Below are 144,179 nucleotides of genomic sequence, written 5' to 3'. Positions count from 1 at the left end.
TTGTCACAAAAAATGACAACTTGTCTATCCACTGATAGACCCAAATCTGCAAGTAGCTTTCTCAACCAAGCTACCTCACATGCTGCCATAGTAGCTCCTTTGTACTCGGCCTCTATACTCGATAGAGCAACCGTAGGCTGCTTCTTGCTGCTCCAAGTCACAGCAGCACTCCCCAAAGAAAACATGAATCCACTGGTAGATCTTCTTTCTGAGATACTACCAGCCCAATCAGCATCTATGTACCCATGTACACATATCTCTGTCCCAGTCTCATAGAATAGTCCACAATGCAAAGTAGACCTCACATATCTCAGTATGCATCTCAATGCATCCAAATGCAGTTTTCGTGGAACCTGCATAAACTGACTCACCAACCCAACAACATAGCTCAAATCTGGCCTGGTGATCGTCATGTATATCAAGCTTCCTACTATGCGTCTATACATAGTAGGATCCTCCAGAATCTCTCCTGAATCTGCACTCAACTTGCCATTCTGATCCAATGGCACTGAGATAGGCTTATAGCCTGTCATACCATACTTGGACAACATGTCCAAGCCATACTGTCTCTGCAGTAATCCAATACCATGTGGTGACCTAATCACCTCAATGCCCAAGAAATATCTGAGCTCCCCCAGATCCTTCATCTCAAACTTCTGTCTAAGCAAGATCTTTAAATCAAAGATCTCTGCATCATGGTCCCCCGTAATGATCGTCATCTACATAGATGACAACAAGCACAACCCCTCTATCACCATGTCTCACATACAGCGAGAAATCTGTATTGGCTACATGAAAGCCAATAGTGACAAGATATTCAAAAATCTTGTCAGACCATGCTCTTGGTGCTTGCTTTAAGCCATACAAGGCTTTCTTCAACCTACAAACATGCTCGGGGTGACTCACATCCTCATAACCACGTGGTTGCAACATATACACCTCTTCTTGCAAATCCCCATGCAAGAATGCATTCTTTACATCCATCTGATGTAAAGACCATTGCTTTGACGCAGCCACTGCTATCACAACTCTCACTATTGCCATCTTGGTAACTAGGCTGAAAGTTTCCTCATAATCAATGCCATATGTCTGCGCATATCCTTTGGCTACCAATCTAGCCTTGTACCTGTTTATGCTTCCATCACTGTTATGTTTTACTTTGTACACCCACTTGCATCCAATGGCTTTCTTGCCTTCAGGCAATTGCACTAAATCCCAAGTCTCATTTCCATATAGTGCATTTATCTCCTCATCCATAGCTTTCTCCCAACACACATTTCCAGCAGCCTCATCAATGCATGTGGGCTCTACAACTTGCACAACCTTTGCCATATATGCATAGTGATGTGCCACATAACCATCATAGGTAAATCTCTGCACAAGATTTTTCACTCTCCCAGATCTTCGTAGCTTTTCATTCATGGCTTCCATAGCCTTCTTCACACCAGGTGTTCTCATAGCTGGGATCCCAAGCTCCTCATCAAGGCTCATATCTGAGCCACTAGACTCTCCATCAACATGACAGGCACACCAAGGGACCCAACCACTTTCTCTTTTCCTTTACGTGATGTACTAATCACATTTGCAAGACTGGTATGATGATGCAACCTGCCACTCCATGGTCTATCAACAGACCCACTAGATGATGACTCTCCTGGTCCACTCAAAGACTGTGATTGCTGACCTGCATTCTGTGCAACCACACTTCCACTCACATCAACCCCAACAGCTTCTTTGTCAGCAGCATACCAGCTGCTCATCTCATCAAAGACAACATCCTTGATTACCCTCAACTCACGTGTAGCAGGGTTATAACACATGTATCCCTTTTGCTCAAGGGAATATCCAATAACCACACATTTTTTAACTTTTGGATCCAGCTTAGTTCTCAGCTCATCTGGCACATGCACATATGCAATGCATCCAAAGACTTTCAAATGAGACCAATCAGGTTTTCTACCAGTAAACCTCTCCTCTGGAGTTACATCATGTATGGCTACAGTTGGAGTCTTGTTCATGATGTATACTGTTGTAGAAACAGCCTCAGCCCAATAGCTATGCGGCATATTTTTCTCTTCCATCAATGCTCACGCAATCTCAGCAATGTGCCTGTTTTTCCGCTTAGCAACTCCATTTTTCTGCGGAGTGTATCTGCATGTAAACTGTCTCCGAATACCATTCTTCTTCAAAAATTCAGAGAACTCATTGGAGAAGTACTCTCCCCCTCCATCTGACCTTAGGCACTTTACATATTTCCTTGTTTACTTTTTAACCAAAGCTCTGAAATTCTAAAAGTGAGTGAACACCTCACTCTTCTCCTTCATGAAATATACCCACACTTTTCTTGTGTGGTCATCAATGAATGTCACATATAATACCTGCAGCCTCCCATAGACATGGTCTTTGTAGGGCCCCATACATCTAAATGCACAACATCTAGTGCATTTTTTCTCACATATCTGTTACGTGGAAACACATGCTTTGTTTGCTTCCCAAATTGGCATGCTTCACATATTCTCTACATACCTTCCACTTTAAATTTTGGGAGCCCTGTCACAATTCCTTTAGTCTGCATAGACTTCATTCTCTGCACATTCACATGTCCAATTCTTTTATGCCAAATGTCTGTGTCTACAACAATTCCTGAACTATTTGCAAACATCGCAGCACTCATTTCAGGCATGTCTACATTCAATGTAAACATTATGCCCACTCTGTTGCCTTTTGCAACCAACCTGCACTTGTCTTTAAACTCTTCAACATAACAACCATCAGGGTTAAACTGAACCTACAAACCCTGCTCAATCATCTGGCCAACTGAAACCAGATTCTTTGTTATGTTCGGAACGTGAAGTACATCTGCAAAGTACTTCACTTTGCCATCCTGCATAGACAATGGCACATCTCTAACATGGGCAATTGGATGAGCAATATCATCGCGTGTTTCCACAAAACCTGGTCTTTCAAGGTTTTTCATCTCCTTGAACCACTCCCCATGACTTGTCATGTAGTTTGAAGCACCTGAATCCACATACCATCCATCATCTTTTTGTGCTGCTTCAACATTTTCAGACATGGCATTCACGACATGCTGCATAACAAACAACCTTTCATTATCCTCATTATTTCTGCTTGAGGAAGCATAGTTGTTTTGTTGCACTTTCCCATTTTGCATGTCAGCCTGCTTCTTATAACATTTTGCCTGCACATGTCCAGGCTTACCACAATAATAGCATTCACGTGCATCATTATACTGCCTTTGCCAATTCCCACGGCCTCTTTGACTCCCCCTGCCTCTGAATTTGCCTCTTCCACCTGCGTGTTGTTGTTGTTGTTGTTGTGTATTCTAGGACTGTTGTTGTTGCTGCTGCTGGCCATAATTCTGATTACCTCCCTGCTACACGTGAGCTGAGGGTAAGCAGGGATGTTGTGTTTGATGAGATGAGCAGCTGGTATGTTGCTGAAAAAGAAGTTGTTGGGACTGATGTGAGTGGAAGTGTGGTTGCACAGAATGCAGGTCAGCAATCACAGTCTTTGAGTGGACCAGGAGAGTCCTCATCTAGTGGGTCTGTTGATAGACCATGGACTGGCAGGCTGCGTCATAATACCAGTCCTGCAAATGTGATTACTACATCACGTAAAGGAAAAGAGAAAGTGGTTGAGCCCCTTGGTATGCCTAACATTTCTGCAGGGCATTCTCATGTTGATGGAGAGTCTAGTGGCTCAGATATGAGCCTTGATGAGGAGCTTGGGATCCCAGCTATGAGAACACTTGGTGTAAAGAAGGCTATGGAAGCCATGAATGAAAAGCTGCGAAGATCACAGAGAGTGAAGAACCCTATGCAGAGATTTACATATGATGGTTATGTGGCACATCACTATGCATATATGGCAAAGGTTGTGCAGGTTGTTGAGCCCACATGCATTGATGAGGCTGTTGGAAATGTGTGTTGGGAGAAAGCTATGGATGAGGAGATGGATGCACTATATGGAAATGAAACTTGGGATTTAGTGCAATTGCCTGAAGGCAAGAAAGCCATTGGGATGCAAGTGGGTGTACAAAGTTAAACATAACAGTGATGGAAGCATAAACAGGTACAAGGCTAGATTGGTAGCCAAAGGATATGCGCAGACATATGGGATTGATTATGAGGAAACTTTCAGCCCAGTTGCCAAGATGGCAACGGTGAGAGTTGTGATAGCAGTGGCTGCGTCAAAGCAATGGTCTTTACATCAGATGGATGTAAAGAATGCATTCTTGCATGGGGATTTGCAAGAAGAGGTGTATATGCTGCAGCCACCTGGTTATGAGGATGTGGGTCACCCCGAGCATGTTTGCAGGTTGAAGAAAGCCTTGTATGGCTTAAAGCAAGCACCAAGAGCATGGTCTGACAAGATTTCTGAATATCTTGTCACTATTGGCTTTCATGTAGCCAATGCAGATTTCTCGCTGTATGTGAGACATGGTGATAGAGGAGTTGTGCTTGTTGTCATCTATGTAGATGACTTGATCATTACGGGAGACCATGATGCAGAGATCTTTGATGTAAAGATCTTGCTTAGACAGAAGTTTGAGATGAAGGATCTGGGGGAGCTCAAATATTTCTTGGGCATTGAGGTGATTAGGTCACCATATGGTATTGGATTATTGCAGAGACAGTATGGCTTGGACATGTTGTCCAAGTATGGTATGACAGGCTGTAAGCCTATTTCTGTGCCATTGGATCAGAATGGCAAGTTGAGTGCAGATTCAGGAGAGATCTTGGAGGATCCTACTATGTACAGGAGCATAGTAGGAAGTTTGATCTACATGACGATCACCAGACCAGATTTGAGCTATGCTGTTGGGTTGGTGAGTCAGTTTATGCAGGTTCCACGGAAACCGCATTTAGATGCAGTGAGACGCATACTGAGGTATGTGAGGTCTACTTTGCATTGTGGACTATTCTATGAGACTGGGACAGAGATATGTGTACATGGGTACACAGATGCTGATTGGGCTGGTAGTATCTCAGATAGAAGATCTACCAGTGGATTCATGTTTTCTTTGGGGAGTGCTGCTGTGACTTGGAGCAGCAAGAAGCAGCCTACGGTTGCTCTATCGAGTACAGAGGCCGAGTACAGAGGAGCTGCTATGGCAGCATGTGAGGTAGCTTGGTTGAGAAAGCTACTTGCAGATTTGGGTCTATCAGTGGATAGACAAGTTGTCATTTTCTGTGACAACATTAGCAGTATACAGTTGGCCAGGAACCCAGTCTTTCATGCTCGTACGAAGCACATAGAGGTCCACTACCACTTTGTCAGAGAGAAGGTCTTGGCAGGAGACCTTGACCTTGTTTATGTCAGCACAGAGGATCAGGTAGCTGACATCTTCACCAAAGCATTGGGTACAGAGAAGCTCCGCAGATTTAGGGCTTCGCTTGGTGTACATGAGATGGAGTTGAGCTCGAGGGGGAGTGTTGAGATATCGAGCTCGTCTAGTGAGGCGGTGGCCACTGATGACCCGCCTAGGGGATAGGCCCCACACTTACACCACTGGCATGGTTGGTGAGATCATGGGAGATATGCGGCCAGTGGGATGACAGGCTATGTGACAACCATTCTAGAGAGACTGGCATAGTTATAGCGCCAGCTCATTTAGTCGGGTTCACACTATAGAGAACCCGTGTATGTATTGGTTGAGTACCTTTCATATTGTGTGTACTCTTATTCTTGTATATGGTGTGTTGAGTGTGGAGTAGAGAAGAAGAAGATTTTCAGCCTCTCACCTTGTGTGTTCTCTATTAGGGTTTTGTGAGTGTGTGTGTGTGCTTGCAAGAGCTCAAGCTCTCTTCCCCCCTGCATCTTTTCACATGTAACAACACAAGAGAAGGAAGATACTCATCCAATCCTCTAGGGCACTGACATTTGAATCATAAGTCTCTATGCCACCAACATGATGGACTCATCCTGCTCTTTTGTGAAGATGAAAGAACAAGGGGATCATAGAAAGCAAGAAAAGCCATCTTAGCATGAGACTTCATACTCTCCTCTGTCATTGGTGAAGTATCTGAGCCATCTGTCGTGGGAGAAGTATCTGAGCCATCGGAGGAGGACTCCTGCTTTGCTTTTGCTTTGCAACAAGAAGCAACCTATTAGGCAAAACATTTGGCCTTTGAATGACCAAGTCGGCCACCACAAGACTCCTTCATCTTGTGAGTCGGCCACAAGACTCACAAGATTCCTTCATCTTGGAACCCTTGATGCTGTTAGAATTGTCAATTAGTACCTCATCATGAAAAACCACTAGTTTTCACGATGTGAAAACAATTGGCTATAGACAAGTGGTCTCCTGAACTCCTATGTGGTTGGAAAGTTGTTAAGTTTGTTGTGAATCTCCCACACATCTTTGCATGATATGTTTATATTCATTTTAACTCTCTATTTGTATGTCGATGAAAACAAAGTTTTTCATAGATGACACAAATAATGTATATTCACTGATCTAGCATACTCTGAGTATCTTGATTGTAGTTAGAGGATATAGAGTCAATTCAAACGTATTGCCGATATCTAGTGTGTCCTGAAAAATTACTTTTCACATCGTGAAAACTAATGGTTTTTCATGATGAGGTACTAATGAAATTTTTTCCCCCACTTAGCTGTAGACAAGTGGTCTCCTGAACTCCTATGTGGTTGGAAAGTTGTTAAGTTTGTTGTGAATCTCCCACACATCTTTGCACGATATGTTTATATTCATTTTAACTCTCTATTTGTATGTCGATGAAAACAAAGTTTTTCATAGATGACACAAATAATGTATATTCACTGATCTAGCATACTCTGAGTATCTTGATTGTAGTTAGAGGCTATAGAGTCAATTCAAACGTATTGCCGATATCTAGTGTCCTGAAAAATTACTTTTCACATCGTGAAAACTAGTGGTTTTTCATGATGAGGTACTAATGAAATTTTTTCCCCCACTTAGACTCACCCTAGCTCTTGAAAGGTCTATGGTAGGGACAAAAACCAAGATCACATCTATGAAAGGCACTAGTTATTTAGAGTTACCAAAGCATGGTGTATTTCATTACATTGGGTAACTAGAACAAGTTAGAAGTACTACACATCTCTTTGAACGCTATTTTGGTGAAGTTTTTTAGACCTAAAAAAAAGGGTGTTTTTCACCAAAGGCATGAAAAATTACTTGAGTTTTTCACAAACAAGCATAAAAACCAAGATATGATTTTCACATCTATGAAAAATACTAGTTTTTTGAGTTACTAAGCATGGTGTATTTTTTACACAATGAATAACTAGAACAAGCTAGAAGTACTACATAACTGTTTTAACACTTTTTTTTGGTGAAGCTTTCTTTGACTATGAGCTCAGTTCGAAGCCCATGTGTGTGCATCAACCAAGAATAGGATGCACTTGTGGATGTTGCTCAAAAGAATATGAGGAGCAAAGTGGTAAAGTCTTGGTAACTTCCACATGTTTATGCACCTATAGTTTCTCAACAAGAGAAACCTTGTTGAAGCACCCTTAGAAGAAGTTGCATGATGCAAGGATGGAAAGTATGTAAGTTTTGAGTTTAATGGAGAGCTTATTGAAGCCATATTAATGGCTAGAAGCCTGATGAAAGTGGCTTATTGAGGCAAAAGTGGTACTGCAAGAAAAGATGGTACAAATTAAAGTTCATTGGAAAGAAAGAGCTTGCAAGGAGGAACATTAGAGAGCAGTCTCGCATATGGTTAGTGAACCAAAAAAAGGAGATGCTGTGAGATGATAGCAAAAGTACGCTACAATAGAAATAGCTATGGCAGTCAAGCATTGAAGCAAAGCTTGACTAGAGGAGTGTGACATGGGAAACCATCCAAAGGGACATGGTGCCTTGAGGGTGTGCTAGACCGTCCCGCATATTATGCCTCTATATGGGGGAGGAGGTGCAAGGAGAGGCAAAGCACGGACCCATGGTAGGCACCTCAGGAACACACTCCCCCACACCTAGGAAGGCCTAACGTGCCTACCTGCTGGTGCGTGAGTGCGTTCCTAAGGTGCCTACCATGGGTCCGTGCTTTGACTCTCCTTGCACCTTGTGAAGGACTTTGAGAGAGAAGACAACCATGTGTTAGGTGGGTTTATTGAGTGTAGCAATAAAGCTGATGTCACACTCACCATCTCTTTTTGTGTGTGTGTGGTCATGCTTGAAACCCTAAGAGATAAGGGTTTGTAATGTGCAATGTGAAGAGACCAAAATGAATCCCCTATTCATATGCAGTTTATAAAAATGTGCATGGTAGCCATAACTAGTATGCAAATGCCCAATCGAAGGCATATGCGGTTGTTTAGTAATAGTGCAAAATGACCGTGATTTCTTCATCTCACTGAATTTGTTTGGATGGACTGAAGGAGTTTAATGCATGATGCCCAAATGGAGATATACATGGTGTTGTGGTGAATCAAGAACCACAATGATTGTCCATTTCTATCTCTCCTTAGCCTTGAGATAGCGAGAAAATATCAGCTTTACAAAAGCCATGGATTTTGATCACATTTGGCGGGTGCCCTGTCCTTGCCTTGATGCATAAAAAGGATTGTATTTTTTCTCACCTGGAACTATGAGGGTACCTTGCCCAAGCCTAGGGAGCTCAAATCAAATGTATTTATGGTGTGGGTTGAGTTGTGCAGGCATTTGGCAATGCACTTTATGGATTAGTTCCTTTTCTTGGGCACATGGGAGTCTAAAAAGCACTTGGGTGTCTCTGCTTAAGCAAAATAGTACTTAAAGCAGACTTGAGGTGTCTAGGTTGGCTAGACACATGGACACACTTTTTGAACACTCCAATTTGCATTGAGGGAGAGTGTTGAGATTAGCAATGCCAAATTGTTAAGATTTAGAGGTGGGTCGGTCAAATTGGTTGGAGAGATGGTTAGTTCACACACCTAATTTTATATTGAGGAGGGGCGTTGAAATGTGCAATGTGAAATAATGCTAGGGTTATTTTATTGAGTGTGTGAATTCACCATAGAGGTACATGATATTATATTGAGAGTTATAGAAAGATAAGAATGCTATATGAGATATTGTGTGAATACTGAGAGCCACATAAAATAATGCAGAAAAGGGATTGCCACATGGCATGATGTGTAAAGGAGATTGGTCTAGAGGCTATCTATATATTAGAAGCCTTTCATTGTATGATTCATAACATATTACAAATACAAAGTGTTGAGTGTGCCTATCTTGTCCACCTCTCAGGAGTGTGCAATTAACATTATGGAGTTTCTTGATTACTATGAGTCTCCTTAAGCATATGGTTAACATGTGATTAGCACTAGGCTTAGCATGATTCTCACTTTCTAACAAGCAGGTGGTCGGGTGGACCTGATGAGTCATGTGTTTCTTTACAAGAGACTAGAAATCAAAATGAGATATTTTGACATGTTAGGTAAGATCCTTAACCTTGTGGAGATTGTTTATAAATCAGATCATCCAAAATAGGCAATGATGAGATAGTTCTCAGAATGGATTGGGATTGATCTTACCAAGTGGGGTGGTACCTCCCTATCCTTGGTGACAGGATGGTTGGGTATCTTATAGGTGTCATAAACATGGATGTTGATTTTGATAGTGTCATTGAGTGAAAACATATCAAAAAATGAGGACATTGAAGAAGAATAGGGAGTTAAAGATATATGTGAGCTTAAAGAATGGTAATACCATAACACACAAGGACCATTATTCACCACTCTACGTAGAGAATTTTTGAGAATGAGTGGGTTTCTTTCATTGTCATTGTGTCCAAGAAGAATGAAAATCAAAGAAGAATCTTATGGCTTCTTGGTTAGTTTTTTCGGTTACAATAAAGTGTATTATTCTTGAAGATCAACGAGAGATTGTATTTACAATAATAGGTGACAAATTTTCTTATAGGATGTCCTTTGAATCAATGAATGCACTTGCTACATTTTAACAGTTGATGTGCATTACATTTAAGGAATTCTTATCACTGTGGTTAGAAGTGTTCATAAACAAATTTGTGCTCATTCAAGATAGAATAATCATCTAGCTTGCTAAAGAAGGTGTTTCTAAGGTATCGATTACATCAGATATCTAGCTTGCTAAAGAAGGTGTTTCTAAGGTATCGATTACATCAGATATCGATTACATCATATGTCTTTGAATTATGAAATCGCATTTACAATAATGGGTGACAAATTTGCTTATAGGGTTATATCCTTTGGATCAATGAACGCAGCAACATTTTAATAGTTGATGTGCACTCTACATTTATGGACTTGTTACCAGTGGTTAGAAGTGTTAATAGATAACGTGTGCTCTCAAGATGGAACAATCATCTAGCTTGCCAAAGGAAGGTGTTTCTAAGGTGTTGCATCAGATATCTTTGAATTATTTGAATGCCAATTTTGGATTAAGCAAGTTGTAATTCTTGGACACACTATGTCCAAAATTGGTATTTTCACCAATGATAGCAAAGTCAAATTGATCTTGAAAATATCATCTCCAATAAATTACAAGGGTATGAAAAGATTTATGGGCCACATCAAGTATTATCAAAGTCTATGTTGAAATTGTAAGATTTCTTTGATTGGACATAAGAATATCAAAAGACGTATAATAAACCTAAGTATACATTGACTAGTGCACCTACCTTGAGACCACCCAATCTTTCATACACATGTAAATTTCCATTGGGTGTGTGTGTTGGCAATAGAAATTGGACTATCTTGTTTATTTTTCTAGCATGTAACTTAATAATGTTGAGAGGAATTTTACTATTATTAAATAATAAGGATTGGTTATGGTTTACATTGTAAAGAAGTACCATCATTATCTTTTGGCTTATAAGTTTCTAATCTTCATGGACCATCATGTTTTATTATCTCTTATATAAAAGAACACATCATGTGTTGGTTGATTTTGCTTTTGGAATTTGATTTTATGCTTACTATATAGAAAGGATCACAACTTATTTCACCTTATCATTTATCTTTAATTATTAATAGGCGAATCCACCATTGATGTCGATGAAGACCTCTCGTGTGCTTGTTTATTCAAGTTGGATTTGGTACCTAAATGGAGCAATGAGATATCACGATTTCTTGCTTATGGTTTTTTGCAAGAGCATCCATGGAAGAAAGATAAGATATGACATCTTACCAAGCTAGTTGTATCTTATCAATTAATGAAGGGACAACTATATACGATCGAAAAAGATGATGTGATGAGGAGATGTGTAAGAGGGTGAGTTTGTAAATATTCAAGAAGCACACTTCAAAGCAGCAAAAAGACATTTTATTAATGATGTAAGTTCTCATAAGGTTCTATAAGTAGGACATTGTTGAGTGATGTCATAGAATTTGTGAAAAATGTCGAGTTTTGTTGTATCACAGTAAAAAGATAGAATGCTCCTCACAATCACAGTCACACAATCTTTTGATTAATGGAGACTTGATTTTGTAACACCTAATAATACTATTGTATGACAAACCCAGGAACATTACATTATTGTGGCTATAAACTATTTCAGATAGTGGAGCCTCAAGGAAACTTTATGTTGAGCTTTCAGCACTGCCACCATTGATACCGAGAATTATCTAATACTCCTTTTTTTTAGTCTACCCGTTGTGGTTTTGACTCATATTGGGGGGTCTAGTTATTGATGTTGAGGTTTACCATGACCTTGCTTGTTGAATGAATGATGACTTCTTGCCTTAGTATCCACACCTTCATTTCCCCTTCATAGTAACCTTGACCTTGAAGAAGGTGTTTTTTTACCCATTTCCTTTGAGATAGTTCAGTTCTTGACTTAGAAGATTTGGTTTCATTTGTAGGATCCTCCTTTATAGGAAAACATCTCTTATATCCTTATTCCTTTGGTATTCAGGGAGAAGTAGCAACCGTGCAAAGTGAAAGGCTCCAGATTACATTGCATACTTCTTTACTTCATACGTTGTGATCTCCTCTCTCCTTTGATTACATTACATACTTCTTTACTTCATATGTTATAATCTCCTCTCTCTCTCTCTCTCTCTTGATTACATTACATACTTATATACTTCATGATTCTAGGAAACCTTAAACACAAACACATCCATCATGACAATGCATACAAGATCTTTCTTGTTTCATGAATATGATGGCTCAACTAACCTTCTAAAACATGTTCTCCTTAAAAAAAACATTGATATACTACATTGTGAAAACCAGTTAATTTTTTCACAATTAACTAGTTTTTCACACCCAACCATTTTTTCTCAAAATGTGTTAGTAAATGAATTGAATTCACAATTCTGTAATTGGACCATTCAGTTGACCAATAGACTTAACGTGTAAAACTTGAAGTTTTTCACATCCATTGCATTACTATTGTTCTTTATGCCAAACAAAAATCATGGAAAATGTAGTCAATGATCTTATTTTGTTAGTATGTAATATCACACTAACCTATGGGTGTTTGCATAATGGAGAAATTCATCTTCACTCAACCTTGAAAAGAAAAAATAATTATTGTGAAAACCATGATTTCTTTATGTCAACTTACTGACTTTTTAACCACCTAATAGTATTTCATTATAATCACTAACATCAGCTAGCTCATTGAGCTAGATCTTTCCTTGGCTTCTTTGCCTCTAGAAGACCATTCACTAGAAAGTTAACAATTTTCTCACTCCACTCTCATATAGCCTCAACTTTAAATAGTGTAGCATCAGGTAGATCATCATCTATTCCAATTGGTGCTTCACCATTAGGTACACAAGATAGATAATCAGCCCCATGACATGTTTCTTTCCAGGTCTTACCACCACTGTGAAATCAAGCACGAGAAGAATCAACAACCACCTATATTGATTCTTCCTATGGAGCAAGGTTTATTGACCAGGTATAGCAAGGCTTGATGATCAACATAAAAACAAATTTATTAGCTAAAAGGTAATGTCAAAATTTCTTCGTGGCATATACCATTCCTAAACCTGCATGCTCTGTGGTCGTATAATTCATCTCAACCTCACACAACTATTGGTTGGCAAAACTTATGGGGTAGTCGACTTTATGTTCACCTGGCTGGGCTAGACACATCCAATTACAAAGGTAGAAGCATCAATATGCACATGGAAGATAGCATCCCATTTTGGTACTTGTAATATGGGAGCAGTAGACAAAGTTTTTGTCTTGTTTTAATGTATCATAGACTTGTTGGCATTCTTCTGTCCATTGAAATATGATGAGAAGCTTGTGAAAGGGACTTGCAATCTCTACATAGAAGAGGATGAATCACTTGTAGTAGCCTATATGTCCCATAAACCTTTGGACTCACTTGTCGTTTGTTGGTGGCGGTAATCCCAAGATAATTTTGATTTTACTCTCATCTGTGGAAATTCCATTTTTGGACACTATATGTTCTAAGATGACTCCATGTTTAATGAAGAATTGGCATTTGAATGGGTTTGGAGATAGGCGATAAAGTTTGCATCGTTCAAATACCAGGATAAATGCTCCTTCTATGATGAGTGAATGCAAAAATCAACTTAGAAAGCTTCAAGAAAAGTCCTTAGAAAATCTTTAAAGGTTGTGCTCATAAGTTGTTTAGAATGTGGCTGGTGCATTTGGCAAGCCAAATGGCATAACTCTATAAGCATAATCTCGGTGTTCTGTAACAAAAGAGGTTTTAGCTTGATCCTTCAGAGTAATGGAAAGAAGTTGCATGCTTCCTTGCCAGCTACTCATTTGAGTACATGTTTTGAATACGGCAAGGTGTAATGCTCTCATCTTTACTACATTGACCTTTTTGAGATCGACACATACTCGCAATTTCCCATTCTTTTTAGGCACAACCACGACAATGTGTGACACCTAGTTTGAATGTTCAATCACATAGATGAATCCACATTCAATGAGCTTGACTATCTCTTCTTTAACAATGTTAGCATACTTTGGATTCATTGGATAAGGTCTCTGATGGATAGGCTTAGCATTTGGTACCATGGGGATTGTGTGCTACATAACCTCAGTAGGTACTCCCTTCATATCATGGTAAGTCCATGCAAAGAAGTCCTTACATTCCTTGAGGAGATCAATGAGTCCATCTTCCTAATTTGGAGTGAGGCCCTTTTGCTATAGAGACTGGCTTAGGGCCTTCCCCAATGTCAGCCAACTCTACTTCTTTACTCCTTCTACCTCACTTGTTGGTTTTCATGTGGCATTATCAAACACTAACTTGCAGTCTCCAATTCTAAAATATTTATAGTGCTTTAGGGTAGGGCACAAGTTAGGTGTATGCTCTTGATTTTCTTCAGCTAGTGCAACTTCTGCTTCCCTCTCTTTCTGGGCCAACTCTTTGTTCTTCTTTCACCTCGTAGAACAATTAAGCTTTAGTTCATCAATGACATCGATTTTGGCTATCAACTTAGTGGGAGGAAGGTTGCAATACATAACTTTTTGTAATTCCTCTTCCCAGTTGCCAATAAACTTGCGATGTGCATCAAATGCACCAACATATTATAGCCTGGGCAGTAGTTATCCTCTCTTGTATCCTTCTATGATGATTGACCACATAGCATTTATGTCTCCACCATTTTCGGAGATGCTCTTTGATGTTTTATAGAACATCTCTTTCTTCAAATTGGGACTCAATATCAGATTCAAAGTTACTCCTTGCAGTGTCCGTTTAACTTTCCACTATTTCTCTTGATGTGGTCAGCTCTGTTTTGCTCATAGTATATCTGAGAATTTGGTGCCTCTTCCGGTCTCCATTTCAGACTCCTCACCACTATTGATGCTTATGCCTGAGTCACCCTCAGTGGACTCAAGTTCACTATAACCAATCCTCTCGGCATCAGAAGAAGGTAGAGCACAAATCATTCGTAGTGGTACAACCTTGGGGAGCTCCTCACCCCCATCAAGTGTAACCCATGTAGATCCTTTGGTTCCCCAACTATCAATTCTCTCCATCATATGTATCCAATTTAGATCATCTTCATGCTCAATAGCTTGTTTTTCTACATCCTTGTAGGGTGTGTTCTTCCCTACATTGGTCTCTTCTCTGCAAGTATGTGCAATAATGTGTCTGAGAATCCTACACCTAGATCCACCTTGGATATAAATTCATGTCGTCTTGTGCTCTCTTTAGGCTATCAGTCACCTGGGCAATTAGTGAAGCTTGGTGGCTTGCCAAATTGGTGCGGTTTGGGCCACTAATTCACTCTTGGGCTCAACATAAGGTCTCTTCACCTTTTGCCCTAGCAGCTTGGATTAGGGATTCTACTTCTTACCCTTCCTCTTTGGTCCCGCCATCTGGCAATAAGGTTTGGGCAAGGTTTTAGTCTATACGCATCAGGTTGTCGGTCAAGATTGGTCCCATGTGGACAAGGATTTCCACATGCATGGGGCTCGTGTGTAAGGTGACACTAGGTGTGGCCTTGGAGATAACCTCAACTCCCTCATCCCCAAATTGATATGCCATTTAGTTAGGTGTAGAGGTTACAATCAAAGCCAAACCCCTAAAGTAATTAGTCATGCGGCCTATCAAGCTCGTGGACAAGTCTAGTGTTTATTGGGTGAGTGGGGCTTTCTCCCCCATGGTCTAGTATCTCTTCCATTGATTCCAAATAGGAGGAAGTGTCGTCGTTTTATTGAGAGTCTCAAACCATGTACCACTTTGAGTCTTGTTTCTGAAGAGGGTCCCAAGACAAAGGTAGGCTGATAAGAGCCTACCTAGGTCGACACGGGTTCCTCAAAATTCGTCTCTAAAACGCACTCATGTTGCAATTGCATATCATTACAGGTGGTTTTAGGGCTAGAGGGATGTTTCATATGGTTTTTTAAATTATTTAATTACTTTTTGTGTTAGAGAACCATACCCAAAATGGGTTTCAGATAGTTTTAAACACTTTGGGAAAATTGTAAATATCCCTTCTATTGATTCCAGATCGGAGGAAGTGTCGCTGTTTTGTTGAGAGTCTCAGGCCCTATACCACATTGAATCTTGTTTCTAAAGAGGTTCCTAAGACAAAGGTGGGTTGATAAGAGCCTATCTAGGTTGACGCGATTTCCTCAAAATCCATCTCTAAAATGTGCCCATGTCGTCTGCATATCATTGCAGGTGGTTTTAAGGCTAGGGGGATGTTTCAGATAATTTTTTTCAATTATTTTTAAATTATTTAATTATTTTTTGTGTTAGAAAACCATGCCCAAAATGGGTTTCAAACAGTTTTAAAACGCTTTGGGAAGGGTTTGTGCATGCTCTTTTTCAGACAATGAAAAACTATAAATTTTTTGGGTTTTGTATTAAGTGCGTCAAACTGATCGATAGCTAAAACCTACAAAAATTAGTGTTTCTTAGTTACAAAGGGTAACAAATTGAGAAAGCATGGAATCAAGAGACAATTTAAGCACTTAGAAATAAAAAATGAGAAGATGCCATGAATGAGGAGATAATATTACAGGCAAATACATGGGAGTAAGTACCTTTTCTTAAGAAAAATAAGGTAATTAAATGTAAGTGGGTGTATAAGGTCAAGAACAATGTAGATAGATCAGTGAACAAGTATAAGGCAAAATTGGTTGCCAAAGGTCATGCGTAGACCTATAGCGTTCACTCTGAGGAGATATTTAGCTCAGTTACAAGAATGGAATCCATGAGAGCTGTCATCAGATAGATGTGAATGCTTTCTTGTATGGTGATTCCAACAAGAAGTATACATGATGTAGCCAGGTTATGAGAGTGATGCATAACCAGATTCTGTGTGTAGGTTACTTCAAGCCTTGTATGGCTTGAAGTAAGCACCCAAATCATGGTCAAACAAGATTGTAGAATATCTTGTCACCATCTAATTTTAAATATCCACCAATGTAGACTTTTCATTTTATGTGAAAAAAACAAATAGAGAGATCATGTTATTAGTAATTTATATGGATGACTTGATTATCACTAGATGATGTTAGCACACTTTTGAAGAAAAATTTTAAGATGAAGGATTTGGGTGAGCTGCGATATTTCTTGGTCATAGAGGTGGTGAGATCACCTTATAGCATTTTGTTACAAAGACAGTATGGCTTGAACATGTTGTTCGAGTATGGTATGATAGGTTGTAAGCCTATTCAAGTGCCATTGGAGTAAAACACAAAGCTTTCTATAGATATAGGTAAGCTTTTGGAGGACCCCACTATGTACAAGTGCATAGTGGGTAGCTTAATCCACATGACCATCATTAGGCTAGACTTTAGCTATATTGTTATACTTGTGAGTCAATTTATACAAGCCCTAAGAAGCTACACTTGGATGTGGCTAGATAAACTCTCAGGTACATAAGGTCCACAATCAATTATGTACTTTTTTATGAGGCTGGCACACAAAGATATAGCCACATGGATACATAGATACTGATTGGACTAGTAGTGTTACAAATAGGAGATCTACTATAGCAACTTTATGTTTTCTTTTGGTGGCAGTGTTGGAGCAATAAGAAAAAGCTGACAGTTTTCTTTTCAAGTAGAGAGAAAGAGTACATGTTAAACGCTACAATGTCGAGTAGAGAGGAAGAGTACATGTGCAACACTGCTATAGCAGCTTGTGAGGTAGCTTCGTTTTAGAAGGTACTTAGTGATATGGATGAGCCTAGGGATAGGGCTATTGTCATTCATTATGACAACATGAGTAGCATACAATTGGCTAGTAACCAAGTACATCATGCCAGGATGAAGCACATTGAGATGCATTATTTGTGAGGGAGAAGGTTCTAGTAGTAGGTAGGTAAGGTAGATCTCGTATATGTTAGCACAAAGGATCAAGTGGCTGACATCTTCACAAAGGCACTTGGCATGGATAAGCTCCATAGGTTTAGGGGCTTACTTGGGGTGCAGTGCATGGAGTTGAGCTCAAGGGGGAGTGTTGAGATATTGAGCTCAACTAGTGCTGCAGACATTGATGACCCGCTTGGGTGATAGCTTTTGTACTTATGACACTGGCATGGTTTGGTGAGATTATGGTTGACATGCCACCAGTGGATAGCAAGCTATGTGAGAGCTACTTTGGCGTACTAGAGTTATGACATAGTTATAGTGCCATCTCATGTAGTCGGGTTCACACTATGGACCGACCATTGTATGTTATAGAGTAGGAGAGTACTTTCCCTCATATAGTATGTACTCTTATCTATTTATGTTAATGGTATAGAGAGAAGAGAAGAAGACAAAAGAAAATTCAACCATCCATCTCTCTTTTATGTCTTTCTCTCACTCGTGTGTGTGTGTGTGTGTGTGTGTGTGTGCGCGCGCGCGCGCGTGTGTGTGTGTTTGCTTGTAAAAAGGAACTCAAGCTCTCCCTCTCTCCTACATTCTCTTTATTTAGACATACTCTTATTCTCACACTTCACAAACATACTCTTCTTCTCAAACTCCACACCTACATAAACTTCTTCTCACACACCTTAAAATGATAAGGCAAAGAAAATAACTCCCAATCACAAGCAAGAAAATCCCCCAACCTTATCACAAAAAGAATGCTAACTCCACCAACATTAAAATCACATATCCTAAGTGTCACTTTGAAAGGCGAGAAGTGCACTTGGAAAGAAACCCAAAGTGTCACTTTGAAAGGCCCAAAGTGCCCAAAGTGCACCACAAAAGATATGTCTTTGAAAAACTTCCTCACTAAAACATTAAACTTTGGAGATCTCTCCACCCATTTTGCTCCCACTTCTTTGGTATATTTAACTGAAAAAGAAAACTAGCGATAGCCTCAAATTTCTTAATGGCTTAGTGTGTATTGTGCAACATGAACTCTCCTTGGTAAAAAGCCGGTGTGTAATAAAGGCAATATCCTAGCGTGGGGGAAGTTCTACAAATAGTCACATCAACAACGACCTCCTCTCATTCTTTCATCTCTATCAATAGCTCACATTAGCCATGCACTGCAAAGCACTAGCCACCTTCTTCTTTGCCTCCATCTCCACCCCAAATTATAGGTCCAATGATTACATAAAGAAAAGGGAGAGAGAAACATTGTCTACAACTTCTTGATTTCCCCGCGACCTTCTTAGTCTTTGATTCCATGAGCCACACATTGATGCTTGTTATGCATGTAGGTACCATATGTAAAGAAGTACTCCTCAATATTACCCCTCCATAGATTTGAATTGTTGGATATTGAAGCTCTTAATCTTGGCCACAAAACTAAAATTTTTGTACTTTCTTAAAATCCAAAAATGAAATACCTTCTTATCCCTTCTTTGTAGACCTTCCAGAGCATGTTTCCTCTCCTAAAGAATGTACCAACAAAAAAATGACCTATTTGTATTCCAATTCAAGGATAAAATTCATCAAAGTATATGCTGAGAGATTTTCTCTAGGCTTTGGGAAGGATTAAGGAAGGTAATTAACATAAGAAAAAGGCCCAAAACTACACACATACAACTAAGCTATGGTGCTATCTTGATCTTCTTCACTCACACCATCACTAAAAGAAGACATGGTTACACACAAAGCTTAATAGAGGAGCAAGAAGCAAGAAAGTGGAAGAGAGATAAAAAATAAACATAACCTCCCTTTTGAAAAAGAGTTGTGCAACTCCTCAACCACCCAAACTACATTTTCTTGATATTTTATTCATATTTAAAATATGAATAAAATAATTCAACTCCTCAACCACCCAAACTACATTTTCTTGATATTTTATTCATATTTAAAGAAACTCAAATACATCACGTTCTAAGGTATTTTCTTACTTGACTAAGGTTCCCATGCTACCAAAGAAAGGAGAAAATGTTTTAATGTGCATTAGATTTTACATATTTACGGACTTGCTAATAAACCAATCACTTACACAATGGTAAAAATATACTATAATACAATTTTACAATGGCATAATTGCCAATAAAGGTGATAAAATGATATTTATCAATGTAGAACTGCTTTGTTAATGCCAAATCAGTACAAATTTTAGGTGTTATCATGCTTCTTGGATGAGAACAACAAGGACGGGTGGGCCACTACACATGGGCAAAGGAGTTGTCTTTGCTACTTGGACGAGAATAAGGACAAGATGGTTAATGCTCAGATTTCACGGTCTCGTTCAACTTTTCTGAAGTTGGTGTTGGCACAAGAGTTTATGTGGAAGCCACTACTCTTCATTCTTGCTTGAGCTTTAGAGTTGGCAATGATAGCATGACTTTGGGTCTCCACACCCACTTGGATTTGACATTTGAGAGTGTGTTAGCAGGGGTGTGGGGCATATGTTTCTTTGATCTTGGCACCTAGATGTGGGGGTTAATCCTTGTGCATCTACCAATTTTATCAGGATCCAGCAAAACGTAGACTTCTGGGGTGGTATTAGTAGGTATTGAGGCCATTTCCTCAACCCTTTTGGCTTCTAATTTTGTGTAAATGGTGAGGTTTTTGAAACCCAAATAGATGGGTTCCCTTCGTACAAGCCTTGGTCTTTTAGGAGCGTGACAAGGATCCCCAATGGGGCTCAGGGTTTGGGTAAACTTGATTTCTTAGGGCATACCCACTTGGTAGGTCTCCTCATGGTTGGTGGGCATTGGGCCAAATGGTGGGTGACAGGTCCTTGCATGGGTATCGTACTTTCTCTAGCCTGCCAAGGTATGCTTGGGTACCCATAATTTCTTACTGTGTGATCTCCGTGAAGGGTTGCTAAGGTTGAGGCTTGTTGGGAGGTGGTCTTCGTCTTCATTTGGTGAGGTTTTGGATCACCATAATGGTTTGAGAGGGTAGCTGATGATGCATTGACGTAAGAGGCTTATTTAGTGTTAGTGGTGGTAGTTTTTATAAGTGGGGAGGACAGGGCTTAGGATGTACGATTAACTATTCTAAAGGGGAGCTTAAGTATCGTGGTTCTTCTTCACCACATCTCTAATCATGCAATCAGTGGTGGCCACGATCCATCCCCTCCCAAGGATGATGCTCTCTTTTCAATGTACCTATGGGGGTCACATAAAACTTATATGATGAAATTTTAGATCCAATAAGAAACTTTGTTTCAAAAAAACCATGGACATAGATTTGGCATTATTTACTATGGTAATGGTGGTTTGCTACACATGGTACAAGGGATGGGTAGCCTAATGAGGTTCATGGTTATCCCCAATGTTAACCAAGGCTAGCCATGCTACCAAATGGTATTTTTTTAGGACACTCTAACTCAAAGCAAGCTAGTTCCACCACTGGTTTCAGGCGTATCATATTGAGATCGGATGCATGTATAGAGATCTATACATTAGAGTGTCTGCAACCTCTTTGTGTCTCCATGAGGTCTTGGGAAAAGTACGTCAATTCCTAACTAGTTCTATTAGTGGCTCTTGGATAGGGTCTATAGTCTCTTTGGGTCTACTTGCTGAGGTCTTGGAAAATTTATGAGATGATCCCTCACTAGTTCTATAATTGGCTCTTGGATAGTCTTTGATATGCTCAGGTGTGGTTCATGATTCGTACTTGACCACTTGCTCTAACACTAGCTCAAGTTCAGCCTGTACCTTCCTCATAAGCTCTTGGGCTTGTTTCATTCTCTGTGTCTCTAACAAAGTGTTGGTTTACTCCTTGAGTTTCTTCAAAATATTTCCACATAATCTATGGGTTTCTTTTCTTTGGGAAGAGGGGTTTTGAGTGGAGATCACTGGCTATCTTTGTAGCAAGGCATCTTGAGGACTCTCACATCCAAACCACTTTTGATGGTGGTCACAAGGTTGTTGCCCTTGACACAGTGATCATGCATTGCATTTACGCGTGCTCTTTAAGGTCTTCTTCTTTTAGACCTGTGGTTCTAGCTCACTGGCCTTTTTAGGGGATATTGTAACTTTTGGGGCTTGCACCTATGGCTTTTTAAGTACTTTCAAAGCCTATGAATTTTGCTTATTAGTAGGCCTTGGATGTTCCTCTGGTCGTCACCCTCATCTTGGCTTGGAGCCTTGTGATTGCATTAAGGGGGATTGTGGGAATGAGTCATACTAGTACACTTAATAGGTTAAGGCTCGTCAAAGTGGAGCCAGATGCTTCTACCATGGGGACAATTATCACTCCATTGGGACAATCCTTGTAATAAGCATGATCAAATTCACCACTTATAACATATGTCCCATAAGGAATTTTATTGGTATTGGACATGGAATTTGGAGTGCTAAGAGCGCTTGGGAGATTTGGTGTAGGGTCTTTGTGAGGGCACTCCGTAATACAATGTGGGCCTTTACATAAAAAATATTGCATCAGTGGCCTACATACCATATTGTTGAGGTCTCTTGCTCTTTGTTACACCATGGCTTTGAACAAAGAGAGGTGTAGTCTATGCTTGTATGATTTCAGTGATAGATTACACACCAAACCATATCTATCCATAGGAATAGATGTAAGTGTCCTATGTGGGTATCCTACTTGAGGTACACTGACTGGGGTTGGGGCCTTGACATAGTTGATAACCCTTAACTATGGGACCATTTCAAGTAATTTTTTGAGCAATTTGGGCTCTTTAAGCTATTTTTTTATAATTTTTGAGGATAAAAATAAGAAAAATTAGCTATTTTGGCAAGAAAATCAAGAAGTTTTAGGATATTTTCTAATTTTATTATTTTGGTAACTTTTTCCTATTTTTAGGGTATGGTTCATTTTTGACCATTTTATGTATTTTCTTTCGACCTTTGTAAGAAATTAATGAGTTGACGGGAAGGCAGTAAATGTATTGCCGACCCTTGTTGAGATTTAGAATTCATGTGGAGTCAGTAGGAGTGCATAGATACATCATTTATAAGCTATTTTCAGCCTTCGGGACTAGCTACCCAGACATAAGAGATGTGAAAAGGCATGAGTAAATGTGAATGACTTGACATTTCATGTGAATTGAGAGTAGTTATCACCAAGAAGGAGAACATTGAGGAAAAATGGAGGAGGACTAAAATTGAAGAGATTGGGTGCATGAGAGCTTGTTTGTGATCTTCTACCTCTCATCTACCACCATCATTAGCTATCATCTATTCATTCTATATCATGAATCCTCTCATATTAGGGTAATTAAGGAGTGATTAATGATTAGGGAGAGAGAATCTATTCATTGGCTACAAATGGAGTAAAGAAAGATGAAGTTCAGACCCTAGAAGGCTTGGCAATACATTTACTATCAACCGTACAACCAAATTTAAAGAATTCTTGAGGTAATTTTTCTAATTGTGTAAGAAATGATCAACTAATGAATACTAAGAAATTTAATGCATAATTAATGAAATACTAAATAACAAACTTAGATTTTGTTAATAATAATTGAATTTATGCTTTATATCTCAACTTAAACATGATTAAAGACTTAATTAGTCGACTTTCTTAATTCTGGTTGCATGTCAATTGACAAAGAAAGTATGTTTTGATAATGATTTTTAAAATATCATTGAAAATAAAAAAATAGCGTAGTTAGAAAAGCACACTTTGAATTTTTTGTAATTATTGGAATCATTTTGTACTTTGAATTTTTTGTAATTATTGGAATCATTTTGCTAGTTAAAGATGATTTATCAAAATACACTGTTTTTTATCATTTTAGTTTAAGAATCACACTCAGTGATAAAATTAGTGATGAGGAATGGATTACATGTGTGTTTTTGTTTTAAAAATATTAAAAGTCAATAAAATGAAGATTTACTATGTTATTTTCATGTTTTTGTAATATTTTTAAAAGCTAAAAATAAGAAACATAAATATAAATAATTAATAAATGGTGTTCAATAATTATAAAAAATTAAGAATATGTTTTTATGATATGAAAGTACATTGTGATGATTTAAAATTTTAGATAATGATCTTTAAATAAATAATATTTATTTTTCTATATTTCTGAGTGTATTTTTGAACTCACATAATTGTTGATTCTACACACTCCATTATCATTCTGTTATGGTTCTCAAGCAATAAAGTAAGGATAAATAATTCATTGCCAATTGGAAGCTATGCCAATACCAAAAGATGGATGTCGATGACACGCTACTTTGCCGATCTCCGGCCAAGTCTTCCCGTCTTCTTACTAAAGTTTATGATGCAATGGCAAGGACCGGGGCCAAGTCTTCATCTCCATGTACCTAATCCTTCATCTATCCGTTTTAAGAAGGCACTCACGGATAGATGGATTCAAGCCATACTCCCCTTCAGCCTCTTCACCAATGCCAGAGATACCCTCTTAACATACTAGATTCTACAAGCATTTTTTGAATTGATATTTGTATATAACCACAAGCTTGCGATCAAGTATGTAATTGTATAGAGTTGACTTGCAACATAGACACTTATAGTTGTATGCCAACACAATCCATCTCAATACAAGATTTTAATGCTGATGGTGAGGCTTGTAAAGGTGAGCTTCAAATGATTTATACAACTTCAAGCATTGCCTTGCACAATCCCCCAAGGCTATTGCCAATCCCTCAATGCCAATTATACAAACTCAAGATCAAATGCATGTACAGTTCCATGAAGAACTCGTGTCTTTGATCAGATGAATGAGAGAGAATCATGCATGGATGTTCATTAAGCTTGATTAGTGCTACAATTGATTTAAAAAAAAGGGTGAATGAGAGAGAATCATGCATATGATCAAGATGTCATTCCAAGATTATGATAAAGACGAAGCTCAATACCTATGAAATCCCCCAAATGTTGATGCTATGTACTGAAATTTTCAAGAATTGATGTAGAGCAACCATAGCATGCATCAATTAACAAGTAATGTGATCTCCAAAACCTGTAAATGTAATCTTAAAGAGGATTAATGAAGATTAGTGCACAACTCCATACCAATGTATGCATTAACGAGACTTACTTGAGGAGAAAAGGTTTCCATTGAAGTATTAAGGCACAAGTTGAAGCATTAGTCTCACCCGAAGAAGATGAAGTATGGAAACAACTTGGCAAGAAGGAGAATCATTATTGCAAGAAATGTAGCATTACAACTTGGCAAGAAGAGAATCAATGCAAGAAAGAGAATCATGATACAAGCATTAATCGCATTTGAAGAAAAATGCAAGAAACGTGGCATAATCCCATTTGAAGAAAATGCAAGAATGGAAGCCTCATCACTGGTGGCGAGCTGTGTCTTCCATGGGCCTTGGAGGCGGCCGCACGCAGCTCCATTACCTCACAAGGCAAGCAAAGAAGGCCTCAAACCCTAGACAACGCAAGCAAGCGATAGCCATCCACGCGGCTTTCTTTTTTTTATTTATTTTTGTTAATTCTTTTCGTATTACAATATCCCCCAAAAAAAAAAAAAGTCTCCAGACGTCCCTTGCTGAATCCTGACCAAAAACCTTCCAAAATCTCCTCAATTAATGACCGGTTTGAAATCAAGGTTTCCATAGCCATCAATGCCACCCAAATTCAACACACGAGTTACCAAGCCTCCATTTTGGTCATACAAACATTTTTTTTGGAGTTGAGCTGGGAGGGCTTGGCCACATGGCAATGTTTAGGCTTTTAAATTTAGGGATGGTTTGCTCCCATTCAAGAAGGTAAGTTTTAACTCGGAGCATTGTACTCTCCCATCAAGCATGATTTTTTTATACCTTACAGGCTTATGTGCTGATCATGCATGCAACATACTCTCATTCTTCTTCCCAACACATAAGAGAACTTTTGTTGCACACTTGAGTCCAACCCCCGTTTTTCAAGTTTCATAAGCCCTAGGTACAATGGTCAATCAACGAGACATTTCTTAAACTGTGGAAAAAATTGAAGTAACGGACTGTATTTTTTAGTTCAACAGTAAAGAGGAGCAAGATTGGCGGGGGTCCTTCAAGAAAGGCTGCCATTGATAAATAAGATCTCAATACAACATATGAATCCAAGGTTATTATCTCTCTTGTAAACCTAATACAAGAGAAAATATGCAAATATTGAGCATAAATCCAAGCTGCCTGCACCAAGGTTCAGAAGATTAACTTGATAAAAGAACATACTAGTCGAAATATATTTTTAAAACACCTCCCGGCTTCACAAAAACATGATCCTGGCAGCCAAAGTACATCCATCAATCCAGGGGAATGCTTGATGCATAGTCATCGATAATGCGCTCTCCAAACTTGAGTTTACACAAACAATCCAGCATTCTGAAGTGGGTAGAACTAATTGCTCTTAGTTCTTCCTTTGTAGCTCTTCGATATGATTGCTGTATGATTAGCTTAGACTTGATAAATATATGCATCAAAGTTAATAGCCTTGCACTTTGCCTTTGTTTAAAAGCAAAAAATCAAATACAGCATCACTATTCACCTTGACAATTGCTGATACAAGACGACCTCTTAGCTATAGCAACATCAAGTGTTTTGGAGAGAAATCCTGCAGCACCCTGAAAAAAGATAAACTCAAGTAAGCATTCTATGGCATCATAGCATGCAATGATATAGTAAGCAGGTTCAACCAACCAAAAAGGAAAGGAAACTACGCATGAAATCGTGAAACTGCTCTTGGGCAACAAAGCATGACTATGCCAGGTACCTGCTTGTATCAAAAACACTTCTTGTGAACAATGCTTGGACCAGATTCATCATACTCTGATTTTGTTATATGCTGGTTCTGGGGGAAAACAACCTTCGCTAATATTGCACCACCCATCCATGCCGAATAGCGTAAAGTGTTTTCGGGCATATATTCAGGTGGCTGAGCATGAGCAAGGTAGCAAAAACAAAGTTATACAAAAAACCATATGGACTGGAAAACAATTCCAACAGAAACAATTGCTGTCAAGAACACACTCCTAATATTCTGATAAAAAGGTAATATATTTACATTTAAAACATAATTAGCATTCAAAAAACATCCTGGTGATGTGACAGGCATGCCGACTTGGAATTTTGTGATGATGTGGCCTTAACAAGGCATTGGTTGGAAATCATTACAAAGCTCTTTAAGTGCAATTTCCAAACCTACAATAGCTCAACCATCTACCTTTTCTTATTTTTGTGGCCAGAATTTAACAATGTCTTGTAACTTTGAGGATGTTGCATGCGGAAGCTTGGAGTAGAATCCTTAACTTGATTAGAGGAGAATACAGCATTCAGAACTTGATGACTTGCACATGAACAAATGAAAGAGAAGAAGACAGCAGAGAGTACACTGTATTGAGTCCCAAATAACCCTCTGAAGGCGCCCCACCTTAAGCTGTATTTGCTTGTATTACTGAATGAGTATGGACTGACCTGCGTGCGGGAAATTAGCACCAAATACTGACCATTGACTTCGAATTATACCAACTCTTCTTGAGGGAGAATTGTGAGGAAGCTTGGAGGATACTCCGGAAGCACAGTCCACCCACCCCCATCACTTGCCCCCCTCAAACATGGCACTCCTATGCAAAATCCCTCTAACAGGTACCTAATCAGCCTCCCCTCCCACATCCTTAAAAGATTACCCACAACTTCTTCAAGCATATTTGGAGGCTTTTCACTTGAGGTCCACTGTTTAGAAGCTAGGGGGGATGTCACCATTTGGCCGCCCAAGTGGGCTTCCCCTATTTAGTGCCAAGGTACAAGAGGCCACGGAGCTTTGTGTCCCCTATACTGAGGCTAGGACTTGCCTCACCTATGGGAGGCCAGACCTCATAACCCATTGTCAAGGATTCCAGTTTAGGCTTTCCCATTGAGCCAGTTCCGTGCTCGGGACGACCTGCTATTTATAGGTTCCAGGAATGGTAGATATATCCATTGCATAACGCATACGCACGCATCTCTGCCTACTTGAAATTGTTTCCGAGTGACTTGTTTTCGTGTGATTGCTTGCTATGACGTGTCCAGTTCACGCGCAGGGGACACCCACCTATGAACCATGCGAATGCCATGTATTTTGACATGGTTTGTAGCATGTGAACACGTGATAAGTATTCATTTAAACCTTCTTTTGGCTTTTCTACTTCTTTTGCCTGCTGAAGTTGTCACTTTAGTAGTTCCATCAGCTCTTGAAAAAAAACTTACAACTTTGTGGAATCGTTTTTTCTTTTTCCTTGTCTTCGTGGACACTTTTTCTATAGTGGTGCCTTCAAGTACACTTTCTTCTACGGTGGTGTCCAGTTTTTGTGTCTCGTTCACTTGAGGCCAGGCCAGTGTCTCATGTGAAGAGGCCAGTATTTTTGCTTGACATGGACGGGAGCCAGACTGGTGCCACCCGTGTATGACCTGGACTGTGTTCTATCCATGGGATATGGACATCATATGGTTCTTGGAACCCATGGAGCATTGTATTTGTTAAATACTCCCAATAATATATTATATATTGAAGGGGGGGTCGGCCCGTTCCGGCCCCAGTGCTGGTGTCCATCTATCTCATTCCATTTTGTTATAAAATTGTCCATTTCAAATTGTGATATTAAGTTGTGCTATTACGCGTGTGGGTGTCCATTGGAGTCTATTCCCACTTGACGGGATCGGTTTCATTGGTATCAGAGCACGGTTATTTCCCTCTTCTTAGTGGGGAAACGAACCTGTGTATTGGACTCCCCGCTTCTAGCACACTGCCACAAAGACTCATCGCAACCTTTCTCCACGGTATACCAAGAGAACTTCTCTAGAGTCTGGACGACCAAACAACCAAAGGCAAAAGACAACTAGAACACGATATTTGTGCATCCACTCTGCTACTCTCTTTAGCACATCTCCACAACCACCCATTACAGTCAGCATTGAGGCCGCAGCTTAGGATCAAGAGCAGATGCCTCAGTCCCAGAACCAAGCACAGAGACACACAAACATGATTTGGAAGCAATTTGCTGCTACTCCTCGACATGGAGGTAAACATTGTTTTTGCATGAAGATCCCCATGTGCAAAGTGCCATTGAAACAAGGAAAGCCGATGCAATGGTAGATGTAACTTTTGAGACCATGGCACGGGAAGTGGGTAAGAAGCCAAGGGAGTTGGCACTTGCCTACCTCCTCCGCAAAGGTGACATCAAAGAGGGGGACAACGGAGAGCTGAAATTCAGAAATCCACCTCACTTGAAGCATGGAGATCCTGCATCTCAAAGGTTGAGGTCTTTTATGCAAAAGGAAGAGGTGACAATCACCTCTCGTCATGCGTCTTCTCCACTAGGCACAAAGCCTGACAGGTATATGTATGCTAGTGCTCATGGAGGGCATGAAAGTCACATGCATTCAAGACATGTATCCCATGGTAGGGGTGACAGGTCTGCAACTAGAAGAGCTTTGCCCACTGAATTGTCTCATGGAGAGACATTGCCTTATGCAGGAAAGTCACATGCATCTGATTTTCAAGTTCGTGGAGCACATGCCACCTTGCTTCGTGAAACTTCTATGATGGCCCATGGAGCCCATGCAGATAGGGATGCCCCGTTGGATAAGGGGAAAAGAAAAAGAGAAGACCATGAGCCTCATGCCAGAAAGCTCAAGGAATTTAAAGCAGGTGACAAATCTGTTAAGTTTGATGTTTTTCATGGAGAGCATGATGCTTCTAAAGTGTTAGCATTTGTGGCACAGTTTGACATTGCCTTTAGCAATGAGGACTTCACTGAGAAGTCTAAAGTACGCCATGCTAGCATGTTTTTGAAAGGGACCGCTGCTCATTGATGAATCACTGAAAAGATCACCAAGGACCCCATTTGCACCTGGAAGGAATTTAAGGACAGATTCTATGCTCAATTTTTGCCACCAAATGCGGAGCAAACTCTCACCCAAAAGTGGGACAGACTTGAGCAAAGAGATAATGAAAGCGTACAACAGTATGTCAACAAGTTTTGGAAAGTGTTGCTGGAAGTAACTCCTTTTATGCAAATCACGGAAGATAAAAGAAAGAGGAAGTTTCGCTCCGGACTGCAACCAGCATATCGTTCGGGCATTGAATTGCACCCGAAACATACTTTGCAACAGCTCACAGCTTCTGCTCTTGCTACGGAGCAATTGGTGCTCAAAACTAAGCAAGATCAAGGCGGTTCAAAGGGGAAAGACAAGGCTGTCCCAAATCTGCAAAAAGGTGGACAGCCACCTAAAAAGAACTTCCGGGAGACCCACAAGGGTGGTAAAGCTGAAAATACCACATCTAAAGATCAGGGCCCAAAGAAGAACAAATTCGGCTTAACCCCGGAGCAAAGAGAGCAATATGCCAAGGAGGAAAAATGTTTTTCTTGAACCTTGGGAAGACCAAGATTATGATCTTTAATACCTCCCCACAGTGGATAGGCAGATCCGCACCGTAGTTTACATATAGTGGGAAGCCCGTAGAGCATGTGACCTCTTATGAATATCTTGGGATCACTTTTGTTGCACCACAATTATCTATGCGGAAGGCGGCCGAAACCAGATTGATGCGTGGCTATGCAACCCTGGGCTCACTCGAGAGGCAGTGCTCATATATACAGTTTCATGAGCCGAGGATGAAGCTCTATACAACGATCATAGACAGAGCCCAGATCCCAACCAGTCCTCAGACAGCTAGTTTAACATTGAGGTGCACAATTCACTACAAGGTGACCTCCACGACAACTTCCAAATCCTTGCATGTAGACAGTGAGTAGGTGCTCAAAACATGGCTAATTCCTACACTAAACCCTAACCATAGCTAGTGGCACATGTATCTGCTGCTCTGCTACTGTCTAGGGATAATGTATATGACATCCTCTGCTTATGTTGGAGCAATAGGGAGAGTGATTGACCCCAACGCTTCCCCTAGGTATGGATCTAGATCAATTGTGATCAGCGCTAATTCAAGGGTGTGAATGCGGTACTTCAGCTGGTCATTGAACAGGTGCTAGATCTGGGTTTGGTTCTTGAATTGGTGCTAAACGTGGGTTGTGTCTGAGTCTGGGTCTGTTTCTATTTTTGAAAAATCATGTTATGTTCTTTCCAAAACTCTCTTCATTTTCTTGTTCCTTAGCATAAAACTGTATGGACTAAATTGACTTGCCAAAATCTCGATGGAATGGCTGGAGAAAGATTTGGAAGCTTGGTCCTCTAAATATTCAAAAGCCACACATTTGGAAGTATCTGCTATGCATCTCAATGATGAAATTTGTATTATTCTCACAAACCTGTCCCCACCAATACAATGGGTATAATTTGGTATTATTCTAACCACCTTACCTTGACCAAAGCAGGTCGAATCGAAGGAGTTGCAAGAAGGTTTGCTTCCTTCTGAAACCGAGCGTCAAAGCCTGCATGTGTAAGATTGAGCCATGTCTCAAAGCTTCTATTTACCTTGTTTACATCTAGACCAAAAGACTGTTTTTATTAAAAAACTGTACCTGGCATTGTGGCTGTGCCTCCGCACACCACAATGTTTTCAAGTAACTGCCTCTGAGTTTCTGATGGCACGCACAATGATACACTTCGAAAAAGAGACTCCACAATGCTAAGCTCCTCGACGTTTAACAATGATGGCTGAAATAAGGCCTCACCAACTGTGTATCTCTCCTTGCCAACTGCAATAACCTGCTCACATTAGGTACACACAAAATTGCTAGGCTTAGTGCTCGCAACCTTTTGAAATGAAAATAAACACAACAATTCTGCTATGAACGATACTAGGGCCAACACTACCAACTGGGAAATTAAGGCACTCCTGAAGATTCAAATGACACAGAAAGCCGCTAGCAGCTTGAATGGTGGGAGAGAGTTTGTAGAGAAAGGCAACAGATGTGAAGGAGTGGGCTGCTGCTTGCAATGCTTGGAGGAAGAGAGGATTGAGTCTTGACTGATGCCGAAGGAAGTGCAACAGGGCTACTTATAGCCCTCCAGATAACTTCCACATGCCCCAACCTTCCAGTCTGGTCATCCACCTAGAAGCCCCAGGATGAGCACCATGCTCCGCTGACCGTCCTGATCAGCCCCCCCAATGTATCCACCTGGCTACTGCCCAGCACCCTTACATCTGACCCAGGGCTGCCCAGATCCTGTCCACATGTCAAGCTTCTGCCCAAGTTACCCTGTTCCTGTGCCAGGAGCTGCCAGGTGCATGCTGCCCAGTAGATGATCTTCTACCTGGTAGGCCTTGTGTGTTGAATCAGTGGTTATGTGCATTCTAACAAATGGTCTGCATGACTAGAGATTTACACGACCTCCCAAAACCATCTGATCTGCCATCAAACGCCCCATCCTGTGTCATTATCAAGTACCAGGTTTTCAGGCTACTCCTCCTCCAAAAGGGGGCCTCAGCCAAAGCAAGCTAGAACCCTGGGCTGCCTGAAAAAGAAGCATTAATTTCTGAAAGAGATTGCATGCCTAAGCTTAAAATGCAATTAAGTAGACATGACAAATCATTGAGAAAATACAAGCTAAGTCACACAAAGCATCATCGAGCCTCTCTGAAGGCTTTGTCAGTAATCTAGGGTTTGCCGCAGTATGGCTATGGTGGTTGATGCTAGGCTATCGAGGGTAGAACTCCATCGTGTAGGTGTTGTTGTAGAGAGATAGAGAGAGATATGATGGAAGTACACAATGTTGCATGACTAATATGGATTTATTAGATGTGTTATGAAGTACATCAAATACATGCTTTTATAGGTTGCAAACCTTATCTTTTGACTCACACAAATCACGCTCACATATGGATTGATTAGATGGAAGTACACAATGTTGCATGACTCAAATGGATTGATTAGATGTGTTATGAAGTACATCAAATACATGCTTTTATAGGTTGCAAACCTTATCTTTTCACTCGCACAAATCACACTCACATATGGGGACATGACACACGGCACACACTTATCTTATCTGATGGGGAGAAAACCTGAATTAGGGTTAGAGTTCATTCATGGGAGACATACACAGAGAAGCAAGGGAGAGAGAGAGAGTTGTGGGGATAAGTCAACTCATGAAAAAGCATGAGTGTGTGACTCCCCTATCACACATGTATATTGCACTAGTACACATAGTGCACTTAGTACATTAAAAGTACTAAGTGTACTATGTACTATAACTTATGGGCTTGTACACACTATAAGGGTGGGCATAACGCCTTTACCCCAACAACCTCCCACTTAAAGGCAAAGTGCCCTTAAGTAAAGGAAAAGAAAAATCAGCATGTACATGATAATATACAAGGCCATATCAAGGCTGAAACTGGCCTCATCCAATGCCCATCAAGTGTCTGCAATGAGCAAACCGCTCCGGAGGCAAACTCTTCGTCAACAGATCAGCCGGGTTGTCATCCGTATGAATCTTAACAAGCTGAATTTGCTTGTTCTCTATCACCTCTCTGATGAAGTGATACTTCACATCTACGTGCTTCGTCTTTGCATGAAAAACAGGGTTCTTTGCCAACTGAATGGCACTCTGACTGTCACAATGCAACAATGGAATATCCCCTGTATATCCCAAATCAACCACTAACCGAGATAGCCATAATGCCTCCTTGCAAGCCTCTGTGGCTGCAATATACTCGGCCTCTGTAGTAGATAAGGCAGTGCACTTCTGCATCCTGGATATCCATGACACAGCACCTCCTGTGAATGTAAACACATAACCGGTAGTAGACTTCCGGTTATCTGGATGACCGGCATAATCCGAATCCGTGTAACCATGCACTAATGCATCCTGTTTGCCAAAGCAAATGCACAAATCCTGTGTGCCCTTCAGGTATCTCATGACACCTTTCACTGCTTCCCAATGCTTCTTGCCAGGGTTGGCCATGTATCTAGAAACCACTCCCACTGCAAATGCAATGTCCGGCCTAGTAGCAACCATGGCATACATGAGACTGCCACAAGCTGAAGCATACGGAATCTTGGCCATATCAGCCCTGTCACTATCCGACTGTGGGCTGTCCATAGCACTGAGTTTCACATATGGAGGCAAAGGAGTACTAGCTTTCTTCCCCCCGTCCATATTGAACCTCTGCAAGACTTTGCCAATGTATTCCTTCTGAGACAAATACAACACATGCTGATTTCTGTCCCGAAGTATCCGCATACCCAAGATGTGATTAGCATCACCCAAATCCTTCATATCAAAGGTTTGATGCAGCCTCTGCTTCAAAGCATCCATCTCTTTACGAGATTTCCCGGCAATCAACATATCATCAACATACAAAATGAGAATCAATAGACTGCCATCCAAGGCTTTCTTGGTGTACAAGCAGTGATCTATGTCACTTCTCCTGAATTTCTGAGATTTCATGAATGTATCAAATTTATGATACCATTCTCTTGGTGCCTGTTTGAGCCCATAAAGACTCTTTTTCAGCTTGCATACAAGCTTCTCCTTTCCACTTACTGCATAACCCTCTGGCTGCTGCATATATATCTCCTCATGGAGATCACCGTGAAGAAAAGCAGTCTTCACATCCATCTGAATCAAGTCCAGATCATCATGTGCAACCAAAGCCAACACAGCTCTAAGTGTGGTCATTTTGACCACTGGAGAGAAGATCTCATCAAAGTCCACACCATATTCCTGCTTGAAGCCCTTAGCCACTAACCTGGCTTTGTATCTTGGCTTTGCATCTGATGCAACTTTGAGCCTGTATACCCACTTGCATGGCAAAACCTTCTTGCCTGCAGGCAAAGGCACCAACTTCCATGTTCCATTTTTATGCAGAGAATCCATCTCTGACTTCATGGCACGCTCCCATAGAGCTTTGTCTGCCCTCTGTAAAGCCTCTTTATAACATGAGGGCTCCCCACAGTCAGTGAGCATCAAATAGTCAACCCCTGGAACAAACCTGTCAGGGGCTCTGGAGGGTCTTGTGGACCTCCGTACCCAATGACCATCATTTGCAGGTTGCTGTCCAGCCTGCATATCACCCATTGGTGGCTCCTGTTCCATGCCATAAGGCTGAAAAATCATGCCCGGTATGTCCTCCAACTGTGGTATATCCATAGGGATATCTTCTGCCATCTCTGGCTGTCCATTTGGACCATTTTCAGCACCATTTAAGGGCTGGTTTTCCTGCTGTAATGGCTGATTTACAGCCCTTTGTTGTTGTCCATGATGTCCATCATCATCAAAGATGACTCTGCCAGGCTCCTGTTGCCTTGCAGGCTCCTTATACATGCATGTTTCATCAAAAATGACATCATTGCTGCGTATGATCTTTCTATTCATGGGATCCCAAAGTCTATACCCCATTTCACCTCTGTCACCATATCCTAGGAATATGCATTTATGAGACTTAGGATCAAGTTTGGTGCGCATTTCCCTGCGTATGTGCACGTACGCAACGCAACCAAACACTCTCAAGTGCTTGTATGACGGAGGCTTCCCTGTCCATACTTCTTCTGGCACTTTCCCACCAAGCCTCGTGTTAGGTGACCTGTTTATAAGGTGAACGGCTGTCATAACAGCTTCAGCCCAAAAAACCATGAGGTAATGCAGCATGTGACAACATAGAACGGACCTTCTCCTGTATGGTCCTGTTCATCCTCTCTGCTGTCCCGTTTTGTGGAGGATCATAAGGAGTAGAGAGCTCCCTCTTGATGCCTTTAGCATCACAAAAGTCCTGAAACTGTTTGGACATATACTCTCCACCATTGTCGGAACGCAAAGCCTTCAGTGTTTTGCCAGTTTGATTCTCAACAAGAGCAACAAACTTCTCAAACACTGAGAATGTATCACTCTTCAAACGAAGAGGATAAACCCACACCTTGCGTGTGGCATCATCAATAAAAGACACAAAATATTTTGCCCCTCCCAAAGAAAGCTGAGGCATCTCACATACATCTGTATGCACAAGCTCTAACTGAGCATCTTTCTGTCCAAGAGCTTTCTTGTGGGGGCACTGTAGTTGCCTACCATATATACAATGCTCACAAAACTGAAAACTTGAAAATTTGAGAGAAGGCAAGTAACCCAAACGAGACAATTGCTCCATTCCTTTGACACTCATGTGTCCCAACCGGCTATGCCACATAGAAATTTCCAGCAGCTCGGTTGCATTTACATTAGCATGGTGACAAACACCTGCATGCATAAAATAAAGAGTGTCCACCTTAGAGCCTCTGGCAACAACCAGTGAGCCCTTACTAATCTTCCACTTTCCACTACCAAATGTGGTAACATAATCAGCATCATCAAGCTGTCCAGTAGAAAGCAGATTCTTCTTGATCTCAGGCACATGCCTGACATCATGGAGCATAAGCTGTGAGCCATCTGAAAATACAAGCCTCACATCACCTCTGCCAAGAATTTTGCATGCATGGTTATCACCCAAATAAACCACTCCTTCATTGCCAGCAGTGTACCTGACAAACAAGTCTCTGCAACCTGTGACATGAAAGGAGGCACCTGAATCAATGATCCATGAGTGCATACCATGACCACCTGTAAGAAGTGAATGGGCATCAAGTGAAGACGTAAAGAGGACCTCATCCTCACTGCCACCTGCATGTGACACATTGATTTCTTCGATCTTGACTCCACTTTTGCCCTTTGGCTTTACATCTTTGGCTTCATCCTTCTCTTTGTCTTTGCCTTTTCCCTTTTCTTTTTGATCATTTTTCCATTTGTAGCATTGCTTTTTGATGTGTCCCTTCTTGCCACAATAATGGCATTCCAAATCCTTTTTGGAGCGAGACTTGCTCCTTCCCCTTTCTTGGCTTTTCCCCCTTTGCTGGGATCTCCCACGTGCATTCATTGCATTGGACTTTCCAACAGAGTTGTTCTTCCTGTTCATCTCTTCTTGAAGAAGAGCACCCTCAACATCTGCATATGACAGCATAGCATGCGAATTGCTAGTGGCTGTCCTGAATGTGTCCCAACTCTCTGGCAAAGTGCATAACAAAAAAGTGGCTTTGAACTCATCGTCCATTGCCAACTTTTGATTTATAACCTGGCTGACAATACCATTAAACTCATTGAGATGGGCTGTCATAGAAGCCCCTTCCTTCATCTGAAGGCCTATGAGTTTCTTCAACCAATACACTTTGCTTGAGGCACTTTGTTGGGCATACAAGTCCTGCAATCTCTGCCACATTCCCCAAGCTGTCTTCTCTTCACGAATGCTGAAAAGTAATGAGTCTGACACAGACAACATGATAGTAGATCTTGCCAGCTCATCCATATCTTCCCACTCTTCAGCAGTAAGAGAAGCGGGCATCACACCCCTTTCTTTGATAGGCTTATGTTGCTTTTTCTGAAGCAACACATTGTAGCACTGGGTTTGCCAAATATCATAGTTATGCGAGCCTTCAAGCTTCTTGATGTGAAGCAATGAAGAGCTCTCACCTGTGGTTGCCATAGCAAAATGCAACCTGTAAATGCCTGACTCCCTGCAAATGTGCAAACACTGCACCCAAGATGTGCAAACACTGCACCCAAAGCACACAAAGTGCTCACAAATGTTCTCCCAAGCTTTATCTCCCACTGCGGAAGCAAGAATGCAACTTTTCTCCCACTTTTTGTGATGAAAACACCAAAATCTGGTTGCTGCAGATTTTGGACAGCACCTTAAATGTGCTCTTTTGCCCTTCCAAAGTACTGTACAGCAGTACTAAGCGCTCACCAATGATGTACCAAACCTGTACCGGCAATTTCAGCAGCTGAATTTGAACCTTTTGATCACTCAAAACAGTGTACAGCCATGCCAAAACATGTACAAATCTGTACCAAAACTGTACCAGCAGGTACAATAGCAATAAATGCTCTCCTGGCTGTCCAAATGAGTGAAAATCAGACTTTTACAGTCCTGTACACTGCATAAAACAGTCCTGAACAGAAATTGGGCAAAAGCCCCTTGACTGCAAGCTGATTTTTGAGGATTCAAGGCATATATGTCTTGCCTGCTGCTTTGCCAAGCTCAACAAGCATACAAACTTGAAAAGCCCCTTGATTTGAGATCAATTTCTGATCATGCATGGTACATTGGCGCACATGAAGGCATCCAGAGTGTTCACGATGCTTCCCCCTGGCCACATATACATCAAATACAGGAAAGCCCCTTGATTTGCAGGCACATTGAGTGCTTGTAAGGCATCAGCACATTAACCACAGCATCAAATGCGATTGCCTGCATGCAAATCAACCAAATCGGCACAAAAGCCCCTTGATTTGCACTGCAATTTGCTGCGATTTTGCCCAAATGTGCGATTTTTCACATCATACAGCATGTATGAGTGCTTAATTGCACAATTACATCAAAAGCCCCAAATTTCGACATCCAATTTCCTGCAAATTGATCCTGATATGACCAATTTCCTGCAAATTTATCCTGATTGTGACCAGTGTCACCCAATTTTGCCAATTTTGCTCAGAAATTGAGCAATTGGGCACCTGTACCTGCTCAATTGCAAGTCCCAAAAAAAAATTGAAGCAAAATACCTCTGAATTTTCGGGATTTTTCTCTGATTTGCAGGCGGGTTGATGAATTTGGTGCTGATGCTGCTGTTCATGCAAACCTTTGTAGTCGGGCTCAAGAGAGGCGCCTTTACACAGGTGACTGTTGCGGGCAATGGCAGAATGCGAAGGAAGGAGGGACCATAGCGAGCCTGACGAGTCTGCAGCAGCAAATGGCCGAGAGCGCAGCGATGAAGATCAAGAAGTGCTGCCCAACGCGTCTTCGCTCCACGCTCAGATGCAAAAAAGTGGCTGCTGCTGCGTTGACTGTCCTTGCGCTTCAGTTGTTGTAGGCGCCTGAAGTCAGAAGTAGGTGCCCCCCGTTGCTCACGCGTGTTCGTTCCACGCTCACACCCTCCAGTTTCGCCTAGCGCTTAACGCCCGCCTGACGTATTCGCCTAGCGCCTTGCTGATTAGAGTCGCTCACGTAGCTGCTTATGCTTTGCTTCGCCGTGCGCCTTCTACACGCTTGCGTTCGCTGCTGAGCCGACTCGCTTCTTTGGCCACCAGCGCCTTGCTTCAGTGTTCGCCTGCGCCGTTTGCCTGCGCCGTGTGCTGACCTCCTCGCTCGTGGCTGCTGTGCAGCCCGCCTGGCTGCTGGGCAGTCATCGCTTGGCTGCTGGGCAGCTGGGGCAGCCCACGCTGCTGGCTGGGCAACAGCTGAGCCAGCCCACGCCTACTGGCTGGGCAAGGAATGACAGAAATCAGCACTCAAGAAGAATCTGGAGAGACCAACGCTCTGATACCAGTTGATGGGGAGAAAACCTGAATTAGGGTTAGAGTTCATTCATGGGAGACATACACAGAGAAGCAAGGGAGAGAGAGAGAGTTGTGGGGATAAGTCAACTCATGAAAAAGCATGAGTGTGTGACTCCCCTATCACACATGTATATTGCACTAGTACACATAGTGCACTTAGTACATTAAAAGTACTAAGTGTACTATGTACTATAACTTATGGGCTTGTACACACTATAAGGGTGGGCATAACGCCTTTACCCCAACATTATCCAGATAACAGGGTGTTCACACACACATATATCTCTATTCTCTTCATCTTTGCTTTGCGTTTTGCACCTATGTGTTCCTGTGAAAGGTGTTTAGGGCTTCAATCCAAGGAGAGTTACGTAGCATGTGTCAAGACCCCTGAAGCCAATTGGTGTCAAGCAAACCAAAGGGGAGTGTTTCATGAGAGTTGGTAGCCATTTCGGGCTACTCGAGAGGCTTTTATGGAGCACTCCAAGGGATGAAGTTCATCCAAGGGGTGGAGCCAAGGATACTTGGGACCAGTTTTCAAGAAGGAGGATTCGTGTTTGTGCTCGGGGACATGGCAAGAAGGCAAGGGGACAAAGTGGAACAGATGCACAAATCTTCATCAGATTTGGAGTGGAATTGGAGACAAAGCAAGGTTTTTAGTGAAAAGGTTGCCAAGAAGGGCAGGATTACTGTATGGGAGACCATATGTGGAGACAAAGGGATGATGGCAGTCATCTAGGGTCAGAAGTTGGAATCCCGTCATCAACTTTAGCAAAAGGGGATGTCATGTTCATGAACATGGACATGCTAATCCCTAAGTTGCAGCAAATAAAGACTAGATTCTGGAGGCTTAGCAGGTGACAAAAGGCATGGAAGGCATGGATGTGGACCAGGGTGCTATGTCGGCAACAAAGGGGATTTTTCAGGTCCAAGGAACTGGCCGACAACAAGTCGGCTAGTTCATGTGCTCTTCAAGTGCCTATAAAAGGCAAAAGTTGGGCTCATTGATAGACATCTCAGTCCTACAGGGATTGGTTCATAGAATAGGGCTTCTGGAGTCCAAGGCTACCTTTTCAAGGCAAGCCTATGGCTGCTTGATTGATGTACCTTTTTTGTACTATAATATACTGAAAATACAACTATCACTCTCTTCTCTCCATCTTTGCTTTGCGTTTTGCATCTGTGTTCCTATGAAAGGTGTTTAGGGCTGAAAGAAGACACAGAGCTTCTGCTCGTGTGACAATGTGATGTGACATGCGTGGCAGAAGCATGTTCTTGATTAGCACTAATCCTATGTTTAGCAGAGACATAGAAGAGAAGGAGAGATAGACCTTATCTACTGTATACCACCAAAACATGCTATATATACAATGATCTTGCTAATTCACAACTTCGTGCAAATGATCTTGTTGATTCACAGCTTCATGCTGCATACCAAAGATCCCTGCAACCCTCTACTTGCAATCGGACAAGAGAAGCTTCTGCTGATCCACCACTATGTCCTTGCTGCCTTGCAAGACTGACAAATGGATCCTCTTGATCTTTGAATGATGATTCTAATGAATGCCTAATGATCCTATTTATAGGGAAAAGGTATGAATTCATAATCAAGTCAGTTTTGCCTATTTTTCCCACAAAAAATTGTTCAAAAAGTCATTTTGTGTCCAAACTACGTCCAAAAGGTGTCCCAATATGCCTTGGGCACTTTCGGGAGCCTATAGGGCTGAGAATATACATGTCTCTGATGCACATGACATCCCCTCCTGCTAAGCTTGGAGCACTGAGGTAATCCATACACCTTTGCTTCCATTCCGTTCAATTCCAATTGAAAACTCCACGTCATATCCACTGGCTCGATCCCAAGCTCCCTGACTTGGTCTTCACTGGCTTGGTCACTGAGGATCTTCTGAATCACATGTAGTCTCTTCCTCCTCACAAGATTCAAATAGATTTTCTGGAAGCTCCTCTGAAACTATTGGACCGACCTCATCCTCCTCCAAATAGGATTTGGAGAGATCCACCTCCTTGGGAACTATCAGGCTAACCTCATCCTCCTCCAAATAGAATTTGGAAAGATCCACCTGCTCGATTTGCAGTTAATCTGGCCCTGGCTTTGGCTCTGGCTCTGGCTCTGCCACATGCATCCCGCGTAATGCACCTCCTCGAAAACACCTCTTTCTGTGATCACGTCTACCAAGAGCTCTTATCATAGAAGCTCTCTTTTCGTTGCGTCAACGCTCTTGGTCTTGGGCTGCTTCATAACCCTAGGTGATTCCTCCCTGGCCTTTGTTGATGTTGCCATGAACTATGCCCATTTTTCCTTCAGTTGTGCCAACTTTGCATGTTCAAAAGTTAGGTTTGATGCACCTCTTCATGAAGCTTTACTTGATGTGCTTCTTTTCCGCATTGCCAATATTCCTCTTCTATGAGTCGTTGCATATACTCGGCCATGATTTGTTCGTACTAGGCTTGGCGTTCTTGTTCCTTCTTGTTCCCTTTTGTATCATTCTTCATCTTTCCGTCTCCAACGACTTTGCATAGTCTCATACTCACGTCGTGAACGTCACAACTCTTCTTTCCAAGCATCATTGCTCACCATCGAGGTGAGGTTTTGATGGAGGGAGTTAAAAAAAAAGTCTTTTCCTACCTAGGTTAGACCTAGGCTAAGTCTTTTGCAAATCCTACCCTACATGTAACCTATGCTACATGTAAAAATGGACTAAAGCCCTAAAAACGGAAACCCTAATTTGGTTTTTCCACTTTCGACATTGAATCTAGGGCTGCAAACACTATTGCTAGGACTGAACTCATGCAAAATACGAAAACTCTAATTTTGGGCTGCAAACCCTAAAACGAAAACCCTAATTTCAGAATTCCTAATTCAACGGACAAAAAACGTGAGCTAAGGGCTGTCCTAGGACGACCTAAGCTTTGATACCAATGTGACATGCGTGGCAGAAGTGTGTTCTTGATTAACGCTAAGCCAATAAGATAAACGTTGATCCTATGTTTAGCAAAGACACATAAGAGAAGGAGAGATAGATCTAATCTACTGTATATTGCCAAAACATGCTATATATACAATGATCTTGCTGATTCACAACTTCATGCAAATGGTCTTGCTGATTCACAGCTTCATGATGCATACCAAAGATCCTTGTGGTCCTCTGCGTGGAATAGGACAAGAGAAGCTCCTGTTGATCCACCACTATGTCCTTGCTGCCTTGTAGACTCTGACAAATGGATCCTCTTGATCTTTGAATGATGATTCTAATGAATGCTTAATGATTCTATTTATAGGGAAAAGGCATGAATTCGTAATCAAGTAGGTTTTGCCTATTTTTCCCACAAAACATTGTTCAAAAAGTCATATTTTGTGTCCAAACTACGCCCAAAAGGTGTCCCAACCATTGGGCTATGTCTTCCAAGAGCCTGTAGGGCTTCAAAATCCACTCTAAATCTGCCCATATATTTGCTAAATAAGAATATACATGTCTATGAGCATCAGGATTAACGGATGCACATGACACTTTTATTATATTCCATAGACTATCTCTCATGAGTATAAGCCTCACTTTGGTTTGCCATGTTGGAAAGTTTGCTCTAGAGAATTTATCAAAGGTGATGACTGATCTAGGTACATCCAATGTGACTAAACTCTGTTAAATGCAGAGCAGTGGCATAAGTGTTCCATACAAGTGGCTGAAAAGAGGCCTAACAGTAGGTAAAGCCAACAACATGGAAGAGGCTTGTGAGATTGGAAGACTTGGTTGACTGCAGCAGAGACGAGAAAGGCACGGAAGAGCAGGCAGAAGGCAGAGGCACGATGGATAGTGAACAGACGGAGGCACGATGGATAGTGAACAGACGGACCTAGGCAACGGCCAGAGAGGAAGCGAATAAGGTATGGTGTAGCAATATCTACTAGGGGATCAATATCTCGGGTGGCTGCGAGGTACTCATTCTATTATTCACATGTTACAACATTATTTTGATAATATGTAAATGTTAATCATATATTGCCAAGTGTTAGAAATTGAAGGTTTACCTAGAATACTATTTGGGAAAGTTCTGAAAGCTCACAATTGTACCAAGACGAGCAACCCTTTTTTTTCTACGTTAAGGCATGCTTCTCCATCCATGCCTTGTTCATCGCTCTAGTGTGCCTCATAATTGTTTCTTTACTTGCTAATCCAAGCGCCCTAATGAAGCACACTTTGTCCACAAGAGATGAAGAAACATAGTCCACTTCATTCATCCTATGGCATAAAAATTTATGAGTTATGATGAAAGATAAAACGTATTGCACTTGGACCATCCCATGTCAAAGAGACTTAAGACATATTCTCGTACTGTGTATGTTCCATTACTTGTTTAGGCGAGCTATAACAGTGAGGACCTTGTTAGCAGTCATCTCTGTTGGGTAGGAGGGAAGCTAGCCTACACACACACACACACAACCTCAAGCACAGAGAAACGTGAGAGCGCTAGAAAAGATGTACTCAATAATAATATGAAATGAAAGTACAAGTGAGTACTTGAAGGCCTAGGGCAAAGTGCCCAACACACATAAGTGTGTTCACACAGGGAAAAAACCTGTGTCCAATCACAGGGAAAAAGTGCCCGTGAGTAAGCTGGGTTCACACCTGAACTAGCCGGGAGTGGACATGACCAACAAACCCCCCTCAAGTGAATGGTGTGAACGGGTAGCAGCAGGGTGATAAAGCTGTGAATGCTGCCCTGCACTATGCTCCACAGTAAGAGTGAACTGCAGTGCCAATGGAAAAAACAAGCACTATCTGATGGGAAAAAGGAGAATCCCCAATGCCATAGTGCTAATGCTAGAGCACAGTAGTACATAAATGCATCACCAGAAATGCATGGCAAAGATCATGTGGACATCAACTGCATCAAATCAAGAGGCATCGCATAATACCCCCCTGAAGGCAAGTACCAAATGCCAAGCTGAATTGCATGTAATCCACATCAATGCTCTGTAACTGCACCAGTGATAAGCATAATAAGAGGTAGCAGATATACGCATGTGTAAAGGCAACACGATCCAGAAGTCATGCCTATGAGACATGTAATGTAAGCTGCAAAAGTGAAACTCATTAATGGAGGATCCAATGAGGAAAAATCAGCAATGGGAAAAGCTGAAAATGGGGAGAAAAAGTGGGGGCTCGAGGCGGGCATCAACCAATGCTATGAGAGGATAGGTAAACTCTCAGCGATGCCATGATCAGTGGCATGTATGGCAAATGTAAAGATGCATAATCCCACAATGAATAATATACATGTGACATGTCAAAACCATGAGAGCAAGCCAACACTAGCCAAGTGAGTAAAAGGCACTCCCAGTAAACATCACATGTGAGAGAGTGACAATGTCAACACTGTAGAAACAACCCCGCCGCAAGGGAAAACAGCATAAAAGGCATCTCCAGTAGACATCACATAAAAGAAAGCATCTAGCATAGACCAGCATAAGGGTCAACCAGCATAAGTGACCATGAGGCATCGCCAACTGCATGTGGGCAAGTAGAATCCCCCCCTGAAATGCATCTGCTAGACAACGCATACCATGGAGTACATACTATAAAGCATAGTCATCAAAAGCAATGGCATCAGAAGACATCTCTGCAGGCAATGAAGATGTAAGTGTCAAGGCTGACACGTGTAGCCAAATTGGCCTGATCTGCACCTGTGGAAGAAGATGCCAGCTTCTTCTTTTTTTCACTCTCAATACGCTTCCTGCATTCCTCTATGGTGTGCCCTATTTTCCTGCAATAGTTACAGCGCTTTTTCTTTTCAGGCTTGTCCTCTGTCTTGGGAGGATTCGATGGGCTAGGTTTAGGCCCAGATCTATTCCCACAAAAAGGAGCAACCATTGCTGACTCAACAAACATCATGTTGTTCTTGATGGAATGAGATTGCTCCACTGAGCAAGAGAGTCACAAGGTTGTCAAAAGTGACCGCATTAGGTGCATTGCTAGCCAACAACCGCAAAGTGGTGCCAAATGTTTGATAAGAGTCAGGCAAGTTGCGCAAAACTGTCTGAACAAGATAGCTATGTGTCAAAACCTCATCAATGTTAATGAGCTGCTCTCGTAGGTCCTTCACATGTGTAAGGTACTGATCGATAGAGTCACCTTCAAGCATGCGGTCAGTCTCAAGCTTGCCCTAAAGGTAAGCTACACGAGCCTCATTTCGACCTGAATACAATGCCGCCAAGGTATCCCAAGCACCCTTTGCAGTGGTGCAAGATCGAATGTGTGGAATGATATGCCTGCGGCACGAGAGAGCAATCAATGCATGGGCCTGAGCATCCCTGGCATCCCAAGTACGCTGCTGCTCAGTAGGAGGAAGACGAGGAGGTGGACCTGCTGGAGGATGAGCAAGAATCACTTCACCTTCCGTTGGAGCAGGTGCAAGAGGACGCTCCTCAGTGCCATCCACATACAACCATACATTTTTGGCAACCAAAACATGACGCATCATATAAGCCCACATAGGGTAGTTGTCCCCATTGAGCTTGTCCTCTTGAGATAGCATTCTAAAGAGGTCATTATTACTGTTGGCCATGATAGGACAGCAAATCTGTCACAAGTCACCACGAGTATGCAATGTCCAGCAAAACCGTAAGAATGCGGGAGATAAATAGCAGGATAACCAATGGACTGAAAGGGAACTCCTTCATTAGGAGAAATACATATGCATGTCCTAAATCTGCAAGTGTACTGCACGATGATGCAAATCTGTCAAAGTGTCCACAATGGCATACATATATTGCAGCAAACCACAAATGTATACATGTGCCGTGAAAAACACAATCAGCTGACACCTGTAAGAGCTGCAAGTGCTCAAATCCTGGCAGATCAAATGTAAATTGGTCGAATGCTCCAAAAATGGGCTCAATGTAGAAAAGCCCTAATTTTTAGGCAACCAATTAGACCACATCTTAACCGGATCTGCACCTGTAAATTTGCTAATGCGATTGTCACCTGTACCAAGTGCTGCAATGCCCAAAATTCGGAGGAAATGCCCCAATGCCAACCAAATGTGCCTGTGATACCCAAAAATTGAGAGAAATGCCCCAATGCCAACCAAAAGTGCCTGCAATACCCAAAAATTTGGGGGAAATGCTCCAATGCCAACCAAATGTGCCTGCAATACCCAAAATTGCCTGCAAATAGTGCCAATTTCTACAAAATCCCCAAATTTTAGTGCAATTATGCACCAAATCTGCTGAAATCAATGCCAATGTGTGCCAATGTTGCAATTGCAAGCTCAATTGTAAAAAGCCCCAAAGTTAATGCAACAAATTTGCTAATTTTCTAGCAATTTCTGAATTTTTGAAAAATTTGAAAAAAAAATCAGTAAAATTTTACCGAACTTGCAATGGGCAACTTCAAGGCAGTAGGTCGTCTCAGGTACAAATGGGCAGTCCACAAGCGGCGGTGTCGACTGTACAGCGTAGCTGGTACAGTTGGGCAAAGCAAGGTCAGTACGACGGCACAAGGAGAACAGGGCGGCGCAGAACGAACTAGCGGCGCTAGGTCTGGGGCAGGGCGACAGCGCAAGGTACAAGGCGGCGCTGGGCAGAGGCAGCGCCAGATCTGGGGACAAGGCAGCGCAGATCTGGGGCTAGGCGAAGCAGATCTGGGGCGGCGCGTAGAACAAAGGACCGGCGCAGGTACGGTCGGGCGGCGACGACGGCGGCGTAGGTACAGGGCGGCGCACAGCACAGCGTACAGACAGCGCACAACAACGTACGGACGGCCCACAACAACAGTCGAGCAGTACAGGTTGGGAACAGCAAGGAAGAGAAGCACACGACTGTTTTTTTTTTTTAATAATAAGAGTGTGGTGTGTAAAGTGAGCAATAGGCTGTAGCAAGGGGCAAACCCTAGCCCTAATGTTTGGGAGCAACAGGGTGTAACCCTAACCCTAACCAGGCTCTAATACCAATGTTGGGTAGGAGGGAAGCTAGCCTGCACACACACACACACACACACACACACACACACACACACAACCTCAAGCACAGAGAAACGTGAGAGTGCTGGAAAAGATGTACTCAATAATAATATGAAATGAAAGTACAAGTGAGTACTTAAAGGCCTAGGGCAAAGTGCCCAACACACATAAGTGTGTTCACACGGGGAAAAAACCTGTGTCCAGTCACAGGGAAAAAGTGCCCGTGAGTAAGCTCGGTTCACACCTGAACTAGCCAGGAGTGGACATGACCAACAATCTCCTGTCTATACACTATGTTAGGGCCTCTGTTGTGGATGTGCCCGCCCAGTTTTGGTGTGTCCCCATTTTTCCTCACTTCCCTGTATTTTTCCCATTTTTTGCTACGTGTGGGAGGTCTACTGCTACCTGTCGACTATTCCATTTGCTGTGGCCGACTGAAGGTTGCATCCCCGACCTGTTGCTTTGCCCTGGTCGACTGCTGATTTGATGGCCGATTGCCATATGTTGGCCGACTCGGCTGGATCTGGTCGTGGGGCTGCTGTCAGCTGTTTTAGTGCTGGCCGACCAACAACCTGAGGCCATATAAAATGGCCCCTTTCCCCCCACGCTTGTCATTGAGCACTCCGGGATTTCTTGGTGTATATATAGCAGAGTTACACTATCTTCTCTCTCTTGCATCTGTGTATTGCTCTCTACAGCAGTTGTCTTCATTTCCGTTGTGCATTCTGACATGGTATCAGAGCCCCAGGTGGCTTGAAGCTTGGAGACAGTGGGACGTCGGGGGTTTGCTAATTTAGGTGCTAATTGGAGACTGTTTTGGGCTGTACGGGACTTGGAGATCGGGTAGAAGGCGGCCATCACCGTTGGACAGCCACCTTGCATTCTATTTGCAGCCTCTTCTTCTTCTTTTTTCCCACCCACCCTCCCTTCACAAGACCTTGTGAACCCTTGAGATGGCAGATTTGCTTGAGATGGCTGAGAAGCACGTGAAATTCCCGACACTCCCCACATTTCTCGTGGACCGCCAGTTGGACGGGACACTACGGCATATGGAAGGTAATGATGGAATCTGTTTTGGAGTCCTATGATTTGGCTGATTTCATTGTTGTTGGGGTTCCATGCATGGCCGGAGTTGGAGAAAGGGGAGTTACCCTCTATTCGGAAGGAACGGAAGGCACAGGCATAGTTATGGGATCGTGTCAATGCCAGAGTCCATTCTTTCATCTACCTCAATTGCACACCGCAGGTGATCAATCATATAAAGCATATGACGTTGGCCAAAGGTATTTGGCAGCATTTAGCTTCTCTCTACAATAGGGTATCACCCATGAAGAGAATCTCCTTGGAAGTTCAGATGCGGGTGATGAATCCTGCAAAGTCGTCAACGATACAGGAGCACATCAACAAGCTGCAGGCTCTTCAGCAGGAAGTTCTCCAAGAAGGGAAAGAGATATCGTTAGAGAATATGGCCATAACGTTGCTGTCACATTTGCCCTCTCAGTACTTACTTCATTGATCACCAATGGTAGGCTCAGCACCATCACATGGGAGGAGCTTGTGCCCATGGTCTTGGACCAGGAAGAGCAGAGGTTCTGAGGCCTTAACTGGCCAACGATCGAAAGGCTGTAATAACAACAACAAGGACAAAGGGAAGGCTTCATCGGAGAAGTCTTCTAAGAAGAAGCCTGATTCAGACCGAGAGAAACTGAAGGCCGAGAGGACCTGTAATGATTGTGGCGAGAAAGGCCACTATTGGAAGAAGTGTCCCAAGCGGACTTGGAAGACTGTTGATTCTTCAGCTTCAATTGCAAAGACTCCAGCCTTTGTGCACTTGGAGATGTTGGACACGGATGCTTCATCTTCTTCGAGCGAGGAGGCAGTTAGCTTCACCGCAAGGATACAATGGATTCTTGATAGTGGTGCTTCCAGGCACATGACTCCTTTCCGTGACTTCTTTCAAGATCTGAAACGACAATCAGGTCGCATTTTCATTGGTGACAATTCCACCATACCGATACATAGTGAGGGCCAGATGGAGATCATTCCCAATGGCAAAAGGGGGAAGCATTCCTCTCGTGTTCTTTGTGTCCCCGCACTTGGTCAAGGTGGGGAGCCACACTTGACTTGTGTGTGTGTGTGGGGGTGGGTGCATGGTCACCTACCCACACCACCCAAGAGCTGGCCGCCCACATGCAAACGTGGGGAGCCAGCCAGCTCTAGTCGTGCAACTCCCTCTCCAAACTTTACAAAAGGGAGCCACCACTTCTATCGTAGGTATCCCCGGCGTTCATCACCTTGGTTTTCCTGCATCGCTTCAGGCTGCGCGTATTCAGCAGCAAGCTGCTTCTTTCCTTTGCCACAAATGCTAACACTTTAGAAGCATCATGCTCTCCATGAAAAACATCAAACTTAACAGATTTGTCTCCTGCTTTAAATTCCTTGAGCTTTCTGCAATGAGGCTCATGGTCTTCTCTTTTTCTTTTCCCCTTATCCAACGGGGCAGCCCTATCTGCATGGGCTCCATGGGCCGTCATAGAAGTTTCATGAGGCACAGTGGCATGTGCTCCACGAACTTGAAACTCTGTGACTTTCCTGCATAGGGCATTGTCTCTCCATGAGACAACTCAGAAGGCAAAATTCTTCTAGTGGGAGACCTGTCACCCTTACCATGAGATACATGTCTTGAATGCATGTGACTTTCATGCCCTCCATGAGCACTAGCATACATATATCTGTCAGGCTTTGTGCCTTGTGGGGAAGACGCATGACGAGAGGTGACTGTCACCTCTTCCTTTTGCATAAAAGACTTCAGCCTTTGAGATGCGAGATCTCCATGCTTCAAGCGAGGTGGATTTCTGAATTTCAGCTCTCCGTCGTCCCCCTCTTTGATATCACCTTTGCGGAGGAGGTAGGCAAGTGCCAACTCCCTTGGCTTCTTGCCCACTTCCCGTGCCATGGACTCAAAAGTTACATCTACCATTGCATCAGCTTTCCTAGCTTCAATGGCACTTTGCACATGGGGATCTTCATGCAAAAATTTTAACTCTTGCCCTTGTGCTTGCAAAAGTTCTCATATGTTCCATTTCAGCCCTCATTGCATCAGGCTCTTGTTCAAGCATGACTGTCTTTCCTCGAGACAGTTGACCCTTTGATTCACTATCATTAACCCTTTCAAGGGGCTTGTGTCTTCCTCGCAGAGCATCAGACCCACGAGAGGCACTAGATGGACCCCTCGAATTTGGCACTTCCAAAGGGTTGCCTTGGCTATCCATTGTGTTAAGTGTGCTAGAAGTGGGGTGTCCAGTACACAGGTTTGTTTCCCCACTAGGAAGAGGGAAACAACTGTCCAATGAAACCGATCCCGTCAAGTGGGAATAGACTCCGTTGGACACCCACACGCATAATAGCACAACTTAATACCACAATTTGAAATGGACAACTTAATAACTTCTTGAAATTGAAATGAAATAAAATGAGATAGATGGACACCAGCACTGGGGCCGGAACGGGCCAACCCCCCCCCCCCCCCCCTCAATATATGATATATTTATTGGGAGTATTTAACAAATACAATGCTCCATGGGTTCAAAGAACCAGATGATGTCCATGTACAAATGAATACAGTACCAAACATAAAAGGCTCGAAGTAGATGTTCGAAGTAGAGCGACCACTTGAGTGGTCCAATCTCTATGGTCCTGTGCTTTCACTGGACTCCGCGGAGAGCGCCCCACTGGTGTTCCAAGACCACGCACAAACAGGCGCTCTCGTATAACGCCCGGCTCTCCCGATCTCAACACCTTTGGACCGTGGTTCTCCAAGAGCTTGGACTACCCGGCACCGAACGGGTGTTGCCGTGGAGAGAGTCCCTTATCAGATTTATCACAAAATACTTTACTTAAATCTGAAAATTCACTTACTTGAAGATGGCAGATGGAAGTCCAATACTCGAGATATCTATGTGTTGAGTGAGACACCAGATGTAGCCACTTGAAGAAAGAAGTCGCCGCCTATGGAAAGGAGGCACAACCACCTACCGAGGAGATCAGCCACCCGCTGTGTAGGTCACAGCCACCTTCTTGTGGAGGAGGGTGAAGGTGTAGTAGCCGCCTATGGATAGATTGAACAGTCCACTGGAGATGGAGAAGCAGCCGTCAATTTGCAGAGTATAGCCGCCAGCTGCCTAGATGTAGGAACACAACAGCTGGAGAATGAATACACAGACGCCTTCTGTGGTTGGCAGTACAGCCTGTAAGGCTGCCTGACTGGAGGGGCACACATAGCCTGTGGTCGCCTGGCTGGAGAAGTATACACAGCAGCCTGGGTGAGTATGCACAGCCTGTGGAGATGCAGCCGACTGTAGAAGAGCATGCGCAGCAATACAGTAGCAACCTGGGTGAGTTTGCGCAGCCTGTGGAGATGCAGCCGACTGTAGAAGAGCAAAAGCGTAGCCTTCAGGTGGTGGCAGCCGCCTGCTGAGTAGGCAGAGCAGCCTGTAGGAAAACAAGCGCAGCCACTTGTATGGGAGGAAGTGCAGCCGCTGTGCAGGAGAGGCAACCGCCTGTTGACATTGCCTTTAGCGATGAGGACTTCACTGAGAAGTCAAAAGTACGCCATGCTAGCATGTTTTTGAAAGGAACCGCTGCTCAATGGTGGATCACTGAAAAGATCACCAAGGATCCCATTTGCACCAAGAAGGAATTTAAGGATAGATTCTATGCTCAGTTTTTGCCACCAAATGCGGAGCAAACTCTCACTCAAAAGTGGGACAGGCTTGAGCAAAAAGATAATGAAAGCGTGCAACAGTATGTCAACAAGTTCTGGAAAGTGTTGCTGGAAGTAACTCCCTTTATGCAAATCACTGAGGATGCAAGAAAGAGGAAGTTTCGCTCTGGACTGCAACCAGCATATCGTTCGGACATTGAATTGCACCCGAAACATACTTTGCAATAGCTCACAGCTTCTGCTCTTGCTATGGAGCAATTGGTGCTCAAGCTTAAACAGGATCAAGGCGGTTCAAAGGGAAAAGACAAGGCTGTCCCAAATCTGCAAAAAGGTGGACAGCCACCTAAAAATAACTTCCGGGAGACCCACAAGGGTGGTAAAGCTGAAAATACCACATCTAAAGATCAGGGTCCAAGGAAGAACAAATTCGGCTTAACCCCGGAGCAAAGAGAGCAATATACCAAGGAGGGAAAATGCTTTTCTTGTGGTAGCAAAGACCACATGTTTCGACAATGCCCTGACCACAAACCTAAGCACAAGGACAAGCAGACCAAGGCTAATGTACATGCAGTTCCTGATGTGCAGGGAAACACAAGTCATGATGCAAAAGAGCGAATGGTATGCAAGGCTTGGGGTCAAATCAAGGATCAGCCCGCCTTATTCATGTTTGATGACTGTGCAACCGATAACTACATCTCCATTCAAACGCCAGGTGCATTGGGTATTGAGGTTGAGAACATGGGACCTCAGATTGAAGCCGAAGCTGCATTTGTTGGCAAAGAGGTGCAGGTTACCCCATTGATAGGGAAGTTGTGCATACACATCCAGGGCTACCTTGATAATGAACATTTCCTAGTTGCTCCACTAAATGGATGTGATGTATTGTTGGGCAAGCCATGGCATCATAAGCTTGAGCCCCGCAAAGAGTACAAGACCAATATGATTTCTTTTATGCATAAAGGCCGCATGCATTTTATTGATGCTAGCAAAGAAGGGGATTCCATCCCACTTGTATCACACATCCAAATTAATAAGGCAATGAAAAAGAGTCTTTCTGCGTACTTGGTTTTTATTCGTGATAGCCTTGTGCCAAATCATCAAAATGTGGATGCTATGACTAATGATAGGCTGAATTTTCTTCATGCATTCAATGATTGTTTTGCTGATACATTGCCAGGAGAATTACCTCCCCAAAGGCCCGAAGATCATCGCATTGATCTTGTGCCAGGTAGTTCTCCACCTAACAAACCCGCATACCGAGTGAGTGCTGCACAACAAGAAGAGATCATGAAGCAGGTAAATGAGCTTTTAGACAAAGGTTTGGTTCAGCTGTTTGAAGAGTTGCGGAAGCATAAACTTTTCATTAATGCCAAGAAAAGTGAGTTCTTCCTTTCAGAGATTCATTATCTGGGTCATATTGTATCCAAAGAAGGTATTATAGACGTTTCATAAGGCATTTTGCTATGATTGCCACTCCTCTGCATGATCTCACAAAGAAGAAAACCACTTTTAAATGAACTTCAAAAGAACAGGATGCTTTCTTGCAGCTCAAGCGTATGCTATCATATGTGGTCCAGTTTTGATTGTTCCTGACTTGCACAAGTCATTCATAGTTGAATGTGATGCTTGTGGTGATTGTATAGGAGCTGTCCTAAATCAAGAAGGGCATGCAATTGCATACGAGAGCCGTCGTTTGCATGATGCTGAGCTTCATATCGATATCTATGAGAAAGAGCTCTTGGCTGTAATTCATGCCTTAAAGATCTGGAAACATTATCTTCTTGGGGCTAAATTTGTAGTCAAGACAGATCATCAAAGCTTGAGATATTTTCTATCTCAAACAAAGCTTTCAGAAAAGCAGATGAGAATGGCAAACTTTCTTTCCATGTTTCATTTTCAGATTGTGCATACTCCAGGAAAGAAAACTGTGGTGGCCGATGCATTATCCAGGAGGCCTTATGTAGCTGCAGTCTCAGTGGCCTCTCATGGCAACTTATCTGCTATGCGAGAATTGTATCATTTGGATGCTGATTTTTGCCATATATGGACTGATTTGATGGCTGGTCATTCACATGCCTCTTATGCTATCAACGAGGGGTTATCTTATGAAGGATAATTACCTATGCGTGGTGAAGGATTTACGTCCAAAGGTTATGGAGGAATGTCACGCTCCACCTTATGCTGGTCATAGAGGTATTATGCCCACTACACGCATGATTCAGAGATATTTCTTTTGGCCAACCATGCGTAAAGACATTGAGGCTTATGTGCGTGCATGTATTACTTGCCAAAAGGTGAAATTTGACAGGCAAAAACTGGATTGATTAGATGTGTTATGAGAAGTACATCAAGTACATGCTTTTATAGGGTGCAAACCTTATCTTTTGACTCACACAAATCACACTCATATATGGGAACATGACACATGGCACACACTTATCTTATCCAGATAAGAGGGTGTTCACACCCATATAGGCACACTTACACATACATGAGGTGTTCACACCTATACAAACACATACGGATGGTTACGCATACAGACACGTACACATGGTGGACATACAAGACGCACGAGACCCCGAGATACCTAACAGGCTTTCCATTATCTGAAGTTGCTCTCGGTTCTCCACCAATTTCCCCTCACAAAAACTCTCGAGCATGCATTAATGATGCAAGGCCAGTTAAGCAACTGTCAGTAATACAGGCATGGTTTGTTGCTTTAGATCTTCCAGGGAATGCACGTGCCTACCCTGGGTAGGAGCAAACACACCACATAATACTGATTACCCCGTAGAAACAGGCTCAATCACTGTAACTGGCTCTCAATACTGGAGCCATAAATAGGTCAACACTATGGGTAGGGCTAATCTGCATGGGGGGTTTCTTTTATAAAGCAGCCGATAACCTCAGGCAGCTGGAACTATTTTATGGGGGTGATAATTTAAACGCATTCAAACAACTTCAGATGAATCTAATACACTGGTCAAGGTATTTTCTGCCCTTGACATCAAGCAATAATTAAACCAAAGTCTGGTGAGAGTGTCAAAAACTGTACTAATTTCACTTCCAGCAAGACAAACCTGCCCATCTGGTAACGTGTGTTCTTCCACCGGGCACGCATCCGTAGCTGCATAATCTTCTGCAACAATTGAAGCTATTTCTTTCAATGTCTCCGCAGTTGCCATATCCAGCTTCATTTGTGGACTCTGTCTGCCCACCTCTTGAAGAAGAAGTCTTGTAAGATCTTCACCACCAAGCTCCATCCTCTTCACACAATTATGCTGCACGGCACCCTCCCAAACAGGTGCAATATCTGAACACAAACAAACAGCAAATCCCTGTGGACCATTAAGTCAGTTGAGCATACAAAAGAGAAAGATGAGCTCCTAAAGCTTGGAGATCTTCACTGGGATGGGGAATCGAAACTATAAACAAATTACTTTTCTTTTCAGAAAAAAATCCTTTATTATTCATGAAAGAAAAACGTTTACTACAAACAGCTCTCAAGTGGAGGCGGGGGGGAAAACCACACCGGAGTGATCGGGTCCACATTGAAGAAGGGACCTGATTTCACATGAGTAGAAGTGTTGCTCGTCTCTGCTGCATCCTGTTGGAATTGCCTGTGAGGCGCTCCCATCGCCTTCAAAGGGTGTGATGTGGTGGACAATCTCTGCAGGCAAAGTGCTGGAGCCGTCGATCGATATCTGGTGCATCAGATCTGCCAGGCAGAGATGCTAATGATGAGCTCCCAATGCTGACACTCCTAGGTCTCAGGGGTCCACAGGGGTACTGGCACTGTGGAGACAGAGATGGCCGATATCCGGCCATGGGAAAGGTGGAGAGCGAGGCCAGTGCCATCCTCCACGTAACAGAGTGCTGCTCCGGACTCTGTCGCCTAGGCCATTACACCCCATATGACAAAACAGAGGGTGCTGGCCTCCAAAACAAACAGCCGTAGAAGTCTCCACCAAATCTGCTACGCCTTCGAGCAATCCCTATTGTAATTTTGCTAAGTCTCATGCAGGGCTCTGCATCAACTGCACAAAGCTGGGCATCCTACACTGGCTATCCAGGTGCATACTATGAGGCTGCGGTGAGGTGGGAGCCACAAGAAGAGGGTCATCTTCTGCAACCGACAGCTCTCACATAGTCAAAGCTAAAAGTCCGAAAAGAAAGCCGGTGAGATGTCCCAACACTACCACCAAGAGAAGGCAACGGCAGTGCTATCTACCTCCTGAAGAAGTATACGTCATCTAAGTCTAACATTGTACCGGGAAAGGGGGTATGCGGATGCCTCTGGCCTACTAGAGGGATCATGCCAAATCCACTCCCCTTTTGAAGAAATATGCATCGCTCCAATCTTCTAGCAGTGTACTAGAAAAGGGGTATGCAGGCACCTCCAGCCTGCTGGAAGGATCATGGCAATACCACTCCCCTCGATCCCACTAAGATCAGGCTAGTGGGTGGTTTTCCCAAAGCCACGGACACCACAAGGGGTCGTCCGCAACTTTGAGAGGCGCGGGATCGATGTGCCACCTGCACCCATGAAATCCAATTATCCTCACCTGCTACATGGGGGAGGGGTAATCATCATCAAAGGAGCAGCTAGGAACCACAAGCAGCCCTAGTCTCCAATTGTACAAGCAAAGCAAAGATCACCACGGAAATATCATGCTGCGAGAAGAGAGTGAACCACTTTAGTTCAAGATGGAAGAGTGAACCAGTCCAGGGGAGTAACTGAACTGAGTCAGTAACGGTGAGGTTGAGGTGTGCCCCTTTGCTCCTGGTAGCAAGTCTAATGTAGAAAAGGTTGTGTTAGCAAGTTGTTACATAGAGGGTTGAGAGTGAAACGATTTCTTGGTGAACTACTTGGGCCTAGGCAAACATCAAGCCTGAGGTTGCTCATTATAAATAGGACCAGTTCGTCACCGACCTCAAGAGGCGGTTCTTACCTCCTCACTATCTTGAGGAGCTAGATGTTATATGCGGAAGCTTCGGAGAAGGATCGGTACTTCAAAACTCAGAAATCAGCACTCTTTTCGCGACGGAATTAACGCACAAACTGAAAGGAGATGTGCAGAAAATAGAGAGAGAAAGGGGAGATGGAGAGGACACAGTATTGGGTCCCAATTACCCTCTGTAGGGCCCCCACCACGGATGGTGTATTTGCTTTATTAGAATGATGTAAATCTGAAAACAAATACAGAAACTTGACCTTTTCTTGGCTGGAAAACCTGCCCTTGACCTTCAGTCCTTCGCCCCTTTGCGTTAGCAACCTCTTGGCTGTCCTGGCCCTTGTTTGCTTGATGCACTTGGTGAATTATGAGATGAATGATGGGATTATGGCCTCCCCTATTTATACTCCTCCTCAGGAGCAGTCGGCCAGCTGAAAAACAGTCCATGTCCCACGACTGAGTAAATTCAGCATTAAATGCTCAAATAAATCCTAATAAATTCTGCATAAATTTCCTAGCAAGCTGGGGAGGTAGGTGCTTGCTTCTAGAAGGCTGGGCATAGCCTTTGCCCAGAATCTATGGGCTGGGCAGCCTGTATGGGCTGCCCCATACTTGCCCTACAGCCCTATGAAGGCTGTAAGCTCCTGAAAATAGCCTTATTCTTGCCTTAGGTCTGTACTACAGCCCTTCCATGGCTGGTGGGTCCAGCCTGAGCCTTACTGGCCCACATGGGGATGGTTTCACACCATTCCCATGCCCACACTCAGATCCGGGGTAGCCCTATGGTCTGGCCCCTTGTCCTAAACCTAATCTACTCACTGATCTGGCATCCGGTACCAAACCAGATACACAGAACCACTGACATCATTCTAGAGGGAGACTCACAGCGCGGACTGGCACTGTTTCATGTGCAGGACAGTGCACACCTGACCTTGGACTCATGTGCAGGACAATGCACACCTGACCTCAGACGACTGAGATGGATCCATGGCTGACTCGTCCCGGACTGGGCTCACATGGGACCAGTTCACCATCCCAGGTCCTGCACCTTCTGTACAGAAATGTCTACGTGGCATCCAAGTGCGGGATGCACGTGACATCCCCTTCTGCTTAACTTGACGAAAGCTGCATAGCCTCCAAATAATCCGTCAATAATGCCGGATAGTCTTCGAAAACTTCTTTGTCGAGCCATACCGCTTCATGAGTTCCTCGGTCCTGAAACTTCGTGAGAAACTGTCGTAGTCTTCGGCCTGAGCCATGCTTGAAACGGTGCAGAAGGATCTGTTCTGGAACCATTACTTCTGCTTCATCAATAATGTCTGGTTCCGCTTCGTCTTTGACCTCTGAAGGGGGTGGACCTGCATATGGCTTTAACCAACTGACATGAAATACATCGTGCATAGTCCAACTCGGAGGTAGCTTTAACTGCATAGACACCTCATTAATCTTTTTCCGGATGAGAAATGGTCCGAAGCTCCTGAAAGACAACTTTGGGCATCGCTTGCCCACCTGCTTCAATCTTTGCTTCATAATCCGAAGATACACCCAATCCCCTTCCGAAAACTTCATGTCCCTTCGGTCTTTATTGGCCTGTCGAGTGTAGGCCTCTTGCGCTTTAGCCAATCTGTCTTTAACGGACTCTAGGATCTCCTAGTAAGACTCCGTCACTCTGTTCGCCTCCGGTACTGAAGACGAAGTCCTGGTTAACAACGACTGGAAAGGCCTTCCAAATGCTGCCTCATATGGAGTCCTGCCAATAGCTGAAGAAAAAGAGTCATTCAAAACAGCTTGAACTAAAGGCAAGAACGATTCCCACTTACCTTGCTGATCGTGGACATAACACTTCAGCACATCAAAGGCCAACTGGTTGTATATCTCTGTCTGGCCATCTGTCTGTGGGTGGAATGCACTGGAAAAATTCAACTTAGTACCAAAATTTTCAAACAATGCCCTCCAAAAATGACTGGTAAACTTGGCATCTCGGTCTGACACTATGGTCCTAGGAATCCCACCAATCGGGTACCAATGCCGAATGAATAGCTGGGCAAAATCCTCGGCGGTCACATTGGCCCTCCAAGGAATAAGCATAACAAATTTGTTGAACCTATCAACAATAGTTAAACACTGCGCATTACGCTTACTCGGACTGGGAGGCAGATTTGTGACAAAGTCCATCGAAATGTCCTGGAAAGGACCCTCAGGAATCGGCAAAGGCTGTAACAACCCTATCTTCTTTCCACGAGGAGCTTTCACCTTTTGACAAATGTCACAGCGTTGTACATATGTAAACACATCACGCCTCATCTTTGGCCAATAGTATTGCCATTCTAATTTCTCCAGAGTCGAATTCATGCCCCTATGACCACCTGTAATGGCGTCATGGGCATCATGGAGAAGAGCTGCCCGGAATGATTTCATGACACATAGTCGGCCTTTGTAGAAAAGCCAACCATCGCGTATCAGAAAATGGCATGGTCCTGTGGCATCCAATGCATGTTCCCACTGTGTCCCGAATTCCTCGGAATCCGCGTACGTGTGCTTCATGTCTTCTAGTCCTGTACCAACAAGGTCAAGTCTAGTGGTCTGAATCGCAGATACTTGTCCCTTCCTGCTCAAAGCATCGGCCACTGGATTGGCCTTTCCTGGAAGGTACTCAATCATGCCACCGAACTGCTGGAATATCTGACTCCAGCGGTGTTGTCGATCACTCCACTGTGCACTTGGCATCGTCTGAATCCAGCGCAATGCCTGATGGTCAGTGCGAACCTCGAAGTCACGGCCATACAGGAAATGTTTCCAATGTTTCAAGGCCTGAATAACTGCTAGGAGTTCACGATCATAGACTGAGTAGTTCTTTTCGGCGGGCAGTAACTTACGAGACATGTAAGCTACTGGATGACCATTCTGTTGCAATACACCTCCAATTGCGATGTTACTCGCATCGGTGATCACTTGAAATGGTTCGTCCCACGAGGCAAGGGCTAAACAAGGCGCTTCTGACAAAGCCACCTTGAGGTTCTGGAATGCCTCCAACGCTCGTGGAGTCATTCGAATCTTTTGCCTTCTTGTTTTCACTCCCTTTAGCAGATCGGTGAGGTCTGCCGAGAGATCAGAAAACTTGTCAATGTGGGTGGAATATGCCTGGCATATACCCACAAATGATCTAATGTCATAAGCGGTCTGAGGTACTTCCTAGTTAACAATCTCGGCCACTTTAGCCGGATCAAGTCGAATGCCGTTGGCACTAATTATATATCCCAAGTAATATACCTGGAACAGATAAAATTCTGACTTCTTTTCATTGACATAGAGCTCGTTGCTTTCCAGCAACTTAAGGACTTTCTCCACATCAATGTCATGCTGCTCAACTGTAGCTGAAAATATGAGTATGTCGTCCAGAAATATGAACACACACACTCCAATCAACTCCCGGAAAATACACATCATCATGCGGTTAAATGTAGCTGGGGCGTTCGTCAATCCAAATGGCATAACCACAAATTCATAGTGGGCCCGTTCTGTACGGAAGGCTGTCTTGGGGATGTCCCCCTCTACAATCCGTACCTGGTGGTACCCACTCTTTAGATCCAGTTTGGAGAACACCTTAGCTCCATTCAACCTCTCGAGAATATAATCAATTCGAGGCATCGGGAATCTGCTCTTGATAGTCAGCTTGTTGAGTGCACGATAATCGACACACAACCGAGAAGACCCATCTTTCTTCTTGACAAATAAGATCGGTGCTGCAAATGGCGACACGCTTGGGCGGATGAAGCCAGCTTGCAACAATTCTTGGAGTTGGCGGTCCAACTCCGATTCCATTGCCTTAGAAAGGCGATACGGAAACTTGCTCGGGGGTTCCGAGCCAGGGAGGAGGTCAATCTTGTGATCCTCCGGTTTGGACGGGGGGAGCTGGGGAGGGAGACTGTCCCGAAGAAAAATCTTCTGGAACTTTTCATGGAGTACCGAGTACTTCTCGGAAGCACTGGCCACCGTCTAGGCTGTCTGGATGTAAATCATCACACATTGTGCGCCTTTCCTGACTGCTCGCTTAGCCTGCAAGTGGCTTATGAGCGGAAAGTTTGGAATACCTGGCTCACACTTAATGGTCACCGGGGTGTTTGACACATTCCGATCGATCTGGAACGTGTGCTTGTCCCACTTGACATCAGGAAGAAACTTGTGAAACCACTGGATACCCAAAATTATGTCTGCTCCTACAAGAGGGGCAACCATAAAGTCACGCACAAACTCTATGCCCTGAATCACTAACTTAGCACCTAGAGCTTCATACTTGACGCTCGTTGTCATACCTGTGCTAAAACCCTCAACTTGTTTGTCCACCGGAGTCAGCTCGAAACGGGCACGCCTAGCGGCCTGTTCCGTGATCACATCCTCCGTGCTGCCGCTGTCAAACAAGACGATGACTCTCTGGCCACCTATGTAGCCAAAGGACTTGAGCAATTCGTTGCGCTCATACTCCTGGTCATGGGCACCCTTCTGCTTATCTTCGAGCTCCCGGCTAATAATTGCTCCAACTGAAGCACCGGGGGTTGAAGAACTAGGGGTAGCCACTGGGGTCTGTGTGGGGGCTGTGCTCACCACGGAAGCTGTGGAGGCGGCGACGGCCTTTGGAGGCTTCTTCGGACAATCCCGAGAAGTATGTCCTTTTGTGTGACAAAAGAAACATCTACCCTCCTTCTGTACTGAGAAAGCTCCTCAGCACTCAACTTGCCACCTGTCTTGCCTGCCTCCGCTTTTTGGTCTGGAGTAAGCTTAGACGCATTGTTCGAGTTCTTGGAGCCAGAGGCTCCCGGGCTCTGTCCTGGGGAAGACCCCGTCTGGTTCTGGCTTTTGCCCCCCGAGGCGTTAGCCTTGGGAGAAGCCGGCTGGGAAGTCTTGGGCTTGCCACAATTGTGTTTCATTTCTGCACTCTGCGCAAGCGAGAGTGCGTCCTCAAAGGTGGCTGGCCTAAACATACGCACCTCCCATTGGATTTGCGTGTCCAGGCCATACAAAAACTGCCCTTTCTTGTCCGTATCAGATAAGCCTAATTACAGACACAAGGTCGAAATTTTATTGGCAAACTGAAGGACTGGTTGCGCGTTCTGACGCGCTCCCCTGAACTCGTCTTCGAGTCGCTCAAGGTAGTGGGGCGGTAGAAACCGCTGCTTAAGGTCGCGGACGAACTCGTCCCACACATAAGCTGCCATACCTGCTCTGGTGTGGGCATGAGCCCACTGAGTCCACCAAGGAATGGCCTCACCTTCCAAGTACACACTAGCTAAGATCACCTTGTCAATATCTGTTTTCCTAACTGCGGCAAAGTAAGCTTCAAATTGATGTAACCATGAATACAGAGTAGTGGGATCGAGTTTACCATTATACTTACTGAAATTCATTTTCTCGGGAAAATGATTCGAGGGCGCCGCCGGTGTCAATCTGGCGTCCAAAGCTCGGAGGTAACGCTCGTGTTCCACTCGTCGCATGGCGTCGTCTTCTCGTTGTCGAATCTCCAATGCACGCATCTGCATCTCAAGCAAGGAGCTTGGCTGCGGCTGTGACCCCGCGAGAGGATCCCTGTGACGAGGATCTGGTATCTGGGATACGGAAGGAGAGGGAGGAGGAGATGGAAAACGCGACGCTGGGGAGCGAGAACGCTCCTCCAGAGCCAAAATCCGCGCCTTCTGCTCATCCAACTTGGTTGTCTGGTCTGCGATTGCTCGCATCATCTGCTGGAACATGTCTGTGACACTCAAGCCGGGTGCCCTAGCTGGGCTGCCTGATGCACTCTGGTCCCATGGTTCTGGTTCTCTCTCGTCGCCAAAGCTCGCCATAGCGGGAAAATGCAATTCCTTTCCGGAACGCAATCTGACCATCCACTATTTGTGTGGGAGACTTCCGGAGGCTTCTGGAGGCTAAAAACCAACCGTCCTTCGAGGGACAGGAGTCACTCCGAACGGGGTAGTCCACCGGCGTCTAAAAACCAACCACACGAGCGAAAAAATTTTCTGGTTTTCTTTGCTAAATCTTTGTCCTTGAAGTAGGCTCTGATACCACTGTTATATGCGGAAGCTTCAGAGAAGGATCGGTACTTCAAAACTCAGAAATCAGCACTCTTTTCGCGACGGAATTAACGCACAAACTGAAAGGAGATGTGCAGAAAATAGAGAGAGAAAGGGGAGATGGAGAGGACACAGTATTGGGTCCCAATTACCCTCTGTAGGGCCCCCACCACGGATGGTGTATTTGCTTTATTAGAATGATGTAAATCTGAAAACAAATACAGAAACTTGACCTTTTCTTGGCTGGAAAACCTGCCCTTGACCTTCAGTCCTTCACCCCTTTGCGTTAGCAACCTCTTGGCTGTCCTGGCCCTTGTTTGCTTGATGCACTTGGTGAATTATGAGATGAATGATGGGATTATGGCCTCCCCTATTTATACTCCTCCTCAGGAGCAGTCGGCCAGCTGAAAAACAGTCCATGTCCCACGACTGAGTAAATTCAGCATTAAATGCTCAAATAAATCCTAATAAATTCTGCATAAATTTCCTAGCAAGCTGGGGAGGTAGGTGCTTGCTTCTAGAAGGCTGGGCATAGCCTTTGCCCAGAATCTATGGGCTGGGCAGCCTGTATGGGCTGCCCCATACTTGCCCTACAGCCCTATGAAGGCTGTAAGCTCCTGAAAATAGCCTTATTCTTGCCTTAGGTCTGTACTACAGCCCTTCCATGGCTGGTGGGTCCAGCCTGAGCCTTACTGGCCCACATGGGGATGGTTTCACACCATTCCCATGCCCACACTCAGATCCGGGGTAGCCCTATGGGCTGGCCCCTTGTCCTAAACCTAATCTACTCACTGATATGGCATCCGGTACCAAACCAGATACACAGAACCACTGACATCATTCTAGAGGGAGACTCACAGCGCGGACTGGCACTGTTTCATGTGCAGGACAGTGCACACCTGACCTTGGACTCATGTGCAGGACAATGCACACCTGACCTCGGACGACTGAGATGGATCCCTGGCTGACTCGTCCCGGACTGGGCTCACATGGGACCAGTTCACCATCCCAGGTCCTGCACCTTCTGTACAGAAATGTCTACGTGGCATCCAAGTGCGGGATGCACGTGACACTTGAGGACGAGTTCAAGGGATTGCACCAGAACATGCAACCAATTCTCTCATTTGCCAACAAGGTCACTCACCTAGCTTTGCAGTTGCACACAACTGAGGACAATAAGAGCAGCTCCTATTTGCACATTACAAAGCATTTTAAGAGATTAAAACAAAGGTTTAGAGAGCACTTACCACACATGTTCACATGCCACAAAACACATCAGAATGAATGGCATTCCCACGATTCACAGTAGGCGTCCAAGCCCCATTGTGAACTGAACATTCATAGCAAGCAGTCACACAAAAACAGTTCACGCAAAAACATTTTCAAGCATGCAAACATGTGTGCACGTGCAATTTGTTATGAACAAATCTCCCGGTCATGGAACAAGAACAACACTTGCATTTCCGGGCACAAGTCTGGCACATCGGAAAGCGCGGATCTCAGATCCACACACGGCCACAAACACGCATGGGAGCTGGCCCGTTGGGATACCGGGCGCTCGTGTTAAGCTTTTATTTTAATTAAACATGATTAAAAGATATTAATGCTTAAATACTTGAGTAAACATGAGGCAAAGAGAGGAAAGCTATGTTGTTGCATTGAGACACAAGGCCTTGTTAAATAGGGGCTTGAATAGGTACAAATGAAGAGGCACATCGAATGGGTGTGACTCTTCAATCTTGAATGAATAATTATGTCCTTTGTACCTAGAGATAAGTCCTTTGGTGATGACCCATGTGATAGGGTGTGACCCTTCACCGGTATCCTTTCAATGATTGAAGGCTAATCAATAGTACTTAGACAGATAAAGTCACAATCGTGGCATTCCCTCCCACTTAAAATAAATTGCGGTTAAATAAAAGACTTCTAAGTTCTAATGTTGTTGAAGATCTTCGTCATTAGGCCGTTTATGCTTGTGGGTGTAGCTTGCTTGCATTCATAAATTTTGAAAAAGTTTCCTCTATTGGTTTGTTGTTGTGCTTTAAATGCTAAATCCCAAGTTGTAGCATCATTCTTTAATGCCTTCTTCTTTGTCTGCTTCCAAATGTTGGGCTTGAAGTTGACTTGGCTATGTTGCGGTGTAGAGGAATCTGAAGGTTCAACCATGAATTCTCTCAATGATACCCGAATAGTATCTGCTGAAATGTTCCGATTCATAGCACTGAAGTACTCATCCAAGTTGTTAAAAGAATGCTTGAAATTCTTTGCAATGTTGAAAACATTATCCTCTTGTTTGATATCAATTGTGTCATCCCCCAGAGAGCCAGTTTGGTCTACGTGGCATAAATGAGTTTGGGCTTGAAAATCTGCATTGGCAAGAATGACCTGCTTACGAATGACCCGCTCAAATTTTCCCACGTCGTAACCATTTTTCCAACATGTTGTCACCATTGCCACCAAGGCAGTATCTTAAGTAAGGACACGGCAAATGTAATCTTCTTGGCATCAGTAAGGACTATGAAGTCAAAATACAAGCGAAGTTTGTAAAGCCATTGTTCAAGTGTATAATTATTGTGTTGTCCTCCATAGGACTCAGAGAAATTTAATATTCAATTTCTTTGTTTTACTACCTTGCAAGAGACGATAAAGAGTCTTAAGATCGTCACCTTCCACCTCAAGAGGAATGTTGTCTTCATTGTCTGGTATTGATACTGTAGTGTCGACTGTTGGTACAAAACTCATATGAGAATGGCAATCCATCTGCAACTACTAGATCTCATAAGCCAATGTGGCCATGGACTCTTGAAGTTGTTGTTGTTGGTACTGTTGTTGCATCTTGTGCCACTGGAGCTGGATTGCCAAGCTGGTGGGTTTGTTCCTCCATAGTAGTAGGTTGAGATGAAGACTCTTCAATTGAGGCTCTGGGAGTTGTGTGCTAACACCTTTGTAAGAAGATCAGGTGGAACCGAGAGCACTGCGACTCATTGTTGCCGATGAAAAGGGAGCAGAGGGGGTTTTCATTCTTTTAACCATAGATCCCGATTCGCACACCTGAAGTGTGTGGTACCCGTTTGATGATGAATTATGCGTTTCTTGAATATCAAAGTGCCACATTGTTTTGGTTGTTGTTTGTGTTGTATTTTGTGTGTTTTTTAAATGATGAAAACAGCTAGATATATGGACCGATCACACTTGAGATGTGTGTGTTTGAAGAAGCTCGGCTGAATGCAAGTACTGCAGGAGTCGGGCGCTAGGCAAAAGCTTCAAATAATGAAGGCCCGCTGCAATGCCGAAAGGTTGGAACAATGCCATGAACACGTGCAAGACAAGAACTGTGTACAAAAGGGGGCAAACTTGCCGCCAAAGACGCCACGAACTCTATCACGAAGGAGAACCACCAGGCTAGAACAAGTATGCACACGGCAGCAAGAGCAAGCACCAAAAATTCCCCTGGGGGGCGGGGGGGCGGGGGGGGGTTGGGTATGGGGGCGATTTGTTGCACATGTCCTTTTGTTTTGCTATTCGTTGTTTTTTTTTTTAGTTTATGTATATGCTTCGAAAAAACCTTATCATCAAAACATGAAGTTTGTTATTTTTTATTTTTTTACATGTGGGGCGTTGTAAGCAAGCTGACAGGAGAAGGGGGGGGGCTGGCCAATTCGCTGCTGCTTTTTTTTAAATGCCAGCCTACTGCCACGTTACTAGCCTTTTGTTTAATATTATAAGGCTAAAAGCCTTAATGTTTTAAAACATTCACTCATAATTTTATTGCTTCAAGAGTTGAGGCTTTTCCAAACTAAAAGGAGGCACCTCCAGGAAGATAACGATTTAGCATGGAGAGGGCGATTTTGTGTGAGCCGATGCTTGGGAGGGGTAGAGAGGGAGCCGGTCGTCTGCCTGGCAAAAGCCATGGGTACCCGTATGACCTGAAAGCCTTCCATTGTTTTTTTTTTTATGTAAAAGAAGCTACTACATAATTAGGGAAAAAGTAAAATCAAGAAAAATTAGGCATTTTCGGCAAAATTGAAAGGGGTAGTTGTCACCAATTGGCCGACCATTTGATCCATCTCCAGATTTGTGTCTCGTTCACTTGAGGCCAGGCCAGTGTCTCATGTGAAGGGGCCAGTATTTTTGCATAACATGGACGGGAGCCAGGCTGGTGCCACCCGTGTATGACCTGGACTGTGTTCTATCCATGGGATTGTCACGCCATGGAAGAGCCAGTATTTGTGCCGTGTCTTGCCTATGGGACTGTCACTCCATAGGGAGGCTCGTGCCTGGATCTGTGTCTTATCTATGGGACTATCACTCCATAGGAAGACCGGGATTTATGTTTCTCTGTCATGCCATCATTGTGCCCGACAGATGTTTTGTACTTGTTCCATGAACGGGAGATATGTCCATGATACCACATTGAAACTGGCCGCCTAGGGGAGCCGGCCAGCTGTGGTCGTGTGCTCTCTCTCCAACACCTACAAAAGAGTGACCACCTCACCCGCTTGAGAACACAGCAGCAGGCGATCATCTCTTCTCAGTTTGCTCTTAGGTGGTTGCACCTCCACTCTGCAGGGTGCTTCGCCTCTCCTCTCCAGACGGTTGCACTCTCTACACACAGGCGGCTGCGTGAGGCTGCACTGCCCCTCCACAGGCTGTACGGGTGGCAGCGCTTCCTCTCCATCAAGCGGCTGTGCTTTCCACAGCAAGCTGCGCTCCTCCCCTCCATAGGCGGCTGCACTCCTCTCCATAGGCGGCTGCGCCTTCCCCCTGCAGGCGGCTGCGCCTTCCATTGGCGGCTGTGCCACTCCACAGGCGGCTGCAGCCAGGTGTCTTCTGCCCTTACAGGCGGCTGCACCACCCTCAGGCAACTGTGCGCTCCTCCTCCTCAGGCGGCCATAGCAAGCGGTTGCGCCACCCTCAGGCAACTGTGCGCTCCCTCCTCCTCAGGCGGCCATAGCAGGCGGCTGAACCTCCTCCTCCTCCCCTTGCAGGCGACTGCGCCTCCTCCTCCTCCTGTGCAGGCGGCTGTGTCTCTCTTCCACACGCGGCCACAGGCGGCTGCACCTGTCTTCTGCAGGCGGCTTTGCCTCCTCTCCACAGGCGACTACAAGCGGCTGCACACTCTCTACAGGCGGCTACGCTCTCCTCCACAAGTAGCTGCACCGGCGGTTACGCCCTTTTCCTTCTTGCCAGTAGGCTGCTGCGCCCTGGTGTCCAACCCTAGCAACTGCACTTAGACGCCTCAGTATTTGTCTTCCATTTGCGAGCTACAAGTAAGTGGATTGAGATTTAATTAAAAGACTTTAATGTAAATCTGAAAAGGAATACTCTCTACCGCTAACACCCGTTCGGTGCCGGGTAGTCCAAGCTTCTGGAGAACCACAGTCCAAGGGTGCCGAGATCGGGAGAGCCAGGCGTTAGTATCGGAGCGCCTGTTTGTGCGTGGTCCTGGAACACCAGTGGGGCGCTCTCCGCAGATTCCAGTGAAGGCACAGGACCGTAGAGACTGAACTACACAAGTGGATTGCTCTCCTTCAAACGTCTACTTCAAGTCTCTTGTTTGGTACTGTATTCATCTCAGTTGTACATGGACATCATCTGGTTCTTTGAGCCCATGGAGCATTGTATTTGTTAAATACTCCCAATAATATATCATATATTGAGGGGGGGGTCGGCCCGTTCTGGCCCCAGTGCTGGTGTCCATTGATCAACATTTCATTTCATTTCAATTTTCAGCTGTTATTAAGTTGTCCATTCAAATTGTTATTACGCATGTGGGTGTCCAACGGAGTCTATTCCCACTTGACATGATCAGTTTTAGTAGTTCTTCCATAAAACCCTTGCTAAGGTTGATTTTAGGGTTAGGACTAGCTGATTTTTAGGGTTTGGGTTTGGCTGTGGACATCCTATAGGTTGGAGTTTGTTTGCTCTCATACCACTGTTGAGCTTCTAGCTTAATTAAACAAGATTAAAAGATCTTAATACTTAAATACTAGAGTAAACATAAGGCAAAGAGAGGAAAGTTGTGTTGTTGCATTGAGACACAAGGCCTTGTTAAATAGGGCCTGAATAGGTACAAATGCAGAGGCACATTCTTGATGAAAGGGTCTCTTGAATGAATAATTATGTCCTTTGGATGTAGAGATGTGTCCTTTGGTGATGACCCATGTGACAGGGTGTGACCCTTCACTAGTGTCCTTTCAATGATTTAAGGCCAATCAATAGTAATTAGCGAGATAAAGTCACCATCGTGACACCTCAGACCCATACACTAGCCTCAATATGGATGGCACAAAGGTTACTTGGCCCCCATAAATTGGCACGAGATTGGGAGACAAACATTTGGGTGATCAAAAGGTGACACCCCAGCATCTATTTCAGTCGACTCACATGAAAGAATGGATGAACTTTCACATTCAGAGACAACTCTAGTCTATAAGTAACCTCATCAATCTTTTTTCAAGATCATGTAAGGTCCACGATACCTAGGGGATAACTTCCCAACCTTCCTCGTACGTAACATCTCGAACTCTTGGGCACTCTCAAATAAAGTAGTACTCCCTAGGTTAAGTTGCCTTTCAGCATAAAACAGTACATGATCTTGTGCACTCATGATAGCCTCACGCACTGACTAGCATTTCTTGCATATCTGCTAAGAAATCTCTAGCTGCATCAATCTGAATACCCTTAAGTCCAATTGTTACTTGATATCCAAGTCGATAGCATTTCTTGCATATCTACTAAGAAATCTCTAGCTACATCAATCTGAATACCCTTAAGTCCAACTGTTACTGGATATCCAAGTTGATATCCATACATCAGCATAAACAGACTGTAACTAGTAGCTAGGACTATTATAGGCAAACTCGACACTTCTCCCAATCTGATGGTCACTTGGAGACGTATCCACGAAGCATATCCTCCAAAACCTGATTCACCCTCTCTGTTTGTCCATCAAATTGAGAATAATCAGAGAAACTCATACTCAGCATAGTCTCCAATCTCTAGAAGACTAGCTTCGAGACGTGTCCCGAAAACTTGAAGTCCCTATCACTAACTATATCAAAAGGCAGTCCATACAACCTAAAAAGCTACTTAGCAAATTGTTGCGCCAATTCACGTGCTTTCAATGTCACTTTTGTAGGTAAAAATCGTGCCATCTTTGTCAATATGTCTACCACCACCACATAGCATCATGCCCTCTGTTGGTTTGTGGCAAACCTACAATGAAGTCCATGGAAACACTCTCTCATTTACCTCTTGGAATCTCTAGAGAATGCAACATACCTCCAACCCTAAGGTGTTCAGCCTTGTTTATTTACATTGACGACACTTTACCACATAGTCTTGAACATATGTCTTCATCTTAGGCTAGTAAAATGTTAGTTCTACCAAATCATAGGTTGTTGTACCCCTCGATGACCTGCTGTAGGAGTGTCATGACATTCATACAGGATCCTCTTCCTAATCTCAGCATTATCCGCTATGCAAACCTTCTCATTCCGGAATAGCAATCGATTTCAGATAAGGGACTAACCACTTGCCACGCTCATAGATGACATGACTCCTTAGTCTTGGTTTGAATCTATAAAGCTCCCTACCTGCACCTGCTTGCCAATACCTACCAAAATGATTTCGGCCTCACAGAGCCCTCTCAGCAGACTTATTTACATGTCTGTTGTAAGCTTCCTCGGCTTTGGTCAACCAATCTTTTAGTCTTTAACTAACTCAATGATTTCGAAGAATGACTCCATCGTCCTGTTGGTCTCTAGAGATGGAGCCACCATTCTCGTCAAAAGAGAGGAGAAACGGCAACACTGGATGAATGAGTATCGTTTAAGATGGCTTGGACCAATGGAAGATAATGTTCCCATTTGGACTGTTGGTCATGACAGTATGACTTGAAAACATCGAAGACCAACTGGCTTTGTAGATTTCTATCTGGCCATCTATTTGTAAATGGAATGCACTAGACAACTGCAATTTGGTACCAAAGTTCTTGAATAATGCCCTCCAAAAATACGAGGTGAACTTGGAATCCATGTCTGATGTGATGGTTCTAGGAAAACCACAAGGTACCAATGTTTGAGAATAAAGCGGGCTACATCCTCAGTTGTGGCCGTGTGCTTGCATGGAATGAGCATGCAGAACTTACTAAAGCGATCCACGATGGTAAAATACTGAGTGTTGCGAGATCCGGTGGAGGACGTTGGTAGAGGCCTTGGAACCTTGACCTTTTCAACTACACGATTGTCTCATTTATGTTGGCCGACAAGAGTCGCTAGTAGTCGGCCAAGACAAAATTCAGCATAGGCCTGTTGCACAACATTTAATGCCGATTAAACAGCATTTTTTGTCCATGACAAGCAGGCCGATAGCTTTCCATGAACCGACCAGCCGCCTTTTGGCATATAAAAAGTAAGCGCATCATTCCTCATAATTCATTCAGTCTTCAACAAAGTATTCAATAGTACAAACAACAGCTAGTCATCCTATTCATTCCAAGTAAACATTGGAGATCCTCTTCAATATTCAGCCAACATAGGTGCAGTCCTACAGCTATCTGGACTTGCATAAGTGGCCCGAAGAGTCTTTTGCAATGCCTCAGAATCGGTGGATACTCAGTCGACGTACGGTCGGTCTTCCTCATCCTTGCGTTGGGCATTCATATCGCTTGTTTTCTCAAGCATTGTTCAGCATTCTCCAAAGAATAGTATAAGCAAATACTCTTGGGGGGGAGGTGGCCTTCAGTGGGTATTTGGGACCCAATAAGGTGTCATCTACTTCACTCTCTCTATTCTATGAATTTGGATGCTAAGATTCTCACCACATAAAGGTATAAAGAAGGCCATGTTGTGCGTTATCACGATCAACAAAAGAGAGAAAGTAGAGAGAGAAGACACCACATTAGGGGTCGAAATAGCCTTGGGCCGACCCCCCCCTCGAGTTATATTAGATAAAACTCCTTGCAGGAGTCTTGAGTACAAGTTCTTAGAACTAGAGAGCTCTCTTGTCTTTTTACATGTCTCAACAATGAGAGAATAGCTGAATTTATAGTTCTTTCCCAAAAGCACTTGAGAAAAGCGCTTTAAAACTCACTTATAGTCCAAAAAGCATCTTTTTGATAGTAAAAGCTCTTCTCTTTTTTGTTTTTAAAAAGCTTTTAATCTTTTGCTTTTTCCAAAAGTAGTCGCATCATTCCAAGCTTGTAAGGTGACCTTGCGCTACTTTCCTGTCACGTGTCAATGCCACATCACCATCGCCATGTCATCAATGCCACACCACTCTTTTTTCAAGACTTTTAAAAAAAAATAAACTTTGTTTTTTTTGTGCGTTATGTTTTACATATCAGCAGCAACCTGCATTTTGATGCTTCGGTGGCAAACATAACTACACACTTGGGTCGTAGAGCCAGTTTATGGAGGTTCCTCGGAAGCCCCATTTGGATAGTGTAAGGTGCACACTATGCTGCACGAGGTCCACAGTGTAAGGTGCACACTATGCTGCACGAGGTCCACAGTGTATTATTGCCTCTTCTATGAAGCTAGTATACAGTTGCAGGTGTATGGATACACTGATGCAAATTGGGTTGGTAGCATCTTGGACAGACGATCTACTAGCGGATTTATGTTTTCCTATGCGAGTGGTGTTGTTTCATGGAGCAAGAAGCAACCGACAATTGCCTTATCGAGTACAAAGGCAGAGTACAAGGGCGTTGTGATGGAAGCATGTGAGATAGCTTGGATATGTAAGCTACTTGGAGATTTGTGAAGAGAGAGTAGAGAGAGAGAGATGCTGGAAAATTCAGTATATTAATATGGTACAAAAAGGTACCTCCACTACAACCATAGGCTGCCTTATACAAAAGGTAGTAAACACCCAAAATCTTGTGCTACTATAGGACCCTAAGGATCCACTCCCTCAAGGGGTGAATGAACATAACACTGAGCACCTACGCCTTTTATAGGCCTTTGGACACCTAGACTGCAGCAGTCGGGCAATCGACAGGCCCCCCTTTCTCCATATATGCTGATCGGCCACTAGAAATGCTGAAGCGTTGAAGCGCCTTCTTTTGATCCAGCCGACTCCCACTGTGATGCAATCGACAGCACCTGTGTGCAGCCCACAGAGCCTGTGTGCAGCTTTCCTTCCCTTCCATGCTTTGCTCCAAGTCCAACACTTGGTCGTCTTCGTATCTTGTGCTCAAAATCCTAACTATATCTGGTTCATACTCTTTATTTGGCTGCCTCTTCTGGATCAGCACCTGAGAATGTCCATGGCATCTTTCATGCACATGACATCCCCCTCTACTAAACTTGATGACGGGATTCCAACCTGTTCTTGGATGACTGTCATCATCCCAATCTTTTCCCGAAGTCCCTCTGTCATCCATCCATCCCTGGCAAACCCTTTGCTCTAAAAGCCCGGCCCGGTCTCCAAAACCACTCTGTCTCACAATAAGATCTATGCATCTGTTCCATCTAGTCCACCATCCATTCCTGCCCTGACTCTGAACACCGTCTTGGTCTTCATTCCTGAGAAATGAGTTTGGCAGTCCTGTGAGCTAGATAGGTTCTCGGGCAACGGTCCCAAGGGAGGTTTATCCTCCAAGGGTGATGTGAGAGTGCCTTGGACTTGGTCCTCTTCTGTATCTTGTGCTCAAAATCCTAACTACATCTAGTTCATACTCTTTATCTGGCTGCCTCTTCTGGATCAGCACCTGAGAATGTCCATCGCATCTTTCGTGTACATGTGTCATGACCGTGTGAAAATGGAACAGCACAAGTGTGGGCATGGTGGTTGCTGAGCAAAAATATTAAATGATTCACATTTGGGGTGCCCGGACAGAGATAATGATGTGTGGACATCTCCAGGTGTGAAGGGGGGAACAAGAACATTAACGTTTTAATGTTTTATTCATGAGTTGCCCCTAGGCCTTAGTGGCCCCTAGGGAACTTTAATATTTATTAAAGTTGGGCCCTAGGACCATTTTGGGAGAGAGGCCACTCCACTTTTGGAGTTACACGCCTCTCTCATCTCTCTCTCTCTAGCTTTTTGGGAATTGTGCAAGCTTGAAGCGTGGAGTAGAGGAAGTCGACTGTTTGATTGCTGTGTGAGAGGAGCAAGCTGTTTAGACAGGCCGTACAGAGCTGTACGACAGCAAGTACACGTGTACGGACTGCTGTTGGCTCAGGCGGCTGTTGCTCGATTGCTGGCAGCGCAGGCAGGTACAATTGCAGGTACAGTCCACGTGGCAGCTGTACGACTACTGGTACAGTTGTACGGACAGGGCAAGTGCAGGCTGCGTTGACAGATACAGTCAGCAGGCGGCTGCTGTTTGGTGCTGACCAGTATAGTACAGGCGCATGTAGAAACTGTACGGACAAATACAATAGGGTTCTACTGACCTGTACGGGCAGGTACAGTTGGTTGCAGATCTATTCAGACCTGAACAGTAGGGAGCAGTGCATCTCCAGCTGCAGGCAAAGCTTTCCCAGAGTTTATTTGGTACATCAGACAAGTGGTTGCAAGAAGGCAAGTACAGACCGGTACGATTGGCTTCTCGAGTGCTGAACCACGTGCTGATTTGGTAAGCTCTGAACTCATCCATCTATCTTTCTTTCCATTGGCTTATGTCTGCTGCAAAGTTGTGCTATCTGGCCCCTTGTGAGAGGAGGGGTATGGCAGATTGAAAGAGTGGAAATAGAGATTGGACAGTGGATGTATGTTTGTGCTGAGTTGTGGAACCATGTACATGAGATATGCCAGATGTGTGCTCAAGGCTGTCTTGCTGAATGGTCTTGGCTGATCAGAGGGAAGCACAGAGTGTTGCTTTTGTGGGACACAGATCTGTGTGAATCCTCTGTGCTAAGAGGTACTGCGGGCTGCCAGATTGGACGTGCAAGTGTATTCTCCTGGCTGGTTTTGTTGTACTCAGCTTTACATCTTTTTGAAATTGAATAAAGAAATACCGCAAGGGGCGCCAAGCTTTAGGGCCAACAGGTGTCGGTTTTATTTCAGATTTGGGGCACTCTAGCTCCAATCAAATTTGTTTTTATATCTGGACTACAAGTGGAAGGGTGACTGCTAGTCTACCGCACTTTGGTTTCTACCAGAGGCCGGTTTCAAGGTTCCGTTGTTGAGACCTATCATCAACTTTCTTAAGGGGGTGAGCTCGTGGTTGACTCGAGGAAAGTCATCGCTGAAAAATTCAGCAACATGTCTGATACAGAAGACGAGTACTTTTATCATGAAGAGGAAGAGCAAGAGACCTCTCCTGAGAGAAATGAATCCGAGGATATTCTTGCAGGAGAACAGGCTGCAGATGATGAGCAATATGAGGATGTAACACAGCCAGAAGATGTGCCTAGTAAAGAGGAAGATGATGCTCAGTTTAAAAATCGTTTGGCCGGTGTTATGGATGTGTTTTGCATTGCTTGAAGGGAGCATTCACAAAGGATGAAGAGCTTAGTCTCATGAATTGGCACAAAATCTTACAGTTTCTGCTGCTAATAGCCATTAAGAATTGCCACAGTGAAGACATAAGAGCGACAATATACAAGATTAGTGCAGTGGTATGGTGGGTATCAAAGACATTAGTGAGAAGTTTGCTGAATTTATGAGATCCCGTACAGAGCCTGAAAAGAAGAAGAAGAAGGTTCGTTCTAAGAACCTTCCTGAGGGTCATAGTGGTGCCTTCCCATAGGATCCATCTTTTGGACAGTTTCCGAACATGCAGCATGCTTTTGGTGCTAACTCTCAGAGTTCCTTCTTTGGACAGCCATCTGTTCCTCAACAGACTATGCATCCAGGTTATTTTGGTGGTGGCTCGGTGTTCCAATCCATGACTGGGGGTTATCCTCAGGGAGGCATGGGTATGCCAGGGACTTTTGGAGCAAATTTTCAACCTGGTATGCAGGGGAATATGTATGGTGGTATGCAGTCCGGAATGCAAGGAAACATGTTTGGGGGCATGCAACCTGGAATGCAAGCAAATATGTATGGGGGCATGCAGCCCGGTATGCATAATGGTATGTTTGGGAAACATGGCTAGAATGTATGGCATGCCAGGTGAGGGAATGGGTAATGTTGACCCTATGATGGGCATGAATGTTGGGGGTAGCAATCTTGTGAAGCCACTTCCATACGATAATCTAACGCCTATGGGTAAGGCGAAGGATTATAAGGAAGGGGGAGCTGCTGTGAAATTTGATACATTCAGTGGAGCCAAAGATAAGTTAAAAGCACTTACCTTTTTACAGCAATTTGATGCTGCTTTTTCTGGGGATAATTACACGGAGTCCTTAAAAGTGAGAAAAGTTGCGACTTTTCTCAAAGGCAATGCATTGCAGTGGTGGTCTACTCTTCTTCTGCAGGGCATAGCACCAACTACTTGGGTACAATTTAAACAGGTGTTCTCTTCCGTATGGCTCACATCTACATTTGAGGTGGATGTTATGACTGCATAGCACAAGTTGGATGCATCAAAGCGTGAAAATTTGGAAGATTATAACAAGAAGTTTTGGGAAGCTTTACTGCCAGTTACTTCTTACCGTGCAGTGCCTTTGTCTGAGCAGGTAGAGAAGTATTGTTGTGGGCTGCCCAAGGAGGTGCGTGACTATTGTATCAAGACTCGAGTAACGAACATGTCACAGATGATAGAGAATGCTATGACAGCTAATGTGTTACTCACTGGAGTCTCATCTGGATTTAAAGGCAGTAAGAACTCGAGCAAGAAAGCTGAAAAATCTGGGCATGCTTCGTGTGATGCAAAAGGGTCTACAGAGACGCGGTATAAGAAGTTGCCAATGCCCAAGAGAACTTCTGAGGAAAGACAGGCTTTGAGGGATGCTCGGAAATGTTTTTACTATACAGAAGAGGGACATATGTCTTTTAATTGTCCCAAGAGAAAGTCCCAAAAGGACTCTGACAATAAAGGAGAGCCCAAGTCAAAGAAACCAAAACCTTCTACAGGGTTAGTTCCTGATCTTGTTGGGGAACAGCCAGGTGGTGAAGAGACAGAGTTGTGCAGGGCATGGAGCAAAGTGAGAGATCAAAATGCCTTGATATTCTTTGATACAGGTGCTAGAGCCAACTTTCTTTCACCGGATTTGACTGGCCGATTGGGGATTCGTGCAGAGGCGATGGGGCCGTTATATGAGGCTAACATGGCTTGTCCAGGGTATGCAGAACCCGTCACTCCTATCATTGGGAAGCTCAAGCTTCATTTGCAGGGTTATGTGGACAGCGAAGAGTTTTTCATCATGCCACTTGATGGCTGTGATGTTTTGTTGGGTATGCCATGGTGCCACAGAGTACATGCGGTGGTGGATACATACAATAGGAAAATCACTCTGACTCATAGAGGGAAAGAACATGTTTTGGATGTAAAACTTAAAGGGGAATCTGTTCCTATTGTATCAGCTTCAGCAATTTCATCAGTAATGAAAAAGCATCTTTCCGCGTACTTGATTTATGTAAAGGATGCAAAAGATGATGAGTCTAAGTCTAATTTGTCTATGTTAGATAAGGACAGGACTGATTTCTTATGTGGGTTCCAAGATTGTTTTTCCAAGTCATTGCCAGGAGAACTTCCTCCGGAGAGGCCAGAAGATCATGCCATTGATCTAATTCCTGGTAGTACTCCACCAAATAGACCGACGTACCGTGTTAGTGCAGCTCAACAAGAAGAAATTATGAGTCAGGTATAGGAGCTTTTGAATAAAGGGTTGATACAGCCTAGCTCATCACCCTTTTGCTCATCTGTACTCTTAGTGCAAAAGAAGGATGATTCTTGGCGCATGTGTATTGATTACAGGGCGCTGAACAAGAATACCATCAAGAATCGATTCCCCATACCGAGGATCGATGACATTTTGGACCGCTTACAGGGCTCCACAGTCTTTAGTCGTATTGACTTAAAAAGCGGGTATCATCAGATACGTATTAGACCCGAGGATGTGCATAAGACAGCATTTCGAACCACGTTTGGGTTGTATGAGTTCTTGGTTATGCCCTTTGGTTTGACAAATGCACCTGCCACATTTACAGAATTTTTAGGCCTCATAGAGCGTTTGTGGGCACATTCTTTGATGATATGATTGTGCATTCACAAACCGAGGAAGAGCATAGAAGGCATTTGGCCATTGTGTTTGCAGAACTCAGGAACCATAGGCTGGTTATTAATGGCAAGAAGAGTGAGTTCTTCTTGCAAGAGATACATTTCTTGGGACATATTGTGTCTAAGCATGGAGTCCGTATGGATCCAGGGAAGGTGGAAGCAATTCTTAATTGGCCAGACTTGAGGACCGTGCATGATGTACGCAGCTTTCTAGGATTGTGTTCCTATTACAGGCGGTACATACGGTATTTTGCTGAAATTGCTTCGCCCCTTCATGCCTTAACAAAGACGGCAACTCCGTTTAGATGGGCTGATCGGAAAATTACAGCCTTCAAAAAGCTCAAAGAAAAGCTTACTTCGGATCCAGTATTGGTATTACCGGACCTCCGAAAGGCTTTTGTTGTCCAGTGTGATGCATGTGGAAGTAGCATTGGGGCAGTTCTCATGCAGGAGGGACATGTGATAGCCTATGAGAGTAGAATATTGCAAGATGCCAAGAAGCATTTACAGGTTTATGAGAAAGAGATGTTGGCTGTAATTCATGCTCTTTCTACATGGAAACACTATTTGCTTGGGGCTGATTTCACTGTGCAGACAGATCATCAGACCTTGCGTTATTTCCTCACGCAAACTAAGCTTTCAGAGAAGCATATGCGATGGGAAAACTTTTTGTCTATGTTTCACTTCCAGATTGTGCATGTGGAAGGCAAAAAGAATATAGTGGCAGATGCTTTGTCACGCAAGCCACAGGTCTCAGCAGTTTCACTTGTTTATCATCATGAGCTTGATGAAATGAAAGCAGTATGCCCATGATGAGGACTTTGACAGGTTGTATGATCAGATGTCTCAGGGTCAGCGGCATGAGCATTATACTCTCAGGGATGGGTTTTTGTTGATGCATGGCCGACTGTGTGTTACCAAGCCATTGCGACTCAAGGTTATGATTGAAAATCATGCTCCACCGTATGCAGGTCATAGAGGTATTGACGCCACGGTAAAAGCAGTGGAGACTTTCTTTATTGGCCAACCTTGAGAAGAGATGTTGATGCCTTTGTTAGGCAATGCATCGTATGTCAAAAAGTAAAGTTTGACCGTCAAAAGACACCAGGGTTACTACAGCCTTTACCTGTTCCAGATAGACCTTGGGAGAGCATTGCCATGGATTTTATATTTGCTCTTCCACGGACACAAACAGGCAATGATGGCATTTGGACTATCATATGCAGGTTCAGTAAGCAGGCTCATTTCATTCCTGTGCGTAAGACGATCAAAGTGGATCATATGGTGAAGTTGTTTATGGCGAACATCTTCAAGTATCATGGCTTGCCTACGTCTATCACTAGTGACCGTGATCCACGGATGATGAGTTTATTCTGGAGAGGGTTGTTTGACAACATGGGTACAACTCTCAAGTTTTCATCATCATTTCATCCACAAACAGATGGTCAATCGGAAGAGGCTAACTCTACAGTGTTAGATCTTCTTAAGTGTTATGTGTCAGAGCATAAGCAACAATGGGAAAAGTATCTTCCTTTGGTGGAGTTTGCATATAACAACACTGTCCATACCTCGACGGGCAAGGCGCCTTTTGAGATTGTGGAAGGAGGGAAGAAGGTACCACCCATTTTGCACACAAAGGATAAGATCTTTGAGGCTGATCAGTATGTGGAAAACATGGATGAAGCTTATCGGAGAGTTAAGTTGGCACTCCAGAAAACTCAGCAGAAGCAAAAGAAAGCGGCAGACCGTCACAGACGTGCATTAGAGTTTGCATTGGGTGATTGGGTTCTTTTGCGCTTTGAAAAGGCTAGACTCAAGAAGATGAAGGGTAAAGAGCGCTTATTCCCTAAGTTGAGCGTGCGTTATTATGGGCCTTTTCAGGTATTGGAAAAGATTGGTGAGGTGGCCTATCGCTTGAAGCTACCAGATCACTGGAGGATTCACAATGCTTTTCACGTGAGTCTCCTTAGACCTTTCTGTGGGGATGTGCCTGAGGATGTATTAGATGAGGCTCAGCCGGAAGTTGAGGAACTTGATGAGGTTCTTATTCCAAAGCAGATACTAGCACATAAGGAAAGAAAGGTACGAGGTAAAGTTTCCCGTCGCTACCTTGTGAAGTTCAAGAACTATTCACCGATGGATGCGAAGTGAATGGAGGAAGGTGACTTAACAGATTCACCTCAGGTTTTGCAGCTTTATCTCGATGCCTTTGAGTTGGAGCCGACTCTTGTTGTGGCTCATTCAGGTTTAGCAGAGCATGGGTCTGGAGCATTGCCTGATGCTCAAGAGGGGGGTAGCACCTCCACTCCCTTGATACAGACAGGCTCAGATGACATCTAGAGGTCACTTGGTGCAGTTTTTGTCTCACCCGAAGGTACTGATGGCTGACAGTACATCTGTTTATGGGACTTCTATGATATATGTGTACTAGTCACATGAGCTGTTGTGGTTGTGTATGGCTCACAGTGGTATACAACTTGGACTATTACTACGCCATTGGTTTGCAGTGAATGATGTTGATACATGTGCATGGGTTAGAGAGATTGGGACGTTGATCTTGCCATATTGTATATTTCACTCTGAATATTTTGCTGTATCACCAGAATGCAATCAAGGACGCTTGCCATTTTTCAAGAGGGGGGTATGTCATGACCCTGTGAAAATGGAACAGCACAAGTGTGGGCATGGTGGTTGCTGAGCAAAAATATTAAATGATTCACATTTGGGGTGCCCGGACAGAGATAATGATGTGTGGACATCTCCAGGTGTGAAGGGGGGAACAAGAACATTAATGTTTTAATGTTTTATTCATGAGTTGCCCCTAGGCCTTAGTGGCCCCTAGGGAACTTTAATATTTATTAAAGTTGGGCCCTAGGACAATTTTGGGAGAGAGGCCACTCCACTTTTGGAGTTACACGCCTCTCTCATCTCTCTCTCTCTAGCTTTTTGGGAATTGTGCAAGCTTGAAGCGTGGAGTAGAGGAAGTCGACTGTTTGATTGCTGTGTGAGAGGAGCAAGCTGTTTAGACAGGCCGTACAGAGCTGTACGACAGCAAGTACAGGTGTACGGACTGCTGCTGGCTCAGGCGGCTGTTGCTCGATTGCTGGTGGCGCAGGTCAGGCAGCTGACAATTGCAGTTTCAGGCAGCGCAGGCAGGTACAATTGCAGGTACAGTCCACGTGGCAGTTGTACGACTGCTGGTACAGTTGTACGGACAGGGCAAGTGCAGGCAGCGCTGGACAGGACAGGTGCAGGCTACGTTGACAGATACAGTCAGCAGGCGGCTGCTGTTTGGTACTGACTAGTATAGTACAGGCGCTTGTAGAAACTGTACGGACAGGTAAAATAGGGTTCTGCTGACCTGTACGGGCAGGTACAGCTGGTTGCAGATCTGTTCAGACCTGAACAGTAGGGAGCAGTGCATCTCCAGCTGCAGGCAAAGCTTTCCCAGAGTTTATTTGGTACATCAGACAAGTGGTTGCAAGAAGGCAAGCACAGACTAGTACGATTGGCTTCTCGAGTGCTGAACCACGTGCTGATTTGGTAAGCTCTGAACTCGTCCCTCTATCTTTCTTTCCATTGGCTTATGTCTGCTGCAGAGTTGTGTTATCTGGCCCCTTGTGAGAGGAGGGGTATGGCAGATTGAAAGAGTGGAAATAGAGATTGGACAGTGGATGTATGTTTGTGCTGAGTTGTGGAACCATGTACATGAGATATGCCAGATGTGTGCTCAAGGCTTTCCTGCTGAATGGTCTTGGCTGATCAGAGGGAAGCACAGAGTGTTTCTTTTGTGGGACACAGATCTGTGTGTGAATCCTCTGTGCTAAGAGGTATTGTGGGCTGCCAGATTGGACATACAGGTGTATTCTCCTGGCTGGTTTTGTTGTACTCACCTTTACATCTTTTTGAAATTGAATAAAGAAATACTGCAAGGGGCGCCAAGCTTTGGGGCCAACAGGTGTCGGTTTTATTTCAGATTTGGGGCACTCTAGCTCCAATCAAATTTGTTTTTATATCTGGACTACAAGTGGAAGGGTGACTGCTAGTCTACCGCACTTTGGTTTCTACCAGAGGCCGGTTTCAACATGACAGGGCAGACAGCCATTGCAAGGTCACAAGACAAGCATAAAAGAGCTGCTGACAAGCATTGAAGGGACATGCAAGTCAAGGAAGGTGATTGGGTATTGCTGAAATTTGAGAAAGCTAGACTTCGGAAGAGGCCAGGACGAGAGGGATCATATCTAAAGCTTTCTACTCGATATTATGGACCCTTCAAAGTGATTGACAAGATCAATGAAGTGTCCTCCAAGCTTGCTTTACCCAGCCATTGGAAGATTCACAATGTTTTTCATGTGAGTAAGTATGTGGGGCCAGATCCAAAGGAGCCTCTCACAAAAGATCCGCCAGAAGTTGATGAGCTTGAGGAGATCCTTCAACCAGAGCAGATTGTATTTCACAAGGAGAGAAAGTCACCACATGGAAAACTTTCCAGGAGAGAAAGTCACCACATGGAAAACTTTCCAAGAGATACCTTGTGAAATTTAAAAATTATTTGCCAATTGACGCAAAGTGGGTAGATGAGGATTATTTTGTTCACTACCCTTAGCTTTTGCATGCATATCTTGAGGCTTTTCAATTCAGGACAACTGTTTAGAAGCCCAGGGGGATGTCACCAGTTGGTCAATCTCCATTTCAGGAGCCACTTCTATGGGACTGTCACTCCATAGAGCGGCCAGATTTGTGCCATGTTCACATGGAGCCAGGCCAGTGTCCCATGTGAAAGGGCTAGTCTTTTGGTGTCACATGGACAGGAGCCAGATTAGTGCCACCCGTGAGTGATCAGTGCTGCGTCACATGGACAGGAACCAGTTTCGTGCCACCCATGTGTGACCTGCTTCGTGCTGTATGGATGGGAGCCTGTTGGTGCCACCCGTGTATGGCCAGGATGGCGTCTTACCTATGGGACTATCACTCCATAGGAAGACGAGGATATATCTTTGTATTTCTGTCGCGCCAGTTTTGTGCCCAACAGGAACTTCTTGTACAAGTTTCATGAAAGGGAGATTTCGTCCATTATATGTGCACATGCATTTATGCCTGCATGCATAAATTTGTATTTGCATGACTTGTTTGCGTGTGTCTGCCTGGTATGCCATGCCAGTACACTGGACGGGGACGCCCCCAGTGTACCGTGGTTTGCTGCTCCGTATTCTCGGTATACGGGCTATGTGCAACCTCCTCTACCTTTGACACAACCTTCTCCTATTCCTCAACCTCCTGCATCTCCACAAGTGGATACTTTGTATGCCACTGTACTTGATCTGCAAACAACAACTCACGGAGCTACACTCCTGGGCTCCCCAAGCTTCGGCTAGTAATCCTCCTCCCTTTGCAAGTGCCTTTTCATCTGGAATCGTTTTCCGGTGAGAAGAAAGAGTGCGAGGAGCTTTACTTGGATAGTTGGTTGTGAAGTGGACCGCCTTTTTTGATCTGGATTCTGTGCAGATACATTGATGCTCAACGTATTAGTCAGATTCAAATTATGCTTCAGCTATAACATGCACGTTCCTAAAAGGTGAATTTGGGCATGTTCTTGGATTCATCTAGGTATATATAAGGCGTTTGCCTGGTGGAAGGACCTTTGTGAGAAGCCAACAACATAGGCTGATTTGAGCTGTACCACCACCTTGCGTAGGAGCAACAAATACTGTAGTTACTCCAGATTGAGTTGTTGCGGGAGAAGCTGACAAAGGTCCAAACACCTCCACAGATGAAACCGAGGTATCCATGTATTCAGCCATGAATCAGTCCAGAAAGAGCACTTGTAAAGAGAGTAGAAGTTTGAGGTGGTGGTGTAAACTTTTCCAACCAGGCGAAAGCAGAGGAGAGAAGTGATGCACAAGAAGGAAACCCAAAAGCAGGCAGTTCTGGGGTGTCAAAAAGCACAAATTCTGGTCGACTTCAGGATTCTATGTGCTTAAGTGACTAAACACCCAAAAAAGCATACTTGGTTCCAAAAAAAGCATCTCAGTTGTGCGCCCCCTAGAAAAGCTCCAAATCGACCTGTTTTAGGCAAAAAGCACCACATGTGCTTTTTCACACCCCACACACCTACATGCCATATATGGAGTACTTGGCCCCTACTGATATGCGCCCATATCCTGGCCGTCCAGCCCAATTATGGGGCGTCCCCCTTCACACCCGGGAATGCCCATTGCCCACACATGGATACCACAACCACACATGGGCAGTCACTCAGGACAGCCTGAATCGGCTCACAGCCCCTCTCTGTGTGCTCTGAACAGCGCCCATACAGCCTTCCCTGCACATGTCAAAACCTCCACACATGCTCATCTCTTCACACCCCAATTTCCTCCTGTTCATGGCGGTCAGCAGGGCTGTTCACAGGAGCTCTAGGTCGACCTCAAATCTACGCATACCACCCGTAGACAGGGTGACCAGCCCGTATAGAAACCCTAATAGTTCAGCCATGGAGAAAAAGAAACCTAGAGACGCAAAAGCACACGACGATGGGTACAAACATAAAGTTTTAGGGCGAACAATTCCCCCATACAAAACTCGAAAAAGCACCAAAAAGCACGATGCTTACCCTCTGCTTTTTCACATGGATATGGAGTTCTTTGCAAAACTCCCACACATCCAACCACACCGATCTTCTCCCTCAAGTCTAGTTACTCCCCACCTTCCGTCCAAGCGTCCCATACCACCCAAACCTTGGAAAGGAAAAAAGCAACCCGACGACTTAAGCTCCGGAAGGTCCAGGCGACGGATTTTCTCCTCTCCTCCTTTCGGAAATTTCCAAGCTTAATCGGAGCAGGTCTGGCTCTGATACCATGTAAAGCCCCAACCAGATAAATCCTGCGATTAAGCATAAGCATGGAAACATAAGGACATGGCATCAAGCTCACCGCCCAACTATATAGCCATTCAAGCTCACCCCAGGGGAACGGTAGCATCCGAGACATGGCTCCACGTGCAAAGTCCCTGGCATCCACTCACCGGATGTAAGCACGGAGTAGTCTCAAGGCTTCGAGTCCGCGTCTGAGGAGCTCTCTCTCAAACCAACCCATAAAGTGACTTATATAGACCCCCTATAAACCAAGAGCCAAATATAGCACGTCTCATAAAAGCTACTAATCCCCCCCACTTAAGATGCCTAACCCCAAGCTATGGTTAACCCAACCCGAGGGCCTTAACCGTGGTTAGCCCTCGGACGTAACAAACTCCCATACAGGTCAGGAGCTGATCAATAGAATCTCGAGGAAGAGGTTTAGTGAAGAGATCAACTAGGTTGTCCTGAGAGGCACAATACTCCAGTGACCAGCTCACGAACAAAGTGAAAATGGACCTCAATGTGTTTGGTCCTGCCATGAAAAGATAAAGTGGACCTCAATGTGTTTGGTCCTGCCATGAAAAGATAAAGTTCGAGCTGATGCCAAGACACTCTGGCTATCTGTAAGAATGTGAACAGAGGAGTCCGAAAGAACATCAAGGTTACTCAACATTGCATCAACCATAATAGCTCACAGCAAGTATCCAAATAGGCCCAGTACCCAGCCTCAATAAAAGAAATTGAGACTCTATCCTGCTTCTTGGATTGCCAAAAAATGAAACAAGAACCTAAAGTGAAGCAATAACCAGAAGTGGACCACCTAGTATCCTGGTCACCTACCCAATTGGCATCAGAGCATCCAACAAGCTCAGTGCCTCCTCTCAAAAAGAGACCATAGTCCAAGGTACCAAATAATCATCGAAGAACCCTGAGAGCGGCCTACCAATGAGAATGTCGAGGAGTGGAAGAGAACCAACTGAGAACACTGACACTGTAAGAAATGTCAGGCCTGGTATAAGTCAAGTGAATAAGAGAACCCACAAGCCTCCAGTACTGTGTATTGTCCTCAAAGAAGGGAGTAGAATCTTCTTGGATCCATCTGACAAGAAAGAGGACAGCACTTTGTCATCCCAAATGTATCCAAGAGCTGTTGTAGATATTGGTACTGGCTAAGGAAAACTCCGCCAGGATTCTAATAGACCTCCATACCAAGGAAGTAGTGAAGAAGTCCTAAATCAATCATCGCAAAAGCAAGAGCTAAATCTAACCGGAGCTGTTCAATCTTCATAAGTTGAGAGCCAGTGATCAACAAATCATTAACATATAAGACAATCAAACAGATCAAAGCATCTTGAGCAAAGACGTAGAGATTGTTGTCAACAAAGCATCTTTGGAAGCCAAGGGAAAGAAGAATGCATCAATCTTATCATACCATGCCTTCGGTGCCTGTTTCAAACCATAAAGTACTCGCAATCCATACACCTTACCCTCAATCCAGAAACTTGAAAACCTGGAGACTGTTCAACATAGGCCTCCTCATACAAGTCCCCATTACATCCATCTGATAAACCGGCCAGTGAGAGGATGAGCAGAGAGAGCAAGAACTGTCTGGATCATAACGTGCGGAAGCTTCGTGGATAAATCGGTAACTTCAATGCTCAGAATTCAGCAATCATTCATGACGAATATAACACACAATACTGAAGAAGTGTGCAAAATATATATATATATATATATATATATATATATATATATATATATATATATATATATATGTATGTGTGTGTGTGTGTGTGTGTGTGTGTGTGTATACACATGTATATATATATATATATATATATATATATATATATATGTGTGTGTGTGTGTGTGTGTATATATATCTAGGCTTTTTGTTACCAAGAGGCCCAAGGTCCTGGCAATGTTTCGTGCCAATAGTGACCTTGAGCTTTTGAAGCCCTCACAAACCAGGTTTGCATATATGTTCATTGTGGTTGAGAGGGTAGTGAGAGTCCGACAAGGACTCATGTGCACAGTGGTTAGTCGAGAGTGGATGAGTTGGGAGGACCATGAGCACCCGAAGGCAATTGCTTTTGCACGCAGAGTGATGCAAGAAGATTGGTGGAAGGATGCAAAAGCTTTATCGAGAGCTCTTCAACCATTCTATAGTGTTCTTCACATCACTGACATGGAGGGCAGCACTCTTGGACTCTTGTACGAGTTCATGAACCAGATTGGAGAGGCTCTTAACCGATGCACTCTCTTGACAGATGAGGTACTGAACTTCCAACTAGTTGCCTTCTTGTTGTAACTTGTAAGTTGTATCGTACTATGATCTATCGTAGCCTGTAGGAGTGAGCTAATAGCTTTGATCATTCATGGCTAATTTTCAGGGTTGAGGACATTCGACGGGTTTGGAATGACCGGTGGGATTGGTTCCATAGACCAATCCACGCGGTTGCCCACATATTGCACCCTCTCTGGTGTAGTGAGGCCCGGTATATTAATGAAGAGTTGGAAGATGGATGGCAAGATTGCATTCAGAAATGGACAGGAGGAGACGTGGAGCTCATGAGACGCTTGGAGGATGAGTGGCTAGTGTATCGTAATGCCAGCCACGCATTTGGTAGACAAACTGCATGCATGCGAGAGAGACAGCTTCAGCCAGTCTCATGGTGGGAGAAGTATGGGATCAGTAGCCCTCACTTGGTGAGTACAACTCTAAAAGACAAGTCTGTTATTTACATAATACATTGATCAATGATGATTATACTTAGACTTTAGTACCCTGGGGCCTGTACTTACACAGTTTCTGTACTTCGAAGGCAGAAACGCCTCGCCATTCGAGTCCTCTCACAGGATTGCAGTTCGGGTCCTGTTGAGAGGAACTGGAGCACAAGGGCCCTCTTCCATACAAAGAAGAGGAACAGGTTGTCTACTCCTCAGTTGGAGCGGTTGGTGTATTGCCATTGCGATCTCCACCTAATTGAGCAGTCGGGAAATCCGATAGAGCCTTGTCAGGTCAATGTCGATAAAATCGACATTGAGAAGATGAAAGATGTCCCAAAGATTCCTCACGAGGAGCGCGACATATATGCTATGTTGTATGAGGAGTTGATGGCACCTGCTCATGGCACACGAGCATCTACAGTAGCATTATCAAGAGGTGCTAGTACTAGTGCAGCAGTTGAGACGAGTGCGGCAGTTGAGCCAACATCATCCTCTTCTGAGGGTGACATTGAGTCTACCGAGGAGAGTACTAATGAGGACATCGAGGATGTTGAGGATTGAGTGCCCAATTGGCAGTGCCCACACTCCATATTGAGGACTCTAGTCTTTGGGGCTATCAAGCTCCTCTAGTTTACTATTTGTCATCATTCATGCATGATTGCATGTTTCAGGCTTCAACATGCTTTACTTTGTGTATTTCAGACTTCAGTTTACTTTTTTTATATCAGCTCAAGATTCAAACTTTTTGTGATCACTTTGAGTGCCATTATTGAGTAGTTGCCATTATTGATGATGAAATCCAAATCTTGATTCTTGATGTTGCCAATTTATTTATACCAATTGGTCAGTAACTCAGTTGGGTGCCCACTGTAATTGGGTCACCCAGATTCTTTAGTTTTAGCTTGTAAACATGTTTTAATGTGTAAATGATGCATGTTTAATATTGTTTTAGGCAGGGAAGGCAACATATTTTTAACAAATTATAAACCTGTATATAAATTTTGAGGCCTGTACCCCCCCTTTTTGTATGAAACGTTTTTGAAACTTCTAGAAAATGAATGAAACGTTTCTGAAACACGTTTCATGAAATGCCTGGCAACTATGGTTCTGGGGTAGCCTTATAGGCTAGCCCCTTTCTACATGCAATCCTACATGCATTTACAGACGCCCGGCATCCAGTTGCAAACCAGATACACAGATCATCTGGCATCATTCCAAAGGGACTCACAATACGGACTAGCACTACTTTATGTGCAGGACAATCATAGTCACCAAAAAATCCATTTTGGTCTGGCGAAACTTGCGAAACATTTCTACAAAACCTTCAAAACCTTTGACAAAACATTTTGTTCACTTTTAAAAGTTTGTTTTTTCGTTTTTTTTCTCCCAAAAAACGCGTGCGATGTCGACTGCCCCCGATTTGCCCATTGCGCGCTTCTGTCACCGCCTCACCTTCGCGCGAGTCTACTGTAAGTCTCCACGCTGCTGCGCCCAAGCCCCACATCTGCCCACGCTGGAGACCCCAACACCCCACATTTGCCCCCTGTGCCCCTTGCTGTCGACTGCTACCCCCTGTGCCCTCTAAGCAATGAGCACTTGCCACTGCTGCCCCCTCTCCTCCTCCTCCTCCTCCCCCTCTTTGCCCTCCTTACCCTGATCTTCTCTTTCCTCTCTCTTCCCTCTACTACGTATATATAAATTAAAATTTCATATATATATATATATGTATGTATATATATATATATACATACATATATATATATATATATACATACATATATATACATGTATGTATATATATACATACATGTATGTATATATATACATACATATATATATATATATACATACATATATATACATGTATGTATATATATATATATATACATGTATGTATATATATACATACATGTATGTATATATATATATACATACATGTATGTATATATAATATATACATACATGTATGTATATATTATATATACATACATGCATGTATGTACATACATACATGCATGTATGTACATACATACATGCATGTATGTACATACATACATGTATGTATATATCTATATACATACATGTATGTATATATATATATACATACATGTATGTATATATATATATACATGTATATATATATATATATATATACATGTATATATATATATATATATATACACATATATATATATATATATCAAAACTTGCGGTTTTGTAGGTGACGGATGAAACCTTTCAAAAAAAAACCTTCAAAACTCGAAACGTTTCAAAACTCAAAAACGTTCTGGTGACTATGACCTAGACAATGCACACAGTACACCTGACCTCGGACGCATAGAGTGGAACCCTGGCTGACTCGTCTCGGACTAGACTCACATGGGACCAATTTCCACTCCAAGTCCTGCACCTTGTTCAGCTATGTCTACGTGGCATCCAAGTGCGGGATGCACGTGACACGGATCCCTCTCCCGAAACAAGGTAACAATTGATCATCTATCAATCTTTCCCGAAGTTTGCATCTTGAATTTAAGTGCTTCAGGGCGAGAGACATAGTCTCTCATCGACTCAGTTTTCTGCATAATAGATGGATCTCTTCTTGAGAAAAAATAATAAAAATAATGCCAAGACCATGAGATGGCTGTCATCTGAACAAATTACCCCTACAGCTTTGATGCCCCCCCCACTCTCCACCTTTGTCAATAAACAGCTATCTGCCATGCTTAGCTCTGACTTGCAAACACAGCTTAACATAGAAAATCAAGGAGAGAGGAGAGTCTCAAAAATATTTACATTGCACGAATAGACCATAGAATTGGTCACACTACATGATTGTTATGGCTTGAGAGCTGAAAGTTACATTAGAAGTTTGAAAAGATGGAGACATGATCAAATTCTGGCCAAGTGACGCACAAAAACAAATCATACCTGTCTTCCCATGGCCAACATCAACAGCACAGCCAGAGATCCTCCCCACTGAATATAATGAAAGCACGGCTTGCTCAACAGCATATAGCCCAGTGACATTGAAGGTCTCAAACATGACTTGAACCACCTTTTCTCTTGCCACCTGCAATTTTGTAAAATTTATTTACTGATTGATAAGCTGAATTTGAGATATATCAACAACCAATGGTAGAGAAACAAAGGCTTAGTTATTTCAACAAGCCAGCACAAAAAGTGAAGCATTAAAAGAAACATGTAGCACATAGAGAGTTGGAATCAATTGGCATAGCCAGCATAGCCATGCAGCTATAGCTTCAAACCAAATACAAAGGTTTCCTAAACTCCTTCCTTGATTTTGGTTTTGGTTTTAACTATAAGATTTGAAAACAGACTTGATCACCACATGGATGATTCAGACCTACGCAATGCGTCATCGACAAAACCACAGCCTCCAGTCCAAAGATAAAGAGGAGAGGATGTCACATGCATCATACATTTGCAATGACTACTGTGTATTTATATTTAACACAATGCATACAATTGATATTTCTGTTGCCGTATGTACTATGTGCTTGCATTAGAAATAGGTCATATGAGTATACCCATACAACGGAAATACAATTGTGTGTTTTCGTTGCCGTATGTACTGTGTTTGCATTGCAATAGGTCATATGAGTGTAGTGTTGTAAATTGTGAAGCGGGGTGCATAAAAACTACCCCAGGGCGTAGGAAACACCCACCCTGCGGCCAACATGTCCCTTATGGATTTGTATGAAATAAATGCTGCTAGATATAAAAAGTTATGGGGGGAGGGGCTGTACCTTAGGTGTTAACAAGGGCTCTGTGACCAGGAGTTGGCCTTCATTTCCAACTTCCCAACCTAAACCTGTGTAGAAAATGTAGCGCCAGAGGTCTTCCATGAGATCCCAGTCTTTGATCATGCCCCTCACTATGGGGTTCACCGTATCTTCCAGTGCAAACTCCTCGTCTTCGCTTTCTGCCTTCTCTGACTCGTCCTCTTTGACCTTCACCATAGCTGTTGAAAACACCTGCACAGAGAAAGTACACCATATTAAGGGCAGATTATCACTGTGAAGCAACCATAATTCTGACTTTGGCCTAAGAGTCAGGGTACCATGGAGGGATCCTGGTCCGGATATGCAAATCCGGCTTTGACGAGTTTCGAACCAACGTCTAACACTATCGGCTCCATGGCTTCTCGTACTGTATAATTTGTGTCAAACTTATTTTAAGGGGATCCAAACTTATTTTATGATATTAAGCAAAGGTTTATCAAAACCAAATCCAAACTTATTTTATGATATTAAGCAAAGGTTTATCAAACCCAACTTCAAACTTATTTTATGATATTAAGGAGAGGTTTATTAAACCTAAATCCAAAGCAACGTGTTATTTGGGAAAGGCTTAGAGATAAAGTTGAAAGGGTGGTCATTCAAAAAAAGGTGTTGTTTCATGAAGTTTACCCAATGTTGCCCTTTGTTAAGAAGATGACTTGACCTCCTAGTCATCCCCTCGTCAGGTCCCCTCTCATTTATACATTCTCCTTAACCTTGTACTTTTATAATCAAATATTTCAACCATTATGTATATCCCCAATATGAAGAAGCCCTTAAGGATCTTAAACACTTAGACATGCTAGAATAAAGTTATTTATTATTGAAGCTTTTTACTTATCTTTTCTTTTTTGAAACTCCAACTACAACATGATGGGCTCTCTTTGTAAGTGCATAGTCCACACTATCTTCTCCTTACAACTAGCACGACCACCAACACAATCTCTGCTTCTTAACGATTATGGCTAGACCCGTGTTGAGAATTGCTCTTCTTAATTCCGCGTTAAGGTTGTCACCATTTTTGGGATTCACAGATTTGTGGACTTTTGGCTTTGGGAATGGGAGGTTATCTAGGACTATGTTTCGGGCACCCTTGACATCATTCCTAGCGCCCAAGAGCAGGACACAAGCTTGACAAATTCTCTCTGGTTTCATGGAGTATGGGCGGTGTGTGGCTCGTGAAGCCCTTTGAATGACAAGAAGGTCATTTGTGAAGAGAACAAGGAAAAGCACGTTATTTATGTGTGTTCACATCTTTACTAAAATGGGTGGACAAGGTTTTTACTAAAGGCCAGGCTATGCATTATGTTGGTCCTGTGAGTAAAGGCATTCACACCTTTTATATTTTTGGGTGCTTGATCTTGGGCAACCTAGTGAGAAAAGGCTTGGAAAGTATAAAGTTAATTCCCTATGTTTATAACTCATTCGATTAACATTCTTGCAATAGAATCGGGTCACTTACTCTTTGGGCGACCTAGTGCAAAAAGGCTTATAAAAATTAAAAGCCAATTCCTCATGTTTGTTCATGTAATAGAATTGAGTGTTCTCTCCACTCTCCTTCTTCCTTGTTGCAACACTTTGTGAGTGTATGTGGGTATTATTAGTAGTCATCTCCTGTCTGTACATATTACTCAATGAGAACCTTTGTTGTGGGTGTGCCGCCCAAGAGTTTTTTTCGTTTTTTCCCATTTTTTCGTGTTTTTTCTCGCTGGTTTTTGGTCATGGGGACTGTCCTGTGTTGGCCGACTTTCTCTGTCTTGGCCGACTTGATGTCCTTTGCTAGTCAACTGGTTATTCTCAGTCCATCTGTACACCCTGTTGGATGTTTTAAACCTGGCCGACCAGCACTATAGGGTGGTATAAATACCACCCTTTCCCCCCACATCAGTTTTGTATCGGATCTTCGTGTATATACTAAAGTTTATATAGGTTCTCTCTCTCTCTCTCTACACTTCTACATTTTGTTTCTCACAACCGTTGTCTCATTAATCACTGAGCATTCCGACGGGTATGGCATTGCTTAGGGTTTGGGAAGGTAATGCCCTCTTCTAGACCTCATGGACTCTTCCTTCTTCTTCTTTTACAAGTCTAGGCATTACAATGAGCCTTCAACAACCACATTAGTCATAGCTACTTTACCCAAGAGCCGTCTTAGCGTGGCAACGAGTACAAAAGATCCACTTGAGAAGCAGCATTTGGCACAGAAATGGTGAAGCTCCTTTGAGAGCTTGGCATTTGGTGAGTCCCTTCACGATCCTCACACACACGAGGCTAAACATATATGGTGTCATTACCAGGAAACACATGCTTACTAATCGTGGTTTTCATTCCATAACACATATACTTGGCATGGAGCAGTGGCACAGTGTGAAAACACGTACTACTAGGTTGAGATGGTTGTTTATGCTTTGCTTTCTAGATTTTGATTTGATTTTATGCTCTCTCTTTTTTAGCATTGGGTTTAGATGCTTATTTCTTCTTTTCTTTCCAGATTTTGTGCTCTCTCTTTGTTTTTCTTAATCCCTCTTTTAATTTATTAGAATTTTTAGCTTAAACTCTTTGTTTTTGTACATTTCTTTATATAAGTTTGCATTTATGTGCCAATGAGGTGATAGCTCAAGTGGTGAAGGTGTTTGCCTAGGACCAAGAGGTCCTAGGTTCAAAACCCCCTTGGTGCTTCCTCAGCAGCATCACCTATGGGCAGATAATTAAGTGCCTATAGTAGGTGGTGAAAATCTAGCAACTACGGGGAGGATCTTGGGCCTAAGGCCGGTCAAGGAGAAAAAAAGGTTTGCATTCATGTGTTTAGACATTAGTGTTAATCCATTCCTAGGGTTAACAAGAGCTACCACCATTATCTTACATCAAGGAGTCAAGGTAGATATACCAAAGGTCATACATTCAAGATATGAAGCAATGGTGTCCAAATCTACAACGTGGACGCGCACCCGTAATGGTCCGATGGAATACTTATGGCAATTCCTACTTCAAGAGCATATGGTAGTAAGTTAGGATGAAGTCCCAAGTGATGTACTTTATCGATATATTATGAGAGTAGTCATTGTAATAGCATTAGGCCTCTTGTGACCCTAAAGTGTCCGACCAACCACAGTTTAAGTGAGTGTGAACACTTATGGCCATGTATATAAGTGAATATCTCTCATAATACAAAGGACCCTCCCATCGTGCAATAGAGTCTTGCTCTTGCTAAGCTCTCTCTAATCCATGATAGTAAGTGTGTGTAAGTGAAGTGAGGTGAGAGGAGGGACGAGTATACGCAGTGCAACGCGACGGTGTTACAGCGCTCACGGGAGGTGCAGTGGAATTGCTTCTTAAGGAGTTATAAAGCTTGGAGACCTCATGGGTTACAAGCTCGGCCATTGGAAAGATCCTCACGATAGTTGCATTTCACCATGTAATCTTTTTGTTGGATGTATTTCAAGGGGGTTTTGGGTGAGCCATAACATTTTTTGGCGCCACTGCCGGGTAATCACCCCTTGCTTTTTCCATTGTTTTTCTCTAATCTACACATTGCCCATTGTCTTTATTAGTGGTTTTCCATGAAAAAGATGTGGTTTTGATGGTGATTTGTGTGTGACGGTGAAGAATAGCTCTCTTTTTTGTTTTGTAAAGAATGCTTTTTTTGCTTAATTTTTAGTTGTTTATGTTGTTGTTAGTTTGGTTTTTAATGTTCCTAGGGCTTGCTCATAGAGTATATTAGGCTTTGTTTACTTCCATTGCATCAAAAAAATAAAATAGAATGCAATTTTTAGTGAGTTTTAGCTCTCCTTAGAGTTAAACATAGAGCTAGAATCATTAATTTTTGCTTGATTTGTGTGTTTTTTTGTTTGATTTGTATACATTAGAGTGTTAGTAAGTATTAGGAGTACCTTAATTATTTAAAAAAATTCTCAAAAACATTTAAAAACTCTTGAGATCAACTAATCTTCCTTAATTGATTGGTTTTTGACATTAAGGGGTGATTAATCCAATTCAAGAGGCAAAAAAAAACTAGAAAATGTGTTTTTTGGGGACAAATTTGATTATGCAAGAGATTAAAATTAGTGTTTTTGAGTGTTCTGAGAGCATCTAGCTGCATCAAAACACCTAATTACATCAATTGGAGGAATGTTTCTTTCTTTTGCTTAATTTTGCATAAAGAGAAGAGCCTAGAATTAAGAGTTTAATTAATCTCTAATTATAGATTAATTTACACATTAGTTGATGCACATTAGTTGATGCACATTAGTTGATACACATTAGTTGATGCACATAGCTTAGCAATTTCATGCTCTATCCAATGATGTGCTCAATGGTGTAAATTAATTTCACGGCATGAAACACGACCTGCTAGTTCACGTCATGAAACAGGCCTATGCGCAAAAAAAAAAAGAGTTTAGAAAATAGCTTTGTTTGGAGGCTCATATCTCCTAAAACGTAAATCCAATAAACGCGTGCTAGTGTTCACCAAAAAGCCGGCATCGAGCTCTTCAAAATTGGTCTAGAGCGTTCGAGGGCAAAATTCATCATTATGACTTTCGACCAGTAGCCTCAAAATTCGACCTGGAAATCAAGGCCAAAAACGGGCCTTGAAACACAAAATCGTCCAAAATAGCCCCAAAAAAGACCGCGTACCATATTCGAGCTCTCAAAATATACTACAACTCTCTCATACAAAGTTTTCGAAATTCCTTTGGGAACACATTCAAAAACGGACTGTGAGAAACAAGAAAAATCTTTTCAATTATATATATATATATCTTAACATGGTGATGGAAAATGGGTTTTGAGACCTCCTCTACCATTTGGGATGCTACTGGCATACACTTTTTCCAGAAAAGTTCATCCTAAGAGGGCGTTCACATGCGCTTTTGAGACCTCGACTTCCATCTGGGACACCAATGGCACGCACTTTAATTAGGACAAACGAACCCTCATTTGACCCAGCGAAGGGTGCACCTCATTCCCTGAATTCTATACAATGTGAGCCATGGGAAAAAACTAAAGGATGCTTAATTAAAGAGATGTTTCATGATGGGCATAAAGTAAAATAGCTTATACAACTTGATTATTGTATCCAAGTGAAGCAATGGCTAAAGAAAATTTGATCTCAGATGTATCATTCCCTGAATTCTATACAATGTGAGCCATGGGAAAAAACTAAAGGATGCTTAATTAAAGAGATGTTTCATGATGGGCATAAAGTAAAATAGCTTATACAACTTGATTATTGTATCCAATCCGGAAACATTCGATCAATGTTGTAAGAAGTAATACGTTTAGATGACAACACGATGGAGAATGATCACAATACGAGATGTTCCTCATCTAAACCAAGTGAAGCAAACCAAGTGAAGCAATGGCTAAAGAAAAATTGATCTTGGAATTATCATTCCCTGAATTCTATACAACCTTGCTTAAAAGCTTTGAACTGGCATCTCCAAGAGAGGATGAGCTCCCTCAAAACCAAACATCCTTAAAGTTCCTTGTGTTCATTGCCATAATTACGTCTATCCCAATCCCCAATGTACATATAGTAGGCCTATTTTTCTATATTGCATACATTGTAAAAAAGCCTTTGGTCACGACCCACCTCAATGTCCTTATTCACCTAGAATTACCTCAAAACCTCAATCTCCCAACCAAACAAAGTTCAAAGGGTAGAAACTACTCCAGAAGAAGTTAAGCAAACACTTCAGTGTTTGTATTGTCGTGGGCCGCACACAAAGTGGTAGAATACACAGTTTGGAATATTTCCATGCCTACAATTACACTTTGCAACTCGTGTGTGAATGATTTGGTATCAATCACATATTCCAAGATTGCCCAAGGCGAGTTGCTTCAATGCAACCTGTCTTGCAGAACACAACTCTTAACATCTTGAGTGTGCAAAACGAGCAATTATCCACGGTACCCTTGAATGTGCTTACACGCTTACAAGCTAAGGCACGAGAAACAATAAAAAAAGAATGCAAAAGAACACACTTCAAAATGGATAGAAGAGCATGTTTTAAAACAGAAACCAAAAGAGGAAGCAAAACCTTATAAACTCAAGAAAAACAAAGGCCAACAACCTCGAAACCAAGGTTGAAATAAAGGACAAGGGAAAGGAGCCTCATGGCAGTCCTAACCCCAAAAGAGCCAAAAGCTACACATGATGTGAATGCATCCACCTCAAAGGCTATCTCACAAACCACAAAACCAACATGTGTGACACATGAAACAAAAGCCCGAAAGAAGGTTCGTTTTCATCGCATGGGCAAGCATAATGAAAACCTGGAGATCCAAGTGAAGTCAGAAGATGAAAAAAGTTATAGTACGTCACTTTGTGAGAATGAAACAAGTTTTGATTCGTCACTCAGTGCACCTCATAGACCAATTAAGAAACTAGAACTCGCCCAACCACCCCAAACTGAAAATCATGATCACATGACATATATGCGATGTAAAAAGCAAGCTTAGGAGAGCATTCCTAGCATTGTTGAGTGTCGTACAGGATCGCCAGTTGTGATTAAACCTCATAATACCAAACCTACAAAAGAAATCAAAATACAAGAGGAAGATGTACTCTTTATAGAAGAGTCATAAGAGGTAGATTGCACGAATGATGCGGTTGAAAAAACATGTGAGGAATTCGATGAATCCCTTTCAAAATTAAAGCAATCTCTCAAATCCTCATTTGGAGGAGTGATCTTCTCTCATGGTGAAGCCAGCATAGGGTCAATACTTGCACCTTTTGTTAACCCATTCCTAGGGTTAACAAGAGCTAATACCATTATCTTGTATCAAGGAGTCAAGGTAGATACACCAAAAGATCATACATTCAAGATACGAAGCAATGGTGTCCAAATCTACAACTTGGCCGGGCACTCGTAATGGTTTGATGGAATATTTATGGTGATTCCCACTTCAAGAGTGTGTGGTAGTAAGTTAGGATGAAGTCCCAAGTTATGTACTTCATGGATGTATTATGAGAGTAGTCATTGTAATAGCATTAGGCCTCTTATGGCCTAAAGTGATCGGTCGGCCACAGTTTAAGTAAGTGTGAATGCTTATGGCCATTTATATAAGTGAATATCTCTCATAATACAAGGAACTCTCCCCATTGTGCAATAGAGTCTAGCTCTTGCTAATCTCTCTCTCTAATGCATAATAGTGAGTGTGTGTGAGTGAAGTGAGGTGAGAGGAGGGACGACTACACGTAGTGTAATGCGGCGGTGTGACAACGCTCGCGGGAGACGTGGTAGAATTGCTTCTCAAGGAGTTGTAGAGCTCTTGCTAATCTCTCTCTAATGCATGATAGTGAGTGTGTGTGAGTGAAGTGAGGTGAGAGGACGGACGACTACACGTAGTGCAATGCGGTGGTGTGACAACGCTTGCGGGAGACGTGGTGGAATTGCTTCTCAAGGAGTTGTAGAGCTTGGAGACCTCAAGGGTTACGAGCTCGTCCATTGGAAAGATCCTCTCATGATAGTTGCGGTTCACCAGGTAATCTCTTGTTGGAGGGTTAGGGTGAGCCATAACATTTTTGATGTAGCGGTTGGGGAATCATCCCTTGGCTTTTTCCATTGTTTTTCTCTTATCTATGCATTAACCATTGCCCATTGTATTAATTAATGGTTTCCTATAAAAAAGATGTAGTTTTGTGTGTGATTTGGTGGAGAATAGCTCTCTTTTTTGTTTTATAAAGAATATTTTTTTGTTTAATTTTTAGGTTAAATCATTGTTTTTGTTGTTTTGTTAATTTAGTTTTTAATATTCCTAGGGCTTGCACATAGAGTGTATTAGGCATTGTTTTCTTCCACTGCATCAAAAAATGCAATAGAATGTAATTTTTAGTGATTTTTAGCTTTCTTTAGAGTTAAACATAGAGCTAGAATCATTAATTTTTGATTGATTTGTATGTCTTTTGTTTGGTTTGTATGCATTAGAGTGTTAGCAAGCATTAGGAGTAGCTTAATTCTCTAAAAAAATTTCAAAATCATAAAAAAACCTTGAAATGGACTAATCTTCCTTAATTGATTGGTTTTTGACATTAAGGGTGATTAATCTAGTTTTAGAGGAAAAAAGATTAAAATTTTTATTTTTTGGGATCAAATTTGATCATGTAAAAGGTCAAAATTAGTGTTTTTGAGTGTTTTGAGAGCATCTAGATTCATCAAAACCCCTGATTACATTAATTTCTTTGTTAATTGGAGGAATTTCTCTCTTTTTGCTTTATTTTGCATAAAGAGAAGAGACTAAAATTAAGAGTTTAATGAATCTTAAATTATAGATTAACTTACACATTAGTTGAGACACATACCTTGGCAATTTCATGTTCTATTCAATGATGTGCTCAATGGTGTGAATTAATTAATGATTACTGGTTAATTAGAGCCCTTGATTAGTCTAAAAGGGAGAAAGATTAGTGAAAGGATTAATCTTTGATTAATTTCTAAACACTTTTTTACATAACTCATTAAGGCTAATGAGAATTGAATAAAAAGATGCCAATGAGTTATTAAATTGTCCATTTTGGGAGTCATTGATGAAGGGTGTAACGGTGTATCATAAAAGGTTTGACTTTTTTGATTCCCACTTGCCTTTTTGGAAAAATGCCCATATCTCCCCAATTTAAAATTCAAAAAATATTTCTCCCAAACAAGGAAATTTGAACTTCCCTCTAGACTTAAAAAAAAATCTGTGAACCACCCAGTTCATGCTGTGAACTATACATGCTGTTTCATGTCATAAAACATGCCGTGAACTGTACATGCTATTTCATGTCGTAAAATAGCCTCCATATGAACTGTACATGCTATTTCATGTCGTAAAACAGCCTCCATATGAAAAAAAAATCATGAACCACCTAGTTCATGCCATGAACCGTACCTGCTATTAAAAAAAAAATCCGTGAACCACCCAGTTCACGCCATGAACCGTACTTGTTGTTTCATGTCATGAAACAACCCCTATGCAAAAAAAAATCAAACTTTTCATGTGTTAAGGGTCTCACGCCTTAAGGTCTCACACCTAAAAGAAAAATCGAACGTTTCATGCGCTAAGGTCTTACGCAAAAAAAAAAATCCCTTAACCACCCACAATTCATGCTGTGAACCGTACCTATTTCACATTGTGAAACAGTCCTTGTGGCAAACATGAAAATAAAAAATCGGACGTTTCACACGTTAAGGTCTCACGCCCAAAAAAAATTAATAAAATCTGTGAAGTCCACTTCACGTCATGAACCGCACCTTGTTGGTTCACGTCGTGAAAGGGGTCCATTGGCCCAAAAAAAAGTGTATGGAAAATAGCTTTGTTTGGAGGCTCATATCTCCTAGATTGTGAATCCAATAAACGTGCTCTAGTGCTTATCAAAAAGCTGGCATCGAGCTCTTCGAAATTGGTCTTGTGAGTGTCTGAGCACAAAATCCATCATTTTGGCCTACGACCAATTTCCTCAAAATTTGATCCGGAAATCGAGACACAAACGGCCCTTAAAGCACTAAAAGTTTGCTCAAAACAGCCCAAAAACGATTGTAAACCGTATTCGAGCTACTTTTTGAGTGTCTAAACGACGAAATCATAAAAAACTCAAAGAGACAAAGTTGTAGTACTCCAAAAATACTACAACTCTCTCACACAAAGTTTTTCCAAATTCCTTTTGGAACACATTCAAACCCTAGATACCCACACCTTGGATGTACTGACTAATCTAGGAAGGGGGGTTGCCCAAGGACTGAGTGAGTCCCTACCTACATTAGCACTCACACGCGGCATCAGTGACTCAACACATGGCCGTACAGATTTTCAAGATCATGGGCAAATATGATGGAACGATTGATCCTATTCAATTCATATAAATGTTTGAACAACGATGCGAAGCCTTTGGAAATCCAAACTGCCCCACCAAGGTACATGTGTTGAACCTATGCTTAGTGGGAAAGGCTAATTGGATGGTTCATCACATTGATGCCTCAAGACAAACTTCAGGACCTTGAAAATAACCTTTATCCACGGCTTCTCAAGACAAGGTGATTGGTGGAGTGCAACAAGTGAACTCTATTTGATTGAGCGTAAACAAAACGAAACCATTAGAGACTTTATCCTTTGAGAATAAAACTCTTGGACTCACGATGTGAGCCATGGGAGAAACTAAATGATGCTCAATTGAAGAAATGTTTCATAATGGGCATAGAGAATAATAGCTTACACAACTTGATCAATGTTGTAAGAAGCAACATGTTTATATAACAACATGATGGAGGATGATCATGATACGAGATGCTCTTCATCTAAACCATGTGAAGCAATGGCTAAAGATCTCAGAATTGTCATTCCTTGAATTCTATGTAGCCTTGCTTAAAAGGCTTGAACCAAAATCCCCAAGAGAGGATAAGCCCCCTCAAAACCAACCATCCTTAATGCCTCTCCAAGTGATGGGCAAGATGACTTATGTTTAGAGCAATCACTACGTCCATCCCAATCCCCATTGTGCATATAAGGCGCCTATTTTTTTGTACTATATTTATTGAAAAACCTGTGGCCATGACACCCCAATGTCCCAATTCACCTACAATTAACTCAAAACCTCCATCGCCCATGCAAAAACGGTCCAAAGTGTAGAAACTACTCGGGAAGCAGTTAAGCAAACACTTCAGTGTTTCTATTGTCGTGGACCGCACAAAGTAGCAGATTGCACAATTTGGAATACTTCCATGGTGGCCACACTCACTAACACTTTGTAACCCATATGTGAACAATGTGTCATCGAGATCACATATTGCAAGATTGCCCAAGGCGAGTTGCTTCCCTGCAACCTATCTCACATAATACAACTCTTAACATATTAAGTGTATAAAACGAAAAATTATCCACAGTACCCTTGAATGTGCTTGCACGTTTACAAGCAAGGGCACAATAAACAATAAAAAAGAATGCAAAAGAAAACACTTCGAAATGGGTAGAGGAACATGCTTTAAAGCAGAAAAACCAAAAGAGAAAGCAAAACCTTGTAAACCCAAGAAAAATAAGGGGCAACAAACTATCAAAACCAAAGCTGAAATAAAGGACATGGAAGAAGAGCCTGTGGAGGACATACACCCAAAAGAGCCAAAAGCTACACATGATGCTGAAGCATCCACCCTCAAAGGCTACCACCACACAAACCATAACACCCACATGTGCAACACAGGAAACCTAATGAAAACCTAACGATCCAAAGAAAGTTAAAAAATGATACAAGTTATAGTACGTCACTTAGTGAGGATGAACCAAGTTCTGATTCGTCATCACTAGGTGCACCTCATAGACCAATCAAGAAACTAGAAGCCGCCTAACACCTGACTTGAAAATTGCGATCACATGACATATGCGCAACGCAAAAAGCAAGCTCAAGAAAGCATGCTTAGCGTTGTTAAGTGTCATACAGGATCACTAGTTGTGATTGAACCTTATAATGTCAAACCTAAAAAAGCAACCCAAATACAAAAACCAGAGGAGTATTGCTTCCCCTTTCAAGAGGAAGACACACTCCCTACATAAATGAACTCATTAAGCCAAGAAGAGTCATTAGAGGCATATTGCACGAATAATGCGGTTTAAAAAGCACATGAGGAATTCGATGAATCCCTTATGAAATTAAAGAAAGCAGTCTTTCAAATCCTCATTTTGAGGATTGCTCTTCTCTCGTGGTGCGGCAAGCATAGCGTCAACACTTGCATTAAAGGCTAAACATGAGTTATACCAAGACATAAAGAGCTACATAGAACATGACTGTAAGGATTCGCAAGTTTCCAAACAAACTTCAGTTAAAATTATGAGAGGACCAAGTGTACCATTCTGCACATTGGGTACTCTTGAAAAAGCTGAGAGCCAAAAAGAGGATGAAAGTGAATGGAAATATGAAACCAAAACATGAGTTATACCAAGACATAAAGAGCTACATAGAACATGACTGTAAGGATTCGCAAGTTTCCAAACAAACTTCAGTTAAAATTATGAGAGGACCAAGTGTACCATTCTACACATTGGGTACTCTTGAAAAAGCTGAGAGCCAAAAAGAGGATGAAAGTGAATGGAAATATGAAACCAAAACAGGATCTGAAGCTAAAATAAAAAGGAGGATGAAAGTGAATGGGAATATGAAACCAAAATTGGATCTGAAACATCCATGGTTCTTCCTGAAGATTCAATCACTCATGGTATGGTTAGATTTCCCTACGGGCAATGATGTTAAGCATAAACGTGTAGTAATTAGCCCTTGAGCTAGTCATAACATCCTGACAATAGACACTTGGGTGTCATTGGGATAACCTATAATCATCCCTAAAGACAATGGTCTTGCAAGAGGTGCCAATGGAAAAAACATTAAAGTTCCAAGTTACTTTAGCTATGCTACTCAAACAATCAGTGGAAATGTGGAATTTAGATGTCATGTTACCCCAGATTCCCTTGAGTGTGATGTCATCCTTGGTGGAACTTGGGTTAGTGATTCATTGTATTTAATTGATGAATCCATGCAAACATTTACCTTGACCACTCCTAAAGGTATTGTGAAATTGCTATTTACAGGAAGAAGAGACCTTGTAGGAGTTGGAACTTCCAACATATCTTACTGAGAATATCTCAAGAATTATGGTTGGATTATAACTTTCCACTAGATTCACCACAATTCAAGTATAGCTTTATCCAACATGAGAGCATAATTCACGACCCTCGAGTTATAACATACAATGCATATTGGAACTAACTCCCTTACTTGTAAGTTTTTTGTGGTTGAGTATGTGTTGGAAGTAGATTTGATATTGGGGTATAAATACACTATTGCTGCCCAAGCACCGCTGTGCTTTAGGGTCATCATGATGGTCAATGACACAAAGTTGACAATACCATACTGCTAGAAAGAGGATCCAATCTTAATGGATTTATATGATGCCGAACATAAAAAGTTACAAGCCTCTTCCACAGAAGCCCCTCTAAACAATAACCTACCATCTGCATCAATGGCTCCGATAAAGCATCTGCCCCCTCAACTCCATCCTCACCACAACAAAGTCCAATGCCACAACCTCGTAATCCACATCTAAGAAGTTCCCCCAAGCGCAACCATCCATCTCTAACAAGGAACTCAAAGGAAAAGCCTTGGAGCCAATGCCTCTTCATCGACAAAGCTCACCAAAGGAGATGGAAATATGCTCAAAAGCCTCATCATTGACAACCACTCCATAAGAGACTCCAGCCTCATCGTCAACTATGCCCATGAGTCTCAAACCCGTAATCTCACCGCCAACCAATGTGAAGGAGGGCCCACAACATTCCACTTTAACCAAAAAGAAAACTCCACCATGACAGACAAAATTAAGATATCGTCCTCAGAGGCCAAGGAAAAATAAAAGTACTCCACAATACCGTCCACAAAAGCCTATGCGAGTTCCTCAAAGAACTCCAACATCTCAACAGGTTTGGGTACCAAAAAGATTACTGCAAGCACAATATTGATTAATTTTACACTCTTTTAGAGACATTGAAGAGAAATGTATGTAGAAATTTTACAAAATAAGCATAGTTTTAAACTTCTTTTTAAAAATGTACATATTGCTAGTTTAAAGGTAAATTTTTTTTTTCACTTTTTTGTGTCAAATAACAAAATAGAAAAAACAAGGTCAATACAATATCTAATATTCTTTAAAACTACTAATAATTCACACATGTCTATGTAATGTATAATATATTCTCTACTTAGAATTACAAAAATGTACTTTTTTTCCTCCAAAAATTTAACTAACTTCACCTCATCTAATCATTGAATTAGAGCATATATTTGATGTTAAGATAAGTAGGTATATGGAGTCCATGGCCATAGAAGAGGCTTATTGAAAGAAACGATTTCTCTAGATTCAGATAGAAAACTAACAGTCCAAATAGTCAAATTTTAGATGGTAGTGAGTGCTACAATTTACTAATTTACTTTATTTTGATCTAATAGTTTGATTTAGAGTTATCGTCTTTCAAAAAACACAGTTTTTAGTTTATAATAGTTAAATTTTGAAGCATGAAAATGACATCATCTGTCGTTTTAAATTGATGAAAATTTGGATTCCAGAATCCACTTTGTTGACAAAAATTGATTCTAGAATCCAAAACTTTGGACACACTAACATTTCTATTGTAAGAGTGAAATTTTCATTTTTTTTAAAAGAATTTGGTCCATAATGAACAAAAATTATACTTTTTTAAAACAAATTCTATCGACCAAAAAATTCCGTCGACCAAAAAATTTTCGTCAAAAATTTCAATGACGAAAAAAATTCCGTCGATAAATAATTGGATACTAGAATCCACTTGGATTCTGGAATCCAAATTTTTGTTGACGGATTTTTTTTCGTCGATGGAATTTTGATAAAAAAATTTTGTCGATAATTTTCGATGGTGTTTTTTGACGAAAATTTTTTTCGTCAACGGAATTTTTTGACGGACTAAATTTTTCATCTAATAAAAGTGAAATTTTCATTCATTATGAACCAAAGTTTCTTTTTTTTAAAAACAAAAATTTTGATGTCACGATAGAAATGTTAGTCTCAATGGAATTTTGGATTCCAGAATCCACTTTGTTAACAAAGTGAAATCCAAATTTCCATCAGTTTTTTAATACAACAACTGTTATCATTTTAATGGCTCAAAATCTAACCGTTATAAACTGAAAACTGGTTTTACAAAGACTATTACTCTAAATCAAATTATTAAATCAAAATTAATTAAATTGATAAATTATAGTACTCACTACAATCTAAAATTTGACTGTTTGGATCGTTGGATTTATATCTAAATCTGGAGACATCTTTTCTTTTAATAAACTTCTTCTATGGCCATGGACTCCATAAACCTACATGTCTTAATATCAAAATATGCTTAAATTCAACCATTGGATCAACTTTCATTACAAAGAAAATTTATTTTCTTACACAATGCACTAACCCCATGTAATAGTCTCATAAAATTAAATTGGGTCTAAAAGTAATGTCAATTTTATCACCTATCAGTTTGTTGATAACACACTACGTACAATACGCAGTGTAGAAATGTGTATTGGTAAAAAACTTATCCGTGCTCAAGGGAAAGTATGATCTAGAAATGCTTAAACAAAGCAAAAAAAGAAAAGAAAAGTGAAATTTGTCGACGTGTGAACATGCTTAATTTGCATGATATAGAAATTGTTGTGTATGGATTTGAGTTAAAAAAACTTCTTGACACTTGCACTAGAAAATAATTGATATTTTTAAGCAAAAGGTCCAATGACTCGTAGTTGATTAGAAGAGTTTCTTCTCTTTTGTAATTCTTTTTTTTATTGGACGTTTTTGGGTTGAGTAAAATGTAAGTAATGTTTTATGCATTTTTTTCACAAAAGTAGTGTTTTTTAAAAAATATTTGATATGAAAGTGTGTCTTTTGTCTCCATAAATTTTTTAAAAAAGGTATATTTTTGGGTTTTTTTCAAAAAATGAAGTTGAGTTGTCGTTTGCATGATTTTGTTGTCGTTTTTCATGACTCGCTGTTACTATCAAGGCAATACCAAATCTGGGATTCCCAAGCGCGTCAAAAAGTCCCCTAAGCCTACATAAAGAAAGAAACCTCAACCAATTCATAATATTCATCAAAGATGGGTGCCTGTGAACATGCTTCAACAACAAGGGTATTATGATGGTAATACCTCCATATGGTTGCCAAAATCGAACAAAGTGAAGACAGCCTCACCACTGACTTCAACCCCAACAGCTTCACCTAAAGTTGGACAAGAATGGAGACCTATGCAAAACCAAGAAAGCCACTCAACCTCTCTCGTACTACATATAACACATACACAAGAGCTTGTGTGTTCACTCAACCCAATGGTCGTAACCAACCAAAAGCTATACCTACCGCCTCAACAATAATTGAGCCACATATTCAAGAATCAATTCCCATGTCTACAAAATGGAGACTTATGAGCGTATTAAGGACAAACTAGAAATGATCTTTTCACCCCTCTGGATGAGAAGCGTAAGTGTAGAAGCTACACGACAGACCTAAGAACCTATTCTCTAAAATAGGAGGTAGAAACAAGAACATGCTGCTCGCAAGGTGATAGCAAAAAAAGAAAAAAAGGACACAAACACAAGGAAGCCACACATATGGAATACCTAAAAATGGTAGAATATCATAAACAACTCCCAACAATCTTCAAAAAGCCATTACATTTTTGTTAAGCGTACAACTTACTATTATTTTAGCTAAGTTAATGTAGCAGCTACTCCATGGGTACATATCCATACTCATGCACTGGAGGACATTTGCACCAAAGCCTCACCACCATCGATAACTTTCCAAGTACTTCTCTGGATGGGGGGGCCATGGTGGAAAAAAGCCTCGTCAATGGTACAACCCATCGCTTGGAACTTTCCTTCAAATTGCAAACCTCTCCAAACACAACTCTTCACAACACAATGATATCTAATCCTTTGTGAAGATATCTATCTAAGCCTCACAAGTCAACGTAATTCTTTTAAGCCTCACCAATAAATGGCTACTTCAATAAGAGCAAATCAATAAGAGTCTATGTGACTTAATTCTTGTACTTCATGTATATTTGCTTCATAAGAGCACTTAAATATACATAAAAGCATAAAAGCACATGGGAAGAAGCTTGCAAGAACAAGTCCTACTCAACAACATTTGGCAAGAATCCTGCCATAAAAAGGGACATTATCAAAGGCCAATTTCTTCAAATGATAAATGTCACTTCAATGAATCAGATGAGGAACTAAGAACCACCATCTTAGGTCTCTTATGGCCTAAAGTGCTTGGCCGGCCAAAATTTAAGCGTGTGAATACTTATGGCCATGTATATAAGTGAATATCTCTCATAATACAAGGAACTCTCCCATTGTGCAATAGACTCTTGCTCTTGCTAATCTCTCTCTCATAATACAAGGAACTCTCCCATTGTGCAATAGACTCTTGCTCTTGCTAATCTCTCTCTCTCTCTAATGCATGCTAGTGAATGTGTGAGTGAAGTGAGGTGAGAGGAGGGACAAGTACACGTAGTGCAATGTGGCGGTGTGATAACGCTTGTTACGGGAGGCGCGGTGGAATTTCTTCTCAAGGAGTTGTAGAGCTTGAAGACCTCAAGGGTTACAAGCTCGGCCATTGGAAAGATCCTCACAATAGTAATAGAGGTTCACCAGGTACTCTCTTGTTGGATGTGTTTCAAGGGGGGTTGGGGTGAGCCATAACACCTTTAAAGGCTAAACATGAGTTGTACTAAGACATAAAGAGCTACATAGAATAGGACTATAAGGATTCGCAAGTTTCCAAACATACCTCAGTTAAAATTGTCAATGGACGGAGTGTGCCATTGTACACATTGGGCACTCTTGAAAAAGTTATGAGTCAAGAAGAGAATGAAAGCGAATGGGAATATGGAACCGAAATGGGATCTGAAGCTAAAACAAAAAATAAAACTCCATGGTTCCACTTGAAGATTCTATCATGGTGGTATGGTTAGATTTCCCTAAGGGCAATGATGTTAAGCGCAAATGCACATTGATTAGCCCTCGAGCTAGTTATAACATCATGACAATAGACACTTGGGTGTCATTGGGACAACCTAAAATCATCCCTAAGGCAATGGTCTTGTAAGAGGTGCCAATGGACAAAACATTAAAGGATGCGTGTTTTAGCTATGCTACTCAAACAATTGGTAGAAATGTAGAATTTAGATTCCATGTTACCCCAAATTCCATCCTTGGTGGAGCTTGGGTACGTGACTCATTGTATTCAATTGATGAATCCATGCAAATAGTCTCCTTAAACACTCTTGTAGGCATTCGGGAGCAAGAGACCTTAGAGGAGCTGGAACTTCCAACATATCTTACTCAGAATATCCTAAGAGTTATGGTTGGATTGGAACTTTCCAATAAAATCACCACAATCCAAGCACATCTTTATCCACAACGAGAGCACAATCTTATGACTCTTGAGTTATGGGATATTAGGTCAACCAACACTCATGGCTCATCCTGAAAGAATTCCATTCACACAAGACTTGAACATGCCATGTTTGGGGTACTTTGAACAGACAATGTATATAGAATCTAACTCCCTTACGTGTAAGTTTTATGTGGTTGAGTATGTGTTGGAAGCAGATTTGATCTTGGGGCATAAATGGACTATTGCTACCCAAGCACCATTATGCTTTGCTAGTAATAGGGTCATCATGATGGTCAGCGACACAAGTTGACACTACTATACTACACGGAAGAGGATCCAACCCTAATGGATTTCTATGATGCTAAATGCAAAAAGCTACAAGTCTTTTTCTTGAAAGCCCCTTTACACAAAGACCTACCATCTACATCAATTATCGACTCCGATAAAGCATCTACCCCAAATTCCAATGCCAAAACCTCACAATCAACAGCTATTCCTGTGAAGAAGTTACGAAAAGCGCAACCATCTATCTCTAAACAGGACCTCAAAGGAAAAGCCTTAACCTTGACAATACCTCATCGACCACCCTCCCTACAGAAGTGACCTGCATGCTCAAAAGTCTCATCATCAAAAGATACTCCACAAGAGACTCAAGACTCATCGTTAACGATGCCCATGAGTTTCAAAACCACAACCCCTGCACCAAACAATGTAAAGGAGGGCCCTAAACCTTCCATTTCCGCCAAAAAGAAAACTCCACCACAATAGCCAAAATCAAGGTATCAATGGTATTAGAATGTGGGTGGAGAAGCAGCTAGTTGTAGCTTAGGGCTACTATATGAAGGTGCCAATCCAATTTGGGTGTCTCAACAATCAAAGACTCTTCCTCAACGCAAAACTCAAATGCCAAGGAAGAATAAAAGTACTCCACAACGTCATCCACAAATGCCGATGCGAGTTCCTCAAAGAACTCTGATAACTCAACAAGTGTGGGTACCAAAAAGATTACTGCAAGCTCAAGGGTACTACCAAGGAAATACCAAAGCTTGGATTCCCAAGTGAATCATAAAGTGCCCCAAGCCTACTCAAAGAAAGAAGCCTCAAAGATAAAAGCCACTAACTCCTAATGTTCATCAAAGATGGATGCCTGTGCATGTGCTTTAGGAGCAAGGATACTATGATGGAAATCCCATCATATGGTTGCCACTATTGAACAAAGGGAGGAACGCTTCACACCAACACCTTCAACCCCAGTAGCTTCACCTAAATTTCAACAAGAATGGAGGCCTAAGCAACACTAGGAAAGTCACTCAATCCCTCTCGTGCATATAACCCCTACACAAGAGCTTGCTTGTTTAGTCAAGCCTAATGGAAACCAACCAGAAGCTATACCTACTGCCCCTCGACAACACTTGAGCCACAAATCCAAGAATCAATCCCCACCTGTGCAACGAAAACTTATGAGTACATCAAGGACAAACTCACAATGCTCTTCTCACCCCTCTGGATGAGAAGCGTGAGTGCAGAAGCTACACGGCAGATATAAGAACCTATTCTCTAAAAAAGGGGAGTAGACACAAGAACCTAATTGCTCGCAAGGTGGTAACAAAAAAGAAGAAGAAAAAGAAAAAAAAAAGGACAAAAACACAGGGAGTCACACATATGGCCTACCTAAAAATGGTAGAATATCACAAGAAACTCCCAACGATCTTCAATAGCCAATACATTTTTGTTAAGCTTATAGCTTACTATTCTTTTGGCTAAGTTAATGCAACAGCTACTCCACGAGTACGTATCCATACTCATGCACTGGAGGACATTTGCACCAAAGCCTCATCATCGATAATTTTCCATGTACATCTGTGGGATAGGGGGGCCATGGTGGGTGAAAGCTTGGTCAATGGTACAACCCATCGCTTAGAATTTTCCTTCAAATTGCAAACCTCTCCAAATAGAAGCTTGAGTCTTCACAACATATTGACCTCCAATCCTTAGTGAAGATAGATAAATTAGCCTCGCAAATTGCCATAATTCTTTCATGCCTCACCAATGGCTACTTCAACAAGCAACATCTCAATCAGGGTCTATTTGACTCAGTTAATGTACTTCATGATTATTAGCTTCATAGAGCATTTAAATATACATAAAAGCATAAAAAGTACATGGGAAGAAGCATGCAGGAACAAGGCCTACTCAATAACATTTGACAAGAATCCTGCCATGAAAAGGGACATCATCAAAGACCGTATTCTTGAAGTGATGAATGTCGTTTAAATGAATTAGATGAGGAATTAAGAATCACAATCTCGTTTTGATGATTTTTTCTACGTTCCTTCAAATCCTTCCTTCTCTTCCTCCCCATTATTAACATCTCTTAGATTCGTGTGCATCGCTCTCATATCCTGGTGGCTATATCATGTAAACAACTTCTTGCAAATAACCACGCTAGATGCATTTTTACATTCATTTCATTGCCCATAGCAATGGCAACTCTCATAATTGCCATTCTCGCAATTGGGTTGAATGTCTCCTTATAGTCAATGCTATATGTCTGTGCATAACTAGTCTTATCTTATACCTATTCATAGATCCATTTGAGCTATGCTTGACGGGATCTTGTTTATAATACTGCATGAGTATAAAAATTAGTTAGCACAAGGAATCAACAACTTTTTAATATGCCTATTTTTCCTCTTGATATTCCTTGCTTTTTCAAGAAATCGCTGAACTCATTGGAGAAATATTCTCCCGCACCATCCAATCTTAGGCATTTGATAGGAGACAGAGTCACTTCCTCAAACTGTCCTTGAGTTGGTTGGTGGCCTACTCCCTTCTGATGGATCCTCTAGATGGCCCTGTAAATCATAATTCCTATGTCCGTAGTTTGAGCTTTTTTTTTCCTCCTAAAAAGATTATATGATCCCTTCTAAGTCATTCGGAGCCTCAATTCTTGCTCTCATTGCGTGTTTTACCGACAGATACCTGATGTGTTTGTATGTTATTCAGATTTTTTCTTCTGCTTTATCTTTTATTTTAATCAAATCTATGAGAGTAGTCTATTTTTGTCCTCTCCTCTGAGTCCCTTATGTTTTTCCTTCTCTTTGGTGTACCATGCTTGGAATTTATTTTTCAGCTCATCTTTCACCTATAACTCATCCTTGAGTTGTTTGATCTATGCTTCTCTTTTGGCTAGACATGCATATTTTTCTCCTTTGTAACTTCCTTTTCCTTAGCACTAGTCCTTTGATGACATTTTATCTTTTTCTTGCTACTCTTTGAACTCCTTTGATAAATCCATCCAATTCCTCTATATGCGTCCGAAGTGGTTGCTCTTCACTTCTAGCTGCTTGGAAGTAGTCCATGACATGCTCCCTGCAGCTCCCTATTGGGTATATTATTAATTGGCATATATCTATCCTAAGTAGCAGATCCCTCTTAGAGGTCTTTTCCTATTGTATGGCTACGTTCTTGCCTTTTTATTTCAAGTTCTTAAATTTTCTTTCCATTCTTGCACTTCTTTTTGTAGCCGTCTATTCTATCCTTTGAGACAATCTAGATTTCTGGGATCAGACCCTCGAAAATTGGACACCGGATTCTCTTTGGAGAATTTCCCTGCCTCCAGATTCAAATGTTGCAACCTATCCTAATGTCCTTGGCCCTCATCTAGATTCGTATCATCTTCCTTTGAAAATAACTAGCTCTTTGTAGGTGGAGATGGGAGTGGGTGCTCCAAGGACGATAGCTTTAAGCTTGTTGAAGTATTTCCTCCCACACTTCTTTGAGTTCATCTATCACATGTTCCTCCCATTCTTCCATTTTGGTGGCATTGAGCTCATACTCTACTTAGGCCACCTTGACTTGGTCGTTTTTGACTCTTTCTGCATGCTTTGAATCACCTCTAGATGTTGTTTCATCATGTTGTTTTCACTTTTGCTGCTTAGCCTCTTCTACTTTAGTGGTGGCATCAATAGGCCATGCTTGATGATTCTGGTTTCCTGATCCTACTTAGCCACAGTGGCCTTAAGAGGCTAGCTAACTCCAATGTGCTTGGATACAATGAAGTTCTAATGGATGTCACCACTGCCTTAGTGTATGTTGGGAGAGAGGTGGGTACCTTGAATTGGGCTTCTGGACGAGGGTGTCCCAGATTAACTGGACTTCTTGACCCATCTTACTCACGGCCAAGAGATCTTGCATAGTTTCTAATGCTGACGGTACCTCCCTCTCATGCAATTAGTGCTACTTCTTGCTAGGTAAGCCAATATTTTTATCTCCGAAGTTATACTTCCTTTTTTGTGAGGTTCTAGATGTGATGGACTTTGTCTTTTCTAGAATTGTTCTTAGGGTGGCAAAGGGAGAGATTCCCACCATAGTGGTGATAGCACTATGGATTCTAGTTGGTCTTCTTCTAGATGTATTTCTTCTTTTCTCCTTGGATATGGCTTCCTTCTCCAATGTCTTCTAATAAATGTTCTTGGTCGAGCATGGGTATGTTGTTTGTCTTACTGCTTCTATGGGTCTTTTGGCATAGTAGAGAGATTTTAGGTGTGCCCCTATTTTTGTTTTGCTCTACTACTCTTCTTCAAGTTGGCGATCTCCTCTTTTAGGTGGTTGTATAGTACCTTTGTCCATGCCACTTTAGCCCCCCCTGACTTTGCTGCTTGGATGATTCCATAACTCCTTTGGGACATGTAATAAGGCTTGTGCCCTAGGTTGATCATCTCTATTACAAAGTGCACATGCTTCTACCTTGCTTGTATCTATCTTTATCTGGATTTTGTGATCTTGTATTCTTTTGTTGTTTTGAGAGCCCCAAACTTCCTTACTAAGTCCCTTTCCTATGTCTTTCATGCCATCTATAGGTAGCTTGCATACTATTGATACATATCTGGATGTGAATGAAACTATTTCTATGGCTTGATGTTTTTCTTCTTCTGTGGCCTCTAGCTATTCAAATCCACATGGAGATTGATTTGCAACTCTCCCCATGGTAGTTCCATGAACTCCATCAGGCTGATTTTTTCCTGCCATTCCTTATTTCTTTCTGTTTTTACAGCTTGATGTTTTTCTTCTTCTATGGCCTCTAGCTATTCAAATCCACATGGAGATTGATTTGGAACTCTCCCCATGGTAGTTCCATGAACTCCCTTGGTCCGATTTTTTCCTACCATTCCTTATGCCTTTCTATTTCTTATGGTAGGGTTGAGCTGAGGTGCTAGACTCCGCCATTTTTCACATGGGGTGTTGAACGAAGAAAGCGAGTATGGTATGTAGGAGGAAAGGTTGCAGAGAGCTAAGTAGTTAGCAAGCACAAAATGAAAATTGGGGGGGGGGGGATGGGTTTGTTCAGCCAGACTAAGAGAGGTTCCTCGGTGATCGTTGGTCCTTGGATCATGTGGTATCGGCACTCAACATTAGTTTTATGATTGCTAAATCTGGCTTATTTACCAAATACAATTGCCTTGCTATCCTCATGAATGACTTGCTCCTCAAGACCACCTTGCCAATTTTTGCTAAATCTGGCAAATACAATTGCCTTGCTATCCTCATGAATGACTTGCTCCTCAAGACCAGCTTTTTCCATTGTGATTAGTCAAGATTTATATCTCTCATCATATTAGTTTCTCTTGTCTTGATCTACCAAGAATAGATGTGCATCTAGAAAATCATCTGCTATTCCCATAGGGGCTTCACTAGACTCCAATCTAGATACTACAGGAAGTCTGCCACCATTGCATGTTCCTTGCATGGCATGTTCTTGATGATGAAGGTGAATTCCTATAGCATTCACCTTGCCAATTTTTGCTACATTTGGCTTATTCTCACTAGGTATAGTAGTGCGAGAGTAGTGCCTTGTGATCCATATGAAATTCAAAGAGATTTCCCAACAAGTAATTCCTAAACTTCTTGATGGAGTAGATCATTTTCAATGCTTCCTTCTCCATGGTAGAGTAGTTTCTCTCTGCCTTTGCAAGTCTTTTGCTTGCATAAAACACTAGTCAAAGCTAACCTTTTTGTGCTTCTTTGCATTGATGCACTCCCAATGGCCACATCTGGCTGGATGCATCCACAAATACATGAAAGATTACCTTAAAGTTGGGTTGCTAATGGGTGCAAATGTAAACATCTTCTTTAGATTCTAGAATGCCTCCTGACATCCTCTGGACTATGTATACTTAGTGTTCTGTATAGTCAGGTAGTATAGCAGCATTATAACATCTACTAAAAATCTCAGGAACCTATTATGCTAGGAAGAAATCTAGCCACCTTCTTGATGTTCCTTTGCAGTAGAATCACCTCCACCTTGACTAAATCCATTGCCAAGATCACATGGCCTAGTAGGGATCCATTGGTCACATGGCCTAGTAGCGATCCCACTGGTCATCACTATAACTGCACATTTTGTTGGATTTAGACTTAGCAGTTCTTTTTTTGCACTTTTCCAGACATAGCATTAGGTGACGTAGATTCCCAAACTTCTTTCCAAATGCACTGAAATCATCAACAAGCACCCTCATGAATGTGGTGAGATATTTGTAAGATTTCTTATACCATCCATTGAAAAGTTGTTGGTGCATTCTTGAGGCCAAAGGTCATTACATTTAATGCAAATGCCCCCCATTCTAGGATGAATGTAGTCTTTCTTGATCTTCTGGAGCCATCCAGATCTAGTTGTACCAACTACATCCATCAAAAAATGAGTACATTTCATGTCTTATTCTATTGTATCGAGAAGTGAGTCAGTGAATGGCATCCAAAAGGGATCTACATTTGTGGTTGAATTTAATTTTTTATAATCAATAGCTTCCTATTCTTCTTTGGAACTTGCTTTGTCAATGGGATGAATTAACCCTACCTTAAGCAACTTATCTATTTCTTTACTTGTCTTGCATAGTTTGGGTTTATTATGTACCTATTATATTTGCTAAGCACCACTATAACATAGCACGTAATGGTGCATGGGGAGCTTGACCAAATGCGGAGCCCAAACGTCGTAGTGTGGACGATGGGGTACATTCGGGGTCTAGGGGTGAGGGCGCCCAAGTCGGAGCACTTGGGCAGCTGGGCAGGCTTATGGGGGGGCAAGCCCCTATAAGTGCCCGAGAGTGTGCAGTTATCCATTGTCCCCTCTATGGTTGAGTGGTGACTAGAGCTCCTTGCCCTCTTGTGCTATGGTAGGTGTAACATTCGTATTACAACTAGCGTTATCCTCCTTTCCGCTCGTGTATGTGTGTGGCGCTCTCTCTGTCATTCTCTTTTCGCGAGTGAAGCACACCCCAAAAAGATAAGGTTTCTTGCCTTTGATTTTAAATGGTTCTCCCTCTCTCATTTTTCTATATGCAGCAATGGTTTCTGTGTGTGTTGAGAAGAAGCAAAATGTCATATGTGTACGCAATAGAGTGTGTGCAGTGCCACTGCCATTTAAGTCTGTGTGTGTGTGTGAAGCACACAAAAAGATAAGATTTAAATAGGGAAGGCTCTCTCACAAGTATTTTAACTCAATACTGTGTGTATAGAGAAACCTCTACAGAAAAGAAATGAAAATCATTGTAGAGTGGCACATCTGTTTGTGCATGCAAGGAGAATCAAGAAGGAGAAATCATAGTTATTTTTTGAATTTAATTTACTCTCTTCCAGTTGGCTTGCCATGCACCCTTTTCGCTGCCTGACTGACAAGCTGGTTATTCATGTTCGTTGGAGGAACAGTGGCCGGATGCACGCTTCAAGAGCCAGAGAGCCGAGGTGGGGGATGATTCCTGGTGGAGAGACGAGGGAGAAGCTGAGCGGGGAGGCCAAGCACCCGCCACCATGTAGTAGAGGCGTAGGTGGCGTTGCCCTTGCTGCAAAGCCTTCTCAAATGAGACCAGTTGCACCACCGGTTCCTTCTCCTCCTCTTGTGAGTACAGTAGCGAATCCTGGTGCTTGCCCTCCCCTAGCGTGCCTATGATAGATAAGGAGCAACAGCCAGTTTCTCACCACCACACTTCAGGAAGTCAACGACCTGTAGATAAGGTTATCACTTGCGCTTAGCAAAGGTTTCCATGCCATGAGCACACTTTAAATGTGTGTGTATACACATGATTACACAAGTACTTTAAAAAAAGTACGATGTGTGTGCTAAAAGCAAACGCATGTGTGCCTATCTCCAAGCCACAACAGTTATCAAATACAAGTGGTCAACAACTGCACACGATGGAGAGGTCTGGCGTGTGCCAATCTTGAGGTGGTGTGTGTACTGAGTATCGGCGATGCCGTTCAACTTGTGATCTTTAATGCATTGTAGGGAGGAAAACCATTCTCCGAGCAACTATTTTCGAGCAAACCAAAAAACCAAGTGAAACCCACCAACCAAACAAACCCTAAAAAGCAAGCGAACACATTTGATCATTCCAAACATGTTAACACCAACATATAGCAGTGCTAGCAAATAAATTTCTATTTTTACTTAGAGATACACTTTAAAATATATGATTTGACTAGAGAAAAAAAGAAATCTTCAAATTCTACTTATGATAAAAGGGAGAAAAAACCACCAAATTTATGAATAATAATATTGACTATTTATCTTGGGTGACCCAAGTGTGATTAAAGAATAAATTGGTTATGAGTGAATACGACTGACATTTACTTGTGTGAGACATGTGAGAAATGTGTGAGTTCAATTATGAGTGAATCCGATCAACTCTTCTAATTAATTCTTAAGAGGGTGACCCAGCGTGGTATAAGAATTAAGAGCGAATCTAATTCTTTAGAGGGTGACCCAAGGTGGTTATGAGTAAATCCAACCAATTGTGACACGTGTGAGACGTGTGGTGTGAGTTTGATCAACTCTATGAATACGTGTGACGCGTATCAAGACATTGTGAGACTGAATCCAATGTGAAAGTTTGATTGTGAGTGAATCCGATCAACTCAAAGACATGTGTGACACATGTAAAGTTTGTGTAAGTTTGATTGTGAGTGAATATGATAAACTCTGTGACACGTGTGAGGACATTGTGAGTGAATCCAATGTGGAGTGAATCCGATTAATTATGTGTGATGCATAGTTTATGTGTGAAGCATGATAGTGGATGATTTCCATTTATCAGAATTATTTTTGTGAGTGATTCCAAAGTAATTATGATCTAACATTGTGGACTATGTTGAGTATAGATCATAAGTTTGGGACAACAAAGATGGACATTGGATGAGATTATCTAGCCGAGCACATGTATGCTAAATATTTGATTTTGTACGGTTTGGCCCATTGTACATATATTGGGCAAGGTTTATTTTTTATGATGAGATACTTCAAAAGCATTAGACTAAGGTTTTGTACAGTTTGGTCCATTGTACATATATTGGGCAAGGTTTATTTTTGATGAGGTACTTCAAAAGCATTGGACTAAGGTTTAGTTCTGTAAAAAGCCCAATTTTTGAAAAACCTATGCTATTTATGGCTCCAAGGGCTAAATTTATGATAATATGATTTAAATACCACATGTGGGGGGGAAGGGGGGGAGATTGCACCCAATCTTGTGTTCTTTGATTTTATGCTCTTGAAGTTATGCTATGGTGTCTATGATTTATTTCCTTTATCATTCAATTTATAGAATACTCAAATCTCCATGTACTAAGGTCTTGTATGTAACATGATATTAGAGCATGACAAATTCAAGTATTGAATTTGGGTCATGGAGACTTGAAGAAACTGTTTTTTTCTCAAAGGTTATTGGATTGGAATAAATTTGAATGCTTTTCAATAAATTCAAAATACTTGCACGGGAAGAGAGAATCTACAAAAAGAAAGAGAGAATCTACAAAAAGCATGCAAAGTAAGGATACAAAGACTTTAGACAAAGATAGAGTTCATTCAAAAATAATCCAAGAGATAAAGAAGAGAAGTTGATTAAAAAATTATCCAAGAGATAAAGAAGAGAAGGAAGAGAAGGTGTGGAAGTCTTTTGGGCAAAAGAAGGCATGGTTATCTGAATTTAGATGAAGATTTGGATCAAGGGCCCACCTTTTGAAGAAAAACCCCAAAACCACCCTTCTTCTCCTCCCAAAACCACCTTCCTCAATTCTAATCCTCTCCATAATCCATCAGTATGGATGAAATCAGCTCATTGAGATCATCTATTCTAATCCTCTCCATAATCCATCAGTATGGATGAAATAGGCTCATTGAGATCATCCATTCTAATCCTCTCCATAATCCATCAGTATGGATGAAATAGGCTCATTGAGATCATCCTTGGTTTAATTTCAAAATTGCTAAACCTACACTCAGCTTAATTTGCATAATGGAGGGTTCTCAAATTTTCTTATCCTCTTCTCTAATAATCTGCGCTACATTTCCTTTGAAGAGCAAAGAAAATCTTTTTTAAATATATTTTCCAATTGAAATTTCCCTTTCCCTCCAATTTGGCGAGCGGAAGATGATGGGGAATCTTTCATTTTGCTCTTCCTTTGTGGTGCGCACTGGTTGTTGAATTTCCTTGTGTTGGTGGGCTGAAGCTTCTTTTTTTACAAGCTTTAATAAGATTTAGTCAAGATTATTATATTATAAGCTTGACTATAAAAAAAACAGGATACTACTTACGGCGCCAAATCGTAAGCATTTCTCTCTTCCCCTAGGCGACGACGATTGATGTGGATGCTTTTCTTCTTTTTTTCTCTCTCTACGCACGAGTGGGTCGGTGGGTTTACTATGCGCAAGCTGCTTTCTTGAAGAAAATGGTTTCTTTTATTATTACTAGTATTGGACCCACGCATTGCTGCGGTAAGTAGAGTTCCAAAAAAAATAGGCTCAGTTTCTCCAAGATTTAGGTCATGTTTTAAGTAAACACAATATATTATTTCAAGTGACTTCATATATACATATCTCAAAATAACATCCATGTCTCGTAGATTTATAGCAAAAACAAAAATATCATAGTAATGTAGCATACGAAGATGCAAAAAAGGACCAATATTACATATTCTCAAAATTTATATTTACATTTACAAAATTTATATTTATGTATATTTACATTTACATAAACAAATCATTCTACACTCTCCCTTCATCTTCTAAAATAAGAATATGTATATTATATATAAATAAATCTTTTATTTAAAACAAAACGAATCATTCTACACTCACCCTTTATCTTGTATACACTTTGTCCGAATTAATCATGCCCTTAACTTTATCAAACATTAATCAAAAGTCATCAGTCGTTAACTTTTTAGGAAGGTTTTGAATTGATGTTTATATTAGGTTAAATCATTAATTATAAAACAATTCATTACAAAACTCATGTATACAATTGGACCTTAATTAGTAGTTATAGGTCGTCAGATATGATAATGCTTTTTTATTGATGCGCAAATTTAAAACAAAACGAATCATTCTACACTCTCCCTTTATCTTGTATACACTTTGTTTATATAATACATTTTGTATATATAAAATGACCTTGAGCAAAATAAAAGACCTTGAGCAATGAAGCACTTGGAGGAGGCAAAGGCGGTCGAGGATCTCGAGGAGGCGAAGGACCATGTGGAGCTCAAAGCTGGCAAACTGAGGTGCCTGGCATACATGGAATAACCAAAAATTTTAAAAATCTGAAGGCTAGCCAAAATGCAACCACTTTTTCTCAATCATTTTTTATTAAAAAACCCAAATTATTCTACACTTTCTCTCTCTCTCTCTCTCTCTCTCTCTCTCTCTCTCTCTCTCTCTCTCTCTCTCTCTCTCTCTCTCTCTCTCTCTCTCTCTCTCTCTCTCTATATATATATATATATATATATATATATATATATATATATATAACAAACAAATCATTTTTAAAAAAAAATCTAAAATCATTTTACAAAATACACTTTTAGAACTTTTAGGAAACTAATTTAAAAAGATGGATGAAAATAAGTCTGAGGAATATGTAAAATATCATGTGTGTATATATATATTCTATATAAATAAATCTTTTATTTAAGACAAAACAATCCAAATCTTTTTTATTTAAATCTTATCGAAGGGGCTAGCCTCATGATCAACAGGGTCCTTGCGCAGTCAGGGTGAGCAAAAAGCTGAGAACTGGGGGTCCTTGTCAACATGGCTTCAGAGGGTCTTTGTCAACTGGGGGCGGTGTCCTACTTGCCCTTATCGAAGGGGCTGGCCTCATGATCAACGGGGTCCTTGCCAACATGGCTTCAGAGGCGAAACCTCTTGATACCTCCCTTGATACCTGTGGAGGTCAAACCAGCAGCACGAAGGTGATAAGTTGATACCTGTGGAGGTAGAGCTCGAGGCGCGACCCTGACGTGATGAGACGACTGGAACAACAAGCGACTTGGAGGTGATGAAACGACTGGAACAGTAGCAGGATGACTGAAACAGCAAGCAATTGATTAGACCCGAGAAGAGCGTCACGTCGTGGGAGGAGTGGGTATTTTCAAATGCAAGCGTGAACTTCACGCTTGCAAGAGGAGTGGGTATTTTAAAATAGCCCCACCTCCTTTGCCCACGTGGAGGGAGGTGGGGTTGTCGTCGTTAATCTTGTATAGAAGATATATATATATATATATATATATATATATATATATATATATGTATGTATGTATGTATGTATGTATATACCTCCAAGGATCAACAGATTAGGACTTGGACAACCTAGGGTTTGAACAGGCTGGATTTTGTATAGATTTGCATGTCCTCGCCATTCCTTACCTGACCCAAGGCACATCAATCCGCTGCTCCTTTTTTTTGGGTATGAGTACATTAAAATTTTAAATTGAGAAGAGTAATTAATTAATGCAAAGAAATACTTTTATACTTGTATTTAGAAATATATATATTTTATGGCTTATTTAATTGATGCGATTTCTTAAGAGAGCCAAAAAGGAAGAAAAGACTCTCTGCGTGTGTCCCAACAATCGAGTGCAGCATGCGCTCCTCGTGGGTGTGGTGGGTATCCATCGTGGGGAGGTGAGATGCAGTTGGACGGACAGGTGCGCAATCCACAATCGAGTGCAGCATGCGCTCGTGGGTGTGGTGGGTATCCATCGCAGGGAGGTGAAATGCAGTTGGACGGACACCGCCGAGGAGCTTTGGTGCACAACACCCACGATTGCCGTCGGACCCCTTGACACCAGGACGGACACCGCCGAGGTGGTGGGTATCCATCGCGGGGGCAATCAGCTCTGAAGCCAGCTTTGGTGCGCAACACTTCATTTATCAGTGGAACCATTGCCGTCGGACGGACACCGCCGAGGAGCTTTGGTGCGCAACACTTCATTTATCAATGGAACCATTGCCGTCGAACGGACACCGCCGAGGAGCTTTGGTGTGCAACACCCACGATTGCCGTCGGACCCCTTGACACCAGGATGGACACCGCCGAGGTGGTGGGTATCCATCGCGGGGAGGTGAAATGCAGTTGGACGGACACCGCCAAGGAGCTTTGGTGCACAACACCCACGATTGTCGTCGAACCCCTTGACAGCAGGACGAACACCGCCGAGGAGTGCGAGATCTTTTTCTCTCCTCTCGTCTGTTTCACTTTTTTCTTCTCCCCCCCCCTCTCTCTCTCTCTCTCTCTCTCTCTCTCTCTCTCTCTCTCTCTCTCTCTCTCTCTCTCTCTCTCTCTCTCTCTCTCTCTCTCTCTCTCTCTCTCTCTCTCTCTCTCTCTCTCTCTCTCTCTCTCTCTCTATCTCTATCTCTATCTGCTTGTTTGCTTCGGAAAGCCATGGCTTCTTCTACTCCATCAGCTTCTCCGTTTTGTCGCCTAACTTTCATTCACCTTTCCCCCACTTCTTCATCTCTCGCACGCCTCGTCAAAGCTCCCTCTCCGGCCTCATTTCTGATGGTTAACCTACTTACCCAAGCCGAAATCCTGTGTTTCCTGCCCAAGTGCTGTCGTCGAAACGGATCGGACTCAAATGCACGACGGGATGCCTTGACAAAAGCAAGACGCCTGCTGCAGAGCAAGTGAAGTGCAGGGGACCAGCTCGCAAAAAGCACGTCCAGAGTTTTTGCCGAGAAAGGAACGAGAAAACCCTAGAAACTTTGCGATTACACGAAAACGGAGAGAACGCTGGGAGCATGCTGCAGGTTTTGAGAGTCTCGATGGGGAGTTCCTAGCTATTCTGTCCGAAGTGCAGGCAGCATAGAAGGGAGAAATCACGTTGCAGGTGTTGGGGTTCGGCAGTGCTTAGAACGTCGAAACCCTAGCGTTTCTCATTTGGGCATCATCGATAAAGGCCATGGAGATGCAGATGGGGTAAATATCTGTAGAAATGCAATCACTTCTTTCACCAGAGGAAGAGAAACCCATGTAGTTGACGGGGGTGGCGATGTTGTACGGCAAACTCTGAATCATGGGGTGACCAAGAGAGGAGTGAAGTCACGTCGCGAGAGGAGCATTTTTGAAATGCAAGCGTGAAGTTCACGTTTGCTGGAGGATGGTTATTTTGAAATAGCCCCACCTCCTTTGCCCACGTGGAGGGAGGTGGGGTTGTCCTTAATCCTGTATAGATTATTATTGTTTAAAGGCTGTTGAACTTTAAAGGATTATATCTTTTAAGCTAGCTTAAAACTATTTTAAGCTTCTAAAGCTTATGTCTTTCACAAGCTTCAAAAAGCTTTACAAAGCTTATGTCTTTTCTATTTCAAAAAGCTTTCAGAGAGTCACAAGAAAGATAGAGAGAGAACCTTATAAAATTACTCCGTCTACAAATGAAATTCAGCACAAGTGATCAAGTGGGTTTCCTCTTCGACAAATTTTTTCAACTCTTTTGAAAACTCTTTCAACGAGTTATTACTTGGGTTTATTGTCGATCAAGGAATTACTAGATTATTATTCTTATTCTTCATTTTTGGGGATGCCATCAACTTCGACTTAAGGTAGAGCATTGAAAATAACGGCTAAGTTTATTTATTTTATCGCAATTTATGCTATCTCAATATTTTACCTTTTTTTTCTTTAATCATGGCTACAAATCCACAACCACATACTATCTGAGATTAGCTAAATGCACTTCAAGCTTGTTGAGTGAGAAGAGGCAAAGAGAAGATCTTAAGTGAAAATTTGCTTGCACAAGAAGCGAAGACGTGCATCTTCAAAATCTGATTCTTTGGATTCTGAGAAGGACCCTATCCAAAGGACTGTGCGAGCTACTCTCAAAGCTCAACAGTCTTGAAAGGGGCGCAAGAGCAGCATAAAAGCTTTTACTTTTCAGGATTATGATGGTAAAAAGGATACACACGTCATACTCACATGGTTGAGCCAGCTTGATGATTATTTTTCTAGAGAGAAATTTTCTAAGAAGGATAAGGTGAAATGTGCTACTAATCATTTGATAGGTAGTGCAACTCTTTGTGGTGGAATATTATTAGACAGGGCAAACACAAACCAAAGTCATAGAAAGATTTCCAAAAATTGATCAAGAAGGATTTCTTACCTCTATCATAAGAGTAAAGCCAGACAGCAATGGGATATTTTTAGACAGTTGGAGAAGGAGAACATGTCATCTTATCTTGATAGATTTTGGCAAACTTTATTACAGCTTCAAGCTATAGAGAAAGTGCGTGAAAAAGAGCAAAGGAGAAAGTTTATAGCTGGATTGAAGTCAGTCATTTTTACAGTGAAAGTGAACATGTTTCATCCTCATTCTCTTAGCAATGCCATTTTTTGAACCTCACATTCGTCAGTTTCCTCGATCTGACCATCTTGCCAAACCTTTTGACAAAATTCAATGTAAAGGTGAAGCAACGAAGGACAATGGTTCATAAGGAAATGGAAAGAAGACAAGTCAACCAAGAAGAATAATAATGGAGATCAAAAGCCTCGTGTGATTACATGCTACAAATGTGATAAAGAAGGACATTATACATGTGAGTGCCTAGAGAAGACAAAGAATCGAGTTGCGGGTGAACGTGATTGAAGACAAAGATAACGGTGACCAACCAAATTGCCTACTCACCCTCATGGAGGGTAATTAAAAAAAAATAAAATCAGAGCATCAGGAATGCTTTTGCCCTCCTCATCATCATGAGGGTTTTTTTACAATAATAAAATTAAATCATGAGGGCATGGCTCACGAGGCAACCTGTTGTGTGCAGGCGGAGGGGAAGTGCAAAAAAAAAAAAGAAGAAGCAAGGTTTAAAAAACAATTTTTCTTGATGCATAATGTATGGGGGGTTGAAGCCTACCTTGGTGGAGCTTTTGGTGGCAACTTTTGTCGATTCATGATGTCATTGGACTTCGTGCACAGATGGTTCTTGTACATTTTGGGCCTCCCAATGGTGTGAGAGAGTACTAGGATTATGAGAGTATGAGGATTGTTATGAGAAGTGACTGTATTCAGAATCTATGAATATTAAGATAATGAGTAAGTGTGAAAAAAGTGTAAGAGTTCATAGAGTAAGCGTGGAAAGAGGGGAAGATTGCATAGAGGGAAAGAGGTTATGATTTTGAGAAGGTTAATGAACACAATTCTAGCGTTTTTATGCCCATGACTTGCTTATCAAAGGCTAAACATGCAAGTATATGAGTAAGCATCGGTTACTCATAAGAGTCGATGGCGATTTTGCAAAGTGTAAAATACGAATGCTTACTTGAAAGGTATCCGTATACGGGAAGAGGACCGACGATGCAAGACATGGCGGAGAGATTCTACATATAATAGGAGATTCTACATATAATAGGAGATTGGGAATGAAATCAAGCAGAAGACTGGTAGATCTTGCACACTCATCAATGAAAGTGATGGGAATAAATTCCCCTGGGATGCGACATTGAAATACATATGAGCATAGTGTTTGAAAAAAACAACTTGCTCATGCGGATCTTGAGGTGATCTTGGAGGAAGACATCCACAGGCCTAAATATATGACTCTTACATTAAACAATCGATAAAGTGTACCAAAAGGTGCTCATGGTGGGGAAATAGAGGGATGTATTGAGACAAAGATGGCCAAAATAGTGTGGGCTATTCGAAGGATAGAGCCAGGGAAGAAAATGACTTGTTTTGGGTGTGAACTGCTATGTGTCGGGTGTCGCAAACTTTCCACAATGCACATGTGAAGGATTTCAAGAAAGAGAAAGCAAGCGCTTGACATACATGCCATGCAAGCACTATACTTCGTCTACTTGTAAGTTATGGGATTGGATTTAATCACTCATGAGTTCATGTATCAGGCATCCCTCACTAAGGTGGAGTTGTTTCAAGCTCTTAGTAGCAAAAGATACAATGTCATTTCTTGATGCGCAGGTGTTTGTGAGGTCACCTTTTGCATTCAAGGAGATTGTGTTTATGTTACAAGACCTTGGTACATGGAGATTTGAATATTCCACAAATTGAATGATAAAGGAAATAAATCATAGACACCATAGCATAACTTCAAGGGCGTAAAATCGAAGAACATAAGATTGGATGCAATCTCCCCCCTAATGTGTGTGGCTCCACTCCCACACACGGTATTTAAATCATATTATCATAAATTTAGCCCTTGTTGGAGCCATAAATATCATAGCTTTTTCCAAAATTAGGCTTTTTACAAAATTAAACCTTACTCCAGTGCTTTGAAGTACCTCAAAATAAACCTTGCCTAATATATGTATAATGGGCCAAAACGTACAAAATCAAATATTTAGCACATATGTGCTTTGCTAGATAATCTTGTCCAATGTCCACCTTTGTTGTCCTGAACTTATGATCTATACTCAATATAGTCCACAATGATGTTAGATCACAATTACTTTCGAATCACTCACAAAAATAATTCTGATAAATGGAAATCATGATTCACACATAAACCATGCATCACACATAATTAATCGGATTCACTCCACATTGGATTCACGCACAATGTCCTCACACGCGTCTCATGTGTCATAGAGTTGATCGGATTCACTCACAATCAAACTCACATAATCTTTACATGCGTTACACATGTCTTAGAGTTGATCGAGTTCACTCACAATCAAACTCACACATTGGATTCACTCACAATGTCTTTATACGTGTCACACGTATTCATAGAGTTGATCAAACTCAAACCACACATCTCACACGTGTCATAGCTGGTTGGATTCACTCACAACTAGCTTAGGTCACCCTCACACATTGGATTCACTCACAATGTCTTTATACGTGTCACACCTATTCATGGAGTTGATCAAACTCAGACCACACATCTCACACGTGTCATAACTGGTTGGATTTACTCACAATCAAACTCACATAATCTTTACATGCGTTACACATGTCTTAGAGTTGATCGAATTCACTCACAATCAAACTCACACATTAGATTCACTCACAATGTCTTTATACGTGTCACACGTATTCATAGAGTTGATCAAACTCAAACCACACATCTCACACATGTCATAACTGGTTGGGTTCACTCACAACTAGCTTAGGTCACCCTCTAAGGAATCACATTCACTCTTAATTTTTATACCACATTTGGTCACCCTCTCAAGAATTAATTAAAAGAGTTGATCGGATTCACTCACACATTTCTTACATGTGTCACACGTCATAGTTGGTCGGATTCACTCACAACCAATTTATTCTTTAATCGCACTTGGGTCACCCAAGATAAATAGTCCTCTTGCTTGCGTTGCAAACTAACCTCGGTTGCATATTTAATTAGCAAGTGAAGAGAGTCAGGATATAATATCCATCACAGATAGAATCCCTCTCAATACTTAATTGTACTAAGACGAATGTATCATAAACAACTCATCATCCTTCTTTTGAAATTGAAAAGAAAATCATCTGTAGAGTTGAAATATATTAAGGTCTATGGGTTCATTGTGAAATGACAATAAGTAACATATATCCCTCGCTCATCCCTCGTCGGCGATCTATCAAAAAATATATGTGCATCATTGTTATTTCACTGAAGTCTTAATAGTGAATGATCTAATATGTATTTTCTTCCACGTTTAGAAAGTACATATCAGTCATCAAAACTATTATGATGAATAATTTGAATTTAACTAAGCACTATTCTTTGTCTATTTAGGAAATTAATAAACATACCCAAGAATAATTTTTCCCCTCTTGCCAAAAAGGTCACCTATGGACTCTAATTTTCTTTTCATATTAAATAATATATAAGAATGAGTTTTAAGCTTACCTTGCTAGTGGTAGAAGTCATGATTTGGAGTACCCTCTCACGATGATGCAAGGGGTGGATGACCTAATGAGGTCCATGTCTCCAAGACAAAATATTGTGGCTAGCCCCGATGTCAACCAAGTGCTGAGGGGCTACTTTAGAGGTGCGAGGGGTGGGTGGCCTAATGAGGTCCACATCCCCCAAGACAAAACGTTGTGGGAATTATTTATCCGTGATAATAGTTTGTTGTTGATGGTATAAGGGGTGGGTGGGGCCTAATGAGGTCCATGTCTCACAAGATGAAACGTTGTGGCTAGCCCTGATGTCAACCAAGGTGGGTCACATAGCCAAATGGTATTTTAGGGAGAACTTAACTCAAGGGGATCTGCTTCCACCGTGGTCCCATCTCAACACTATCTAATCGTCATCTAATCGTCCAAACCTTATCCTAAGCTTCAATGCAAGAGCGTCCATGGTTGCAAGTACATGAGTCCAATCCTCAGAGTTAGCAAGCTCCAAGAGGGGCTCATATTCCTCATCCTCATCTCCCCCATCCAACATCTTGTTACAAGTTCTACACATATCAATCAATGTGGTGTGAGCTTCTACGTTACACGCTTTGCAAGTATCCACTGAAGTAGTCTGGTGGTTTGTGTTAGACTCATTGGCGAGAATGCCTCAACCCATAGGATGAGTCTTTCCTATTTTCAAGTTTTTTTAAGGATTGGTTACCCTTGCATATATAAATGTGATTAGTTTCCCAATCATGAAACCAGCCTTACGTCTCTCATGTAAGGCCTTCTGAGGATCATTATGCTTACCCTCATCCCTGAAAATCTAGCACCATGAATGTGTGGTGGAAGCTTAGCCCAGAGGTCTTAATCATTGCATCTTGAAGGATGCCCAAAGGTTTAGTTGTGTTCCCTTGGCAAAAGCTTGACCCACGATGCTCGTGCCTACGAGTAGTTTAGTTGTGTTCCCTCCGCAAGCTTGACCATGAGGCCCGTGCCTATGAGTGGTTAGCTTCCCCAAGCCTCCCAATAATCCTTGGTGATTATGCTGATACTAGCACCACCATCCAGATTGTGGAGACTGTCGTCTCTTTCCTTTATAATGATAGGTAACACGGCATTCATTTCATCACTTTCAAAGTTGTGCCCCAAGTTATTCATTTTTTGTTGTCCTTTTGTCTTGGATATGGAAGAAGAGCATTCATTGTGGCACGGCACATCGTTTTAGCAGGTGCGGGCTATTAAATTCCCATTCATCTAGTAATAAGTCTCTCCAAAGTTGTGAATTTTCTTGTAAGAGAAAACTTATCAAGACTTGGACTCCTTAGGGGATAAGAAGGTTATGAGGCTTACAATGTCCCTTGATGGTGTCCAAATAAAGTCATCACTTGTTGTGATACTCACAATAAAACTTCACGCAACCACAAGGGTAATTATACCAAGGTGAAAGCCGATAAACATGGCAAGTTAGCGAATGTTGCATCCAAGGCGACCGAGCATGACTTGCCATAGCACACGAGGTTAGAAGCTAGAGGAGGATGTCAGGTTATGGTGGTAAGTCAGGAACCTACGTTCGTGCTCTAGGAATTCTTAGGAGAGCAACTATGAGGGACTTGACGCATGCGCAAGAGCTAGATCGCCTATCCCGATTAGCAGGGGAGCCATGCATGCGAAAAGGGGCTAAAGCTTAGTCCCTAATTGGAACCTCTCAAGGGAATAAAGGACGCTAGAATGGAGTAAATTTGCCACTCAACTTTTCATTTTTTTGTCTTCACCTCACTAGATTTTTTTGTCTTCACCTCACTAGATTTCTGGAGTCGCACACCTTTCCAAAGAGGTGTGCTATATGACCGCTCAAAACCCCGCTCCTAAGTCATCGACTCTGGACAAAATGCTGGATAACGAAAAATCACAAAGTCCAGTTGGCGAAACCATCTTTGATTGTTTGCCACCCCTCTAACGCTTCAACGCCAAGAGTGGAAACATGCAGGGTGGTCTCTAAAGCTCTGCTTACTATGCCAAAGAGTACATACAAATGGGTCCCAAAAGCTTCGTTAACAGCTACTTCTCGTGCTCAATCTCGTTCAAAAGACAAGAAGCCTTATAGGAAGAAAACAGCTACCCACTCGAGAAAGGGCAATGTAACATCACGATGGATCCCTAAAAAATTATTAGTAGCCCAAGGGTACTACGAGGGGAATGACTAGATTTGGGTCCCTAAACATAAGCTGAATCCCTCCACATCACCTGTAAAACCTTGCAAACCAATTATTGCCACCCTAATGACAATTCAAGATCGTGGTAAGGGAAAGGTAACAGAGTGCTCCGCACCACTTCTTCCAGAGTTAGTTTGGATTCCCAAACGATATCGATCATTACCACCTAGCTCAGGAAGGGGGGAGCCACATGAAGCTTCTAGCTCCTCATGTCAGGCACACGCTGATATAGAAGTTTCTACATGCTCTACACCTACTCTTGTCAACACCCAACAAGAGACCAATGAGTCTATGTCTCCCTTTGTAAAAGTATCGTCGGAAACCATTTCCTCCATTTGTCAATGGGAGCGTACACTAACATCTCTGCAATTGGATGTGGCCACAAGGGTCATAAAAAGCTATCTGCCCACATCACAACCTATGACCCGCTGGACAAATTGGTTCCAAGAGACTGCAACATCATTGCAAAAAATATGATCTACCCAAGGAAAGAGGGAGCATGTACTGACGCTCGACATTCTATTACTTCCTCCCTAACCTTCTCCTCTGACCATGTAATTGCCAAATTCAAGGGTATGTATATATATAGCTTCATACATAGAAAAGAAAAGAGAAAAACAAAAAATAGTAAAAAGAGCAAGGGCACAAAAAGAGGAGAAATATCCGTATACAATCAGGAACTAGATTGACCTGTCATAAACCTACTGATGCTATATCTGTGTTTGCAGATATGGCAGATGCACGATCATCATACACTTCATCCACTCCCACCTTTGGTGAGAGGTATCATCTGTACCTTTCTCAGATATTTCACATGTGCTATCCTGTAATTGAAACTGAATGGGATCATATAGATGTACTAGCCAGAGAGAAAAATGTTGAGAAATTAGAATGGCTAATTCGCCTATTGACCATGACTGACCCCTACTCCGACGGAATCTACATCAGGAAGGGGGGCATGTTAACCTATGACGGACATTGAGACGTACTATGTTTTACGTCTCATTAATTTAAATATTCTGAGTCATGGGCCGAGCTTGTCGGCACCATATGTTAAGTATAAAGGGATTGGGTGATCGCCGATGAGAGGTACACCTTGAATATCAGCAGGATAAGGGTTAGGATCGGTCGGCCATGTATGGATGCCCATGTGTGAACGGCTAAGAGCCAAATGTAACCCTAAAACTCTTATTCTCATGTGTTGAATACAAGAGTGCTCTTGCCTTATCTCCTTGGTTTCCTTCTCTTGCGTGTGTGTGTGTGTGTGTGTGTGAGAGAGAGAGAGAGAGAGAGAGAGAGAGTGAGAGCGATCGAGCACTATGTAGTGGCACGGTGGCGGCGACGGCGGTAGAGCGGCGACGGCGGCTCTTCCTTCACTGCTACGATGCGGGAATCCTTCACGGCGGCGGTTAGAGTGGTGAGTGACACACCTTTGCATTCTGTTTGAGGTTGCTTTCCTAGTTGTATGCTTGCAGCCATTTGTGGCTCGCATACGGTGTTCGGCAAGTCCCCAGCTACGACCTGTGCAGCAAAAGCACACACATGCCAGTCACTCTCTCCATTCGTCACATGATATAGTTTGCAAAGAACTTGTATGTTGTGGTGTTCCAAGAATCTTAAACTATTGCAATGATTCATGGGATCGTTGACGAGGTTGGTAACCATGGACACTTATGATAACCTTGGAGGCCTACACTTCGTGTTGGTAGATTTTCTGACAAATCTTGCTTTCTCCAAGACCAAGCATGGGGTTCCCCGATGGAATGTATTTAGGGAGGTTCTTGTGGAGTCGACCTTTATACTCACTGTAGAGTTTCTACATGCCGATGGCACTATGGTTTGTACTCTATATACAGAGCACTTGTGGGGATTGTAGCGCGAGATGTAGAAACTTGCAACTTAACATGGGTACGACTTTGTTCATGCACCTCCCATGTCAAAAGATGGACGAGAAGAGGTGAGTGAATGAGTGGATTGTACTCATTTTATATTTTAAGTGAACAACCATGATTTCCCTAACGTAGTTACATGTGTGTGCACGTAGGTCACTATTTGGTCATCGCCATCTTTACGCACCCCCATCATACTACATTTGGGCGACCGAAGTATGGCAGGTGGGGAGGTGAGGTAGCTACTGATCATCCAGGTTTTGAGGTGGATGACGATGACTTTATAAAGCTTAAACTGCGAGAGGGAACCCATCCATACATGTTGGATGAAGACGAAAATCCCATTCGATATGTTGCTAAGCATAGTGAGGCTTTTATAAGGTAAGGCTAGAGCTTCGTCTCTGTGGCACTCACTTCATGCAATTCGTTTCAAGTAGTGTAATCATTCTATATTCATTGTCTTTTTTTATTGTTTTTCATTCACATATATATATATATATATATATATATATATATATATATATATTCATTCATATATATATATATATATATATTCATTCACATATATATATATATATATATATATATATATATATGGTAGGTGGTTACATCGATCGAGGGGATGTAGTTCTAGATTGCTTTGTCAAAATTGGGACCCTTGCTAGAGCCTATAAAACGGACTATATCAACATTGCATCAGCGTGGAGTGGTACGAGGTGTTGTATATAACCTCTTTTGCACGTTCTCGAAGATTTAGGGCAATAGTATTTCAAGGGTGACATTAGTCATTATGCTCAACGGGAGTAGCAGAGGGACGTGGGAACCTTGTCTCCACACATTCACCACCCTCCTCCACCCGGCCCATTACCCCCATTAGCCCAATAAGGTCAAGTGCCTCATCATGGCCACCTGGTGTTCCGTTGGAGGCCCCATATCGACTTGTTATGCCACATAAGTCCCCCGTGGTTCCTTTTATAATGCCCTCATTATGGACACAACGTCTCGAACTTACAAGGTCGCTATTCCTACCTTGCATCGTTTGGTAGATCTCCCCAGATGCAGCTATCTTCCTTCTATCATTAGCCACCGTGGTGCCCTCTTTGATGTAATCCATCTCTTGTAATGATAAAAATATATTGATTTTCACATTATTTTAATGCAATTTTGTACACTTAAATTGGTGCTATGACATTTTTTTGGTATTGCTGTAACATTATTTTGATGCAATTTTATACACTTAAATTGGTGCTATGACATTGTTTTTTGGTATCACTATAACATTTTAGATAATTGAATAGAGAGAGATGGAGCAAGATGGAGAGAGAAAGATTGAGTGAGATAAAAATTTTGAGTGAGAGAGAGACTGTGTTGTTGTCTTTGTATGGTGCAAGTCACGTGCATAGTCATTTGATATTTTTATATGCTTTTAAAAGTTATTTTTATACTATATTTGTGAGACCTTATAAATAGAATAGAGATTGTCATGTTCCACTACTCTTATTCGAGGGATACATTCCACCCCACCCACCCCTTATTTCTTTATATTGTCATAGATTGAGCACAAACTCTATTTTCATGGGTTTATCCAACAACCCCTCTAATAATATGACATTTGCAAGCATCTTAATTAAAGCTCTTGCATCTTTCATGCATCTCAAAGAAAAAGAACCAATATTGGATGCATGGACAACAACATCCGAAGTGCAGGAGCTCTACAAGAAGCTCACAACAAAGAAGGTGGTAGACCTTGCAAACAAGAACATGCTAGAGGTGAAAGCGGCAACATCCATTGGGATGTGGAGAGCCCCTTTGGCATCTTTTAAGAGGAAAAAGAGGCTCCTCTTTGAGGAGAAGTTGCCACCTTCATTGCCAATTTGGGGTAGTTGGAGTAGTCTAAGATGATAGTTGAGGTTCTACATGCTTTTCATGTATTGTTGCTTGTGTTCAACATCTCATAGGTGTTTGTCATAATATGATGTAGTCTTATAATGTTGCTTTGGAATATAATGGAAGTTTCATCTTTCTATGGTGTCTTTGTAAAAAAGTTTTGGAATATATTGGAAGTTTCATCTTTGTATATGGTGTCTTTTAAAAGAAGCATGCTATGAAATTGGAGTAATTTGAGAGAAGAGAGAGAAAGAGTAGAGAGAGAAATTGCTCGCCTCTTAAAACTAAAAAGCACTCGCCAAAAAATGCTCACCAAAAAAATACACCCATGATAATGCACCATAATGTACTTTGCTCTAACATGGTATATATACTTGGTTACTGGCCAGAAATACACCACTCATGTTGTCATAATAAATGACAACGACCCTATCCATGGGCTCACCCTTATCACTAAGTAGCTTTTGAAACCAAGCTACCTCACAAGATGCCATAGCAATGCCCCCTATACTCTTCCTTTATACTTGACAAGGTAATTATCGCCTATTTCTTGCTACTCCAACTCATAGTAGCACTCCCAAAAGAAAACATAAAGCCACTTTGCTAGATCTCCTTCTGGACACTACCAGAGCCGAATCAACATTTGTGTACCCATGTAGCTATATCTCTAAGCCAGCCTCATAGAAAATTCCATAATCAAGTGTGGACTTTATGTACCTGAGATTCCGTCTAGTCACATCCAAGTGTGGGTTCCTAGGGGGCTACGTAAATTGACTCATAAGTCCAACAACATAAGGTTGGTCTAATGGTCATGTAAATCAAGCTACCCCCACTATGGCCTTGTACATAGTAGGATCCTTTAAAAGCTCACTTAATTCTATGGAAAGCTAAAAGCTCACTTATATCTATGGAAAGCTTTGTGTTCTACTCCAATGGTACTAAGATAGGCTTATAGCCTGTTATACCAAACTTGGATAACATGTCCAAGCTATACTACCCTTGTAACAACAAAATGCCACGAGGTGATCTCACCACCTCTAGACTCAAGAAATAGGCAGCTCACTCAAATCCTTCATCTTCAATTTTTTGCTTTGAAAGCATTCAGACATCATGTATGTCAATATTACTATCACCAGTGATAGTCAAGTCATCCACATAAATGACTAATAGCATGATCTTTTTGTCTTCACATAAAATGAAAATTTTACATTGGATATCTAAAATCCAATGGTAACAAGATACTCCTTGAACTTGTTTGACCATGATCTAGGTGCTTGCTTCAGGCTTTGTGTAACTTGCATATAAAATTTGGGTGTGCATCACTCTCATAACCCGATGGCTACATCATGTATACTTCTTCTTGTAAATCGCCATGCAAGAAAGCATTTTTAACATCCATGTGATGTAAAGACCAACCCTTCACTATAATGATAGCTCTCACGGTTGACATTCTCACAATCGGGTTGAGTGACTAGTTTTCACACTAGGCCGGCCAAACTAAAAAAATGGCCAACCACTATTACTAGTCTTAAGAAAGTATGTACATGAAGTCCTTTGAAGTTTCTATTTGATATTAATCTAAGGTAAGGCCACTTTATATGTTCCAGTGTCGTCTTACAAAAGATAAGTGCTCGTTTAAGTGGGTAAGATAGCAAAGTATCTTACGATAGGTTAAACGAGTGAAACATTTTAACCTACAGAGTGCTTAACATATTGAGTAGCCATTCAAGGGGTTGAGCAACACAGAATGCATGCAAAGTGCAAGAATGCAGGCACAGGTTGCAGCTAGAAAGTCACAAAGAAAAGCATTGTTCTTTAGCTTTTGGTTGGATAGTACTAAAGTACTTAAATAAAACTTCAAATAATAGATCTCATATTATATTTTAATAGCACTGAAAACAAATTATAGATTTGTTATCCATTATTAGGATTTGCACATTACAAAGCTTTGAAATAATTTTAACAACACTTACACATTGCAAATTTGACATTACACAACACCGTTGAACTCGATTCACTTGTTATCTGAATGCAAAGATATATATTAGAAGTGGATTGCAATAATAAGCACCCAAAATGTTTTTTTTTCTCATTAATTAATTAGTTTGGACTTGTGAATCGTAGGAGGAAAGATTTTTTCCTAAGATGTATTAAGGGTTGATAGCTAAGGTTTTATGAGTGAGTTTTTTTTGGGGACCAATAATAAGTATATTTACTTCAAGAGTGATTTTACATCCAGATCTTTTTAAACTTCATAACTGATTTTACATCTAGACCTTTTCAAACTTCATAACTAATTTTACATCTAGACCTTTTTAAACCAAATCTACTAATTGAACACACCCCCTAGTTACAGCACTTCACTTCATTCAAAAGTTTACACAGTAGATTCCATTTGTCTTCCTCCAACACAAAGTAAGTGAAATTCCAGCATCAGATGATCCAACTTTCCACCCCACAACTGTCCAGTCCCAACAGTCTGTTAACCTCCTTACCCCTTTGTTTGTTCAATTTCCTTGTTGAGTAGGTGTCAAGAAGACCTAAGGGGGGATTGAATTTATGAGACCACTAAAGCTCCAAACTAAGCATTGAGTTTTCCTAAAGCTATGCATCCCCCATCCCAAGTCATAAGGCTCAAAGCTTCCTTCCACCTATTGGTCATCATCCTACATAAAGGAGAGCTTGTCACTTTCAAAGGAGCATAGGAGAAAATATTGTCTTTCCATCCCAACCCCTGCCAATTGCCTTTGGCTTGAACCAAAGATGCCTCCACCAACTCTCTTACCATCACTATCCATGTTTCTTCTTGTTGAAGACATCTAGGAAGAAGTAGGGCAATCCTTGCTAGAGTATGAGTTGGTAAATGCAAAATACCAATGCCACCTTCACTCTCAGGGACATACACCTTATCCCAAGCAAGCCAAGCTGGGACTCTCTTGGTAGTTTTTCCATTCCTCCACAAGAAATCTCGAATGGGGCCCATTATCTTTTTCCAATGACATTCCCAAACTCTAGCTTAGGGCACAAGAACATGCATAATATTGCATATTGCTATTCTGTCATGAAAGGGGACTTTGATCCCCTCCCACTTCTTTAACTTCTCAAGAAATCTGTCTAGTGCCCAATCAATTAACTGCTTGTTTTGTGACCTTAACCCCAAATGGGACTCCCAGATGCCTGATAATCTGTCCTTTCCTTACTACCTCACACCCCCACCTCTCCAATTTAAAGTCATTGTCCTCAGTAAGACTTATGATTATGGATGTTGCATCTCGATCTAGATGCCATAGCAAAATCATGTATAATAGACAAAGCCTATCTCATATTATTGTTATCAGCTTTTAGGAACAAAAATGAATCATTAGCAAAGCATTGAATAACCAGCTGCTCACTATATCTCAGCTTCAATCTAGTAATTCTCCCTTTACTAATCTAGTAATTCTCACTATAAGCATCTTCCAAGGTCACCACTAGTGGATGGGAGGCAATAGCAAACAAGAGGGGGGCAACGGGGCAACCTTGTCTCACAGATTTGTTTATTTCAAACCCCCCAACCACTCTCCCATTCAATAGGACATTAGAATTCCCTCCCCAGGTCAGAGTGTAAATACAAGTAGCCATTTTAGTTCCAAAGCCAAGTTTCTCCATTACTCTTGCCACAAAAGACCAATGAATTCTATCATAGGCCTTTTCCAAATCCAGTTGTTGCAGTATGATGCATTTCTGTTGAGTTTTGAAGGCCACATCTCTCCCCAACATGGCCACAAATAGATTATCATATATTGATTTACCGTTAATAAACCCATACCATTTCTTGGAGATAACCTATTGCAAAACAGGAGTGATTCTAAGAGCAATAACCTTGGCCAAGATCTTATAGATGATAGTCAAAAGGGTGATGGGTCTCTAATGCAAGAGTTGAAGGCCTTTTTACAAACTTCCGAGACTATATCCTTCAGGGATGGCCAAAAGGCATAGACATACCATCCCATCTTGGAGCTTTGTCCCTTCCAAACTTCAAAAGAGCCACCCAACATTCCTCAATATCTACATCCCTCTCCAACCATCTAGCTATGTTATGGTCCACACTATGATTGATCAACCTTAACAATTTATCTTCCGTCTGAAACCCCATGTGAGAGCAATCCTCTTTCAAACTAAGGGTGGAGCCAAGAAAATCTACCCACTTTTTTGGAATCTGCTTAATATTCTCGAGCTGTTGCCCACTCTCATCTAAAATCCTCCCCACCACTTCCCTAATGTTTCTCCCTTTTATTGTTGAAGGTTTTCCATTTTATCCCAGTTCTCGTCCCCTCGAGCACACCTATCATCTTCTTGTTTCAATCCAGATTGGCATCTAAAGTATTGATTGATTTCATCATCTGTGAGTTTATCAATCTTTCTTTTCCTCTATAGACTTTCCAGCTGCATTGCGCAATTCATCCTTTCCTGCCTCCTCTCCTCCAGCTCTCAGCTTGCTAGATGATTCCTTGCATCTCATTAGCAAAGAGCCTCCATGACCCTTCAGACATACCCCTCCTTTTAAGTTTCCCAATGGCTTCTTCAGTATACCCAACATAGAGATCATGTTTGAGTAATAGATTATTTACTCTCAACTTCCTAGTAAGGAAATGGTTCAATTCAGTTTCCTCCCAATCAGCTGAGTGCCAGCCCCATTTCAAGGGCATGTGGTCAGAGATATCTGTGCTAGAGTCTACAGAGACCCTCAAAGGATGGGCGACCCATGAGGCTTGCTGCTGAAAAAAAACTCTATCAATCCTGGAGGAAGAGCCAATGTATTGCAAGCTAAAATAGGTATGCCCAGGACTGTCTCTTCAATCTCCCAAGCTCCAACTATCTACCAACCCCATTTTCCCTCTCAGCTCCTACCATTTCCCCTTCTTTTGACCCATCAAAATGGTGCTTCCCCCACACCTATCTATTTGTCTCTCAACCATATTGGCCCCCAAAATAATGCAAGGAACCTTGAATGTTCAAATTGACAATCCAATCCCACATCCCACTCCTAATCTTATGATCATGAGCACCATAAATGTTAGCTATCTAGACTTTTTTCCCACCGACTTGGATTTTCACCACAAGGATCCTATCATTAGGATCATTAGCTAAAATAGTAGGGTTCAAATCACTTCTAGCAATAGTCATAACACCACTGTACCCAGTCTTCACCCCTCCATACATTACCAGCTAGTCCCTAAACCTCTCTCTCCTTAGAGTTTTGGCCCAAAAAAGATTATGTTTTTGTATAGCCATAATAGTAAACCCCAATTTTTCACGTTTCGGGTACCATGTCAACTTCCTCAACTTCCTTTTGTGTATCATCCTCTCTATGAATCCCCTTGCAAGCCTCTTCTAGTTGGTAATTAAACATCTGAAGAGAGAAAGTGCCATTGTCCTCTTCTCTCAAAGGACTATATGGCGTTAGGGGCTCAAGCTGCCCCGAGACTTACTCTCCTTCCCTTCCCTCCGTGGCTTAATATGGGTTCTTCTAGCCTCCTCTTTAGCGCACTAACTTCGATAAAAACTCACTCATAAGATTGCTACATGCTATGTTTTGATTGGGATTTTTACACACACAGTACTGAAGGTTGAAGCCGCTTGGCGGGAAATGGTGAAGGAGAAGAAACGAAACGAGGAAAAAGAAAAAATGGCAGGAGGTGGTCTGCCGCCATCCAAGCGAGCACGCAAAGACCTCGGTTCTAAGGCCAAGGCCCCGCTCATCGTCTTTGCCCACGGCGCGGGCGCCCCTTCCTCCTCGGAATGGATGCTCAGGTTGCCCTTCCTCGTGTGTGTGTGTGTGCGCATATTCACTTCCTATCACATGCTCATATGAACCACCTTTGGCAGATGGAAAAAGCTTCTTGCATCTTCCACAGGCGCTGCAGAAGTCGTTACCTTCGACTACCCATGTGAGTGCCCCCTCTTTGCAGAAATTTTGTTGTTGGTTCTTGGTGTATAAAGGTTGTGAGACCTTAGCCTGGTCGCAGATTGTGCTGGAGGAAAGAAGGGAGCTCCCCCTAAAGCAGAAAAGCTCATCAATCCTCATCTGGACGAGATAAAGAAAGCACAGTCTGAGTACCATGGGCACCCTTTGGTGCTGGTGGGCAAGTCAATGGGCTCAAGGTTTCTGTGTGTGTGAGTGTGTCTCTGTCTGACTGTCTGTCTCTCTCTCTCTCTCACACACACACACACGTGCGAGCATGTAAATGTATAAATGCACGGTGTGGGATGTGTGTTTGTGTGTCCCTCTCTTTCTCTGTGTGTGAGAGAACGATTTTTTTCTTTCAGTGCATTTATTCTATGTATGCAAGTGCACGTGTGTAAGTGGGTTCAAGATCCTTCTCTCGCTCTCTCTCTCTCTCTCTCCCTCTCTCTCGTTTGTGCATAACATGCACTCATACAGAGCATGCATGTGAGAAGGGACTGCTCGTTCGTCTATCTATCCCTGCATGGACTTGTGATTATCAATGCTCGATCTCTTTGACCCTCAAAACCGAAAAAGAACTTTGTGTTTCATAGCCTGATTAATAAGTTAGAACTTTCTTTCAGCAGACATAATATTTTACTATTGCATAACCAGCATACACAATATTTTACTTTAGCGCACCTAGCATACGTAGGTCCCTTAACATGTGAAATTCTCCCTGGTAAAGGTCTTTAATTTTGATTGCCTGGTGGACTTGGGAATGGATGGCAGAGTGAGCTGCATGGTGGCAGGACAAGGAGAACTTGAGGTTTCTGCCATTGTTTGCCTGGGGTATCCATTGAAGGTAATCATTTATTGTACAATTCTTTGTACCACTATTGTATGCATTGTTAATTCTGTTCTCTGTCTGCTTCATCTAATTATCTTCTTGACAAATTTAATCTTTTGTGATGTAAGATGCATGTGATGCAAATATCAGATTGGGTTACAAAGAGCATGATCATGTACACAAGGCTGCCATAGGTCAGCTGTCAAATGGGTTGATCTGCATATTTTCATTTAAGCTATTCCCCATTGTGTCCATGTTGTGTGTTTGAGTAATACTTTGGCTCTTGTTTCCATAACAAAGAGTCGCTGGTGTTGTGTTGTTCGAGCTTCTATTGAGCATGTGGAACCAGCAAAGCAGGTTTCAAAATAAATTTCCTTGTAGGAGTTGAGATTCAATTTCAAATCTTCAAGAAAGGCATAGTCAACTGCTTTGACATGGTGATTGTGTATGTCCAAGATTGAGGTACACATGAGGAAGGTATTTGGCATTTCCTTGTAATCCACACCTACGTGGAGGTAAATGCTGGAGTGTTGAATAAATGATGGGAGTCCTTTGCAAGATGATACATGGAGTTGGGTAGGTCAAATGGAGGGTCAAAGTCAAAGGGTTCAACCTAGGAGTCTGGCAATCGAGAGAGAGTAAATCATTAGGGAGTTGGATGTTGCACATCTACCATACATTAGTTTGAACGCATGAGGAAGTAGGCAAAGGTACTTTAAGCAAGGGCCTGTAGACTCCTCAGCCAAAAAGTGCAAGTTGAAACAGAGGTCTAAGAGACACTAAGAGACCAATAGGAGTGTTGATTCAGAGGAAATGTTGTGGGCATGCCTTTTTTCTCTTTACCATCTTTGAGAGTGAGTAATAGCAGCCCTCACAAGTATGGAGCAACCAGCTTGGGACCAAAGACTCTCCTCCATGGAAATTGATTATGTTTCTATGATCTTGCATCATTCACTGTGCATTTAGACTATCTGTGTAACAAGTTTTCTTATAGTGTCCCCAAGGGTGTGAAGTCTTAAGGAGAGTAGACTGGCACCTCCTCATTTGTGATGAATTTGGGGTTCAGGCTATTAGCAGTCAGCTCCTGTCCCTACCATATTACTCAGAAGGGAGTGAGGGCCTCTATTGTGGGTGCGTCCGCCCGGTTAGGAGTATTCTCCATTTTTCCTTATTGTCCATGTTTTTCCTTGTTTTGTCTGGTCGTGGGGGACTGTTTTATTCTGGCCGACCTGATTTGTCTCTGGCCGATTGATGTTTTGCTTGGCTTTTGGTGGCCGACTGATGTTTTCTCAGTTGTGTGTTGCTGTCGGCCTATTTGCAGTGGCCGGCCAGCAGCCCAGGGTGGTATTTAACCACCCTTGCCCCCCACACCATTTTGTACCGGATCCTGTGTATATAGTAGAGTTTATACAGCTTCTCTCTCTCTCCTACAGTTCTGCATTTTTCTTTTACAGTAGTTTGTCTCATTTCCGTTGTGCATTCCTACATGGTACCAGAGCCCCAAGTGGCTTGAAGCTTGGAGACAGTGAGAGCTTGAGGATTTGTTGTTTTTTGGTGCTGATTGGAGAATTTTTGGGCTGTTCGGGACGTGGAGAAGCAGGTAGAAGACGGCCATCATTGTTGGACAGCTACCATAGTAGTTGTAGCCCCTTCATCATTTTTTTCCCAGCCACCCTCCCTTCACAAGACCTTGTGAACCCTCGAGATGGCAGATTGCTCGAGATGGTTGAGAAGCATGTGAAGATCCCCACCCTCCTGACATTCTTGGTGGACTGACTGTTGGACGGGACCAACTATGGCATCTGGAAGGTAATGATGGAGTCTGTCTTAGTGTCTTATGATTTGGTTGATTTCATTGTGGTTAGAGTTCCACGACCAGAGTTGGAGGAGAAGGAGCTTTCACTATCTACTAGGAAAGAGCGGGAGGCTCAAGCACAATTGTGGGATCGTGTCAATGCCCGTGTGCGTTCTTTCATCTTCCTTAATTGCACACCCCAAGTGATCAACTACAGATGTTCGCCCGAGGGATTTGGGAACACTTAGCTTCTTTGTATTACAGGGTATCACCCATGAAGAGGATTTCCTTGGAAGTGTAGATGCGAGTGGTGAATCTTGCAAAGTCTTCGACAATGCAAGAGCACATCAACAAACTCCAGGCTCTAGCAAGAGGTTCTTCAAGCTGGGAAGGAGATATCTTCAGAGGATATGGCCATCACTTTGGTGTCTCATCTTATCCCTCGGTACTCAGCTTTCTATTCTTCTTTAATCACCAATGGGAGGCTTAGCACCATCACATGGGAGGAGCTTGTGCCGATGGTTTTGGATCAAGAAGAGCGGTTTACGAATTCTCCACGGGGTGGAGGTTCTGAGGCCTTGATTGGCCAGCGATCAAAAGGTTGCAATAACAACAAGGGCAAAGGGAAGTCTTCATCGGTGAAGTCTTGTGAGAAGAAGCCCGACTTGGAGCGTGATGCTTTGAGGGCCGAGCGGACCTGTAACCATTGTGGCCAAAACGATCACTATTGGAGGAAGTGTCCTCAACAGTGTTGGAGGTGGCAATTCTCGTAGCTACTTCTGTCGGGTTATCGCATGACTGGAAGCTGTGGTGGATTATCCCATATGCAATTTGTTAGTATTGTGCACCTCAGTATTCTGGGGCTTCTACTATTTATCTGACATTTTATTGTATTTCTCCTATTTATTTGTCTTGTAAGCAGTTGGCTAGTCCTAGAGGCAGTCGGCTAGCTCACTGAGGCACTATAAAGGAGTTCCCCTTTATTCACTTCATCATCCAATCCACTTGCACATAGTTCAATATTTAGTTATTGGGTTTTGCCATTGTAAAGCTTTATTGTTGTTATAAAAGGTGATCTTGTCCAACTCTCTCTCATATGTTTACTGTTTATGCTTCCGCATGTGCCTTCTCCTTCATGGTATCATACCCTTAGGTCCAGGCTGCTCCAAACCTTGCAAATCTGCCCACTTTTGTTGTGCGTTTTGCCTCCATCACTTCTCCAGCTACAGATCAATCCATATAGTTGCTCTGTTTTCAGTACCTTGCTGCGTTTCTGGTCAAGCCCTCTTCTAGTTGTTGTCGGCCAGCCCTACAAGCTGTGT

The 144,179-nt window shown here is 42.2% G+C and overlaps 3 protein-coding genes across 5 annotated transcripts in view; 2 read left to right on the top strand and 1 right to left on the bottom strand.

Moving 5' to 3' along the window:
• Positions 1-25,927: 25,927 nt before the first annotated feature.
• On the bottom strand, positions 25,928-91,695 carry ARP7 (actin-related protein 7). 2 transcript variants are annotated; one of them, XR_015265227.1, is made up of 9 exons: positions 91,518-91,622; positions 91,204-91,431; positions 90,365-90,506; positions 54,796-55,028; positions 31,230-31,416; positions 31,069-31,139; positions 26,483-26,644; positions 26,258-26,333; positions 25,928-26,153 (listed from the first exon to the last, which is right to left on the bottom strand). XR_015265227.1 is itself a non-coding variant. In XM_086794000.1 (8 exons), the coding sequence occupies exons 1-7, from the start codon at positions 91,593-91,595 to the stop codon at positions 26,492-26,494; spliced, it is 1,092 nt and encodes a 363-aa protein (XP_086650126.1). In that variant the 5' UTR covers positions 91,596-91,695; the 3' UTR covers positions 25,928-26,333; positions 26,483-26,491. The 2 variants fall into 2 exon arrangements, 1 of the variants encoding a protein (XP_086650126.1); XM_086794000.1 differs by having other exon boundaries at positions 25,928-26,333; positions 91,518-91,695.
• LOC147605269 (uncharacterized) lies at positions 86,745-88,278 on the top strand. The gene is made up of 2 exons (XM_086794405.1): positions 86,745-87,415; positions 87,536-88,278. The coding sequence occupies exons 1-2, from the start codon at positions 87,278-87,280 to the stop codon at positions 87,995-87,997; spliced, it is 600 nt and encodes a 199-aa protein (XP_086650531.1). The 5' UTR covers positions 86,745-87,277; the 3' UTR covers positions 87,998-88,278.
• Positions 91,696-139,816: 48,121 nt separating the features above from the next.
• Positions 139,817-144,179, top strand: part of LOC147605267 (alpha/beta-Hydrolases superfamily protein) — a 10,353-nt gene continuing 5,990 nt past the window's right edge. Inside the window, exons 1-4 of one of the 2 annotated variants that reach the window (XM_086794262.1) lie at positions 139,817-140,079; positions 140,155-140,216; positions 140,295-140,430; positions 141,005-141,077. In XM_086794262.1, coding sequence (XP_086650388.1) covers positions 139,916-140,079; positions 140,155-140,216; positions 140,295-140,430; positions 141,005-141,077 — 435 coding nt within the window. In that variant the 5' untranslated portion in view covers positions 139,817-139,915. Of the gene's footprint in view, positions 140,080-140,154; positions 140,217-140,294; positions 140,443-141,004; positions 141,078-144,179 lie in introns of both variants that reach the window. The other variant, XM_086794261.1, reaches the window with a different exon arrangement.

Source organism: Cibotium barometz, chromosome 60, assembly GCF_041138505.1.
Source record: "Cibotium barometz isolate CiBa-2024 chromosome 60, ASM4113850v1, whole genome shotgun sequence".
NCBI lineage: Eukaryota > Viridiplantae > Streptophyta > Polypodiopsida > Cyatheales > Cibotiaceae > Cibotium > Cibotium barometz.
Note: the sequence above shows the minus strand (reverse complement) of the source record. Positions and strands in the feature narration are given on the sequence as shown.

Bases quoted from the DNA above. Each gene is read 5' to 3' on its own strand.
- LOC147605269 (XM_086794405.1), top strand. From the start codon at position 87,278: ATGAGACGCTTGGAGGATGAGTGGCTAGTGTATCGTAATGCCAGCCAC. The intron at 87,416-87,535 runs GTGAGTACAACT...CTTCGAAGGCAG, and splicing joins GGATCAGTAGCCCTCACTTG to AAACGCCTCGCCATTCGAGT.
- ARP7 (XM_086794000.1), bottom strand. From the start codon at position 91,595: ATGGAGCCGATAGTGTTAGACGTTGGTTCGAAACTCGTCAAAGCCGGA. The intron at 91,432-91,517 runs GTACCCTGACTC...TTCTCTGTGCAG, and splicing joins CGGACCAGGATCCCTCCATG to GTGTTTTCAACAGCTATGGT. The intron at 90,507-91,203 runs GTACAGCCCCTC...ACAAAATTGCAG, and splicing joins AGCCCTTGTTAACACCTAAG to GTGGCAAGAGAAAAGGTGGT.